Raw genomic sequence first — 144,179 nt, 5'->3', positions numbered from 1 at the left:
CTGATGTATAACTTTATTTACACCTTTCATTTGTTAAGAATTACACTGTGTATATGATTTCCTTATGATCTTGAAGACCTTTGCTTGCGCTCATAAAATGATCACATATAACAATTTAATATAATGATCACACAGGTCCTTACAAGACACAATTTTCATAACTGTAATCCATCCTGCACCTGTGTGTTCATCAAGAATTTTATCTGATGGAAGTATAAAAAGGTGTAAAATCAAAAGAGAAATTACTAAAGAAAATTACTTAATGTTGAAATTGTTTTATTTTGAGACTTTACAATATACAAATAATACATTTTCTTTTATGAAAGCATAATGCTCCTTTAATTTTAAGAGCACCGGATCCATATACAAACTAATGTATTATGTGTAGAGATGAGCGAACACTAAAATGCTCGGGTACTCGTTATTCGAGACGAACTTTTCCCGATGCTCGAGTGCTCGTCTCGAATAACGAACCCCATTGAAGTCAATGGGAGACTCGAGCATTTTTCAAGGGGACCAAGGCTCTGCACAGGGAAGCTTGGCCAAACACCTGGGAACCTCAGAAAAGGATGGAAACACCACGGAAATGGACAGGAAACAGCAGGGGCAGCATGCATGGATGCCTCTGAGGCTGCTTAAACGCACCATTATGCCAAAATTATGGGCAACAGCATGGCCATGACAGAGTGACAGAATGAAGCTAGATAGCATCTAAAACATGCAATAATTGACCCTGACACTATAGGGGACGGCATGCAGAGGCAGCGGCAGCAGGCTAGAGAGTGTCATGGCGACATACCCTAAATGGACTCAGGCTTCAAACCAATGGGTGGCAGAGAGGAACCAAAGGAGGTGAGCAAGAAGTGCTCAAATAATATCGGTACATGATAAAAGTTTGCCAGTATATTTTGTGGATTACACAGCAGGGTGGCGACAAAGTTAACATGGAAGCCATGAAAACAACCCAAAATTCTGCCTGACACAGCTCGTTTGATAAGGGGACCATGTATGGAGGCAGTGAACTAGTAGTAGATTAAAGGTGCTGCAGTTAAAACTATGTTAGTTGGATCTTGGCATGGAGCTGGCGCTCCGCTGCCAGGCGAGCTTTCGCCAATCCAAGCCCCTGTCTCTAGGCTACTCCCCAAACAGCACTTTTGTATAAGATCAAGTGTAGTAGCGTTCTTATAAGTTTAGGATATGCCGGGTGAGGGGAATGTAAACAGATACGCAAGAAGCGCATGATGCGCATGGAGCTGGCGCTCCGCTGCCAGGCGAGCTTTCGCCAATCCAAGCCCCTGTCTCTAGGCTACTCCCCAAACAGCACTTTTGTATAAGATCAAGTGTAGTAGCGTTCTTATAAGTTTAGGATATGCCGGGTGAGGGGAATGTAAACAGATACGCAAGAAGCGCATGATGCGCATGGAGCTGGCGCTCCGCTGCCAGGCGAGCTTTCGCCAATCCAAGCCCCTGTCTCTAGGCTACTCCCCAAACAGCACTTTTGTATAAGATCAAGTGTAGTAGCGTTCTTATAAGTTTAGGATATGCCGGGTGAGGGGAATGTAAACAGATGCGCAAGAAGCGCATGATGCGCATGGAGCTGGCGCTCCGCTGCCAGGCGAGCTTTCGCAAATCCAAGCCCCTGTCTCTAGGCTACTCCCCAAACAGCACTTTTGTATAAGATCAAGTGTAGTAGCGTTCTTATAAGTTTAGGATATGGCGGGTGAGGGGAATGTAAACAGATGCGCAAGAAGCGCTGAAATAATATCCCTAAATGGTAAAAGTTTGCAAGTATATTTTGTGGATTACACAGCAGGGTGGCGACAAAGTTAACAACTTTGATGTGGAATGCCCTGTAATAGCTCTTGGGCGGTGTGCCTTTTATCGTCTAGGCTCAGCAGTTTCAGCACCGCCTGCTGTCGCTTAGCGACGGCACTGCTGCTGTGCCTAGAGCTACCGACTGATGGCGCCATGCCCACGGATGGTAATTCGGAGGAGGAGGAGGTGGAGGAGGGGTGGGAGGAGGTATAGTAGGCCTTTGAGACCTGGACCGAGGTAGGCCCCGCAATTCTCTGCGTCGGCAGTATATGACCAGCCCCAGGGTCAGACTCGGTCCCAGCCTGCACCAAGTTAAGTGTAGTAGCGTTCTTATAAGTTTGGGATATGGCGGGTTAGGGGAATGTAAACAGATGCGCAAGAAGCGCATGATGCGCATGGAGCTGGCGTTCCGCTGCCAGGCGAGCTTTCGCCAATCCAAGCCCCTGTCTCTAGGCTACTCCCCAAACAGCACTTCTAAGAACCTTTTGTATAAGATCAAGTGTAGTAGCGTTCTTATAAGTTTAGGATATGCCGGGTGAGGGGAATGTAAACAGATGCGCAAGAAGCGCTGAAATAATATCCCTAAATGGTAAAAGTTTGCCAGTATATTTTGTGGATAACACAGCAGGGTGGCGACAAAGTTAACAACTTTGATGTGGAATCCATGAAAACAACCCAAATTTCTGCCTGACACACCTCGTTTGATAAAGGGACGATGTATGGAGGCAGCTATATGGACGACTTTTGGAGGTAGCAATGGAGACAACGTGTGGAGGCTGCTATGGAGACAATTTAATTTGGATAGTGCCTGTATGTGGCAGTCCCAAACATTTTTCAAACCAGAGGAGCAGGTAGGTGGCCCTCCAGTAAAATGGGATAGATTGAGTGCCTGTATGTGGCAGTCCCAAAAATTCTTCAAACCAGAGGAGCAGGTAGGTGGCCCTCCAGTAAAATGGAATAGATTGAGTGCCTGTATGTGGCAGTCCCAAAAATTGTTCAAACCAGAGGAGCAGGTAGGTGGCCCTGCAGTAAAATGGAATAGATTGAGTGCCTGTATGTGGCAGTCCCAAAAATGTTTCAAACCAGAGGAGCAGGTAGGTGGCCCTCCAGTAAAATGGGATAGATTGAGTGCCTGTATGTGGCAGTCCCAAAAATGTTTCAAACCAGAGGAGCAGGTAGGTGGCCCTCCAGTAAAATGGGATAGATTGAGTGCCTGTATGTGGCAGTCCCAAAAATGTTTCAAACCAGAGGAGCAGGTAGGTGGCCCTCCAGTAAAATGGAATAGATTGAGTGCCTGTATGTGGCAGTCCCAAAAATTCTTCAAACCAGAGGAGCAGGTAGGTGGCCCTCCAGTAAAATGGAATAGATTGAGTGCCTGTATGTGGCAGTCCCAAAAATTGTTCAAACCAGAGGAGCAGGTAGGTGGCCCTGCAGTAAAATGGAATAGATTGAGTGCCTGTATGTGGCAGTCCCAAAAATGTTTCAAACCAGAGGAGCAGGTAGGTGGCCCTCCAGTAAAATGGAATAGATTGAGTGCCTGTATGTGGCAGTCCCAAAAATTGTTCAAACCAGAGGAGCAGGTAGGTGGCCCTCCAGTAAAATGGAATAGATTGAGTGCCTGTATGTGGCAGTCCCAAAAATGTTTCAAACCAGAGGAGCAGGTAGGTGGCCCTCCAGTAAAATGGAATAGATTGAGTGCCTGTATGTGGCAGTCCCAAAAATGTTTCAAACCAGAGGAGCAGGTAGGTGGCCCTCCAGTAAAATGGAATAGATTGAGTGCCTGTATGTGGCAGTCCCAAAAATTTTTTAAAACAGAGGACCGGGTAGGTGGCCCTCCAGAAAAATGGAATAGATTGAGTGCCTGTATGTGGCACTCACAAAAATTGTTTCAAACAGAGGACCGGGTAGGTGGCCCTCCAGAAAAATTAAATGCATGAAGTACTATAGCAAGAGCCAGTGGGCCCTGTCAAAAAATAGCCATTTTCCTCTGCTTTACTGTACAAAGAGGAGGAGAAGGAGGAAAATGAGGAGGAGGAGGAGGAGTGGATCAATTATTCAGGTTGAGCTTCCTTCACCTGGTGGAGATTGGAAATTCTGAGAAATCCAGCCTTTATTCATTTTAATAAGCGTCAGCCTGTCAGCGCTGTCAGTCGACAGGCGTGTACGCTTATCGGTGATGATGCCACCAGCTGCACTGAAAACCCGCTCGGACAAGACGCTAGCGGCAGGGCAGGCAAGAACCTCCAAGGCGTACAGCGCCAGTTCGTCCCACATGTCCAGCTTTGAAACCCAGTAGTTGTAGGGAGCTGTGTGATCATTTAGGACGATGGTATGGTAAGCTACGTACTCCCTCACCATCTTTCTGTAAAGATCAGCCCTACTCTGCCGAGACTGGGGACAGGTGACAGTGTCTTGCTGGGGTGACATAAAGCTGGCAAAAGCCTTGTAAAGCGTACCCTTGCCAGTGCTGGACAAGCTGCCTGCTCGCCTACTCTCCCTCGCTACTTGTCCCGCAGAACTACGCACTCTGCCGCTAGCGCTGTCAGAAGGGAAATACTGTTTCAGCTTGTGCACCAGGGCCTGCTGGTATTCATGCATTCTCACACTCCTTTCCTCTGCAGGGATGAGAGTGGAAAGATTTTGCTTGTACCGTGGGTCCAGGAGAGTGAACACCCAGTAATCGGTGCTGGAATAAATTCTTTGAACGCGAGGGTCACGGGATAGGCAGCCTAGCATGAAATCTGCCATATGCGCCAGAGTACCAACGCGTAAGAATTCACTCCCCTCACTGGCCTGACTGTCCATTTCCTCCTCCTCCAACTCCTCCAACTCCTCTTCTTCTGCCCATACACGCTGAACAGTGAAGGACTCAACAATGGTCCCCTCTTGTGTCTCGCCAACATTCTCCTCCTCTTCCTCCTCATCCTCCTCCACCTCCACCTCCTCCGATATGCGCTGAGAAACAGACCTCAGGGTGCTTTGGCTATCAACAAGGGAATATTCTTCCCCCGTCTCTTGTGACGAGCGCAAAGCTTCCGACTTCATGCTGACCAGAGAGTTTTTCAACAGGCCAAGCAGCGGGATGGTGAGGCTGATGATGGCGGCATCGCCACTGACCATCTGTGTTGACTCCTCAAAGTTACTCAGCACCTGACAGATATCAGACATCCACGTCCACTCCTCATTGTAGACTTGAGGAAGCTGACTGACCTGACTACCAGTTCTGGTGGAAGTTGACATCTGGCAGTCTACAATCGCTCTGCGCTGCTGGTAAACTCTGGATAACATGGTCAGTGTTGAATTCCACCTCGTGGGCACGTCGCACAACAGTCGGTGAGCGGGCAGTTGGAGGCGGCGCTGCGCTGCCCTGAGAGTGGCAGCATCTGGGCTAGACTTCCTGAAATGCGCACAGATGCGGCGCACCTTCGTGAGCAAATCAGACAGATTGGGGTATGTCTTGAGGAAACGCTGCACTATCAGATTTAACACATGGGCCAGGCATGGCACATGTGTCAGTCTGCCGAGTTGCAGAGCCGCCACCAGGTTACGGCCGTTGTCACACACAACCATTCCCGGCTTGAGGTTCAGCGGTGCCAGCCACAGATCAGTCTGCGCCGTGATGCCCTGTAATAGCTCTTGGGCGGTGTGCCTTTTGTCGCCTAGGCTCAGCAGTTTGAGCACCGCCTGCTGTCGCTTAGCGACGGCACTGCTGCTGTGCCTAGAGCTACCGACTGATGGCGCCGTGCCCACGGATGGTAGTTCGGAGGAGGAGGTGGAGGAGGGGTGGGAGGAGGAGGAGGCATAGTAGGCCTGAAACACCTGGACCGAGGTAGGCCCCGCAATCCTCGGCGTCGGCAGTATATGAGCAGCCCCAGGGTCAGACTCGGTCCCAGCCTCCACCAAGTTAACCCAATGTGCCGTCAGCGATATATAGTGGCCCTGCCCGGCAGCACTCGTCCACGTGTCCGTGGTCAGGTGGACCTTGTCAGAAACGGCGTTGGTCAGGGCACGGATGATGTTGTCTGACACGTGCTGGTGCAGGGCTGGGACGGCACATCGGGAAAAGTAGTGGCGGCTGGGGACCGAATACCGAGGGGCGGCCGCCGCCATGAGGTTGCGAAAGGCCTCGGTCTCTACTAGCCTATAGGGCAGCATCTCCAGGCTAAGCAATCTGGAGATGTGCACATTAAGGGCTTGGGCGTGCGGGTGGGTTGCACTATATTTGCGTTTCCGCTCCAGCGTCTGGGGTATGGAGAGCTGAACGCTGGTGGATGCTGTGGAGGATCGTGGAGGCGACGATGGGGTTTTTGTGCCAGGGTCCTGGGCAGGGGGCTGACTAGCAGCTGACACAGGGGAAGGAGCAGTGGTGTGCACGGCCGGAGGTGAACGGGCTTGTTGCCACTGAGTGGGGTGCTTAGCATTCATATGCCTGCGCATACTGGTGGTAGTTAAGCTAGTAGTGGTGGAACCCCTGCTGAGCCTGGTTTGGCAAATGTTGCACACCACAGTCCGTCGGTCATCCGGTGTTTCCTTAAAGAACCTCCACACTTCTGAAGATCTAGCCCTCGCCGCAAGAGCCCTCACCACGGGAGCTTCACTAGTTGACAGTGGCGCTGATGCACCAGCTCTGGCCCTGCCTCTCCGTCTGGCCCCACCACTGCCTCTTCCAACCTGTTCAGGTCGAGGACTCTCCTCCGTCTCAGAAGCACTGTGTTCACCCGGCCTCTCAACCCAGCTTGGGTCTGTCACCTCATCATCCTCCGATCCCTCAGTCTGCTCCCCCCTCGGACTTCCTGCCCTGACAACAACTTCCCCACTGTCTGACAACCGTGTCTCCTCATCGTCGGACACCTCTTTACACACTTCCACTACGTCAAGAAGGTCATCATCACCCACAGACTGTGACTGGTGGAAAACCTGGGCATCGGAAAATTGCTCAGCAGCAACCGGACAAGTGGTTTGTGACTGTGGGAAGGGTCCAGAAAACAGTTCCTCAGAGTATGCCGGTTCAAATGCCAAATTTTCCTGGGAGGGGGCAGACTGGGGGGGAGGAGGCTGAGGTGCAGGAGCTGGAGGAGTGGGGATTTCGGTGACATGGGTGGACTGCGTGGAAGACTGACTGGTGGTGGACAAATTGCTCGAAGCATTGTCAGCAATCCACGACATCACCTGTTCGCACTGTTCTGGCCTCAACAGTGCTCTACCACGAGTCCCAGTAACTTCAGACATGAACCTAGGGAGTGTAGCTCTGCGGCGTTCCCCTGCTCCCTCATCAGCAGGTGGTGTCTCACCCCGCCCAGGACCACGGCCTCTGACCCCTGCAGTAGTTGGACGCCCACGTCCCCGCCCTCGTCCTCTACCCCTAGCCCTCGGGTTAAACATTTTTAAAATGAGAGTTATAACTTTTTTTTTTTTTTTACTTCTTTTTGTTTTTTTTTGTGTTTTTTTGTGTTTTTTGTTTTTTTTTGAGTTTTTAAAACCAAACAATCCTATCCTATTGCTATGGCTATTTTCTAGCCAAGTATCAAAGGAAGCACACTACTATGCCAGATGAGATGACACTGAGTTATTGCCTAATAGAAATCCAACCCCTACTGAATTTTGCCACTTCGGCCTTTGCTATGGATATGTGCGCCACTAAGCGCAGAACACAGCGGTCGCAAGTCTCACTACAAATTGCTCAGAATTGGCAAGTACATGCACTGCAGAAACTACAGCCACCAGCAGATCAACCAGAAATCAAATATATAGAACGCTACTGTAGGCTTCAAGAAGCTGTTTGTATTCTCCTATGGCTATTTTCTAGCCAAGTATCAAAGGAAGCACACTACTATGCCAGATGAGATGACACTGAGTTATTACCTAATAGAAATCCAACCCCTACTGAATTTGGCACTTCGGCCTTTGCTATGGATATGTGCGCCACTAAGCGCAGAACACAGCGGTCGCAAGTCTCACTACAAATTGCTCAGAATTGGCAAGTACATGCACTGCAGAAACTACAGCCACCAGCAGATCAACCAGAAATCAAATATATAGAACGCTACTGTAGGCTTCAAGAAGCTGTTTGTATTCTCCTATGGCTATTTTCTAGCCAAGTATCAAAGGAAGCACACTACTATGCCAGATGAGATGACACCGAGTTATTGCCTAATAGAAATCCAACCCCTACTGAATTTTGCCACTTCGGCCTTTGCTATGGATATGTGCGCCACTAAGCGCAGAACACAGCGGTCGCAAGTCTCACTACAAATTGCTCAGAATTGGCAAGTACATGCACTGCAGAAACTACAGCCACCAGCAGATCAACCAGAAATCAAATATATAGAACGCTACTGTAGGCTTCAAGAAGCTGTTTGTATTCTCCTATGGCTATTTTCTAGCCAAGTATCAAAGGAAGCACACTACTATGCCAGATGAGATGACACTGAGTTATTGCCTAATAGAAATCCAACCCCTACTGAATTTTGCCACTTCGGCCTTTGCTATGGATATGTGCGCCACTAAGCGCAGAACACAGCGGTCGCAAGTCTCACTACAAATTGCTCAGAATTGGCAAGTACATGCACTGCAGAAACTACAGCCACCAGCAGATCAACCAGAAATCAAATATATAGAACGCTACTGTAGGCTTCAAGAAGCTGTTTGTATTCTCCTATGGCTATTTTCTAGCCAAGTATCAAAGGAAGCACACTACTATGCCAGATGAGATGACACCGAGTTATTGCCTAATAGAAATCCAACCCCTACTGAATTTTGCCACTTCGGCCTTTGCTATGGATATGTGCGCCACTAAGCGCAGAACACAGCGGTCGCAAGTCTCACTACAAATTGCTCAGAATTGGCAAGTACATGCACTGCAGAAACTACAGCCACCAGCAGATCAACCAGAAATCAAATATATAGAACGCTACTGTAGGCTTCAAGAAGCTGTTTGTATTCTCCTATGGCTATTTTCTAGCCAAGTATCAAAGGAAGCACACTACTATGCCAGATGAGATGACACTGAGTTATTGCCTAATAGAAATCCAACCCCTACTGAATTTTGCCACTTCGGCCTTTGCTATGGATATGTGCGCCACTAAGCGCAGAACACAGCGGTCGCAAGTCTCACTACAAATTGCTCAGAATTGGCAAGTACATGCACTGCAGAAACTACAGCCACCAGCAGATCAACCAGAAATCAAATATATAGAACGCTACTGTAGGCTTCAAGAAGCTGTTTGTATTCTCCTATGGCTATTTTCTAGCCAAGTATCAAAGGAAGCACACTACTATGCCAGATGAGATGACACCGAGTTATTGCCTAATAGAAATCCAACCCCTACTGAATTTTGCCACTTCGGCCTTTGCTATGGATATGTGCGCCACTAAGCGCAGAACACAGCGGTCGCAAGTCTCACTACAAATTGCTCAGAATTGGCAAGTACATGCACTGCAGAAACTACAGCCACCAGCAGATCAACCAGAAATCAAATATATAGAACGCTACTGTAGGCTTCAAGAAGCTGTTTGTATTCTCCTATGGCTATTTTCTAGCCAAGTATCAAAGGAAGCACACTACTATGCCAGATGAGATGACACTGAGTTATTGCCTAATAGAAATCCAACCCCTACTGAATTTTGCCACTTCGGCCTTTGCTATGGATATGTGCGCCACTAAGCGCAGAACACAGCGGTCGCAAGTCTCACTACAAATTGCTCAGAATTGGCAAGTACATGCACTGCAGAAACTACAGCCACCAGCAGATCAACCAGAAATCAAATATATAGAACGCTACTGTAGGCTTCAAGAAGCTGTTTGTATTCTCCTATGGCTATTTTCTAGCCAAGTATCAAAGGAAGCACACTACTATGCCAGATGAGATGACACCGAGTTATTGCCTAATAGAAATCCAACCCCTACTGAATTTTGCCACTTCGGCCTTTGCTATGGATATGTGCGCCACTAAGCGCAGAACACAGCGGTCGCAAGTCTCACTACAAATTGCTCAGAATTGGCAAGTACATGCACTGCAGAAACTACAGCCACCAGCAGATCAACCAGAAATCAAATATATAGAACGCTACTGTAGGCTTCAAGAAGCTGTTTGTATTCTCCTATGGCTATTTTCTAGCCAAGTATCAAAGGAAGCACACTACTATGTTAGATGAGATGACACCGAGTTATTGCCTAATAGAAATCCAACCCCTACTGAATTTTGCCACTTCGGCCTTTGCTATGGATATGTGCGCCACTAAGCGCAGAACACAGCGGTCGCAAGTCTCACTACAAATTGCTCAGAATTGGCAAGTACATGCACTGCAGAAACTACAGCCACCAGCAGATCAACCAGAAATCAAATATATAGAACGCTACTGTAGGCTTCAAGAAGCTGTTTGTATTCTCCTATGGCTATTTTCTAGCCAAGTATCAAAGGAAGCACACTACTATGCCAGATGAGATGACACCGAGTTATTGCCTAATAGAAATCCAACCCCTACTGAATTTTGCCACTTCGGCCTTTGCTATGGATATGTGCGCCACTAAGCACAGAACACAGCGGTCGCAAGTCTCACTACAAATTGCTCAGAATTGGCAAGTACATGCACTGCAGAAACTACAGCCACCAGCAGATCAACCAGAAATCAAATATATAGAACGCTACTGTAGGCTTCAAAAAGCTGTTTGTATTCTCCTATGGCTATTTTCTAGCCAAGTATCAAAGGAAGCACACTACTATGCCAGATGAGATGACACCGAGTTATTGCCTAATAGAAATCCAACCCCTACTGAATTTTGCCACTTCGGCCTTTGCTATGGATATGTGCGCCACTAAGCGCAGAACACAGCGGTCGCAAGTCTCACTACAAATTGCTCAGAATTGGCAAGTACATGCACTGCAGAAACTACAGCCACCAGCAGATCAACCAGAAATCAAATATATAGAACGCTACTGTAGGCTTCAAGAAGCTGTTTGTATTCTCCTATGGCTATTTTCTAGCCAAGTATCAAAGGAAGCACACTACTATGCCAGATGAGATGACACTGAGTTATTGCCTAATAGAAATCCAACCCCTACTGAATTTTGCCACTTCGGCCTTTGCTATGGATATGTGCGCCACTAAGCGCAGAACACAGCGGTCGCAAGTCTCACTACAAATTGCTCAGAATTGGCAAGTACATGCACTGCAGAAACTACAGCCACCAGCAGATCAACCAGAAATCAAATATATAGAACGCTACTGTAGGCTTCAAGAAGCTGTTTGTATTCTCCTATGGCTATTTTCTAGCCAAGTATCAAAGGAAGCACACTACTATGCCAGATGAGATGACACTGAGTTATTGCCTAATAGAAATCCAACCCCTACTGAATTTTGCCACTTCGGTCTTTGCTATGGATATGTGTGCCACTAAGAGCTAAACACAACGGTAGCAAGTCCCCCTGCTAATTCCTCACAAAATGGTAAAAGATGCAAATTAAAATAAAAAAAGTAGAACGTTATTGTAGCCCTAAGAAGGGCTGTTGGGTTCTTTGAGAATCACTCCTGCCTAACAGTAAGCTAATAGAACACCCTAACGCTTTCCCTGACCAGCAGCAGCTCTCTCCCTAGCGGCATCCAGAGACAGAATGATCCGAGCAGCGCGGCCAGCGGCTAGTCTATCCCAGGGTCACCTGATCTGGCCAGCCAACCACTGCTATCGACGTGTAAGGGTACCACGTCATGCTGGGTGGAGTGCAGAGTCTCCTGGCTTGTGATTGGCTCTGTTTCTGGCCGCCAAAAAGCAAAACGGCGGGAGCTGCCATTTTCTCGAGCGGGCGAAGTATTCGTCCGAGCAACGAGCAGTTTCGAGTACCCTAATGCTCGACCGAGCATCAAGCTCGGACGAGCATGTTCGCTCATCTCTAATTATGTGTTATCCAACTAATACTCCAGATGTACAACAAAGGACATATTGAAAGTACATATGAGATTAGAGACCCCGCTGAAGGAGATAGTTATGTACTTATTACAGGTGCAACAGTGAGCAGTGAAAAGGACCATTGTTCACAGTGCTGGAAAGGTGCAATGTAGCACAAATATTTCTTACAAAGATCAGGTGCTTAGTTTGGCAATGTGCTTGGATCCACTGGACTTTCTTTTCTTATTTGGGTAGAGTTACCTTGCCTGAAATTCTGTAGCACTTTCTCTCTCTTTGGCCTAGGCCTTAGACAGGATGAACAGTGACAGAGCAGTTACAAGATTCAACAAATCTAACACAAATAGTTGGTACATCTTTTGGCACATGTTAGATTTAGTTTAATTCGTTATGCATACCTCCCAACTTTCATAGCAGAGAAAGAGGGACAAAATATGTGACGCGCTATGCGGCTGTGGAAATTTATTTTGCTCCATCTCTGCACAGTATAATTTCTTTCTTAGTGCCCTTCATTTCTCCCTCTTATATTGTGCCCCCAGCTCCACCTCATTTGTTATGCATTTTTTTATGCTTTCCGAGTAGCTTCCACTCATGTTTTTCACCCCCAGAAGCTCTTCACCTAATTCTGCAGCTCTCCTTATTGTGCCCCTTTCTCCACCTCTTATTTTGCCCCCACAGTAACATAATAAACTAACATAATAATACTGACCTTTCCCCATTCCCCCACAGCATTTCCTCTCTCCTCTCTTTTTCTGCTGTATGTAGAAGTGAAGCCAGCAGGCAGGGATGACATCATCACATGTTGTCATCACCTGCCAGTTCTACTACACATAGCAGAGGCAGTGACAATGTAGGGAGCTGCTTGACTCTCTGTATCATGACTGTAATTACTTAAGTTGGTGTCCGGAGGATGCCAAAAGAGCTGATGTCCCAGCATATACCTCCCGCCAGGTGGGCAGCAGGACAGAACCTAGACTGTCCCATTGGATCTGAGATGGTTGGGAGGTATACGTTTTTCCAACTCTTGAGGGGTGCAAAGTAAACTAGTATTCTGCAGCTAAATACTGGTGCAAACTAGTTGACAAAGCCCTTTATACTAGACACTGGAGATGGGCAAATTGATTCAAATGAAGTGGAATTCAGTCTGAATTTCAGGGTGAATTCGATTCGTCACGAAGTTCACAGCAATTTGTGGGAACAAAGTTTTTTATTTTCTCCTTTATTACCAAAGTGGGCATGAGCACAACGTGTTACATGGGGCAGAGAACTCTGGGAAGAAGAAAGGAACACCCTCAATCACATGTGCAGACCTGAAGGCCAATCGGCGACCGTCAGGCTTATGTGACATCACACAGCCCCATAAAAACAGGCAGCCATTTCCAATCACTGCATTTCACACTGCATGTGCTGTCTCCAGCGTCTAGCTGTTTGTACTGTACTGTGCTGTAGCGATTTTTGCTCCAATCCCAGGGTGTCTGTTTTGGGGGATCTGTATAACCCAAGCAGCAGTTCATTTTTGTTGCTGAAGTGAATAGGAAGTAATCTGTGTAAAATCCACATAGTTTCCTTGGTAATTTCTGCTCCTATTCTAGGGTGTCAGTTCTTGTGCTTCTGTATACCCCAAATTTCAAGGATTTTTTAAATAAAGTAGATCCATGTCAAGAGGTAGCAGGTGGAGCAGGCACAGGTCGCAGCACATTTGTCGATTGTTTGACTTTGTCATCTGACAACCCCAGCCAAGATTCTGTGGGTTTGTCAAATACAACTCTTAGTTGGCATAGCCCAGGAGCAGGTCAGCGGCCCTCACCTGTCCTCAACCAGCATCATTCCTGCTCATTTCCCTCAGCCAGAGAGAGAGCCGGGTGAAGCCAGTGAGTCATCATCATCGTCGGGAGAAGAGGGTGTCAGGTTGCGCGTCAGTAAGCGAAGCAGGCAGTAAGTCGTTACTGTGGCCTGAGGTACAAACACCGCTTCGCTGGTCCAAGTAAGCAGTGGCACTGGGGCTCAGCGAGGCAGTGCCATTAGTAGTCACTCAGTGCAGAGTGTTGGCAGTAGGGCAAGGGCAAGGGCTTGCATATATTCCCATAAATTGAGGGAATGTAGGAGTGTATGGTTTATTATTGTACACCATCAATCTAAAATTGTGTTTCTTGTGTTCTATTAGATAAATATTGCATCTTTAATTTTTATTGTGGTGTTGCAACAGTATACCCACAATATTTATTAAACAAATGAGACTCTGTTACTTTGTGTTTAAACAGTGTTGAAACAATGTTGCACATTAAACACTAATCTGTGAACAAGGTACCTAACACTCTTGCGGTGATTACAGTAGCGTTTTTAAGCCATGAGGCTTCACATTGGAGCCGCTTACACTGCTAATTACTTGGGCAGTGTGTGAATAAAACGCTGACAAAGAGACTGGGTTCCAATTTACCTGCAAAACCAGTCTGTGTTAATTATATGCAAAAGACGATCAACATTCTTCTATGACTGCTATAAACTGTAGCATGGTTTTTAACCCTTGGGGTTTAACATAAAACCTACTACACCACTGATCCAAGCATTCTTATATGGATTCTAGCAGCTGTATTAGGATCTCTAGCCCCCAGGGCTTTGCATAAAATCCACTACACCGCTGATCGTTGAGTGGTGTATGAAAAGTGTATCTGCTTGACACAGGCAAGCCAGATGCAATCACTATTGTCAACACAGACTGGGTCACTGGTGTAACTACCGCCATAGCAGCTGTAGCGGCTGCTACAAGGCCCGTGAGGTTAAGGGGCCGAGGATGCATGGTCCCTGTGTCCCTGCAGTGCTTTGTCACGGCCCGTGGTAAGTGGTCCAGGGATGCACTGCCGGATCATGCCCCCGGACCCCTCCCTCTGTGTCCCAGCCAGTGCTTTCCTAAACTTGGCCCGCCCACCTCTCTGCTGGGACGATATGTACACATTTAAATATATGCATATACATATATGTATGTGTATATAGTATTTGTGTTTTTGTATATGCTGTGTATATGGTATGTATATTCTGTATATACTGAATGTGTGTGTATTTGCTGTGAGTGTATATTTTGTATATAAATGCAGCATGTGTCTATATGGTGTTTTTATACTGCATGTATGTCTATATATGGTCAGTGTACACTGTATGTGTGTGTATATATAAATATATGTTTATACTGTGTGTGTATATACTGTATGAGTTTGTATATACTCTGTGTATTAGTGTATAAATGTATATGAGTGCATAAATGTGTGTGTGTATACTTGTATGTATATGGGTGCAAGTATGCAAGTGTAGAACTTTATGTGTGTCTATAAGTATATAAAGGTGTGTATATATCAGTGTATAAATGTGTGTAAATATATAAACATGTCTGTATAAGGGTGCATTCACAAGAACGTATGGGGGACGTATATCTGTCTGCAAATTTGCTGCCATATATACTTCCCTCATGGGCGTCTATAGTGCCTGGGCTCTGTACGGTGAGCACAGTACTCACTGTTTCGAGCCATGGCCGCAAAAGAGATAAAGCGTGTCGTAAGAACGACCACTGGGCTCTATTCTCTATGAAGAGAGGAGGGGTGAGCCGTAGAGCATGCCAGGCTATAGCCGGGGTGGCACACGTTTAAGTGAATGCAGCCTAAATATTTATATAATTTTTTTAATGGGAAGCCTCTCCTAGTTACACCCCTGCACGGTGTCCCAGGTATTGATCAACACCAATCTGTGTGAATTATGTGTGAGTGGCAATCAACATTCAATGTTTGCAGCCAGCATAACAAAACTATGTTTCAGTTTGCTGTGCTCCAATAGTCAGATGACACCTCTTTATTTGGAATCTGTATGAGCCACATCGCATCTATATTGTTCACACGCTGATACATCGCTCAAACTTAAAGGTTCAACAACAAGATGCTGATTGACACAGGAATAATTGCAATCTGTCCCTCCTTACACACATCGAGCTTTGCCCTAATAATACCCTATGGTCGTTTCGTCGCCATAACGCAGCTTCATCTGGGGGTGTTAGCATCCGTTTTCTGGCGCTTTTTATTTAAGTAAGAGTTATTGACGTATGTTACCTCCAATCACAGGTACTTTCTTATGTACATTGATTTTAATATTTCATTTACTTATTGTGGTGAGAGCATAATCTGTTTTGTTTGGTCATCTACCCTTCCTCTGTAAGGAAGCAATTTTGAGACTTTTTTGAGACCATTTTAAAAAGTTGCATATTGTAAATTAGGAAAAACATCTGGATTCATAAGTAAAATAAGGCGTACTTGGCTATAATTCATGGGCCTTACTTTTAAAAAGTGTCAGGTTCGCTGGGGAGAATGCTGGGACTTCTGGTTCTTCTTGTGGTGCGACCAGCGTTCTCCAACCTCCGGCGCATATCCGCGCAAACTCCACCTCTCGTCCGCTACCAGCGGTCTCTGACACGCGCCCCGGGCAGCGGCTGCTAAGACCTCGCTCTGTTTAGTTGTGTTCTGAACTGCTGAGACTTGTGGTACCTCTGCATGGTGCCTGATATTGTGCTTGGTTATTCTGCACCATGAGGGGTTAATTCCCAGAAGTTGTCCAGCTCCTATCAGGTTCTGGAGGTGGGGTTCTGGCTGCATTAATTGCAGCTTCACTAGTCACCTGTGCCAGTGTTTGAAATCCCTTTCTTCACTTCTTCACTGCATTAGGTTTGACTTGCTCTGTGTCTGAATTGTTGTGACCTCGGCTAGTTTTTTTACATTGACTCTTTGCTTACTGATTTTGTTATTGACGTACCGTCTCGTTGTGACTCAGGCTAGTTTACCACTCTGTGTTTTATGTTTGTCAGTCTGTTTCCCTTCCCACTCTTATCCAGTGTATTTAGAGTGTTCAAGTAGTTGCCCCACGGTTTAGTGTGGGGGGACTATAGGAAGGGACAAAGGTTGGGGCAAGCTCAGGGCACACTATCCCCTGTCTTCTGTGTTAGACAATCCTAACAAAAAGTCTCTAAAATGTCTCCAAAAAAGTCACAAATAAGGTACAAACACATAATAAAGACATAAAGTTGAAAAAACAACAAAATAACCCAATAAATCTGCCTAATAGTCCTCACACTGTGCTGAACATAATGAGGACTGAGATTGCGAGCTGCATTCTTTTGAAAATGCATATTGCAGCAAACATTTACCAGTAACAGTAAAAGTCATAATCAAGTTGGTTATTGCCACTTCCCAAAATGGCCTATCAAAATATATTTTTTTAACTGTGTTTAACCCCATAAAGGAAAAGAGGGCCATTTTGAAAAATATAAAAATTCAATAAAAAGTAATCAAAAGGCCATACAGTCCTAGAAATAGAAGCATTGAAAACTGCATCAAAAGTTGCAAAAAATTACACCACCCGCAGCTCCGTACACCAAAGTCTGAAATGTTATTAGCGCCAGAAGATTGCAAAATATTTGCAGGTTTTAATTTTGTAAATGTATGAAAAAATTATAAAAGAATAAGTAGTTATAAAAGAATAAAGTAGAAATGTCATATGGGGCGCACAGTGAAAACCGTAAAATTGATGCTATGCGCTTTTTTCACCAAATTCACTGCATTTGGAATATTTGTCCCGCTACCCAGTACACGGGCATGGAATATTAAGTCACTATAAAGTGCAATTTGTTGTGCAGAAAACAAGTGCACACTCAGCTCTCTACATGGAAAAATAAAAAAGTTATAGATTTTTGAAGGTGGGGAGTGAAAAATAGAAACGCAAAAACAAAAAAGGGCCTCAGCATTAAGGGGTTAATTTTATAAACAACTGGGGGAAAATAAAAGTTGAGCTTTTATTGGTTGCCATGCGCTACTAGAACAGTTCTACGCTTAGGTACTTTTGATAAATCTCCCCACTTGCTGAAAAGTTGATACATCTTTCTCTGATGGGGGAGATTTATCAGAGCAGAACTGTCCTAGTTACCCATGGCAACCAATCAGAGCTCAGCTTTCACTTCCCCACAACTGTTTATAAAATTAAAGCTGATGTTTGATTGGTTGCCTGTTTAGTTCTCAGACAGTTCTGATAAATCTCCCCCAATATATTTGTTACCATTGTTATATGTTCATTTACCATAAAGAAACCTGGAACAGGCTTTGATGACGAACTTTATGAACTGTTTTTTTTAGTGTACCAAAAAGGACTAGGAGCACAGGATCCTATATGTTTGGCAAATCTTTCACTAAACTTGTTATAATTTTCTCTTTCTCAAACACACTTATGTGCATAAACTCAATGCAAATTATGCACCAAAAATGTCTCTCCAATACTAAGGATTGGCTCCTATAACCCCAATTTTTCCTAAATTCTGACATTAACCCCTTATCACCGACACTAGTTTTCAGCTCAATGACCAGATTCGATTTTTCAAATCATCCCTGTGTCACGATAATTGGTTATAACTTCGGAACACTTTAACATATCCCGGTGATTTTGAGACTGTTTTCTCGTGAGGCATTTGTACTTCATGTTAGTTGTAAAATTTAAGTGATAGGTTTAGCTTTTTGGTCTGAAAAAAAGTGAATATTTGGAAAAAGTTTGTAAAAATTCTTCATTTGCCAAGTCTGAAATATTCTGCTTTGCAGACAGGAAGTACAACTACCCAAAAAGCTTGATAATTAACATTTACGGAATATCTGCTTTATGTTGAGATGATATTTTATGCGTCCTCTCATTTTTCTAGGATGTTATGAGGTGCAGAACTTTAGGTGCCATTTTTCTCATTTTCATGAAAATCCCAAAAACTCAAATTTTGAGCGACAACTCAGCTTCCAAGTGACTTTGAAAGGTCTAAATAATAGTAAAACCCCATAAATTACCCCACTATAGAAACTTCACCCCTCAAGGTATGCAAAACAACTTCTATTGAGTCTATTAACCTTTTAAGTGTTTCACATGGGTTAAAACAATATGGACCTGCGATTTAGAAACTTTTGAATTTTTGGGGAAAATAAATGTATTTAGTCCAAAACTGACAGTTTCATAATAAATTAAATGATGAAATGCTCTGCAACTTTTGATGCCCAATTTCTCCCGAGTGTACTGATACCCCATATGTGGTGGTAAACTGCTATATGGGGGCACAGCCAGGGATAGAATGAAACCAGCGCCATTCACAGCAGATTTGTATTGTCACATTGTACAAGCTATAAATTTGAATTTTTTTTGGTAATACGAACATATGAAGGCTTATTATTTACGGAATGAGATACAATATATAGGTGATTATTTTGGGAGGTCTTAAACTTATTCATGAGATTTTATTAACTATTTCAAGGGGGACACAAACAAAATCATCAATTTTTATTTAGGATTTTAGATTTAGTAGGAACTGTTACTGACATTGTTGCAGACAATCAAACAGCTTTTATTCCAGGTATATTAGTTTTCTACAATACCTGTGAGGCTTTTACTAACCTGAAATATGCAGATCTAAATTCTATGGGAGCATTTAAATCCTTGGATGGGAGTTAAGCTTTTGTTTACATGGAATAAGGGTATCTGAATGATACAGAGAGTTGATTTTTCTGGTAATAAATTTCTTTTGAGGATTGAACTAACATACCATAATTTGAAATCTCAGGTACCAACTCACCGTTCTACAAGTTGAGTAGAGGAACTAGGCAGGGATGTGATCCCTCCCCCCTCTATTCGCTATATTGATAGAATCGCTGGCAATTAAAATGACATCTGCTACTCATATAAGAGTTTTTTTTAAGTTTTTATTCAATTTTCAAAATATCTTGCAACAATAGGCAATAAAGATGACATAATCACTTGTGCAGACATGGAGAACAATATATAACCATATGTACTTCATTTAATTGAGTAGTGATATATTGATTTATAATTTGAAGCGGGTCAATGTAAAGAGGACCCTGAAGTTACATAAAGTATAACATAAAACTATAAACTGTAGTCCAATTGCAAATAGAATAGTACACATATAAATAACTTCACATGTTCTATAGGTCCTGTAAAAGGCATTGTTAATAGGGATTGATGAGAGAAGAGTAGGCACTGGGTAGTATTCATGACAGTTTAACTGCATATTTAGAGGATGTCCAGGGAAGCCACATGTGGATAGGTTTTAAGTTATAAGGTTTTAAGGTTATAAGATAGAGCCGGTTCGAATGAGTATACAAGGTTCACTTAGTAAAAACTTTTTGGATATCGTTAATATTGTGTTTATTTTCCAGAACCTAGCAAAAAGTGGTTCGGCAATGGCTAAAAATTTGACTATAAGTATTCTGTATCTGCAGGGAGTAGAGGTGATGTCTAATAAAAGTAATGCCATTCTAGATTCAGATTTAGTTATTGTTGACTGCATTATCTCTCATATGAGATTATGGACTGTGTTATCTCTATTTTACTTATGTTAAGATATATTCACATAGGATTACACAATGATCTTGACAATTAGGAAATTGTATATTGTTCTCTGATTTTGATCTCCAATGTATGCATATATTGTATGTAATGTTGTATATACTTGTGTATAAGTTGAGTTTTTAAGCCAACTCAGCTTATACACAAGTTTATAAAAAAGATAAACTTACATACCCACTTTCCTAACTGATTTCTTTGCAAATCCAGTAGGGGATCAAGAAAGATAGCAAAGTACTCAATAGGGAAAGAGAAATGAGTAGCATATTACACTTACTGTATATACTCGAATATAAGCTGAGTTTTTCAGCAGACAAATGTGCTGAAAAACCTCACCTCAGCTTATACTCGAGTCAAGAAAAAACAAACGAACAGTGTACTCACCTTCTGACACCCCCCCGGCAGGTCCTCTTCTATACAGTGATGCCCTGGCATCAGCTCCATGTCCCCGCACTGTCTGTCGCAGGGATTGTGAGGTCAGCCGCTCGCTGACGTTCTATTATGTGCACCGGCATCGGCACACACTATGATGTCCGCAATTGGCTGACGTCACAATGTTTGCGATGGACAGCGCGGGGACATGGAGCCAATGCCGGAGCATCGCTGTATAGAAGACAAACCGGAGTGGGGCGTCGGAAGGTGAGTACACTGTTGCATTATATTGGGGCAGGTGCTTGCAGGCTATATACTACAGGGGCTTGCTGGCTGTATATTGGGGAGGTTATCACCAATGCATTTCCCACCCTCGGCTTATAGTCAAGTTAGTAGGTTTTTTTTCTTCAGTTTTTTGTGTTAAAATTAGGGGTCTCAACTTATACTTAGGTCGGCTTATACTCGAGTATATACGATATTACACTATAATCAAAATGCCCACTTCTTTTTTCTCTTTACATCTTTATCCCCACTCATACACAATAGAACAGCAGTTGAATGTCATGCATCACCATTTTAAACCCATATAAGCAGCCACTTAGATCAATATTGTAATCAGTATATTTTGTAGACATGACAGCTGCCTATTGGCCACGGACACAATTCCTGATGGCTTTTTCTCTGTTGACAACCATGCTTTTAACAGCAATGCAAACTTTAGTGATTTAGTGTAGTCTTTATGTTGCCACATGTGAATAACTTGTATCAATATATTGTCTCATGCCCTATGCTAGCTGCAGATCACACTGAATTTATCAAGTCAGAAGTGATTCATTATCATAGCTTAAAATAAATATGTGGGTATGCATGCTATAGAACTGAAATTATCATGAAAGGACTACAGGCACATTGTTTTAGACATTAGGGTATTTTCATTAAAACCAACCAACAGTTGTATAATGTTTAATTGCCACTAAATGTTTTGTTTGGCAGACAGTACCAGACACACATTTTTGTGCATCTGACAGTTGCTTTAAGGTATGACTAATCATACACAGGAGCTATTGTTATAAGTAGGAGAACAGTGTACAATGAGCCTTCGATATTTGCATTTCCATGCACACTGACTGCATTTTCCATATAATGACGTTTGTACTCGCATTCCATAGAACTCAGGGATTTACAAATTCATAGCGACTAGTTAAAGTGAAATTTGCAAGTTTTTACAGCACAAAAATGCAACAATTGAGTCATGGTTATTTCAACTAAGGTAGCACTAACCTGAGATCTTTGGCCAGACTATGTTACCATAAAGCTGAGCCAAAACAACATAAATGGCAAGTATTATTCTATAACACAAACATAGTAGGGAAGTTTTATAAGAAATGTCTGAGAGCAGAACTGTTATAGTTGCTCGCGGCAACCAATCAGAGCTCAGCTTTAATTTTATAAACAACCATGTAACTTTAACCCCTACGGGACTCAGCCTCTTTTGGCCTTAAGGAAACGGCCCCATTTTTCAAATCTGCCCTGTGTCACTATAAGTGGCTATAGCTTTGGAACGCTATGAGATATCCGGGGATTTTGAGACTGTTTTCTCGTGACACATTGTACTTCAAATTAGTTTAAAAATTTGGATGAAATCTTTTGCGTTTAGTTATGAAAAAAAAACAAAATGTGGCAAAAATTTGGCAAAATTCTTTATTTTTAACATTCTAAATTCTCTACTTTTGATGCAGATTTTTTTCTTGCAAGGACAGTTGTTCTTTTTAGTGGGCTTATTTAAGAGTGCATAACATTTTTTAAATCACTTTTTAGAGCATTTTTTATAGGGTATTAATTAAAAATGCATTTAGAAGTAATGGCTAATATAAAGAAAGGACTTAAAGGAATTTTACCATCTAAATGGTAAAAAGCCAATGCTAAAAGCATGAGGGACATTTACTCATAGATCTAAGAAATTTCTTCTTATAGTGCTATATTTCTTCTTATAGTGCTATATTTCTTCTTATAGTTTCCTCTTGTATTCTTATATTTGTTATCCATGGCCCCCTGCCTTCTATTGAACCATAAGGGTTCTAGGGGGCTGCCAGGGGGTTTGCTTCACGGGCTGTTACACTGTTTCTTTATCCCCTGCCTCCTCAGCAGGAGAAGGAAATCCTCTTGCACAGTGTAACAACCCGTTAAAAAGGACCTGCCACCCGATTTTGACCACCCTGACTAACAATGCCTGCTCATAGAGGGTTACAAGTCCTCCCCATATCACCTAAAATTAGCTGCCTGGCGGGTATTGTACCTTAATAACAGACATTTTTATAATATGCAAATTAGCTTTTGTGACTGGCTGTGACTCTTCGATCTCTCAGGCTGGCAGTGAACCACGTCTGATCATTGTGACTGGACTTCTTGTACTTAGGGACCGTCTGCTAATATTCAACTACAGACATACTCTCACCGGCCACTTTATTAGGTACACCTGTCCAACTGCTCGTTAACACTTAATTTCTAATCAACCAATCACATGGCAGCAACTCAGTGCATTTAGGCATGTAGACATGGTCAAGACAATCTCCTGCAGTTCAAACCGAGCATCAGTATGGGGAAGAAAGGTGATTTGAGTGCCTTTGAACGTGGTATGGTTGTTGGTGCCAGAAGGGCTGGTCTGAGTATTTCAGAAACTGCTGATCTACTGAGATTTTCACACACAACCATCTCTAGGGTTTACAGAGAATGGTCTGAAAAAGAAAAAACATCCAGCCAGGGCCGGCGCTATGGGTAGGCAAAGTGGGCAATTGCCAGGGGCCACTGAAAGGGGAGAATCTCTTCTTTCAAATGAATCTTGAATTTTGTTTCTAGGTGTTATGGATCCAGAGACATTCAAGTTTAAAGTGAGAATTTCAGGTTCCATTTAAATATATAAAAATCACTCCCAACGGCAGTTTAACTGTTAATATCTCCGTTTTCCTGACACTTAGAAACACAAGTTTGGATTCATATAAAAGAGGAGACTCTCTTATTTCAAAGAAAAAAAGAAGTGTGGTTCTATGTGTCACAGAGCTAGAGATACAGCCCTCTGAAATGTAGCCCCCTCCAGACTCTTAACCATCAGGCTGCAGGGAGAATTTGCCGCACACAGGAGCTGCTGCACCTCACAGATAATGGAAATATTCACTTTATATGTTACTACATTCTGGTAAGGAATAATATCAACTAATGTTCATGTTTTTAACCCTTCTCTATGCAGATCTAAGAACACACTTTCTCTCTTATTGCCTTTTATTTTGTGATAATTTTTTTGTGAAAATTGACAGATAGGATGAACATTCGATGCTCATCCCCTAATGTTGCTATTATATATTAACACCGCGACCCAGAACATGTCCATAAAGCTAAAACACACACATGTGAAATTTTTATTTCCCACCGTCCTCCATTATTTACACCTATGTTATGACATTCTCACTCTCATTCTTATGAAGCGCGGAGGGTTCTGATATTTTGCGGCTAATACATTGGCGACATCTAAACGTGACTTTTATTATCTCATTAGCTCGTTTTGTGAATATATAGATATTTATTTGGGTTACCATTTTGTAAGTAAGCATGCAATGATATATCTGTGCAATTTTCTGCAAAAATAGTTTGGTGTTCCTTGTGGATTTGATGTTCCCTTTGCTGCATATTTTGGTGCATATCCACATGTGGGGTCTGTATGATCTCCTCACATCTTACTGTTTTAGGAAAGTATATTTTCTGTTTATAAGTATCTGGATTTGTACGTATAGGAAATTTTGAATGTTAATTGCCAAATGCATCGCCTGGTTGTCTGCTTTGAAATTCTATGGGTTTTATGGCGCCTTTACTTTTTATTCTGTTTTATTGCTATATTTTGCAGGCTGTGTCTTAAAATGTGTAGCTGAAAAGCAGACATCTAGATATTACAGTTTTAGTGATATTATGTGGATTTCATTTATGTGAACGTATTAATATGGGACATTTGTGAGCTCTACACATGTCCATCTATGACATTTAGGAGATGTAAAAGGTAAATATTTTCTGTTTGGAGAACATTTTTTTCCATCAAAGTCACATTTTAAGTATTTTTTATAAAACGTTTCAGTTTGAATCAAAATTGCATGAAGGCTTTGCCCTGACACATCCGGTCGGCATGACGCGAGGAGGAGGAGTCACGTAGTGTCCGGACCCGATCTCTCCCCCCCCCCCCCCGCCGCGTCCGCGTGCTTGATGGATCTGCTGCCACTGTCCTAGCCACCCCTACCCTTCCATGGACCCTGAACAGACCTCGCTGCGGCGGGGGGACCGACATTTTTCTGTCCTCAGCCTGCCGCTGGGGTGTTCCTTGTGCCAGAACCTACCTGGCTGCTGCAGGGAGACCGACTGGCTGCCATCCTCAGTATGCCACTGGGGCGTCTCGTGCGCCGGAGCTGAGCCGTGCTGGACCCTGATACGCTTCTGTCCTGGTGTGCTGGGTCTTTCCTGCTGGAGGCTGGTCCTGGGCTTGTGAGGAGACGCGCTTAAAGAAAGTGGGATTATGTCCGGGATTTGAACCGGAGGAAAGCGAGGAATCCTGAGCGAGCACTCGTGGCACCGGAGTTGATACGGCCTCTAGGAACCCCATATGCGGGAGCAGGTACCAGGAAGCGTTCCCGTTGGCCTGGATTGTCCACCTTGATGTCAGTAGTCCCCTGCCGGGGGTGCTAAAGGTAATCTTGTATTGCAGGGGCATGGTCCCCAGAAAGGGCCGCTGTGCAAAGGGCTTGCTTCATTAACTCTCCTCAATACGGCCAACTGACAACTCTCCTGTTCTTTATTTTATCTGCCCCGCTTTTTGGTGATCTTCATTGCATATTTTGAACAGAGGTTTTTTTTTTTTTTCCCTTTTCTTTGCTTTAAGGACTGTTACATTATTCAATACGGCTAACTAACAACTCTTCTGCTCCGTACCTAATTTGCTACGCCTGACTGTGATAACTCTAATTCAAACTGTTCATAATTCTTTTTTTTTTTTGGTTCTCCTCTACTGCAGTATTTGTGTTCTCTATTTGCTTGATTGATTGCCTGAGTAATTTCTCGAACCTCTTGTACTAACCCAGTCTATAGGTCTTCTCCGTTTTCCAGCAGGAATAATACTAACATATCTATCTGTATTGCATAGATGGACTGTTATATTATTATATTTCTCTGGATATGCTGATTAATCTGTTCTATCTTTAAGTCTTTAATAACTGGCTTAGATGGTAAATTGATTTACTGACTTCTCTGTTTTGCGAAATCGCCTTTTAATATGCCACCTAAAAACTCGGGCCGTAAATCCGGTGGGGGAGGGGGATCTCCCAAGGAGGTGAAAGAACGTGGCGGTAATAAAAATGACTCTGCCGGGAAGCTGGATAAATTATGGAGCTCCCCTGTTGTAAAAACTCACCAAACTGGCAAAGCAGGGAACCTCCCCCCCACTGTGCCCCCTGACGCACATGATAGCTCCTCCCAGGTAGACGAGACAGAAGCCCCTGAAGATTGTCCAAAAGACGGGTTTAACAGTGGAGGGGTTAGATAAACAGGTTGCGGCCCTCTCGTCGGACATAGCCCTGGTAAAGGAGGACATTTCTAAAACTAGGGAAAAGGTCTCCATGGTTGTCAGTCAGGTAAAAACTCTCGAAGCAGAAACCAAGAGTTTAAGGAAAGAAGTGGGCGCTTTGACGAAGGCTCAATCCCTCCTAAGGGACAAATTAACGGATTTGGAGGACCGATCTAGGCGATCCAACCTCCGCATTATTGGTCTCCCAGAAGAAGTAGGGGAGAATTCCCTCACAAAGTGGATTCAGGACTGGCTAATAAAGCTGGCAGGGGCAGAGGCATTATCATCAGTCTTTATGATAGAGAGAGCGCATTGTGTCCCTAATAAACCCCCCATCCCAGGTGCTCCACCCAGGGTTATACTTGCTAAAGTTCTATGTTCTCAAGATCGGGATGCAATTATTAGATGTTCCCGCTCTAGGCAGGACATCCTGTATAATGGTGTAAACATTTTCTTTTTTCCGGATTACTCACTGGCCACGCAACAAAAGAGAACTAAATTTAAATATGTAAAGTTGCGTTTGAAGGAAGCAGGTCTAAAATTTTCATTGTTATATCCAGCAAGACTGAGGGTGATTCATAATGACCATACCCTTTTTTTCGACAACTCTATAGATGCCTCCAATTGGCTGGAATCTAAGGGTTTCTAGTTGGTGGAAGTGGGGGGTGACGGCATTACAGTTCAGTTTTCTGTGAATGTATAAAATTCAGAACATGCGGATGGGGGGTGGGTGGGGGTGGTCGGGGATGTAGGAGGATAGAGGCCTATACGGTGCGATGGGTCAAGTAGGGGAGAGGGTTGAGGAGGGGGTGGGAACTGCCATGGGGATTGTTTTCTTGTTTTTTCTCTTTTTGGTCTTTCTTTGGTTTTTGTTCTTTGTTCAGTGTATCCTCGCATTTGTATATCTCGATCCCCCATTCTCATACGAGGTATTGAATGCCCTAGTCAGCTTTGTGACTGATAGGGAGGACAGCCCAATGATGATTATAGGGGATTTTAATGCAGTCTGGGACCCCGTCCAGGACAGACGCAATTTACGCGGTACCGGATCCCAGAATCAACGGGGATCCTCTGGCCTGAGAACTTTCTGTGAGAATCTCGGCTTGAGGGACGCCTGGAGGACCAAATATTTGGATAGACCTGCCTTTTCCTGTTTCAGCCGCACGCATTCTACATTGTCCAGGATTGACATGTGTCTGGCCAACGATGCTTTTCTGGGTTTTATTGCGAAGATTCAATATGAGACTATTGCTGTGTCTGATCATGGACCCATCTCCCTCCAGATTGGGATGGAGAGGGGCCCATATCTAGATAAGAAGAGTTTTTTCAGCCTCAATCCCCATTGGCTCTCGGTCCTGGACAATGAGGAAAAGATCACAAAGCTGATTGAGGAATTTGGGGAGAACAATGTGGTCGGGGGGGATCCGGGATTGGCCTGGGATGCGCTGAAGGCCTATCTCCGAGGTTTGTTTTTTTCTGAAATTGAGTGGGCAAAAAGGAAGTTTAGACAGAGAGAAAGTATCTTAAAGAAAAATCTGGTTGAAGCACAGTCTGCTTATAATTCCTATGCAGCCGAGAGGGCTCAACATAAAATCTATTTTACAGGTCAAAAATATTATTGTGAGAGAGGGAGACTGGGCAAAATTCTCGCCAACCTTCTCAAAAAGAAAAACAGCAATAAGGGGATTCATATGATTATAAATTCCGCAGGAAAGAGGATACAAGGAGAGGGGGCAATTTTGGAGAGCTTCCGGCTCTTCTATCAGTCATTATATAGCTCAGAATTAGAGTTCTCAGATATCCAACTAGAGAATTATTTGGATTCCGTCTCGTTTCCCTCTCTGACAGCAGAGCAGAGTGCACCTTTGAATCGTCCCATCAGGGCTAATGAGATTATGGATGCGATAAACAATTCCTCGAGTGACTCGGCTCCAGGTCTAGATGGTTTGCCCTTGGCATTCTACAAAAAATATATTAAGACACTTGCCCCAATTTTGGAAACGGTTTACTCGGCAGCACTCACTGCGGGGACTGTTTATGGATCGATGACGGAAGCCTCTATTGTTCTATTCTTAAAAAAGGATAAGAAAGAGTCAGAGATGGAGTCTTATAGACCCATCTCTTTATTGAACTCGGATGTCAAGATCCTGGCCAAGATCCTTGCGATGAGGCTAAAGAAGGTCATTTCGTATATAGTACACCCTGATCAGAATGGATTCATTCCGGCAAGGGGAACAGGGTTTAATCTCCATAGACTGTTCTCTGATATACAGCTGGGAACAGGGCGGACCGCTCCATCCTGTCATTGAATGCGACTAAAGCGTTCGACAGGGTGGAGAGGCCCTTCCTATGGAAGGTCTTAGAAAGATTTGGGATTGGTAGGGAGTTTATTGACTGGATAAAAATAATTAGTATTATTCCCCCAGAGCACGAATGTGTATAAATGGAATATATTCTGAGCCATTTCGGTTGTTTAGAGGTACTAGACAGGGATGCCCCCTCTCCCCCCTTTTATTTGCCCTTTTTGTAGACCCTTTGGCCATTAAAATTCGCGAAGCGGAATGGATTAAGGGATGGGGGTGTGGGGGGGGGGGGGGGTGGAGAAAAAATATTGCTTTATGCCGATTACATTCTGTTGACAATTCAGAATACAGGTAGTTCCATACACGACGTGACCCAGTTGGTAAACGAGTTCGGCTCCTTTTCAGGCCTGAGTATTAATTGGGAAAAGTCGATTCTTCTCCCCCTGGATAGCGCTGTTCAGGAGGGAGGGGTTTTGGTTAAGGTCCTTAGGAGAGATGAATCGTTTAAATATTTGGGGATTAATGTGTCAGCGGATTTGAGACGGTTTGCCAAATTAAATATTATTCCCCTTATAACTAAAATCAGACATAATATTAATGGATGGCTCAAAATGCCCTTCTCTAGAGCAGACAGGGTAGGGATAGTAAAAATGGTTTTACTCCCGCAGCTTTTGTATCCCTTCTCTGTCTCCCCAATCTGGTTACCCCAGAAACTGTTTAGGCTGATGGAGGGACTAATTAGGGATCTAATCTGGGGGAAAAATGCCCTAGGATTGGGCTGTCCTCTCTTTGCTGCCCACCTGAAAAAGGAGGGCTGGGGGTCCCATATCTTTTTGGATATTTTATTGCAGCCCAGCTTGCGTTTTTGATCACAAGGAGGGAGTGTAGCGCCTTTGGGAAGTTAGTGCAATTAAGCGAGGTCACAAGGGTCTCTATTTTTAGTCTCTTGGAAAGTGGGGAACTTGGGCACGATAGATATAGAGGTACTCATATAGGGGGGTTATTGGATAAGAGTTGGATTGCTTACAAGAAAATTAGAGGTATTCAAGGGATTTTTTGTTTCTCTCCAATTTGGGGGAATTATCACTTTGAGGAGTTTAGATCCATTCTGGATTGTAGATATTGGATAATAAAGGGGGTAAATTTTTTCTCACAATTAATTAGTCCTCACCATTCACGAGATTTTTCAGATTTTATTACCCGAAACAGAAGTTCTGACACCTGTTTCTTAAGACTTTTTCAATTGCAGCACACATATAACTCGGTAGAGGATAAAAGTAGGTTTAATTTATGCACTGATGCAGGGGTGGAATTCCTATTCGGATCTTCCATCCTGAACAAGGTGGTAGCACATGTTTATAGTTATTTGATCTATGGGTTATCAAAGGGAATCACTCATCCCTCCAAAAGAAAATGGCAGGATCAAGTGGGGTCTCTGTCTGAGGCAGATTAAGAAAAATGCTACAGGGGCATTGGGCTGTCCTCCCTCTCTTGGAATCATAGAATGATATTATAGTATTTATTCGGGTTACAATTCCTGTTTCTTCTCTGTGTGTTTTTTGATAAATGTGGATACACTGTTTTATAATGTTTTGTAACCCTTGCTGTTACTGTTAATGTATTTTCAGAAAAATAAAGGAAAAAATAAAAATTGCATGAAGGCGCCTCTGTCTATAAACTCTTTAATGCAATTTTGAAAGCAATTTTGAAAATGGGGCAAGTGTCTGCTTTCAGAAACTATCTGATTTGTTGGGTTTACTTTAATTCTTTTTGCTGTAATTTCTATTTTATTTTTAAACGTCAGAATTAAAAAAATTGCTCTGGTCAATAACGCGATAAAAAATATACAGAAATGCCTGGTGGTAAAAGAGTTGATAGCCCTTGGTTGAATTACCGGGTGAAGATGCTTTTCATTTATCTCCTGTCTATATATCTATCCGTCTAGTTATATATCTCCTATAATTTGATAATTTATCATCTATCTCCTATAAAATTCTCCCATATTGCAGTTTGTTTTACCATACTAAAGGGAGCCTCTTAGTGACTGTGACTGGTCATAAAATAGTTTTATTTTGGGGCCCCACTTTTAGTTTTGCCCAGGGCCCCACTTTGTCTAGAACCGGCAGTTCTGTGGGCGGAAATGCCTTGTTGATGCCAGAGGTCAGAGGAGAATGGGCAGCCTGGTTCGAGCTGATAGAAAGGCAACAGTGACTCAAATCGCCACCCGTTACAACCAAGGTAGGCAGAAGAGCATCTCTGAACACACAGTACGTCGAACTTTGAGGCAGATGGGCTACAGCAGCAGAAGACCACACCGGGTGCCACTCCTTTCAGCTAAGAACAGGAAACTGAGGCTACAATTTGCACAAGCTCATCGAAATTGTACAGTAGAAGATTGGAAAAAACGTTACCTGGTCTGATGAGTCTCGATTTCTGCTGCGACATTTGGATGGTAGGGTCAGAATTTGGCGTCAACAACATGAAAGCATGGATCCATCCTGCCTTGTATCAACGGTTCAGGCTGGTGGTGGTGGTGTCACGGTGTGGGGAATATTTTATTGGCACTCTTTGGGCCCCTTGGTACCAATTGAGCATTGTTGCAACGCCACAGCCTACCTGAGTATTGTTGCTGACCATGTCCATACCTTTTTGACCACAATGTACCCAACATCTGATGGCTACTTTCAGCAGGATAATGCGCCATGTCATAAAGCTGGAATCATCTCAGACTGGTTTCTTGAACATGACAATGAGTTCACTGTACTCAAATGGCCTCCACAGTCACCAGATCTCAATCCAATAGAGCATCTTTGGAATGTGGTGGAACGGGAGATTCGCATCATGGATGTACAGCCGACAAATCTGCGGCAACTGTGTGATGCCATCATGTCAATATGGACCAAAATCTCTGAGGAATGCTTCCAGCACCTTGTTGAATCTATGCCACGAAGAATTGAGGCAGTTCTGAAGGAAAAAGGGGGTCCAACCCGTTACTAGCATGGTGTACTTAAAAGTGCCGGTGAGTGTATAAAGCTCTATGTACAGATGAGAAATATTGTTTACATGGTGTTTTATATTAATGACATGTGACCAGTGACATCATCGCAGGTCCTTTAGCCTTCTAAGAATAGCAAACTGTACCCATTGTATGTGATTACATGAAATCACAGCAGCCTCCAGAGAATGGAGAGGATTAGAAGTCCATGGAGGTTGCTGTGACTTCCTGTGGCAGATACATGCATGGGGTACATTTTGCTATTATTAAAATGCTAAAGGACCTGAGATGATGTCACTCTGGCCACATGAACTTTGACCAGTAAGGAGACATAAGGCATGGGGAAGATTAGATGGGAGGGGCCAGCTGAGCAGGACATGCCCCTCTGATGTCAGGTAATAGAAGATAAAAGGTGATTTATGTGAATGTAAGCTAAACAATTTTTAGCTAAAAGAAGGGGGTAAATAAGTGAATAGGGCTCTGTAGGAACCTGTCACTGACTGTATATGTGCAAATGTGGAGACAGGTTCCCTTTAAGCCCTTGTGGCTTGTTAGCATAATTATAAAAGTTGATTTTAGAAGGAAGGCCATGGATAACAAATATAAGAAAATTAGCAAAGTCACAGTACTTGGATCTATGAGTAAGGACCCCTGGTTTACCCATGCTTCATTTAATGGTAGATTTCCTTTAAACCAAACCTTGCTGTTCAACATACTCCATCAAAATGTTCTTAATAAAGAACCACAATAACTCTGTGTGACTCTGGCCATGGGCTTCCATTGTGAAGTGTCTGGGTCACAGTCCCCATTCTTGTTCATGCATAACCAACTTCACTCAGTGCTGTGTAACACAGGCCAGCAGGTAAAAACTGTGAAAGGAACTAACCCATCACTGCAGCCCCTTTTTTCTTTTACATAATTTTTCCTGACTAGCAAAACAAAGGGGGCATGACCTTACTGCAAAACGCAGTTTTAGAAGAGTGAGTTATCCAATTTTTGCTACTGATCTTGTTTACTACAGTAAGTAAGCTACCGTGAAAAATATTTTAAAAATATAAATATATAAAAAATATACAAAAAACACAAACCAATATGTGACAAAAGTATATACGGATGAAATATGCATTGAACACATCATTATATATTTTGAACAGTGCAATTGGCATGTCATTCTCACCAGATGTTGGTAACAACCCATGGAACCCACACTGGCAAAGAAATCAAGTCATAGATGTCCATAAATTAAGTTATGTATAATAATGAGAAATGGCTTAGGGAATTATTGAACACACGAAGAGATTTTGATGCCAAAGGCCGCAACTTATGACTTCAACTGAAATATATCATTATTTAAAATACATATTTTAAGTATGCTTAAAGGACTCCAGTTTAAAGTGCTGGAGGAGCTCAGGATGACAGCAACCGAGCGCCTCCTAGCTTGCACAGGCTTTACTATATTCACACAAGCCTCCTCCCGCTGTAGGCAGGGGAACTCGGAGAGAGCACATGGCTCGTTCTCTCCATGCCCCGGCTATGACGGGGTGTGCATAACTTAAAGTCCATTGAAGCCAAGAGGCGCTCAGGCTCCATCAGCATAAGCACCTCCTGCTCCTTTACAAAGTTCTTATTTCAGCAATAGAATAGCCGAAATACAAGTAAAACACCCCCCCCCCCCCACGATCCCCTAGACGTAACGAGCAGCCTATTTAGGACACTCTACCACCAGTAATCTGGTGGTAAATGTCCTTTTGACACCTCTTGATAGGTAAATCCAGTGAGCTGTCTCAAGACCTTTGTAACCTTACTATTTCAAAACATACTGGAATTGGTAACAGAATAATTTCAAAACTACTGAAGGTTGCAGTAGACACTGTTGGGGGCCATACTCTGGAAATGGAACAAATATTATTTCCCCATAAACTGGCCATGACCAAGTGATTCCCAAAAGATTTCAGACAGAGGAGTGAAAAGGATTATCAAAAGAGTTGTCCAATGGCTAAGAACCATTTGTAGTGAATTACAATGATACCTGGAATCAACACATAAAAATTAATGCTTGCTCCAGCGCCTTCATCAAGTCCAAAGTCATGATCCAATCAGAAAATGCTTGTCCTTTGTGCATGACTTCTGAACAGTTGATAAGACTCAGCAGATCTAAATATGAACGGGTGGGGCGGTTAGCTGGGTGGGCAGAGGTGTGAAAGCACCATCCCGCTGAATTTTCTAAAGTCTCTGCTCCTAAGCAACCCTTGGGTTCCCTGGAAACTAGGGATACCAATACAGATACACACCCCTCTCACAACTCCCTTGATTTCAAACTCGGCACAACAGGGTACTTACATTATCTTATTTTGGGTACACCACAACATTTTGAGTGAAACCATAGCTGGAATGTCTACTTCCATAAAGCAAAGTTAATGGAACTCATCATCCAATCCCATAACATTAGAATCTTGCCCCTAACCAATGATCAAACTTTAGATGTAAAAACTACATGACTAAAAAGGTTAAATAGGATTTAGTCCATGTTATTCTACACCCTTATTTCTGTCGATCCAGTTCGATCTTACTTTAGTTTGTATTTCCGAAACCAAATTTTACCAACATCTGGTGAGAATTTCAGGTCAATAGCACCAGAAATATATTGGTGACCTGTTGCAATACAAAGCGACATTCACCAAGAACAGAAAATTGGAAAAGATATACCAATGACAATAATTGTATAGATTTTGGTAAAACAAGCCAGTTGGAGGCTCTTTGATTTATTTTGAGCCCAAATGAAAAATGTAAACAAAAATTATTAACAAATACCAACACTTATTAAAAGACATTAAATTCTAGGACCCCAGCTCAAAACTCATGGCCAACCGATTGGGCGCCATCCTTTCCTGGGGACCAGGTGGGCTTCCTTCGAGGAACGGAGGGCGGCTCAGGACAGCACTAACAAGAACTTGCTGTTGATCTCCTAGGCCAAAACCACAAAGCAACCGTTCTACCTGTTGTCGGTGGACACGAAAAAGGCCTTCGACCTTGTGCACAGGGGATTCCTTTGGATGGCTCTGGACCAAATTGGGGTTGGACCACGGTTCCTGGGAATGATCAAAGCTCTCCATTTGGCCCAAGTTAGAATTAATCTCCTCCACACCATTCCCGATTAAGAATGGAACTCACCAGGGCTGCCCCCTTTCTCCACTCCTGTACATTATCGTTATGGAACACCTGGCCTTAGTCCTTCGTGGAAACCCCAGTGTGCACAGTCTTCAATTAGGGTCTAAACAATACAAGGACGCTATCTATGCAGACAATCTGCTCTTGTACATGTCGCAGTCCCGGATCTCCTTCCCATCTATCTTAGCAGAATTTTCTTGATTTGGCCTTTTAAAGTTAACTTGTCCAAATCAGAGGCCCTAAATGTTTCTCTCCCCAAAGTGGAGGCGTCCCACATGGTGGCCCAATTTCCTTTTAAATGGCACATATTCACTATTTATGGTTAGATATCCTGGCAGATCTTTCCCGGCTTTACAATCTTAATTACAAGACCCTTCTAGACCTTACATTAGGGGACCTGGCCAGATACCGTAATAGCAACCTGTCATGGTTTGGGTGGATTAACGTCCTCAAAATGGATGTAATGCCCTGTTTCCTATAATTATTTCAAACACTACTTATATACTCCCTATGTTTCTTCTTCACTTCGCTCAGCCTTCTGGAGATTCGTATGGGGAGGTGGGACAAGTCAGATAAGCTATGCCACTCTGGTCAGACCTAAATCCGCAGGGGGGTGGGCCTCCCAGACCCCAAACTTTATCACTCAGCGTACGTTCACAAAGCATCCAAACAGTGGGTGTCCTTAGAGACAGATCCTACCCATCCTCACATTTGGACTATCCCGTGGCTCTCATCTGTATGCTATCTTGCTCACTGAATATTTTCAGGGTTTGTGGCGGCTTGTAGACAGAACTATAAGCTACCCTTACTGAAGCAGAATGGGAAAAAGCCTTCTTATTCTCCCATAAACTTTCCCTTCCTTACAGTGCGAGGAAAAGAACTATAGAATTTATCACGATGGTACAGATGCCCCATAACGCTCTATCCAGGAGTCTTGGAAATTTGCTGGAGGTCCAGTGCGGAGGTGGGATCTGTTCTGCATGTCTGGTGGAGTTGTTCGCTGATACAGGTCTTTTGGTGAATGGTGTTTGACTCCTATAGCAGGGTATCTGGTTAGACCGTACAGTTTAGCCCACAGGTCGCCCACCTCTTGGTGTTGCCGGGCACCATGTCCTCCATTAAAAAGGGCTTCCTTTGCCACTTCATTACAGAAGCGAGAACGGTGATCCCCCGACGCTTGAAGAGTCCCCACCCACCTACTACTGTGGAGTGGATACAAGAGCTCCGTTATATACACAGAATGGAGGATCTGGTGGCCGATGACTCAGCAGACCTGAGGCTATGGCCTGGGCACCTTGGGAGGAAAACCAGCTAACCCCAGCCTTTCAGGATCTCTTTACCTAAACTACAGCTTTTCAGGATCTCTTTATTTGAAATTACTGGGAAGTACGGTTCCACTCAGTGAGTACGCCTGAAGGATGACTTGGAAGCCGCCTTACACCCCCCCCCCCCTCTACCCCTACACCTCTTTCCCTATCCTCATCTTGTTTGGTTTGTATTTTCTGGTTTGTCTCCCCCTGTCCGTTTCTAATATGTTATCTTGCTGATGGAATGGGTGAGGGGAATCCCTACAACATGTTATAATTACGATCCTCGCCTCAGCACATCCCTACAGCTTATTAATCTGTTATAACTTGATGCTGGATATGTTTAATCGCTGGGGTCCTGCAAGACCACCCATCATACTATGAGAACTATGTATATACGTGCTGTTTTTCGTTAATAAACATGGATTAAACATAAATTATAGGACCCAAATTACTAGTAAAGGCCCATTTACACAAGACAAGCACAGGGCATCAGGAACAAAGCTTTCTCTAAGTCTATGAGGCAAAAAGATCTGGCAGGGTGTGCAGAAAAAGGCTGGCTTAGCAAGGATTCCAGACATGGCCAGCACCAATCAATGGTGCGCTAGACCTTTAAATCTTCGAGGAGTCGAGGATTGAGGGAGCACTCGTGACACTCGGCTTATACTTGACTATATACTGGGCCAGAAGGCATGCTATATACTGGGGTCAGGAGGCAGGCTATATACTGGGGGGCAGGAGGCAGGCTAAATACTTGGGGTAGGAGGCAGGCTATATACTGAGGGAAGGAGGGAGGCTAAATACTGCGGGCTGGCTGGCTATATAGTGGGGGACAGGGGGCTGACAGCCTATATTTTTGGTAGCAGAGGGCTGGCAATCTATACACTAGGTGGAGGCTGTGACCAATGCTTTTGCCACCCTATTGTTGCAACTGGAACTGTGCATCCTGAACACTTATGATAAATCAGGAAACCTGACAAAGGAAGTGTTGCAATTTGGTGAACTTTTGACTGTCGTGTATTATCCCATAGAAAAGTGTAAGCTGTAAGTCCTGCCACGACACTGCAGGTGTATATCCATTTAGTCTTTGAGCCCATTGACAGTCGCTGTGCACGTATACCTATACCGTCTTCTAGCGCAATGACAGTAACTGCCTGTGTATACCCATTACGTCATCTAGCACCACAGTCTCAAACTATGAACCAGCTGAGCGCAGCTTTTTAAAGCTGAACGTTTGAAGTCTGTGTCCGCTCATCACCAGTAGAAGAATCTTGAAACAATCTTATTTTCTTAAAGGGGTTTTCCCATTTGAGCAAATTCATGTTAATGTTTTTATGATTAAAAGTTATACAATTTTCTGATTTACTTTCTGTATCAATTCTTCACAGTTTTCTAGAACTTTGCTTGTTGTCATTCTATAGAAAGCTTCTATGTAACATTCCAGTTGATAGAAATCTGACCATGGTCGCACTGGTGCACAGCTCGTTATAACCCACAGCTCTGATTACACTGTGTTATAACGAGCTGTTCACCTGTGTGACCATGGTCAGATTTCTGTCCACTGGAAGTAAACATAAAAGTTTTCCGGGGAAGGGGGGGGGGGGCGGCTTGCCAGCCAGCAAGCAGAGAGCTAGAAAACAGTGAGGAATTGATACAGATTGTATATTGAAAAATTGTATACGTTTTTATAATACAAATAATGACATTAATTTGTTGAAATGGGAACACCCCTTTAAGTGTACAGAGCTGTGGGAGGTGTCATTTGTTTGTGGGGCAAGCTGGAGTTTGTATTGATACTATTTTGGAGGACTGCATGATTTATGTTTTGATGAAATGCATAAAAGCAGCAAGTTGGAAATTTCACATGATTACACAAGTAACTGCAAGGGATAATTATTTTTATATTTTGATCGAATTTTAGACACAGGGATACCTAATTTGTTTATAACTATTTTAGCCTATTTTTAATTGGTATTCTAAGGAATATGGGTGATTTCAACTTTTAGAGTTTTTCTTTTTCAATGAACTTTTAGGCTTCCTAGGGTCTTTGAAATATAGGGGTTCTTATTTCTCATACAATTTGCTGCAATGTCACTGTGCTTAACCCTTTAAGGACCTGGCCCTTTTTTTGTTTTTTCAGTTCCATTTGTCACTCCCCACAATCAAAAATCTATAACTTTTATTTTTTACTCATAAAGAGCTGTGTCATGGCTTTTTTTCTGCGTCACAAACTGCACTTAATAGTGATGGTATTTATTCTTCCATGCTGTGTACTGGGAAGCAGGAAAAAAATTCCAAATGCAGTGAAATTGGTGAAAATACGCATTTGTGTTCTTGTGGGCTTGAATTTTACGGCTTTCACGGTGCGCCACAAATGACATGTCTACGTTATTCTGTGGGTCAGTATGATTACGGGGATACCAAATTTTATAGGTTTTATAATGTTTTCATAAATTTCCAAAAATTTAAACCACCTGTACAAATTTTTTTTTTTTCCAGATTTTGCCATGTACTGGCGCTAATAACTTTTTCATTTTTTTGGTGTACGGAGCTGTGGGTGTTGTCATTTTTTTGCGACTTTTGATGAAGTTTTCAATGCTAGCATAGTTAGGGCTGTACAACCTTCTGATCACTTTTTATTGAGTTTATAGGGAAAGGGGGGTGATTTGAATTTTCAGGGTTTTTAATTTTATTTTTTTTACTTTTTTTTATTTTTATTTTTACTATTTTTCAGACTCCCTACCTTAACCCTAGGTTGTCTGATTGATCCTATCATATACTGCCATACTACAGTATGCCAGTATATGGGGATTTTCATCCTCATTCATTACAATGTGCAATTAGCACATAGTAATGAATGGGTAAAAATCCAGACAGCCTTGGGTCTTCGGAAGACCCGAGGCCGTCATGGCAACCGGTCGCGCTCCCTGATGACGTCACAGGGATCGACGATCTCTCTTATACCAGCTAGTCAAGTGAGATAACTAAAATTCATAACTTTTTATTGGATATGCATTAAAAACCAACATCAAAATAATATCAAATAACAGTAAAATCATTCAGGGCATCCAGCCCGGATGGTCACAGTATCACTGGTATCAAACAATGTACACACCAAATCCTCAGATAGAAAGTCTCTTGATCTCTTATAGACACATAGATGTATAGTAGAAAATATTTGCATCTTACCATACATGCTGGTGTCTGTGCAGAGGTACCTGGTGGGTTCCTGGGTCGGGAGTATAAGTCCTCTCCTGGGGAGGAATGGATGTGAGGAGAAATCAAAGGTGTCTCCCTGTCGTCCCGGAGTTGACTCCCGCCCTTAAAAGGGCAGTACCATTAAGACATGCCCTATGAAAAATCAAAAATCCCCCCGCATCCCCCCACCTTGACGCGTTTCTTCACACATGGGATTCATCAGAGGGTCTACATCGGTGAAATGCGGACATTAAAAATTAGATACAGTGGGCCCTGTTATGGGGTCACTAAGGGGAATCAAATGTACAGAGGGGCTAATATAGTCATAAGTACTCTGCAGCGGGGCCCAAGTGAAGTGGCCACACTCATGATCCCTAGCTGGCCTCTAGAGACTTTCTATCTGAGGATTTGGTGTGTACATTGTTTGATCCCAGTGATACTGTGACCATCCGGGCTGGATGCACTGGGTGATTTTACTGTTATTTGATATTATTTTGATGTTGGTTTTTAATGCATATTCAATAAAAAGTTATGAATTTTAGTTATCTCACTTGACTAGCTGGTATAAGATTGATATTTGCAAGGTGAGAGCAACGTTGGCCCCAAAAACTCTGTATGACGACCTTGCTTGGTGTCTATATATTGATTTTTGGCTAATTACGGATCGACGATCTCCAATAAGGTGGCAGCGCCCACCAATCGCGTGTGTTGCTGGTAAGTCTTTGCTGCGATATGCAGCAAAGACTTACCGGCTTTGGAGAGGGCTCAGCCCCATAACAAAAATACTAATATTTACACCAGATGTCACATCACAGGGATAATCACCATAATATCATAGCTCAGAATTAATGCATAAAAAACTTCAACTTGTCAGCACTAGCTGCTTACTATGTCTGAGTTTAATGGGCCCCCTTGGAAGATGGGTCCCAAAGCAGCTGCTCTGCCTGCTTCCCTGGTAGTTAAGCCCATGTGTATTCATTCTGTATTATTTCATAAGATGGTATACTGATTGGCCATTCAACAACAAAAATACATAATAAACATACATATATTTATGGATACACAAGATCAAAGCAATAAGAAATAAAAATATTTTATAAAAAAAATTTAAATCAACCTTTTGGTTACATTTGCTTACAATTCCCTAGAAACTCTTAGATACCTATGTTTGTTCTGTTTGACAGAAAGAGATAACATAACCAGAGGTTTATGTTGATATGAAATGTGTTTTTAGGTCATTCTGATTTGAAGTTGTGTATCCATATGTATGTATTTATTATGTATTTTTATGAAGTTATTGCATTCTGTATTAAAGGGGTTTTCCCACAAATTCAAGTTAGGCTCTATCCACAGATAACGAAAACAAGGGGTCCGATGGGGTCCCACGTACCTCAGTAGGACCCCTTGTCACTCCATGAGAGTAATGGAACAGACAGCCGCACATGACCAATCTTCTCTATTCATCTATGGAGCTGACGGAAATTGGCGAGTGCCTGCCGTCGGCGATCTCCATCAGCTCCATAGAGCTGAATGGAGCAGAACGGTCATGCATATTTAACTATATTTTAAGTACAAGCAAACAAGACAATAGTCTCTCTATCTATCCTGAAAGTTACCCAGCACAAGATGCGTTTGTCCATTTGATATTGTACTTTTCTTTCATTGTAATCTTCCCTGCAAAAATAATATAAATGCTGAAAAGTAAAAGGAAGATTGTACAGTGAACAAAAATTTATATAGATTATTAGGCCTAGTGGCCAGTGTGAAGACTGGAATTTCATGAGTCAAATGTTTCTAATAGCATGGAAAACATAAAAAATTTATATCAACAACAATTCTTGATTTATTCAATTGGTCACATTTAAAGTTAGATTTTTATTTGAAAAACCAACAAGACAATAAAAAGTGTTGCTTATTTTTATACTGTTTTATTGACCGTGGGAGTGAGCCCTTGGTTGACACTTCATAGTGTCTTCTGTGAACCTGACACGATACTCTGTTTATACATGAACTCCAATTTACATTCCTGCTTTAGTGCCATGTGGACATTTGGCCTTGCTATTGACTTACTTTAAAGTGACCTTTTCACCCATAGAAACCTGTACGAACTGTTTTCTGGTCAGGATGTATCTTCTTTTAGTACTCTCTTTAGGGCAGGGTCACAAAGCCCTTCTTGTAGCCATGCTTGGTTACACTGTGTGGTTTGCAGTAGGCATCTCCAGGGGAAAGACTGAGAAACCCTTTGAAGTCCTTTGTGGAAGTTTCCTAATCTAAAGGGAGGGATTATCACTCTGCCAGGAGCACATGACACTTTTGTAATTAATGAGCATCATAAAATTCTCTTTTTCTATTAGATACCCATTAGTAAACCTGCTCTGGTTGTCATTTCAGACAAAACCATGCATATCCTTTTATATGCCTACATGAAAGGGGATCTCTATCCGACTCATCCTCACAGGCCTAATTGCGTTTTGCATTTAACAGTGACTTAAAACCATCTTTAGTCCCAAACTCTTGATCTTTTGCAGAAGCGCATAAGCTAATTAACTAGTAGGTTACCAAATCATATTATTTGTCAGAAAAATCTAAATAGAATGACTAGTGTTACCAAAATTACTGTGAGAGAAGTAAATAGAAGTTGTGCTGTCTACACAGTAAGAACTACACAGTATGAGATGCCCTGGTATTCAAGGCAGCTTTACTAAATTAAATGCACCAGAATTCTTATCTTGTACCAAAAACTGTTTTACTTACTGTGAACCATTCCATTTTTATTGCTCTTTTTTTTTACAAAGCTGAAACCTACCACCACAGATCTACCTATTAAAGGGGTTATCCGGGTTAAAAAAATTTCTTATGGCCGGGCTGGGGAGGGCTAGTTAAATATAATAAACATGTACTTACCCCGTCCGGCGCCGTGGTCCCTTCGATCCGTGCCCCTGTTTGTTTACAGGGGCACGGAAGCCGCGCACAGGGAGCTTCCGGTCTGCGATGTGGACGGCTCCTCCCATCCGTCCCTATCTCCCAGCGTTGTAAGCGCCGGGAGATGGTGCACATGGGAGCTTCCGGCTTCCGGAAGCTCCCTGTGCGCACATGTAATGAAACCGGCGCACAGAAAAGACCGGCCGCGGCGCGGGACATCGGCAGCGCCGGACGAGGTAAGTACATGTTTATTGTGTTTAAATAGCCCTCCCCAGCCCGGCCATAAGAAATTTTTTAAACCCGGATAACCCCTTTAAGATAGATCAGGTGGTTGGTGCATCTAATGTATGTAAGGATAGCCCTTTTTAGGGCTGATCCTTTACTCCACTATATCTCTTATTATCTTTAAATAATAATATATTTTCTAAAGAGGCTACTGGGGCGTGGAGTAGCCGGAGCTGAGGCTATACAGCGCGGCTACTCCACGCCCCAGTAGCCTCTTCAGAAAATTTACATATTCCCTGATTAAAGATAATAAAAGATATAATGGAGTAAAGGATTAGCCCTAAAAAGGCTATCCTTACATACATTAGATGCTCCTACCACCGGATCTACCTTAATGGGTAGATCCGTGATGGTAGGTTTCCTTCAAAGGAAAAAGGGAGCCGACTTGTCAAAAAGGAGGTGTGGCTGCACGTGCATCTTTCTTAATTCTACCTGATCATTTTGTTTTCTTGAAGACAACGAGCACACATTTACTACATTAATTGTGCGTGTGTATGTGTATAATAGGGGAGTCAGCAGAGATAGTAAAACAAACTTTTACCAACAGCTCTTTAAAGTGAAACTTGTCACAAAGATCATTTTGAGGTTGAATCACACGTTGCAGTTAAGGCTGTATTGCAACTACATTTTTAAGAACTGAATTCACTTCTGATTGGGTTTCAGGTTCATTGGGGGGAATGTATTATGACTGGCTTTTTCCACCAGTTGTAATATCCCTCCTTTCCCTGATCCGCCACCTTGTGGCAGAGCAGTAACCCTGAGCTGCTAAGAGACTCAGGCCCCTTTCACACTTGTGTTTTTCATGCGTGTGTTCTGTGCATGTTTTTGACATGCAGAACTTGCATTGCACTCTGACGCATTGTAATCAATGGGTTTTTTCAGACTCACATTTTTTTTCTTTAAAAAGGTGCATTTTTTAGGTGTACATTTAAATCTCGGCATGCTCTACTTTTGCAAATCATGTGCATTCCGTTTTCCACTAATCAATTGCCATAGAAAAGATAGACAACAATCCTGAGACTTTTTCATGCGCATTATCTGCGCATGAAAAACGCATTGGAAATGCATTGAAAACACCAAAAAAAACTGTGTGAAAAACTGAGACACTGAACAAACTCTGACTGAAAACTGATTGAACTCTCATGAAAAATTTAGTTTTTCACTGACCAAACCCTGATCGCACCCTGATCAGACCTGAAAATGCAAGTCTAAAAAAACCCATTGATTACAATGGGTCAGAGTGCAATGCAATTTTTGCACATGAAAAGCATACGCAGAACACGTGTGTGAAAAAACACAAGTGTGAAAGGGGCCTTAGGTCCCTTTAACACTTGCGTTTATCATGCTTGTGTTCTGCGCATGCTTTTGACGTGCAGAACTTGCATTGCACTCTGACCCATTGTAATGAATGTGGTTTTTTTAGACTTGCATTTTTTTCATGCACACACTTGCGTTTTATTTAACACGCTTTTAAATCTCAGCATGCTCTACTTTTGAAAGTCACGCGCGTGAAAAACGCACCAGAGAAGTCTTTTGAGATGCATCAAAAACGCATTGCACTCTGAGAAACATGCAAGTGCAATGCGGTTTTTCACTGATCAATTGCCATAGAAAAGATAGAGCTCAGTCCTGAGTCCTTTTCATGCGTGTTATCTGTGCATGAAAAACGAATTGAAAATGCATTGAAAACACCAAATAAACGCATGTGAAAAACTGAGACACTGAACAAACTGAATGAAAACGGATTGAACTGACAAATGTCAGTTTTTCACTGACCAAACCCTGATTGCTCTCTGATCAGACTCTGACGTGATCTGCAACGTAAGGCCCCTTCCACACTAGCGTTTTTCACGCGCAAGTTCTGCGCGTGCTTTTGACGCGCAGAACTTGCATTGCACTCTGTCCCATTGTTTCCAATGGGTCTTTCCTCATTTGCGTTGTTTTTCACGCGCGTGCTTGCATTTGTTTTGTTTTCCCGCCCCATTCAAGTCTATGGAGACGCATCAAAAATGCATTACACTCGCAAGCATTGCAAGTGCAATGCGAGTGCAATGCGTTTTAAATGGATGGGTTGCTAGGTGACATGAATAATTCCCCTGCTCGAGATCGAGCATTTAATTAAAAAAACACAGTGAAGAATAGAATAAAAACAGTGAACACAGGATCATTTAAGTGAAAAACACAGTAAAGAACACAGTGAAGAATAGATTACAGATGTTCGGCACATCTGTTTACTTGTCGGGAGATACGTGCGGAACGGTGCGAACAAAATAGCATGTGAAGAACAATATATATGTGTGTAAAGAACACATTGTAGATGTTTCCATACATCTGCAATGTCTTCTTCACACATATGTATTGTTCTTCACATGCTATTTTGTTCGCACCGTTCCGCGCGCATCTCCCGACAAGTAAGCAGATGTGCCGAACATCTGTAATCTATTCTTCACTGTGTTCTTTACTGTGTTTTTCACTTAAATGATCCTGTGTTTACTGTGTTCACTGTTTTTATTCTATTCTTCACTGTTCTTCACATCTGCTAACTTGTCGGGAGATAATATACGCGCGGAACAGTGAAGAATAGATTGCAGATGTTTGCATACATCTGCTAACTTATCAAAAGACATTCTTTTTCAATTAAATAAAACATTTTATTCCCGAACCATGGTCCCTTTGAAAAAGTCCCATTGACTTAAAAAACGCCCGTGAAAAACGCACCGAAAACGCAAAAAACCGCGAACAACACGCGCGTGAAAAACGCAAAAACGCTAATGACTCCAAGGAAAAATGGAACAAAAACCCAGCCAAAAACCTCAGTTTTTCACGCATTGCACCCTGACGTGAAATGCAACGCTAGTGTTGAAGGGGCCTAAGTGTTAAAGAGGCCTAACTTGGTTGAGATAGTAGCTATAGTCTCTGCCAGGACCAGAACGTCCCGGAAAATGGTGGAGAGGGCATAAAACTGGGTTATTTTTTAAAATACATTCATTGAGCATTTGTTGAACAGATTTCACTTGCAAAATCAGAAACCGTACTAAAAAAGCATCAAACTGAAGAAGTGCCTTACAACGCAGTTGAGATGCAGTTTTAACGGCAGTGTGTGAACACAGCCTAAGAATACTGATACATAGTTTTTCATGAAAATATTCACAAAAAGATCTATTTTATTCATTTATATATCTTATGCTCCAGCTAAATAACCAGATGCCTGACAATAGGACTGCATTTTCATGGTGACAGATTCATTTCAAGGTTGCATTTAGACCTTTTATTTTGCTACACTCTTTGCATATACCAGGAAAGCTCCCGGCATATCCACTGTGCGTATCCCCACTTATACTGGCTTTCTTTTTATCACAGTAACATCACGGGGGGAAACACCCTAAACATTGTCAGTAGCCAATCTTTACTACTCCTCCCACCTTCAGAGGGAAAAGGGAGGAACAGGATAAAGTATCCCACTGTATGCACATACGTACAGTCCTCCATTGTAAGGACATTACGGAAATCCGCTCAATATTTCCTTGCAATGGGGGGGGGGGGCGTGGTGGGAATGTAGCCATATCGTCTGGAAGAGGAATGACACTTGGGATAACCTCTTTAAAAATCCACAGAATTTTCTAAAATGGGCAGAAAGTTTTTTTTCAGTTTTGTGTGATGTGTTATTTTTATTGCAATCAATTGTATAGCAATTTGTTTATATTTTGTTTACTCAAAGGCTATCTTAATGAGCTGTAATTCCATAGCCACCCCCTTTTATGCTGCAATTCATGTATTTAGTAATGTGTGTGTAAAGTGGGGTAGGATATACACATCTATTAAAAGTTCTGTGTTCTTTCTTGATACATAAAGTGTAGATTCATGTCTTTTGCCTCATCAGCCAGAGATTCCTGTCCATAAAAGATGGAGGATCATGTGATCTCTATCTGTCTATCAGCAATTGCTTTTGGACAGAGATCACATGACCCTCCATCTGTGGCCATTTTATGGACAGGAAGGGACAGCAGTGCAAAATTAATGGATGTACTGTATATTGCTAAATTACTTAATATCCGTATCTCCACACTTACATTACATTACAATTTTTTCCACTGTGGGTGTATGGGCTTTTCCCAAATGCTATCCCACTACTGTATTATACTGTAGATATTGCATACAAAATTCCAAGTGTAATTTACAATGAGTGTTATTGGATGTTTTTATTTCAAATGCAATAAAAAATTAATCATTATTCCAAAGAAACTCATATGATGCAGGTGAAGATGATTCAGAGACGTGATCTACTTATTAAAGAGGGGTTCACATTAGAAGCAAGCTCCTGGGAACTCAGAAAAATGTTAGAAATTGCATTCAGTTTAGTTCACGCTATGTTACTTTAAATAATACTCTTTAAATAATTATGTATACATTTGATAAACAAGGAGAAGAAAGCCTCACTATCTTGACAGATTTTTGGATAGATTTATAAGTAAAATGGGGCACATCCAGAAACCTGACAAAATGGGGCCCTTATGTTCTTGATGCTTGAAATTCATCTAAACATGTGGATGAGATATATGGAGAAATAGAAGGCCAAAATATGAGAGTTATAAACAAAATATTTCATATACTTCTTGAGATTTGTCCTGATTAGTATGTATTTGTGTTGGCAGACACAATATTAAGCATCCTCAAGCCTTCAAAGACAGCCATTAACAGCGAAACCTCCTTAAAGGGAAAATACCATCAGAAATCTACCTATTAAACCTTAATCTATCTTAAGCTAATTATAGAATGCATTCTACACTAACCTACACTAATTTCTGGCAGAGGCTACTGGAGCGTGGAGTAGCATCTCTGGGCAGCACATGCACTATGCACAGATACATATCTATGCAGATATATATGTCTGCACATCTGCAGAGCTCTGAGGGAGCTGAGGGCAGCAGGAACGAGCAGATTAGTAGGGATCGGTACTGGGGCATGAAGTGGCCCTTAGTCTCGTTGCCCGGAGAGGCTACTCCATGCCACAGTAGCCTCTGCCAGAAATTAGATTATATATAGATAAATTAGTTAAACTATCTAGTTTAGAGTAGAAAGTATTCTAGGAGTAGTCTGGTAACCTACCATCACATCTACCTTCAAAATCAAGCATGATAAACCAGGGACACTTACTCATAGAGCTGATTGGCACCATGGAGCTGATTGGCATTTGGAAAGGCTGCTTTTTTTTACACAGACAGAAACTTTAAAGGGAGAAGAGTGTGTTTTACATGGCTGTGTATGCTGGAGGGGAGAGATGGTTTTTACATGGAGGCAATCAGCACATGGCCAGACATACTGATATAGGGGGTATTTATGACACGCTGGTGCATAGTATAGTAAAGTAGGTGATACATCCTGCATCTAGCCAGTGTTGTCGTGAGATATCATCTCAGTTTATTAAGTAGGACGATCAACTGTGTATCCACCTAACTTCTGCACAACACAACTGATGGTCCCAACCCCATTTCTAAGGCAAGAAATCCAACTTATTAAACCTGACAGGACACACCTGTGATGTGAAAACCTCTTCTAGTGACTACCTCTAGAAGCTCACCAAGAGAAGAGTGTGCAAAGCAGTAATGAGAGCAAAAGGTGTCTACTTTCTCAGTTGTTTCACACTTAAGTATAAAATGCCACATGTGTTAATTTGGTGTGAAACTACAATTTTTATAGTCATGAAAATACAGAAAACTTTTTTAATGAGAAGGTGTGTCCAACCTTTTGGGCTGCACTGTACATAGGTCTAGAGCTGAGGCCTTTTATCTAGTGTGTGTAAACCTCTGGTTTCAACTGTATAACCAGAAGTTTACACACACTAGATAAAAGGACACATATACATGTTTTCCTCACTATCTGACATGAAATCTGAATAAACCTTTCCCGTTTTGGGTCAATTATCATACATGGAAAATCACTTTAAAACTGGTGCATTACCTTTAGCAGTACCTTTTCAATTTTTTTGTAAGAGCTGATTCAATTGTTAACTAGCTGAAAATAGTTTTTATCTTCCACTACCTTCCTTCTCCTTTCCCAACATGTTCCACTTATCCTTGAACAAAACATGAAACTTGTTTAATGTGCCTTTTAAAAGTAAGTCTCAAAATGTGCAATAAAATGTTTTGAAAAAACATGAAATTTGGCTTGCAATTTTGATCAGTCCTTCTAAATTAGGCAATTTTAGCAAAATGATTGGGAGTTAACATGGGCCATCTCTGTATTAGAGTGATCTTATAACTTCTCATATACAGGTTCACATACTGAGTGTATGATTTCAAATGAAAACTATTTCTGCAGTCAGTGTAAAAAAAAAAGCTTTCTCCTCAAATTCCTTTTATCCCAAGTGGATCTTTAACTATAAAAACTCTGCAATGTAATTCTTTTAGCGTTTCCTACAAAAGATTCTTTTTGTTCCTTTAGCTTTGTTCAGAAAATAGTTGAAAAGTTCAGATGCTGCTTTATGTTTGAAGAAGCCTCACCCTCAGTTAAAGGGCTGTGTTCCTGAATCAGACGCAACATGCTTGTGCTATTTGACTGTCTAGCGTTTCAAACTTAGTTTCAATAAAGGTCATCTTGTGAGTGAAAATACTTCAAATCATTGCATTGTATAATATATTACAATTTTGTTTAAGGAAAATGTTACAGGTGGACAACCACTTAAAGTGAATATTCACCTTTGAATGCCATTTAACAGTTACCTTGCTGGTTCAACATCTACCCAGGACCTGCTTGGGTGAACTGCATTCTAAAAATTGTGTACACCGAACACTGAAAAATAATACAAAAAGTGATCCCTGTATGCCAGTGACCCAGTTGCAATTGAAGTAATGGAAAATTTGGGAGAGGGATCATTTGTATGTAGTATGTACTTTTAGAAATCTTCAAGCTTTGGCCACACTCGGAATTCAAGTAGGCCAAAATCCTGCCACTTAGGAGTATGTTGGGAGTTTGGCAGTAGGCTGGGCCTGTTCGCTAGAGAGGAGGAGGGATTAGTGCTGCTCAATTCCTCCCTTTTCCATAGAGAATCGCAGGGCCAGCCTCTTGACATGGCAAAATTTAGGACATGTCCTATAATTCTCAATACATGGTCACGTTGTGGTGAGACACAGCATTGTGACCAGGCGCCATAGGCTTCTACGGAGGACTAATATCTGGCCACAAATGCTGCAGACAGATAACTGTCCCCATTACATTTGTGTAAATGCCCCCCTGTTAATGATATATTCCTCTACAGTGGCAATCTTGGACCAAGAGAACCAAACACGGCCATTTTGGAGATTCACCGGCCATTTTAAGTATTAGTCGGGCGTTATGCCGGGGGTTAAGCACTGTCCAGCTAATGTCATGATTCAAACTTCATTTTTATGTAACCTGCTTGCTCGCCTGCCAGCTAATTCTTTTTGACATTTAATGAGAAGAAGTCTGTCCTTCACTCTTGTCATATATTTTGGTTCTAGCACCTGCTTATCTCCTGTTTTGACTTGCCAGGATCTTCTTCTTAGGGAAATTAGTATAAATTAGTATAAAAAGAAGAAATAGTTAACCTGCCTCTGTCCTGTTCATTTCCCTCAGCCAGAGATCTACTAGGTGGTCTGGGCTCAGTGCCACTATTCAGTGAGGAAAAACTCTTTAAGGACAGTCAGCAGCTGCCTGACAGTGAAGAGGTGGAGTAGACATCCGCTGCTTCGTGCAGAAGGTGGGAAAGTAGAGATGTGGAGAGTGGCACGGGTGGTTATGTTGCACCTGCAAGTAGTCAGGCTGTGCAAATTGAGACTGTTGAGGAGAATAGCACAAATCGATGATGATGATGCAGCCGATCGCACTTGGGAGATGGGTGAAGCAAGGGCTTCATCATCATCGTTGGGAGAAGAGGGTATCTGCTTGCGCATCAGGCAGCAAGTCGCTACTGTTGCCGTGAGTCAGCAGAGTGGCAGCAGTGCGAGGACGGGAGCCAAAAGGCTACAGGGTACAAAACCTGCTTCGCAGGTCCAAGTAAGCAGTGGCACAGGGGCTCAGCAAGGCAGCGGTGTTAGTAGTCACTTGGTGCAGAGTGTTGGCAGTAAAATCACCAACTCGACGGTGTGGAAGTTTTTTGTTAAGACACCAGAGGAGCTGAGCATGTGTATATGTAGGATCTGCGGGCAGAAAGTGAAGCATAGCCAGGGAGCTAACATTGGCACCATGTCTCTGCGTCAACACATGCAGCATCGCCATCCAATGGCCTGGGAGAAACGTGTCTCAGGTGTTGTGGTCCATCCTGCTGCTGCAGCAACAGCAGCAGCACCTAGTGGTACACATGCCATTTCATGCAGTCAAGGCTCTAGCACCTCTACTGAAGGGAGCGGTTTGTCTTTGACATCATCTCCCGGTCCAGGTGCTCCTGCTCCTCGCTACGCATGGCACCAGCAGTCGTTGAACGAGGCGATTAAAAAGAAACAACTGTATGTGTCCAGCTATCCTAAGGTGCAAAAGCTTACTGTGCTCCTGTCCAAGTTATTGGTACTGCAGTCCCTCGCTTTCCGAGTCGTGGACTCTGCACCCTTGAGAGAACTAATGGCTTGTGCCAAACCGAGGTGGAAAGTTCCAAGCCGAAATTTCTTTTCCAATAAAGCAGTAACAGCCCTTCACAAATATGTAGAACAGAAGGCGGGCCAGTCCTTGAGCTTATTGGTATCTTCCAAGATGCATCAGGGCGGACGTGTGAAATGTGTGGAGTAACTGCGGTCAGGGCCAGTACATGTCTTTTACGGCCCACTGGGTGAATGTGCTTCCCGCCCAGCCACACCAACAACATGAAAAGCTTTCTCCTCCACATTGTCAAACTGCTGCTCCTGTGCCAATGTCTGCTTCCTCCTCCTCATTCTCCACCACCACCTCAGCCTCCATAAGTCTAAGTGCTGCTCCATCATACCACATGTGCAGGGCACAGCGGTGTCACGCAGTTCTACACCTGGTTTGCCTGGGTAAACAAAGTCCCACAGGGGAGAAACTGCTCCGTGTCATGCAAGAAGAAATCAATGTGTGGCTTTCTCCACGACAACTAAAAATCGGAACCATGGTGACATACAATGGGAGGAACATGGTGTCCGCACTGCACCGAGGAGGGATGGTCCATGTGCCCTGCATGGCACACGTGTTCAATCTGGTTGTCAAAAAGTTCTTGAAGTCTTCCACCCATCTGCAAGACATTCTAAAAATGGCCTTGAAACTGCATGCACTTCATCCATTCTTACAAAGCCAAGCACATCTTCCTCAAGTTGCAGCAGCAGAATGGCCTACCCCAACATAGTCTGATATGCAATGTTTCCACCCGTTGGAATTCCCGCCTCCATATGTTAGACCACCTGTTTGAACAGAGAAAAGACATTAAAGGGGTATTCCGGGAATATGAACGTCTGACACAAAAACCCATGATGATATAAATAAATAAATACAACAATACTCAATGTCATTAGTCACAAAACGGAGCTAAAATAATATGATTTTATGATTTACAAAATTTATGGCCTCTCTAAAGTAGGTGGAGTTGTCACTAAGATGGCCGCCACTGGAAACTACAAGTTCCATGATCCTTTAGTTCTCAGTAACTCCTCCTACCACTTATGCTCTGCTAACAGTGATGATGTAACAGGTTTTCTTGCTCTGTTACCATAGTAATGATGTGTAACTGCCATCACCACAACACTGACCATACTGGATGCACTGCAACCAACCGACTACAGCCAAACATAGTCGTGATCACATGACCCTTCCCAGGCAGGTACAGGACATGTGATGTGGACATGTGACCAGCGGCCATCTTCTTTTCTGCGACGGACCGCGCGGAGGAAATTAACGGACTGATTAAAGGGCCAGTAGCATTTTAATTCTTCATTACAGTCTATGTCATCAGCATTTTCAGCTAAGTGGAGCAAAATTTTAAATAACAACTAATTACACATTAGCTTATATTTTGAGTGCCCACTTGTATATGAATTATGCTGATTCCTGGAATACCCCTTTAATGATTTTTTGATGATGCAAGCGGACAGGAGTACTACCCTGTAACTTTGATGTCAGCCACTGGCAGCTCATGGATGACACCTGCTGTTTGCTCGTGCCCTTTAAAGAGGCCACGTTATTTGTCAGTCGCCAGGACTGCTGGATGAATAACGTCATTCCACTGCTTCATGTCCTTCATGACTTTTGGCTTTCCACCATGGCCGGCGCTATGGGTAGGCAAAGTGGGCAACTGCCCAGGGCCCACTGAAAGGGGAGAATCTCTTCTTTCAAATGAATCTTGAATTTTGTTTTTAAGTGCCATGGATCCAGAGATATTCAGGTTTAAAGTGAGAATATCAGGTGCCATTTTTATACATAAAAATCACTCCTGACTGCAGTTTAACAGTTAATATCTCCATTTTCCTGACACTTAGAAACACTGATTTAGATTAATATAAAAGAGGAGTCTCTCTTCTTTCATAGAAAAAAAACAGCGAGGTTCTATGTGTCACAGAGCCAAAGATACAGCCCTCTGAAGTGTACCCCCCCCCCTCCATCAGGCTGCAGGGAGAATTTGCTGCACACAGGAGCTGCTGCACCTCACAGATAATGGAAATAATCCCTTTATATGTTACTACATTCTGATAAGGAATAATATCAACTAATGTTCATGTTTTTAACCCTTCTCTATGCAGAACTATCTGAGAACACACTTTCTCTCTTATTGCCTTTTATTTCGTGATAGTTTTTTTTTTCGAAAATTGACTGATACGATGAACATTCGATCCTCTTCGCCTAATGTCGCTATTATATATTAACACCGCGACCCAGAACATGTCCATAAAGTTATATGTAACACCAAAAACACCCACATGTTCTGGAATAAAGCTTTTATTTCACACCATCCTCCATTATTTACTATGTTATGACGTTCTCACTCTTCTTATGAAGCGTGGAGGGTTCTGTTATTGTGCGGCTAATACAATGGAGCGCATCTAAAAGTGACATTTGTTAACTCATTAGCTTGGTTTATGGATATATAGTTATTATTTGGGTTACCATTGTGTAAGGAGAATACAATGATAGATCTGTGTGTAGCTCAGTGCAATTTTCTGAAAAAATACAGTAGTTTGGTGTCCCCTGTGGATTTAACGTTCCCTTTGCTGCATATTTTGGTGAATATACACATGTGGGGTCTGTATGATATCCTCACATTTTAATGTTTTAGGAAAGTATATTTTCTTTATATAAGTATTCTGGATTTGTACATATTTTAGAGGAAATTTTGAATCGCCTGGTTGTCTGTTTTCAAAATGATATAAGTTTTATGGCGCCTTTACTTTTTATTCTGTTTTATTGCTATATTTTGCAGGTTGTGACTGTCTTAAAATTTGTAGCTGAAAAGCAGATATCTAGTTATTACAGTTTAAGTCATATTATGTGGATTTATTTATTATTCATATCAATATGGGACTTTTGTGAACTCTACACATGTCCATCTATTACATTTAGGAGATGTGAAGGTAAATATTTTCAGTTTGAAGCACATTTTTTGCCATCACAGTCAAATTTAAGTATATTTTATAAAATGTTTCAGTTTGAATCAAAATTGCATGAAGGCCCCTATTGAAAATAGGGCAAGTATCTGCTTTCATAAAATATGTGGTTTATTGGGTGTACTTTAATTCTTTTTGCTGTAATTTCGATTTTATTTTTAAATGTCAAAATGGTAAAAATTGCTCTGGTCAATCAATACCGGGCTGTGAAAGTGTTAATACCCCTTGGTTGAATTCCTGGGTAACCACTGAGCCACCGTGCTGCCCATCAACCTCCCTATCATCTATCTCCTATAAAATTCTCCCATATTACAGATTGTTGTACCATACTAAAGGGAGCCTCTTACTGACTGTGACTGGTCATAAAATAGTTTTATTCTGGGGCCCCACTTTTAGTTTTGCCCAGGGCCCCACTTTGTCTAGAACCGGCCCTGCTTTCCACCCTCTTTGACCCTCGCTACTGGTCCACAATGGGTGCCTTTAACTGGCATACTATAGAGAAATACTGTGCAGACAGTTGGCCGCTGCCTATGTGCACCATTGTCAATCTTCTATCAGGTCTGACCAGAGGATTCCTGGCAGTCATCATGTACTACTACCACAGCTGCTGTGGGGAGATGGGGGGGGAAGGTAAGGATCAGTAGCAGGTCCATCAGCATGTCTGGAGTCCGTAATGAGCAGCTTCCTTCACCCGCCTAGTGAGGAGGGTAACCACCACCAGCAGCAGCAGGACATGGAGCAGACCCTGCACCAGCAGGTGGTGGCCTAATTGGACAGCACTCTACCACCCCAGGTAGAGGATCCCATGGACTAATGGGCAGACAAACTTGATGTGTGGCTCCAACTTGCGGGGCATGTAGTAGAAAAGCTGTCCTGCCCGACCTGCAGTGCGGCATCAGAGTGGGTGTTCCGTGCGGCGGGGGCCATCGTTACCCCAAGGAGAACCCGCTTGTCCACTCGTAATGTGGAGAGACTGACCTTTGTCAAGATGAATCAGGCGTGGATCGGCCAGGATTTCAACACCTCACACCTTCTTTACCTGGAACTAGAACTCCACACTCTGTCATTGTGCCTCACTGCGGCCTACCATGTTGCTGCCACCACCAGAATTTGTCATTGTGCCACTCTCTGGCCTCATGCTGCTGCCGCCCACCAACACACACTGTGATTGTGCCATTCTCTGATCTGCTGCCGCCACCTCCACACTTTATGGCCTACCATGATGCTGCCCCCTTTAGAAATTATCATTATGCCACTCTCTGACCTCCTGCTGCGGGGCTTCCGACACCTCCACAGTCTGTCATTGTGCCACACTGTGGCCTACCATGTTGCTGCCACCTCCCGAATTTGCCATTGTGCAACTCTCTCAACTCATGCTGCTGCCGCCACCTCCACACTCTGTCATTGTGCCACACTGTGGTCTGTGATGCTGCTGCCACTACCAGAATTTGTCATTGTGCCATTCTTTGACCTCATGCTGCTGCCGCCACCTCCAAACTTTGTGATTGTGGCCTACGATGTTGCTACCACCTCCATAATTTGTCATGGTGCCACTCTATGGTCTACTCAGGCTGCTGTCAACTGACCGCTGTCTCCCTGGAACACCCTGTGATTTCCATAATGATGTTTTCACCCTCCACCACAGAGGACATGCAAATATCCCATTTGCTGGTCAACTCTGTTCTGGATTTTCTTAAGCAATACTGATGGATTATTGATTGATTGAAAGCGGACACTGACGGTTGAAAAGAAGGGCAAAATGAACGTCAATGCAAAATTTCTGCCGACACCCTCTCCACTCTTTTGGGGGGTTTCTACATGTATCAGCGTTTAACAGAACAGGTTCTGTCATAATCTATGGAATCATCTGATGTCAGTGTAAAAAGAGTGCACTCTTTGATGTTATAGTGGGATCTTGGCCCTCAGCTTGGTCCTTTCGAGCTGACACAGACGTTACCTTGTCAAGCTGTGTTCCCACTTCACTTATTTGGTCAAGTTGGCCCCTGTAAGTGTCCATGGAATTGAAGAGTGAAGCGATTCTAAAAGCAGTGGCTGTCATGTGAGTGTCATACTAAAACACAGCTGAAGACCAAACCAAACTCCATATGCATATTTGAGCATGGCACACGTTCTACAACACCCTACAGGCTCTCTGCAGTCAAGAAATACCTGTTTTTTAATTGGGATTTGCCATAATTCGATTTTGATCTAAACAAATTTTGACTGTAAATTCGGCAAACTCGGGAAATCTAATATTTAAAAATTCACCCATCTCTAGTGGTAATATAAATGTAATGGTCTCTAGGTAGGGAGACAGTAGCTGGACTGTGGCTATCTATTAGAGATAATCAGTGGGTAGAATGGAAGCAGCGGTGGGAGATGTTGTGACAGCGGCTATGTGAACAAATAAAAATGGAAAATAGTTTCCTGTTGGTTGTAAGCGGTATGCAGGTAGGCAGCTCAAAGTACTTTCCAACACACCACACAGTCACTGACCCGCTGAGGTCTGAAAATGACTGCCTTCTCTTTCTACCTGTCCAGCTCCTCCATCTTGTCGGCCGTCTTTGCTGCAGTCCTAACAGAAAGTGCTGCCACCTACTGTACACATTAATTATATTTCCTCCAAAACAGACAGGAGATTATATTTGATCGTTCCAACAACTGCTGCTTTGTCCCTCGAGTTCCCATACATTGGAACAGAGCAGACTGTAGTTCTTTCATTAAACATTAAAATTGAAAACATAACAATAATCATAAAATACATAACTTAAAAACAAACATAACTAATCTCTCCCCTACTATATACAATACATAAAGAATATATACTATAACTTACCTGTTGTTCCAGCCCATTCACACAGAGCACACTTATTGTTACTTTTTTTTTAATTAATAATAATGTTACATATACAAATAATAAATGATAACACCTTATTCCACACCCCCACCTACCAATGATCACAGCATAAATCACATCCCTACTTAATGCTTTTGACATGCAGAACTTGCATTGCACTCTGACCCATTGTAATCAATGGGTCTTTTCAGACTTGCACTTTTTTTTATGCACACACATGCGTTTTTTTTAACGTGCGTTCAAATCTCGGCATGCTCTACTTTTGCAAGTCACGCACGTGAAAAACACACCATACAAGTCTATGGAGATGCATCAAAAACGCATTGCACTCTGAGACACTTGCAAGTGCAATGGGTTTTTCACGCAGCAATTGCCATAGAAAAGATAGAGCTCAGTCCTGAGTCCATTCACGCACATTACCTGCGCGTGAAAAACGCATTGAAATTGCATCGAAAATGCTTGTGAAAAACTGAGACACTGAACAAACTCTGACTGAAAACTGATTGCACTCTGATGCAAAATGTCAGTTTTTCACTGACCAAACCCTGATCGCACCCTGATCAAACTCTGACGTGATCTGCAACGCAAGTGTGGAAGGGGCCTTAGAGATCAAATGACCATCCATCTGCAGCCATTTTATGAACAGGAGTCTCTGGCTGCTGAGGTAAAAGACACAAGGCTTCACTTTACATATCAAGAAAGTGGTGCAGAACTATCAATAGATGCATATTGGTAAATTACCTAATATCTTGCCTCACACACTTAGGCCCCTTTCATACTTGCGTTTTCCATGGGCGTTTTCTGCGCGTGCTTCTGACGCGCAGAACTTGCATTGCACTTGGACCACATACCCCTGAGGAAGTCGCTGCTCAGCGACGATACGCGTGGGGAGCCTTCCACCCCTACCGCTTATTGCTACTATGTGTTGTGGTTTTTTGCCTTCTAGCACCTAACTCCGGGTGATTGGCCTACCCGGTTGGGCCCAGTTTGCTTTCCAGGTACAGGGCGACAGAGGGTTGTTTTTGGCACTGGCACTTTACTTTGCATCTGGTTTACCCATCCAGTCCTGTTTACTACAAGCACTGGGCACTTTTTTTTGTCATGTAAGGCTTTATACAATTACCTTTCATTGATGGTGTATATTTTGCATGTTCATTACATTGTATATTGCCACACACAGGTGTGATGTGATTTATATAGGGTAGCTACGGCGTTTAGGGGAGGTGGATAGAGTGGGGTCATTGTACTCCCTCTACCCAGTGTTCTTTGTGTTTTTGAATTGATTTTAACATGTGTAGTCATGTATTACATTAAATTGTTCCAATAAAGATTGTTTGATTGTACGCTTTGGTCCCAGTAGCACACTTCTTTTTTTCTTTGAGTTTCTATATTACCTTGTTGGTGTGTGGACCCATATATACCCCAGCAGTGCATGCCCCACCTGTGTTTTGTGTATACTTGGACCCATTGTAATCAATGGGTCTTTTCAGACATGCATTCTTTTTATGCACACACACGCGTTTTTTTTAACGCACGTTTAAATCTCAACATGCTCTACTTTTGCAAGTCCCGCGTGTGAAAAACGTACCATACAAGTCTATGGAGATGCATCAAAAACGCATTGCACTCTGAGACACTTGCAAGTGCAATGCGTTTTTCACGCATCAATTGCCTTAGAAAAGATAGAGCTCAGCCCTGAGTCTTTTCACACGCATTACCTGCACGTGAAAAACGCATTGAAATTGCATTGAAATTGCATTGGAAATGCGCGTGACAAACTGAGACATTGAACAAACTCTGACTGAAAACTGATTGCACTCTGATGCAAAATGTGCGTTTTTCACTGACCAAACACTGATCGCACCCTGATCAAACTCTGACGTGATCTGCAATGCAAGTGTGGAAGGGGCCTTACAGACACATTACAAAAACATGAGGTAAAGTGGCCAACCCCTTTAAGTCTGTGAGAATCAGTCCAATAAAGGATTGGGTATGATAAAACAAAAAAATTATTGCAAGCTTGACTTTCACTCCTATTGTTTCATATAACTACGTAATTACCCTGTAATGTCTTATTTTGTTCATATATGTACTCCATTATCTCATGATCTGTAAAGCACTGTGGAATAAGATTGCTCTATATTAAATAAGATTATTATTACTTTTATGTTCAGCTGGTCAGTAGGCTGAGTTGACTTTATTGTAATGTAGATCCAACTACATAAATTCAAATACTTAAATAACATTAAGATGCACCAGTTCTTCTCTGCTACAAAATAAATATATCATATGTCTTGGCACTAATTTAAATCCATAATTTAGGCATATTATTAGCTCTCTTTTCATCCTCTTCATTGTAGGTCTAATCTTCAGCATCAAAGCGACTTCTGATTTTGTCCCTGCCGTGTGTTAGCCACAGTTTACACAACTGAATGCAGTTTAACAGTTCCCTCTCTATTCCTGCTCTCCCTCCTTGGGTTGATCGCCTGCAAGCATTGTTTTTAGATGCAGACATACACAACTTATTAGATCCCAACATCAAAGCTGATGTCCCACAGTCTTGCTGTCAAAGGCCCCATTGTGTTTCTGTGCGGAGAAAAAGCTGCTGGAAAAGAAAAATATTCTGTTCAAAGGCTCATCCAGAGGGGGCAGGAAGAGGAGTGGATGATGTAGGGTGCATCTGTTATGGGGGAGGGAACGTGAACCCCTTAATGCGCTGCTATATATGACAAAGGAATTTGTCATTTATAATGCACTGACATTCAGTATTTAGTCTAAAGAACCCTTTCCCATATACTAAATATACTATGGGACAGTGTTAAGTACACAAGTGTAATGCAATAATTTCTAATACCAGTAAATCAGGAGAAAGCATTCAATGCAAAAAAAGACACTTAAAACTAATTTTAAAGGGAATCTGTCAGGTGGTTTTATACCCTAAACTGTATAACAAGTAATGACGGTTCTTATTTTGCACCTTGTTAGGTTATAAGCTTGTAAAACCTTGGATTGGCCTATGCAAATGTACCTTAATACCATTCGATGTTGTTTACCCCCTGTGACTAGTTAAAGGTGTTTTCCGGAGTTATAAATACATGACTGCTTTCTTCCAAATACAATGCCACACCTAACCGTGGGTACTGCGTTGTATTGCAACTAAGCTCCATTCATCTCTATACAGTTGAGTTTCCAGTCGAGTCCAAACCATGGTCACGTGTAGTGCTGTTTTTGGAAAAAAGCTGCTATGTTTTTCAACCACCGGACAACCCCTTTAAGGTAAATTGAGATATGCCAATTTAAGGTTGTTCAGCAAGAGAAATCTTTGTGAAACATAATAAAGAGGTCATTACATGATGCTGCACAAGATAGCGCGGGGCATATTCTGAGGAATGTCCCCAGTGATGTCACTGTCTGTATAAGTGTTGTCACTGTCCATATAAGGAAGGAAGGTTGCTTGCATTCCTTGTTTGCTTAGCATAATATTCTGCTAAGTAAAATAATATTCTGAGAAGTATGAAACTGCAGTTTGACATTGAATGGATATAACATCAAACTCTCCTCTCTTCCACAGGTATATATCTCTGATTGCTGAATCATTTTTCACCCATCTACTGTGTCTTTGAATCCAGTCTCACTCTCTGCAATGGTATATATCTCTGATTGCTGAATCATTTTTCACCCATCTACTGTGTCTTTGAATCCAGTCTCACTCTCTGCAATGGTATATATCTCTGATTGCTGAATCATTTTTCACCCATCTACTGTGTCTTTGAATCCAGTCTCACTCTCTGCAATGGTATATATCTCTGATTGCTGAATCATTTTTCACCCATCTACTGTGTCTTTGAATCCAGTCTCACTCTCTGCAATGGTATATATCTCTGATTGCTGAATCATTTTTCACCCATCTACTGTGTCTTTGAATCCAGTCTCACTCTCTGCAATGGTATATATCTCTGATTGCTGAATCATTTTTCACCCATCTACTGTGTCTTTGAATCCAGTCTCACTCTCTGCAATGGTATATATCTCTGATTGCTGAATCATTTTTCACCCATCTACTGTGTCTTTAAATCCAGTCTCACTCTCTGCAATGGTATATATCTGTTAATTGCCCTAGTATTGCATGTGTCTGTTTCTTTCTGTAACATTTGACCCTTTTCTGTCCTACCTGATTTAATGTTCATCTATGCCCCTCAATGAGTTTGTTTTTCTATGTTCAGAACTTGATTCACATGTGTTAAGTCGCCTAGATTAATTGTTTTATGAGCTAAATGAGGGCCTGGTCTCTTGTCTTCTCTGGGTATAAATTTAGTGATAGTATAGGATGCTTGCATTCCAGGTTGCTTGCATTCCTTGTTTGCTTAGCATAATATTCTGCTAAGTAAAATAATATTCTGAGAAGTATGAAACTGCAGTTTGACATTGAATGGATATAACATCAAACTCTCCTCTCTTCCACAGGTATATATCTCTGATTGCTGAATCATTTTTCACCCATCTACTGTGTCTTTGAATCCAGTCTCACTCTCTGCAATGGTATATATCTCTGATTGCTGAATCATTTTTCACCCATCTACTGTGTCTTTGAATCCAGTCTCACTCTCTGCAATGGTATATATCTCTGATTGCTGAATCATTTTTCACCCATCTACTGTGTCTTTGAATCCAGTCTCACTCTCTGCAATGGTATATATCTCTGATTGCTGAATCATTTTTCACCCATCTACTGTGTCTTTGAATCCAGTCTCACTCTCTGCAATGGTATATATCTCTGATTGCTGAATCATTTTTCACCCATCTACTGTGTCTTTAAATCCAGTCTCACTCTCTGCAATGGTATATATCTGTTAATTGCCCTAGTATTGCATGTGTCTGTTTCTTTCTGTAACATTTGACCCTTTTCTGTCCTACCTGATTTAATGTTCATCTATGCCCCTCAATGAGTTTGTTTTTCTATGTTCAGAACTTGATTCACATGTGTTAAGTCGCCTAGATTAATTGTTTTATGAGCTAAATGAGGGCCTGGTCTCTTGTCTTCTCTGGGTATAAATTTAGTGATAGTATAGGATGCTTGCATTCCAGGTTGCTTGCATTCCTTGTTTGCTTAGCATAATATTCTGCTAAGTAAAATAATATTCTGAGAAGTATGAAACTGCAGTTTGACATTGAATGGATATAACATCAAACTCTCCTCTCTTCCACAGGTATATATCTCTGATTGCTGAATCATTTTTCACCCATCTACTGTGTCTTTGAATCCAGTCTCACTCTCTGCAATGGTATATATCTCTGATTGCTGAATCATTTTTCACCCATCTACTGTGTCTTTGAATCCAGTCTCACTCTCTGCAATGGTATATATCTCTGATTGCTGAATCATTTTTCACCCATCTACTGTGTCTTTGAATCCAGTCTCACTCTCTGCAATGGTATATATCTCTGATTGCTGAATCATTTTTCACCCATCTACTGTGTCTTTGAATCCAGTCTCACTCTCTGCAATGGTATATATCTCTGATTGCTGAATCATTTTTCACCCATCTACTGTGTCTTTAAATCCAGTCTCACTCTCTGCAATGGTATATATCTGTTAATTGCCCTAGTATTGCATGTGTCTGTTTCTTTCTGTAACATTTGACCCTTTTCTGTCCTACCTGATTTAATGTTCATCTATGCCCCTCAATGAGTTTGTTTTTCTATGTTCAGAACTTGATTCACATGTGTTAAGTCGCCTAGATTAATTGTTTTATGAGCTAAATGAGGGCCTGGTCTCTTGTCTTCTCTGGGTATAAATTTAGTGATAGTATAGGATGCTTGCATTCCAGGTTGCTTGCATTCCTTGTTTGCTTAGCATAATATTCTGCTAAGTAAAATAATATTCTGAGAAGTATGAAACTGCAGTTTGACATTGAATGGATATAACATCAAACTCTCCTCTCTTCCACAGGTATATATCTCTGATTGCTGAATCATTTTTCACCCATCTACTGTGTCTTTGAATCCAGTCTCACTCTCTGCAATGGTATATATCTCTGATTGCTGAATCATTTTTCACCCATCTACTGTGTCTTTGAATCCAGTCTCACTCTCTGCAATGGTATATATCTCTGATTGCTGAATCATTTTTCACCCATCTACTGTGTCTTTGAATCCAGTCTCACTCTCTGCAATGGTATATATCTCTGATTGCTGAATCATTTTTCACCCATCTACTGTGTCTTTGAATCCAGTCTCACTCTCTGCAATGGTATATATCTCTGATTGCTGAATCATTTTTCACCCATCTACTGTGTCTTTAAATCCAGTCTCACTCTCTGCAATGGTATATATCTGTTAATTGCCCTAGTATTGCATGTGTCTGTTTCTTTCTGTAACATTTGACCCTTTTCTGTCCTACCTGATTTAATGTTCATCTATGCCCCTCAATGAGTTTGTTTTTCTATGTTCAGAACTTGATTCACATGTGTTAAGTCGCCTAGATTAATTGTTTTATGAGCTAAATGAGGGCCTGGTCTCTTGTCTTCTCTGGGTATAAATTTAGTGATAGTATAGGATGCTTGCATTCCAGGTTGCTTGCATTCCTTGTTTGCTTAGCATAATATTCTGCTAAGTAAAATAATATTCTGAGAAGTATGAAACTGCAGTTTGACATTGAATGGATATAACATCAAACTCTCCTCTCTTCCACAGGTATATATCTCTGATTGCTGAATCATTTTTCACCCATCTACTGTGTCTTTGAATCCAGTCTCACTCTCTGCAATGGTATATATCTCTGATTGCTGAATCATTTTTCACCCATCTACTGTGTCTTTGAATCCAGTCTCACTCTCTGCAATGGTATATATCTCTGATTGCTGAATCATTTTTCACCCATCTACTGTGTCTTTGAATCCAGTCTCACTCTCTGCAATGGTATATATCTCTGATTGCTGAATCATTTTTCACCCATCTACTGTGTCTTTGAATCCAGTCTCACTCTCTGCAATGGTATATATCTCTGATTGCTGAATCATTTTTCACCCATCTACTGTGTCTTTAAATCCAGTCTCACTCTCTGCAATGGTATATATCTGTTAATTGCCCTAGTATTGCATGTGTCTGTTTCTTTCTGTAACATTTGACCCTTTTCTGTCCTACCTGATTTAATGTTCATCTATGCCCCTCAATGAGTTTGTTTTTCTATGTTCAGAACTTGATTCACATGTGTTAAGTCGCCTAGATTAATTGTTTTATGAGCTAAATGAGGGCCTGGTCTCTTGTCTTCTCTGGGTATAAATTTAGTGATAGTATAGGATGCTTGCATTCCAGGTTGCTTGCATTCCTTGTTTGCTTAGCATAATATTCTGCTAAGTAAAATAATATTCTGAGAAGTATGAAACTGCAGTTTGACATTGAATGGATATAACATCAAACTCTCCTCTCTTCCACAGGTATATATCTCTGATTGCTGAATCATTTTTCACCCATCTACTGTGTCTTTGAATCCAGTCTCACTCTCTGCAATGGTATATATCTCTGATTGCTGAATCATTTTTCACCCATCTACTGTGTCTTTGAATCCAGTCTCACTCTCTGCAATGGTATATATCTCTGATTGCTGAATCATTTTTCACCCATCTACTGTGTCTTTGAATCCAGTCTCACTCTCTGCAATGGTATATATCTCTGATTGCTGAATCATTTTTCACCCATCTACTGTGTCTTTGAATCCAGTCTCACTCTCTGCAATGGTATATATCTCTGATTGCTGAATCATTTTTCACCCATCTACTGTGTCTTTAAATCCAGTCTCACTCTCTGCAATGGTATATATCTGTTAATTGCCCTAGTATTGCATGTGTCTGTTTCTTTCTGTAACATTTGACCCTTTTCTGTCCTACCTGATTTAATGTTCATCTATGCCCCTCAATGAGTTTGTTTTTCTATGTTCAGAACTTGATTCACATGTGTTAAGTCGCCTAGATTAATTGTTTTATGAGCTAAATGAGGGCCTGGTCTCTTGTCTTCTCTGGGTATAAATTTAGTGATAGTATAGGATGCTTGCATTCCAGGTTGCTTGCATTCCTTGTTTGCTTAGCATAATATTCTGCTAAGTAAAATAATATTCTGAGAAGTATGAAACTGCAGTTTGACATTGAATGGATATAACATCAAACTCTCCTCTCTTCCACAGGTATATATCTCTGATTGCTGAATCATTTTTCACCCATCTACTGTGTCTTTGAATCCAGTCTCACTCTCTGCAATGGTATATATCTCTGATTGCTGAATCATTTTTCACCCATCTACTGTGTCTTTGAATCCAGTCTCACTCTCTGCAATGGTATATATCTCTGATTGCTGAATCATTTTTCACCCATCTACTGTGTCTTTGAATCCAGTCTCACTCTCTGCAATGGTATATATCTCTGATTGCTGAATCATTTTTCACCCATCTACTGTGTCTTTGAATCCAGTCTCACTCTCTGCAATGGTATATATCTCTGATTGCTGAATCATTTTTCACCCATCTACTGTGTCTTTAAATCCAGTCTCACTCTCTGCAATGGTATATATCTGTTAATTGCCCTAGTATTGCATGTGTCTGTTTCTTTCTGTAACATTTGACCCTTTTCTGTCCTACCTGATTTAATGTTCATCTATGCCCCTCAATGAGTTTGTTTTTCTATGTTCAGAACTTGATTCACATGTGTTAAGTCGCCTAGATTAATTGTTTTATGAGCTAAATGAGGGCCTGGTCTCTTGTCTTCTCTGGGTATAAATTTAGTGATAGTATAGGATGCTTGCATTCCAGGTTGCTTGCATTCCTTGTTTGCTTAGCATAATATTCTGCTAAGTAAAATAATATTCTGAGAAGTATGAAACTGCAGTTTGACATTGAATGGATATAACATCAAACTCTCCTCTCTTCCACAGGTATATATCTCTGATTGCTGAATCATTTTTCACCCATCTACTGTGTCTTTGAATCCAGTCTCACTCTCTGCAATGGTATATATCTCTGATTGCTGAATCATTTTTCACCCATCTACTGTGTCTTTGAATCCAGTCTCACTCTCTGCAATGGTATATATCTCTGATTGCTGAATCATTTTTCACCCATCTACTGTGTCTTTGAATCCAGTCTCACTCTCTGCAATGGTATATATCTCTGATTGCTGAATCATTTTTCACCCATCTACTGTGTCTTTGAATCCAGTCTCACTCTCTGCAATGGTATATATCTCTGATTGCTGAATCATTTTTCACCCATCTACTGTGTCTTTAAATCCAGTCTCACTCTCTGCAATGGTATATATCTGTTAATTGCCCTAGTATTGCATGTGTCTGTTTCTTTCTGTAACATTTGACCCTTTTCTGTCCTACCTGATTTAATGTTCATCTATGCCCCTCAATGAGTTTGTTTTTCTATGTTCAGAACTTGATTCACATGTGTTAAGTCGCCTAGATTAATTGTTTTATGAGCTAAATGAGGGCCTGGTCTCTTGTCTTCTCTGGGTATAAATTTAGTGATAGTATAGGATGCTTGCATTCCTTGTTTGCTTAGCATAATATTCTGCTAAGTAAAATAATATTCTGAGAAGTATGAAACTGCAGTTTGACATTGCAGTTAGACAGGGCAGGAGACAGGTAAGATGGCAGAGAAAAACGAACAATTATGTTTGTCTCAAAATGTTTTCCATTTTCTCCCTGTTTGCCATGGTTGTTTTACTTGCCTACCGTCCATCTATTCCACCAGTACCAACTATCCATATCAATGCCTCCCTTCTTCACTCGCCTTTCTTTACCACTCACACACTCTATACGTTATGTAACCAGACTAACTTATCACAGTCTTCTGCTGTGAAGCAAGAAATAACTTCTTATAAATCTCTGCAGCATCTTTTGTCTCTTTTCTTTCTCCTTCTGCTTGCTGCAGGGGACGTCTCTCCTAACCCAGGTCCACCTTCTGCTTATTTTAACCCTTCACACAGAAACCCTGCTAACCTTATAAAGATTCAGTGTATCCCCTCTTCTCCTTCTCCACCCGTAACCCCTTTTAAATGTGCCCTATGGAACGCCCGCTCTGTGTGTAATAAACTAGAATCTGTTCATGACCTCTTTCTTTCTAAGTCTTTTGACATGCTTGCCATTACGGAAACATGGATCCAGCAGGATGACTCTGCCTCTGTTGCAGCATTGTCTTATGGCGGTTTACACTTTTCGCACTGTTCCAGACCTGAGAATAGGCAGGGAGGTGGGGTAGGCATACTCCTCTCTCCACAATGCACCTTCCAGGTCATTCCTCCTGTACCCTCTCTCACTTTCCCATCTTTTGAGGTCCACACCCTCAGACTTTTCCGCCCATTCTCTCTTCGTGTGGCTGTAGTATACCGTCCTCCTGGCTCACCCTATCAGTTTCTTGACCATTTTGCCTCCTGGCTCTCTCACTTTCTATCCTGTGACATTCCAACCATCATCATGGGAGACTTCAACATCCCTGTTAACACTCCCATTTCCCCTCCGGCCTCTCAGCTCTTAGCACTAACTACTTCTCTTGGTCTTTCACAACTCTGCGATTCCCCCACTCATAGTGAGGGAAACATCCTCGATTTGGTCTTCTCCCGACCATCTTCAATATCTGATTTTACCAATTCTTCCTTTCCACTTTCAGACCATAATCTCCTTTCTTTTACTTTCAATAATCCTTCTCATTCTCAGAAGCCTTCCACCCATCACTCATACCGGAACCCACGTGCAATAGATACTCATAAACTCACAGAAAACTTACAGTCTGCACTGTCCCCCATCTCCTCTTTCACCTGTCCAAACCTGGCTACTAACCACTATAATCACACTGTCAGAAGCGCCCTAGATGAGATGGCACCACTCACTATCCGAAATTTTCAACGCACACGCAGGCAACCTTGGCACACTGAACAAACTCGTTTCCTTCGGCAGTGCTCCAGGATTGCTGAACGTCTGTGGAGAAAATCGCGCACATCTGCAGACTTTCTACACTTCAAATTTATGCTAAAAACTTATAACTCTGCCCTTCACCTTGCTAAACAGGTCTATTTTACTAATCTTATATCCTCTCTCTCTAACAACCCCAAAAGGCTCTTTGATACCCTTCACTCCTTACTAACACCAAAGGTGCAGCCACCTGTCACAGACCTTGGGGCTGAAGATCTGGCCGCCTATTTTAAGAATAAAATTGATTGTATCCGCCAGGAAATAATTGCTCAATCCACTCACCCCTCCAATCCCCTTCCCTCCGGTACCTTATCTTGTTCACTCTCTTCCTTTGAGCCAGTCACAGAGGAAGAAGTGTCTAGGCTCCTTTCCTCTGCTCGCCCCACTACCTGCATCAGTGACCCCATCCCCTCACATCTGGTACAGTCTCTCTCCCCAGCAGTCACTTCTCACCTCACTAAAATTTTCAATCTCTCTCTCTCTTCTGGTGTCGTCCCCTCTTCTTTCAAGCATGCTATTGTTACCCCTTTACTAAAGAAACCTTCACTGGACCCATCCAATGCTACTAACTACCGACCAGTTTCTAACCTCCCTTTCATCTCCAAACTCCTGGAACGCTTGGTCTATTCTCGACTAACCCGCTATCTCTCAGCTAACTCCCTCCTTGACCCCCTGCAATCTGGTTTCCGCTCTATGTATTCCACTGAAACTGCTCTGTCTAAAGTCTCCAATGATCTCCTCACTGCAAAATCCAAAGGTGACTATTCTCTCCTTATTCTCCTGGATCTATCGGCAGCGTTCGATACTGTGGACCACCAGCTCCTCCTTAGGATGCTTCACTCCATTGGCCTAAAGGACACTGCACTCTCTTGGTTTTCTTCCTATCTCTCTGACCGCACTTTCAGTGTCTCCTTTTCTGGATCTTTCTCTTCTCATCTTCCTCTCAGTGTCGGGGTTCCTCAGGGATCAGTCCTAGGCCCTCTCCTCTTCTCTCTCTATACTGCCCCCATTGGACAAACCATCAGCAGATTTGGTTTCCACTATCATCTTTATGCTGATGACACCCAGCTATATACTTCTGCACGTGACATCACCCCTGCCTTAATCCAGAACACTAGTGATTGTCTCTCTGCTGTCTCTAACATCATGTCCTCTCTCTTCTTGAAACTTAATCTTTCTAAGACTGAACTTCTTGTCTTTCCACCATCTACTAACCAAACCACCCCTGACCTCTCCTCCATCTCGGTCTGTGGGATCACTATAGCACCGAGGCAGCAGGCCCGCTGTCTTGGGGTTGTGCTGGACTCTGACCTTTCCTTTTCACCTTATATTCAATCTCTTGCTCGCTCTTGCCGTATGCATCTCAGAAACATCTCCAGAATCCGGCCGTTTCTGACATTTGAAACTTCTAAAATGCTAATTGTTGCACTTATTCACTCTCGACTAGACTACTGTAACTCCCTACTAATCGGTCTTCCACTCTCTAAACTCTCTCCTCTTCAATCTATTCTTAATGCAGCAGCCAGGCTCGTCTTTCAGGCCAAACGCTACACGGATGCCTCCAGTTTGTGCCAATCACTGCACTGGCTACCTGTCTCCTTCCGTATTCACTTTAAAATAATAACCCTCATCCACAAAGCTCTGAATAATGCTGCACCTCCCTATCTCTCTTCTCTCATCTCAGTCTATCGCCCTTCCCGTGCTCTTCGATCTGCCAGTGACAATAGATTAATCTCTACCTTAATTCGAACCTCCCATGCACGTATCCAGGACTTCTCCCGAGTTGCACCAATTCTCTGGAATGCCCTTCCCCAGACTCTGAGACTAATACCCACCCTCCAAAGCTTCAAACGTGCTCTTAAAACCCATCTCTTTAGGCAAGCCTATCACTCTCGCTAACTGCATGAAATGTCAACTCTCCCTTTACTAATCCATCCTATCTCCCATCTGTTATCTGGCAAACAACTGATATATACCAAGCTCCAGGCTTCTCTGCAGTCTTTTTCACCTTGGACCCTATAAATAAGATGGCGGCTGATGGCTGGTTCAAGCAGCAACATCGTTGTTTAGTAAATTATTTATTAAATTATTTTATATTGTTCCCTTATAAAGAATGGCTGGACCATTTTACAACCTCTTGTGTCACCCCCTCATCCTCATAGTCTGTAAGCTCTTGTGAGCAGGGCCATCACTCCTATTGTTCTATATGACTGTTTGTTCTTTGTAATGTAATATAGTTGTATGTGTCCCCTATGATTTGTAAAGCGCTACGGAATTTGATGGCGCTATATAAATAAAGATTATTATTATTATTATTATTATTATTACATCAGTGGAGGAAACACCCTAAATACCTGCAGCAGCAGCTGCTGCCGATATATACTCCTCCCCCTGCTTTCAGATGATAGAGGATAAACAGGATGACGTATACCACTGTTTGTGCCTATACGTCTTTACCCTCTCTTGCAAGGAATCTGCCCTTAAAGGGAACCTGTCCCCTGTCAACACAAATAGTACCTTGTTCCTCCCTTTGTAAGTCTACAAGAGATCTTTTCATAAATTCTTAATATCTTTTGTTCCTTCCTAAGATGCAGTTAAGTAGGTGAAGAGCTCGACCAAGTTGTCATGTAACCCTGCCTCCTGACCGCCGTTTCCACTGCCCATTCTACCTCCTGGCATCATCTGCAGCCTCCTCTTGCCGACGTCACACTTTGGTTACCCAAAGAATGAGCTGCTTTACACCTTGCAGAAGCACCTTTTGGCCAGATAGCTACAAGCAATGCGTACTGCACATGCGCGAAAACTTCGGATAGCATGACATCAGCGAGAGGAGGCTGCAGTGGAAAGTGCCAGATGATGGCCAGAGGTAGAGTGGGCAGTGGAAACGGCGGTCAAGAGGAAGCGTTCACTGACTACTTGGTCAAACTCCCCACCTCCTTGACTGCATCTTAGGAAGGAATAAAAGTACTTTATTTGGACATTATACAACATTATGGAAATATAAAAAGATATCCTGTAGACTAACAAATGGAGGAACAAGGTAATGTTTTGGGATTGAAGTGGTTTAATGTGGTGACAGGTTCCCTTAAATATCCTGAAAACAGACTTACTAAACCATTCTTTTCAATGGGCTTTTTCACACAGTTTTTTTCACTGATCAGTGGTCAATTTAAAACATGTTCTATTTGTGTTCACTGACGACATTTATTCAGTGGAAAAAAGCTGAAGTGTAAAAAATCCCATTGAAAAGAATGGGTCAGCAAGATATCAGCGAAAAAATCACTGAAGCCAGGAAGAGAAAAACAATCTGTATGTTTCAATAAGCCAAAATGGATTCAGTGAGAAAAAAAAGCCAATGTGAAACCACCTTAAGTGGGTCAGGCCATGGATTGGCAAGAAAACCTCCAGCCAACAGTGATATGAGTGGGTAAAACGACGTCGGAAGAGGGTAAGTCCTCTTTTTGTTCCCTTATGCCTTACCCAGATGGTCCTTATGGGGTTTTTAAGAATGCATGTGGGTGTCATGTTAATCTTAGTATTAACGCTTCTGGTATTCCCCCGCCCATAAGTGATTAAAAAGGTTGCAAATAATCAGACCACTAGCATAAGCTTATCAAGTGGAAACCTACAATCTCACAAGCCAAACCAGACAACTTATTTAAAGAGGTTGCGTTATCACAGACCCTGGTGGGAAGCTGCTGTCACCTAATTATATAACATCCATATATGCACTAACTGCACCATACAAGTCTGGTATATAGAGGTCTGGTAAAGATAAAAGCCACTGTTTGTCTGCTTTGGTATATAGAGAGGGCGCTGATGCAGGGGGAACCTCCTCAATGATGTAAACCTTCTCCAATAAGGAAATCAACTGAAGCTGCTTCTTTTTAACTTGTTATAGGTAGCATACTTACCATGCAATGTTGTTTTACTTCTGTAGCGTTCTACATGACCTAAGTATTTCTTAAAGGTGATTCATTAAAACTTTATTTACAAACATAAGCTAATGACTTCATGCTCCCTAATTCTCCCCTCAGTTCTGATAGTCTCTTTCCTCTGACTTGTTTTTGTCAACCCTTACTCCTATCCCCTCCCCTCTCCCACCACCTCCTCCTCCTCTTCTGTCTCCCCTTTCATCCCCCACTCCCAGCCCCTGACTCCTCCTTACTCTGTGTAGACTGTGTGTGTGCCTGGCAGAATGAGCTGCAGCTTTTCTTAGAGGATAGCATGAGGTGTCACTGCTTCTAGGGGACTCAGCTGCTTCTGCTTTCTGGATTTAGGAGGGTGCTGCTCCCTATAATAATCTGTTGTTGTGGATTCGTATTCCTTGTGGAAATCACATGGATTTAAGCCGCACTGGATTGTAATGAACATCTAATGTACAGGATCTGGGGTTCTCCTGTTGAGAGATGGGGAAACTTTATTCCAAACATGGTGAGTGATGGGCTTTAGTGGCTCTGTGTGTAGATACACAGTATATAGAGATTTTTTTCTTGCCGTCAATCATCTAATCATCTCTTTTTGTCTCTTTTCTGTACTTCATGTTGGTTCTCCTGACTGGCAGCTGCAGTTTGCAAACCCAGAGAGAGTCCTGAAGGTAGGAAATTAAATCCCCAGACAGACTCACTAGTTTTACTGCCTGCTCATCCCGGTCTGTCTTATTTGCTGCTTATTCTTTTTATTTCATTTTTATAAAAGTTGTAATTTGTGAGAGTGTCAAACCCATGGTATAACTATTGACGGACTAGGTATAAGATGCCAAATGTATTTTGTATTATAGTGTAAAAGTGTCCTCTTTGACTGTTTGAGAAATTAATACTCAAAAAGTGACATAAAACTTCCTAATGACATCACATGCGAGTTTCTCAGTTGAGGTTGTCATCTTTCTGTCATCTACATCTAAAGAAGTGATGTCCTGCTGTGATACATGTAAACCTAACTCCTAACTTCTGTTTAATTACATAAGTTTCTAACACCAAAAAATATCAGAGCAGAATAGTTATCTCTATGTTATGGAGATCTGGACTCAATTGTGTTCCCCAAAGTGACATATAAACCTAGAGGAGATGTTTGCTTCATCAGTGGTTGGATCCAGAACAGGAGTAGTGTGACTTGGGCATGAAGTATAAACTCGTTAGGGGAGTTTTTGATGCAGAGAATAGAAAGTTTTCACACATTTACTGATTGTGAGGGGTGATAATTATAACCTATAGTATTATCCATTATTTGTTATTAAATGCTGTTTTTGGGCTGTTTGCTGAACCTCGGTAGCCTTTGCATAAATGTAGACCCTTCATTAGAGGTCAGCAGTTAATGGTCCAGAGTTGTAAATAAGGTCTTAGAAAACTATCTAATCATGATAATGTCATAAATGTTGCTTGACCTTTTCCCATGGAGAAGCATTTGATGGGTTGCCCATTCTGGGCAAATTTGAGGCACACCCAAGCCTGGCTACTGAACCCAGGTCACATCCCATGTCTAGAATCGTCATTGTCTATCATATTCATGTAAGACCTCACATATCCTATTACATTAAAGGCATTAGACATGCAGTAGTTAGTAAGTGTCTATCGATACTTTCCAAATTTATCAATTGCATTTCTCAAGTTCTCAACTTCGGCACATATACTTTTAATAATGTTGCATATGGTATGAAAATAAGACTTTGGCCCAAATGCAATATTGAAAGCATTTTAATCACTGTAACTGGGATAGTTGGATATGGGTATTACGAATTATCACTAAACTTATCAAGAACTGCTGATAAGGGATTTGAAACTTCTGGTGATGGACTAGTGTCTGCCTAAGAGTGTTTGATCTGTGACCAGTCCTTGTCTAATCCCTTCATGTGTCAGTGACCCCATAAACTAGGCTTTACCAATACTTAAAGTCGATCTTTGAAATGCTAGCTTCCTGTGATCTAGTCTAATTCTCTGGAATGTCTTAGATCACTGATATGGTCAAAGTGTTTTTGTGAATTCAAAGACTTTTCTAACTTAATTTTTAATAGCTTTGTTTACAATAAGTCCTGATTAAGGTCATGCTTGATCCACAGTGATAGATTGTACCCCAGGACAGCTATCATTCTCAAATGGTCTTTAGGGATTTGTGGTTGTTTTTTCTTTTTATCATTACTCTACGTGGTGTATCAAGTGGATGCCAGTAATTGCTGTAAACCAGTAATTGCATGCAGATTTCAATTTGGTGTTTCAAAGTCAGTGTTGGATGTTACAAAATAGATCTGCTAGTTGGAGTGGGGAACTGAGTGTTCAATTCTGTTTGAGAACTTACAGTTTTACGACTTTTTTTTGTAGGTGACAGCTTTGCAGTAAATGCTTGCTTGGCCCGGAAAGGCCTAGAAGACTGGATTGCCAAGCAGAAATCCTCAAATATTTCTAGTCACAAAACTGGGTTTAAGAGGGTAAGTCATTGACGTAATATTGTGCAAAATCCATTTCAGGAACAATTTATTCAATTGGAACTGTTTATAAATCAACAATCATTTTAAAGTTGCATGTTAGCAATGTTTCAGTTGTCCTTTGTAAGGAATAAACAGTAGTCCACTGGAGTTTAAGGTTTTTGACATTAGAAAACAGAACTCATCTAAACATTTATTTACTTTCAAAACTTGAATTGAACCTTGCTAATATGGGTAGCTCCATGGCACTGATAGAAAAGCAGTACAAATGCTGTTTAATAATTGTTATAAGTCCGGTTTCGTGAGGGTTATAGTAAATTGCACTGAACCTTCAGTTAGGCGATTTATTCCAAAATATGGTGTCTCTTTCACAAATCGGTAATTCTATAAGCTGTAGTCATGAGCAACCTTCACTCAATGATGTTGTAATATCCTTTGGTTTTTTACCTTATTATTTTGAAAGGGACCTACTTCTATCCTACTTTTGAAAAATAAAAAATTTAAGAAAGTAAGAGTGGACAGATGGACATAATGCAGATGTATCCTGCAGTCTGTATTACGTCTTATCCTGACTGAATGTCTAATAATGAAGTAAACTTACAACAGCATCCATTCCTATGACGCTGCCTTCTGACTCGGCAGGCAATTTGACTGTAATTACAGACAAATTATGCACTGTAAAATACATATGCATTATGGCTATTTGAAACCCAATTACTACTTAGCATACATTAGTTTTTAGTAATCGAGAGCAAATCATTGGTGTGCAGGCATTTGGGATAGTTTGTGTAATTCTTAAACTACAAGTAAGTTCACATTGTTGTTTTGTCTTCCTTGGTTTCCATTTTTTTATGATGGCAATAAGAACATTCTTGTTTTCCAATAAGATTAAATCCTGTTTTACTACTTTGTATCTGTTCTGAGCACAACTATGTGTCACTCTACTGGGGGAACCTTCATTTCAACACATAAGCTCCTTCCATTCATCTATTTGATTAATGACAGCTTTCTAAGCACTTCAGGACCTAGATAAAGCAAATACGTTTATCTGAGGGCTGGAGAATAGATCAGTCCAACAACAAAGAATTCACAGAAAGATCATAGAGGTGCTGAGCTTTTTAAAAAATTTGTTTGCTTTGCCTTCATAAGTTAAAAAAAAAGGTGTCAGTAGTTGTATGCAGAGATGAGCCTGATTGTTTCACATGGCTTGAGATGAGCACGGAATGCATCCATTTTGTAAGGTCATAGCCATCGACACACATGTTTTCTTTCTTTACTTCTGAGTATTTGCCAAAGAAGTCTACACACTATTCCCTGATAACTACCAGGTGCCTATGAAATGAGCCAGCTGCTCAGATCCAAACCCAAAGTGTTAAGCAATGACTGCACATCTGATGTACAATTCCATTGCTGGTATGTATTAGAGCTTAGCCAGGAGTTTAAAGTTGAGTTTAACTTAATTTTGCAAGGATGAAAGGGATATTGTGAGTAAAGCTTCAGACATAAACAATAAATAAAGACTGTATTAAGAGATTGTTCTAAGCACCTACTCTTCACCTCTGAAGAACATATACATATGCGTTGTACTGCATCATAAAGGTAATTATGTTTGTGTACACACCACATGATACAGAATTTGATGGTGCTATATAAATGCTTATTATTATTACCAAGGAGAAAACTTGAAAATCCTATAGAAACCCCTACTAGCAATTGATCAACTCTAAATGTTGTTGTTGTCAGGTGACCTTTTAGGGCTTGCTGTTAAGTCTGGGCCCTCCAAAGGCTCCTGTGTTAACCAGTCTAAATTTGCTGAAAATGTATATTATGTTATATCAGTCTTACTCAAACCTGTTGCTACCAGATGCATTGATGGTCCAAAAATATTCATTTTAATCTAGCCACGATCCTGCTCACTTTTTAAAAAAGTACAAATACCTTCCAGAAATTCAAAGGGATACAGAATCCCTGCATCGCCTCGCAGGGCTCCCCTACCCTTCAGGGGGCTTTAGTATTATCACCATAATGGTCTCTCAGTAATTCCAAGGCTCCGATGCATCATCAACCATTAATACCCTCCTCTCCCACTACATTTACAGCAATCTTGTCATAAAAAATTTGTTTTCTGCCCCCCCCCCCTTGTGAACCCCTACCCCACGCCTTCCTCTTATACTTTATTGCTCAATTGATACTGTAGCTGCCTATGTATCCAATGAGACTGTTGTAGACTTGTTCCTCCTGTGAGGGTCATATGTTTCGCCTGTCCTACTGTAAGCCATCTTTTTTGCTTATTGATCAATAAAGTTTTGTTGAAACTAAAAAAGTACAAATAACAGATCACAAAAACTCATATTGAATTATCCATGTATTTTAGTAAGTATGACCACTTACACTGTGCATTCAATTGTGAATTCCTACCGGTAGGCCACAGAGCTACGTGCATATTTCGGACATATGAGATCACCAATAAAGGTTCCATTTTTCCAACTTCATCTTGCTATAGAAAAGTTTGGTCAACATAAAAAAAGAATGAATTCCTAGCAATTATCTCATCACTGGCTACCAGTATATCATCCATTCAACATGTCCTTTGTTTTTGTAACACTTTTGTCTCAGAAAGTGCAGGGCACTTAGAGCTTGGAATTTCTGACTGCAGAGGGATTATAATGCTTACATTATATTTGCTGCAACTGGTTTTTTATGTTTCATAGAAGGACGTGTGGACAACTCCTGCAGCAATTTGTCTTTCTTTGATGTTCTTGTTAACAGAATGTTTATAGTTTCTAATAAAAGGATTTATTTTTCTTTTTTGTTTAACAAAGAAAATGATTAATGGTGAAATTGTTCTCCCATATTCTTTAATCATTGGAAGAATAAATATCCTTAAATCTAGCAAAGAGCATAAAATTCTGGTGTCAGCACACTATTTTATAATATCTAAGTTTATAGAAATATTCAACTTTGAATTGCAAACCATTACTATAGATTTCACACTACTGATATAGTGTATTTTTAGACTTCATAGACATTCTAGCCATTTTTAAGAAAAATATATCTAAGTAAAAGCAACCCTATACCTATTAATGTATAATTTGGGACAATCACCATACACATTGCCCATCAATAGGTTCGTCATCTACTCAGGAGTCAGGACCACTCACTATATGTTGGAATAAGAACAACTCTATTATTGGATTAACATACAGGCAGTGCCTGGGTTACTTACAAGATAGGTTCCTTAGGCTTGTACTTGAATTGAATTTGTATGTAAGTTGAAACTGTAATTGTTGCTCCATACAAAAAAATTTTATTGTCCTATTCACAATTGGATTTTCAATATTTTTTGCTGTAATGGGACCAAGAATTATCAATAAAGCTTCATTACAGATACCTTACAGCTGTTCATTGCAGCCTAGGAGTAAAGTAAAGCATCCAGAGAGCTTCACCAGAGGTCACAGTGGGTAAAGAGGTGTATCTGTAAGTTGGGTGTCCTTAAGTAGGGGACCGGCTGTATAATGCTAGATGTGGAAATGTGTATCAATGGCTTTTGATTTTAACTGATCATTCCGGGCCTGGGATGCCTGACCATATGTTACATAAGGTCAATACATTCTAAATCTGTATGCGTGGCTGTATCCATAATGACCATAGTTATAAAAAGTATAGGGGCCAGCAGTCCAGAAGGAAACTTATCTCCAAGGTTCTGGTTATTTAGTCAATTTTTTGCTTTCCTCTGGCAATATGGTTTGGATTGATGCATTTGCAACCTGAATACTGATACTATGTTACTTAAGGATACCTTTGCTATGAGTCTAGTATCTAGTGTTAGTCCCTCAAGGACTAATTATTCCCTTTGGGAGAGGGGTAATAGAGTAGTTGCCAAATAGCAGGCACTCTCCTCTGTGATTTGATTAGAGAAATTTGTGTTGATTTTGAGGCTTTCCCTGACAAGGATAAGGTGCACTCGGTTGACATTGAGAATCTTGACTCTAGATAATTCCATCTTTTATTTAATTATAAGTGTTTGGGTCAAGTCACCAATGTTAAAGGAAATCTACCAACAAAATCAAGCATGATAAACCAGGGACACTTACACATAGATGCAGGCAATGTGGCTGTGACAATTGTCTTATATTTGTTATCCATGGCCTCCTTTGGTCTAAAACAAACTTTAAAATTATGCAAATAAGCCTTACCAGAGACCCTCAGTGCTGCCCAAAGACTCAAAGGCTGTTACAATGAGCAGGACATGTCTCACTAGTCCACTGTTATCTCTCTCCTCCCTCTGCCTGTGTAATCTAGCAGAAAAAAATGAAGTGCAGTGGGAGGGGAAACCTGCTCTGCCCATTGTAACAGCCAGTGAAGCTACATTTCTAATTAGCATAATTATAAAACTTGATTTTAGAAGGAAGGAGACCATGGATAACAAAAACAAGAAGATTACCACAGTCATGGTGCCTGGATCTTTGAGTAACTGTTTATCATGCTTGATTTTAATGGTAGATTTGCTTTATTGTGATATTGGAAGAGTAGGAAACAATCCTGTCTATCTGCGCACTTGAAATGATTTAATAAAAGGTGACACTAGTAATACAGGTATTAAAGAGTTAACACTGAGTATTATGAATACTAAGAATGTTTGCTGGTTGGCAAGAAGCTAACAGGATGTTAATTTAAAGGAAGGTTTAATTAGAATTCATGGTAAGAAATGTCAACAATTTGTGCAATCAAACTGCTCTCTTTGTATATGGGTTAGGCAACTGTATTGTTTAGTCAGCTTTTATAACATTTCAGATTTCAGTTTATGGAGGTACAAGTCATAAATATACTTAGCAGTTAAACTTATTTCAGAGCTATTCCTTAGAACAGTCTTGAACGTAAATTTTCAAGGAGAATGAGGATCAGAATGATATCTCAAACACAGACATATATTACATATATGCCAAGAAAGTCCCATAGGTGTGTGTTGCCTCCCAAGTATGTCAGGGACCGTATCCTTAACATTGGTAAGGGTGACAAGAGCTGGGACTCAACAATATCACATATTTATAATGGGAATGCCTCTTAGTAGGAGTTGGTAGTGCTTTATGCTTATGCATGTAAAAGGGAGGTATCAGTTACCATGACTGACCTCTTTAAAAGCAGAACATCTATTCAGACTCCTTAAAAAGGAACCTGTCAGCTAAAATCTAACTTGTAAACCCCTACTGGGGCCTTATCAAGAAGGATAATGACATTGAATTCATGTCTTTTAGGGCCAGCCTGTTGGCATAATGTAAAATATCAACTTGCAAATTGATTGTATAAAGACACAGAGCTCAGCTTTAGAAACCCCCTCTGCTTTGACGGACCTCTATATGCCCATCTATAGCCAACTAATGACATCCATGCACACAGGGGCTTAAAGGGGTTGTCCAATTTCAGCAAATTCAGTTGCTATGTTGTCTAAGGAAAAGTTACATAAACCAAATAAAATATTTGCTGAAAGTGGACAACCCCTTTAAATGTCAGCAGAAGGGGTGTTTCAAAGCAGGGGGAGCTTTACTTTAATGCTGAGCTCTCCACCTATACATTATACAATCCTTCCTTGGTCGAACTTGATGGACATGTGTCTTTTTAACTGTATAAACTACGATACTATGAATTTGCTAATTAGTTCAAAGGTTAAAATTTGATATGACATGATTTCAATGTTATTAATCTACTTGATAAGATACTAGAAGTCATTTATTAGGTTAAATTCTGCTGACACATTCCCACTTAACAGAATTCAATTATTACCAAAATCAAGAGATGAAACGTGTATATCGACAAATGACCGACCAAAGTATCACACAACATGCAGAACTTTTGTGTGACTGTTACAAGGTGGAAATTTGCCTTGAAATTCCTACATTCATGTCTTCCTCTGATGTACCTATCTTACTCTTCAGTAGTTTTGATAAGCTGGCTGGCAGGGAAAAAGTTAAACTTGTCAATGTTACTTGCCTACTAATTCTTTGCGGGAATACCCCTTTAAAGGGACTAAATGCTCTTGTGACATAATGAAGGGATTAGCTGTATTGCCAGCAATGTAACAAAGCTGGATTCCAAGGAATTATCTCTGAGCGATACCAGTTGCTTCCATAAGCTGGTTTCAGCCCTATGTACAGAGTTTGGGACACTAAGCCCCCTCCCCATTAATTCATTATTTTGGGATCTGACACAAAGCAGATGCATTGGTTGACAATTTGTTAGTGAACCATCTGGATTTCCAGCTGCTAAAATCAAAACGGATGTCCAGCTGCCTCAGTGTGTGCTTCACGTATACTTTCACCTGGAATATACCATATTTACAGCAAGTACAAAAGCCTGCCTTCCTTCTTGAACAAAATGCAGGCCTTCTTCCATGTCAGACAGAAACTTCACTTTGCGACAGATTCATCACGAACCATTCATGGACCCTAAAAGATGCTAGAATGGTAATTGTTGCATTACTAACTTTTATACCCTGTCCACAGTATAGAGGATACATTTCCTAGAGTACAACTACCTGGACCTCCTGTGATTTGCAGAATTGTGGAACACAAGTATTGAAGACTTTTTGGAAATTCCATAGAAGTCAATGGAGCCACAGGGAGGAGTCTGTTCTTTGCTCCACTTATTGCTATGGGACTTCCAGCACCGCTTACAGGAGGAGCCAAATCAGGAAGTCTTTGGATATGGGATAATGATAAAAAAACATTCAATAGCCCCCGGCTCATAAAAATAAGCAGTGGACTTCAGCTGTAGACATTAAGGCAGTCTGTAGTCTTTTTTCTACTGCACTTTTCCATGTTTATTGTCTGTTCCTTTGTTTTATGACCTAGTACTATAAGCTTGTGTAAACAACAATCTAAAGCTAAAGGGTTGGTAACATGGTGGCTTTTATGTGGCTTATAAGAACTATAGGGTGTTATGAGATGCTGTGTGCTGACAATGTGAATAGATTATCATGTGACAGGGTTTTTCTACACTTTCATTTAGCTTTTCAATAGAAAAAGAGAGATGAGACAGATAGATACACTGACACACAAAGTTCTCGTTCCTTACACCTAAAAAACAGTCAGCACTGCTATGCCCCCCCCCCCCTTTTCCATTAGATCAAGACTTTATCTTGTCTGTAGAGTTTGTAGCTGCTAGACAGGCTATTCATGCCAGATTAATTTTCATAACCATAATCAGGAGTTTATGGTCGTATCCTGGAACACCCAAAATGTAGACCCCAGGCCTAATAGAGACAGGTTAGAATTATATCTGTGAAGTGCTGTATTTTTGTTAATAACATTGAGTTAGATAATGTGTTATTTTGTTATCCTGACTATATTTTAGAATTTCTTCATATCCTACTGTGCCCCTTAAGGGGAAACGGGAATTTCTGCTGCGGCTAGTTGTCCTATAGCCAATACGGCCCTCTCTGACTCCCTGGTGGAAACTAAGTAGGCCAGTGGGTTCCTGCCCGGCCCCTTGTAACATGCCCTCTCCACCAGAGAGCTGGCAGGGGAAGTTAATTTGCCACCTTTTTTGTTAGGAAAAGAAAAAATCTGTATATATCTCCCAGGTTTGATTTATATGAGAAAACTTTAAATATTGCTGAGGAGCTTTTTGTGAATTTTCTCTGTTTTAAGGAATTTGGGATCCCCTGCAACATATTTCGATCACTTTATTAATGACAATATAAATATACATTTCTATGTGATTTTGACAGTTGCTTAAAAATGTCTCTATTGAGGAGCTGAAACGTATTCTCTATCATGTTTGAAAAATACACATTGCCTTTGTTTGAAATGCTGCTTCTGTGGAGTTTTGCTGATTTTAAGACATAAGAATTTTACCCCCTACATTTAGCACTATTATGCAGCTGAACACACTTGCAAATACTTCAGAAAAGTTTTATCGTTAACCTATAATTATTAACACCTATTTTCAGATTTTTGTATTCCTCTTTAAGGTTTCATCCTTGGCAACCCAGGGGTTACTTCTGCAGCTGAAACACATAAACAGACTGGGAAGGAAGTAGCTGAATAAATAGAGACTCCCAGGGTGCTTTGAGGTAGTAGCCAATAAAGCTTTGGAGGAGGACTAAAATGTTTAGGACAATCAGTCGTCTCTTTTAGAAGCTGCCTTTCATGTAAGGCTGTTAGCAGTTTTGGAAGGGGTCGGAACTTCACCTCTGTGGTCTCCTTCATGTTAAAAAAATAACATCAGCAGCTTCTAGTGAAGCTTTTGCACTGTAAAAATAAATAAGAGCACCGATTTGTTTGCTTTTTTTGAAAGGTTATGTCTGTCTTACTATGTCCTCTTCTTCTTATGTTACACTTTTAACTTATGAACATTTTGGGATGGTTTAAGACTGACAATAATGTTGGATTATGAGCATACAAAGGCCTCATTTTGTGGGACACCATAATAAACTGCAAAAGTGTAATTTATAGGTTTTCTTTATTATTATAAATATATATTTATAGACTGCATGTATAGTGTGAGTAATATTATGGACATTATATGATGTATTTGTTGTATTTGAAGTAGTTTTCTCCTCTAAGGCTATATGTGTAATAAGTTCTTTCTAAAATTGTGGGTGGAGACTGTAACTGTCATAAAATCTCCCATAGACAAAAAACTGAAAGAAGTAGACAATCCGCTACTGGATCTGTCTTTTCTATTCGGATGCATCTGCAGGAACATAGAGGGTGTATAGAAAAGAATACTCCTGTACTGATTTATGTAAAGCATTGAGAGTGAGATGCAATGATTAGCAAAGATTGCAGAGTGAGACTTAGTTTAAGGGGGTAGAGACAAAAAAGAGCCCCTATAGTAGTGTTGTAAAGTTTCAATACAATAATGCAGTTTCATTCCAATACCATATACCGTACTATAAAACAGAAATGGGTGATTTCTCACAAGCAATAGAAATCTGTACCAAAGGGTTCATATGTAGACATACATTCACACAGGATAGGGCCTAACTTGCTTATTGGTATCAGTGATAAGAACCCCAAAGATGACAAGAACATGGCTACCTCCTTTGGATCCCTTTTCGCTCCCCGAGATGAATGGACCAGACGGCCACGCATGTCCATTCTGCTCCATTCATCTCTATGGATCTGATGGAGTGAATTTGTTTGGTGGGATAACCCCTTTAAGTGATCATATACTTTCCATTAATATCAGTAGCTTGACATAAGGAAAATTCACTTAAGACACTCTGTTGTGACCACTATGCACTATGAGTTCCTGTCTGGACAAGGCATACAACAACTGAGAGCCTGGTAATGATAAGAGCCTGGTATGTCTCTCCTAAACGCTGTTGTGATAATATATATATACACCGGCCACTTTATTAGGTACACCTGTCCAACTGCTCGTTAACACTTAATTTCTAATCAGCCAATCATATGGCGGCAACTCAGTGCATTTAGGCATGTAGACATGGTCAAGACAATCTCCTGCAGTTCAAACCGAGCATCAGTATGGGGAAGAAAGGTGATTTGAGTGCCTTTGAACGTGGCATGGTTGTTGGTGCCAGAAGGGCTCGTCTGAGTATTTCAGAAACTGCTGATTTACTGGGATTTTCACGCACAACCATCTCTAAGGTTTACAGAGAATGGTCCGAAAAAGAAAAAACATCCAGTGAGCGGCAGTTCTGTGGGCGGAAATGCCTTGTTGATGCCAGAGGTCAGAGGAGAATGGGCAGACTGGTTCGAGCTGATAGAAAGGCAACAGTGACTCAAATCGCCACCCGTTACAACCAAGGTAGGCAGAAGAGCATCTCTGAACGCACAGTACGTCGAACTTTGAGGCAGATGGGCTACAGCAGCAGAAGACTACACCGGGTGCCACTCCTTTCAGCTAAGAACAGGAAACTGAGGCTACAATTTGCACAAGCTCATCGAAATTGGACAGTAGAAGATTGGAAAAACGTTGCCTGGTCTGATGAGTCTCGATTTCGGCTGCGACATTCGGATGGTAGGGTCAGAATTTGGCGTCAACAACATGAAAGCATGGATCCATCCTGCCTTGTATCAATGGTTCAGGCTTGTGGTGGTGGTGTCATGGTGTGGGGAATATTTTCTTGGCACTCTTTGGGCCCCTTGGTACCAATTTGAGCATCGTTGCAATGCCACAGCCTACCTGAGTATTGTTGCTGACCATGACCATCCCTTTATGACCACAATGTACCCAACATCTGATGGCTACTTTCAGCAGGATAATGTGCCATGTCATAAAGCTGGAATCATCTCAGACTGGTTTCTTGAACATGACAATGAGTTCACTGTACTCAAATGGCCTCCACAGCCACCAGATCTCAATCCAATAGAGCATCTTTGGGATGTGGTGGAACGGGAGATTCGCATCATGGATGTGCAGCCGACAAATCTGCGGCAACTGTGTGATGCCATCATGTCAATATGGACCAAAATCTCTGAGGAATGCTTCCAGCACCTTGTTGAATCTATGCCACGAAGCAGTTCTGAAGGCAAAAGGGGGTCCAACCCGTTACTAGCATGGTGTACCTAATAAAGTGGCCGGTGAGTGTGTATGTATGTATATATATATATATATATATATATATATATATATATATATATATATATATATATATATATATATATTATTACTACTTAATTATAATAAAAAAGGTCTTCATAAGAGCCCATACTATAAAAATATAATAATTAAGAGTAACTTGTATATTCTATTTAGTTCTTTTTGATTGTCCTGAAAAATGCTAATAAATATGTCTCAACAATACCCGGGCTGATTGATGAAACTTTCTAAAGTAAAACTTGTGTTTTTTGTATCCTTTTTTTCATAGCAACCAACCACATGGCAGTTTGCATTTCTTGAAGTGCTCTTCAAAAATCCAAGTGCACTTCAAAAAAGCTATAATAGGTTGTAAAGCTGTGCTGCTGTGTGCCATAATGGATAACACAGTTTTGATTATTCTGACCCCAACTTTATGTTAGGAATACCTTTACTATATTTAGTTAGAAAGTTTACTAATAATTTGTTGCCCTGGAATCTTAGCCATACATTCTTAAGACTCTCCAAGTCAGTTCTGAGTTTTTCAATATAAGGAGCTCTACGGAACTTTATCCATAATTGTTTCATACTTAAAGAGATTATAGTCAAAGATTGAGGTAGAAACAGATTTTATTCTTTTTGTGACTACAGTTTTTTCAGGAAAAAATGGTAGAAAACCTGGTTTTCATGATGCATTTGTTGTGTGGCTTCTTGTTTGATATTTACCACTAACTTTAAATATAACCCAACTACTGTTCACAGATGTGTGAAGGTCGTCTGTTATGTAGGAGATTTGTGTAGATTTCCCCCTCATGACTTTTATTTAATAGATCAATTTGTTTTTACATCTGGTTTGGTCCCTTCCTAATGTTAGTCTCTTTGCTTTCAATAAAAAAAAACCCCTAACAATATTGATTCTGTGCAAACTTTGCTTAGCTATTCGAGTTTCGAGGACAAGCACATTTTTGCAATCTCTTTATAATGTCACGGAGGGTCCAAAAGGATTTGAACTTCTTGTTCCTTAGATCTTTGCTAGAAATGTGGAAAGACTTTTGAAATCCTGGCATCAAACTCTGCCAAATTCTTCTGAGCTCTGTTGTGAATCCTAGCCATATAAAATACTTATTTTCTGAGCCGTTTCATTACACAGACTGCAAAAAATGTAGAGTTCTGGATGGAGATCCTTTTTGTTTTGCTTGTTTGGTGAGAAAGCTAATCTTTTCTTTCTTTTTTACTTTTCGCTTTGACGTCTATTGTGTTTTAAGAAAAACATCCAAGCTACTCTAACATAGACAAACTCTACTCACAAAGGCTGCACTGTTAAATATCTTAAAGAGTTCATTTTGATGGGATTGAGTCGTTTTTGGCAGACAAGAGCAAAAAGATTGTTAAGACAAACTTATTTTGCAATAATACCTGAAGTCTTACCTTTAACAATAGAACCAATATATACCTCTGGATAACACCAATGTTTTATTCTTGTGTTTTATCCACATTTCTGTTGCAATAAGACTTTAGGACATAGGGACATTAAAAGGTTGTCCAATTTAATTAAACTTTCTTGTGGGGTTTTAGGGTTGGCTAACAAAGATTGTCACTTACCTTCATTAAGACTTCTCATGCGTTATCCAATCCGATGTGATCCGGTAGCCTCTTCTCCATCTTCACCTTCCTGCAATCCATCCTGGCTGGCTCTCTTTGACATTCCTCCTATCCTGTGTGTGCTCCTAAAAAGTAGCCTGTCTTGTGCTGGCACTAGGGAGAGATAACTTTATTTGAATGGAAGGGGCAGATTTATAATTATTTAACATAAAGGTGGCCAATCCCTTTAAGGCTCCATAAAATCCAACCTGTGAGTTGTAAGGAACTGTAGTAGGATACCCATAAATGTGTGCTAGCTTACAACCTCCTATACTAGGCCTGCTTCTATATATAAAGCTCAACATACTCCTACATACAAGAGTTAAGTCTTTCTGGCTACCAATGTTCTTCTTTAACAGGCCTGAACCTTTTGCTCTCACTACAAAAACATCCCAGAATTCCATACCCTGTGAATTGAGGTGCATTGACCTCCTTACATTAACTCATTATTGGCCATTGTTGTCCTCACAACATAATCGCTTCCCTTGCATACTATTCGGTGGTTCAAGGATATCAAGGGGTCTACAGAATTATATTTTTGATTGTGTCATTTACTCTTTGTTTTGTGTTAATGGCTGCTAATTTGGTTGCATTATGTATGTCTTCTGTTTATTTCTGGTTCACAGTCATTGGTGATATGCACATTGTTAACTGGACTGACCCCAAAGTAATAGATCATGTTCAACTAGGGGATCACCACCATAAATCCTTCATGAGGAAAGCACTTAGAGGCTGACCTTAAAGTGTACCTAACTGATTTGTATGTTCCTTTGAAATGTGATAGGATCCTTCTGTCTATTGATCTGATATCAAAGTGTGATCAGTTCAAGCATTTCAAAATTCAGTTTGGGCAATACATTCATTGTACAGACTCAAAAAAGTTACCCAATACTTCATTTAAATCTGAGTTCTTGAAGGCATCCCAACAAACTGATGAGAGAAACTGATGTCAGAATATGTTCCTAGCAAATTTACAGAAATAGGAGCCAATGACAGATCTGTTGCCCTGTCTTTTTTAGTAATATTATGGGGCAGATTTATCAAGCTGTCTGAAAGTCAGAATATTTCTAGCTGCCCATGGCAACCAATTGCAGCACAGCTTTCATTTTACCAGTGCTCATGAATATTTTAAAGCGGAGCTGTGATTGGTTGCCATGGGCAACTAAGAATATTTTGACTTTCAGACAGCTTGATAAATCTGCCCCTATATGTTTATAACAACATAATATACATACAGTTGAAACCAGTTTCCATAGACTATAAAAAAGTATAAATATATATCAAATGCCATACACATTGTAGAAGTATGTCATTTATGTATAGCAACAAGCCTTAGTGATATACATATACATACAGTAATTGAAACCCTTTAGAAAAATAAGGCACCCAACCAGAGGTTTTAGGGGTTTGATATGAAAGGCTGATATTTTCTCTATGGAAAGAGAATTTATTATTTATCAATATTTCCATTGTAATAGCTTATTAAATGGCTTCTGTCAGGATGTATTTCACATTTCAAAGTGACTGAAAAATCAAGCAAAATGTTCTGATCTACAAGAGAGCTCTTCATGAATTCCATGCTCTTCCCTAGTTCAAGCATTTTTCCATTTATCCTTAAAATATAATTTTATCTTGCCTACGTTTTCCTTTTGCCATCCTTTCCTTCCTGAAACTCTGGTGTTACTATGAAAATCTTGGCTCATTATAGAGCAGACAGGGTGTGCCACACCACTGTCATACAAACTGAACCTACCCTTTGCACACAAAAGCATTTTAAAAACTCCTCTTTGTAGAGGCATTAATTCTGCTTGAACACTCAGATATCAACTTTATATTTCTAGATTTAGATTATTTTAGTTCTCAGTTTAAAAAAACTTTTAAAGAAAGTTTATAAGTTGTGGGGGAGAGTGGCACATTTGTATAATTTTTCATTTAGTGATGGTTTTGGTATGCATTACATTACGCACAGAGTGCCTATTTACTATTATTTGTACACATATGAATGAACTAAAGTTTCAAAGACAAGACCCAGAACGTAAACAGTTGTTAATCGTAGACACCTGATGAAGGTTCAGGTCCTTGACCAAAACGTGTTATGCATTTACTTTTGATTTTACAATTTGATTTTACAGAGTAGCGTCTTTTAAGTTTTAGTCCGTCCATATGTGCTTCATCTCAAATCCAACTCCTATTGAGCTCACCTCCTTGGTATTGTTGTTCTCTATCATCAGACATAAGGCCTGTCACACCTACCACTGGGTGAGAGACTCTAACCATCGTGTGGTTAATGCTACACGTGAATTGTGTGCGCTTTTGCCTGAATAAGACACAAATCTAGTATTTTTAGTAGGTATCTTAGGTAACAAAGTTTGCTGAGAATGGTTGTCAGACTACACCATATAACCTATATTTGTAATAGAGATTTAAAAATGAAACTTGAAGACCTTATGCCATGATGCCATGATATTGGGGGCCATGATAGCCCCCAATTGATCACCTGAAGGTCTCGCAACATCCATCAATGTTCAATAAGGTATTCTAACCAAAGTTTAATAAAAGCAGAATTTTATTGCCTTCTATCTCCAAAAACCCTCCTACACTGAATAGGTAATATAAAGCCTTTTTCCATTGCGCGGTATCGTGTTACTGTTTACCACTACTTAAGACTAGGTACTTAAAACGCCAAAGCTGTAACACAGATTCAGATGTCCAAACACTGCTCAGCTTTTATTGGTCATTAAAGCTTTGTCATCATAGGGAGCAGGGATGCAATGAAGGAAGCCTTCATCTTGAATTCTTTCATCTTGTTGTTTTTCCCCATCTTCTGGTACATATGTCTCCCTGATGTTGCAAACAGCCACACACTGAGAAAGAAGCTCAGATTCCTTTCAAAGTCCTACAGTGCTCTTATGTGTGTTAGTTCCTTGATGACGTCATGGCAGCTTAAACAGCAAGATAAAGTCATTGCTTCCTATAGTTGGAACAAAAAGCACACAGATGTAAAAAAGAGTAACTATATAGTGGAAAAGTGACGATGATGATCTGTATGGGCAAGGATATTCCGCATGTGATTGCTTCTACAACTACAGGCGGTCCCCTACTTAAGGACACCCGACTTACAGATGACTCCTAGTTACAGACAGTCCTCTCAGCCAGATGTGACCTCTAATGAAGCTCTCTGAATACTTTACTTTAGTCTCGGGCTGCAATGATCAGCTGTTAGGTGTCTGTAATGAAGCTTAATTGATAATCCTTGTTCCCATTACAGCAAAAAATGACAGATCTTACTTGCATACAAATTCAGCTTAAGAACAAACCTAAAGAACCTATCTTGTACGTGACCCAGGGACTGCCTGTATTGTAGAGACTTCACTACTTTGTATATATCGGGAACTAATTTTACGTATAATAACAAACACATGAAATTTGGGAAGAGGGCTATTTTTTCATGTTTTTCTAATTTTCCAGCATAGTCTTTCATCTGACAATCTGATCTGTCATACAGTGCAGAGATGTCTTGATGAAACTTTTTTTTTTTTTTTGAACACCTACTTTTCACTGAAAGAAAGCTCCTATTGTAATATACTAAAATCGTCTTATTTTCCATTGGCAGTTGAACAAAGAATTTAATTATGAACAATTTTTGCCTTTCATTTTTGTGGCTTTAGTCCCAGGCAAAGGGTTGACAATATATGGAGATTCTGCTGTTTTGGTCATTATTGAGGCTCTCATTATTAACTATATTTTCCTTAAGAAAACATAATCTTATTAACTTTCTACAATTAATAAATAGAACATTTATTTCCTCAAACTTATGTATAAATGAATACTGTTTTCATTTAAAGGCAGTCCACTAGGGTTACTCGATAAGCATTTAGTTAAGTATTCTATACCCTCATTTATTTTGTTTTGTGGCTGGTACCAGCTTTCCACCCCCTTCAACCCCGGTGTTTTTAAATTAGCAGGAGACTGCATATAGTGGCCTCTTACTAACTCTCAACTAGTGTCTGAGACCACATGGAGCAGTGAGTATTGTAGACCTGTTCGCACATGGCCTGGTGGGGATCGGGGGCCTGGAGCCATGGGGACTATGCCTGCCAGTATGGGTGCTGGGGGGGAACTGGGTCTTGGTCCCTGCCGGTGCTGTACTGCAGCGGTGGTGGATGCCATGTGATGCTGCACCTAATAGTGTAGGGACCCACTACAACTAGGTCACTGTGAAGTGGTTAGTGGGCTAATTCAATTTGATCAAAATGTATCTAAGTACCGAGTTTGTTTTGTTAATATAGCCTAGCGGCAATTGATCATTGTGTAATGTGTGAATGTGCGGTCCAGTTCTTTTCTCTCTCCCAATGTTTGTTGTAATAGCAGACCAGTCTTCCTAATATAGGCAGACTAAGTGACTCTGCAGGACTTCCTCACCTGCCAGAATTCACACGGAATTGTGTTTCATCAGAGGTGATGAGGATTGGGAGGGGAAGGACATTTCAAGAGGGCATGACTTGTGCGGTGAACTGAGCAGGGCTGAAAGAGCAGCTGTTCTCAATTCACTGCCCTAGGCCTCTTCAGTAGGAGAAGTTCAAAGAAAGGCAGATTTCCTGTTTGTATGACATCTCTGGTTTTGTAGCCATGTGCAGTCCCTTGGCCACTGTGGAATGTGCAATTTTAATATACATTAGGTAAAAAAAGCTCATTGTGCACTTGATCTGCAGGAACAGATGTAATGCTTGTCCTAGTTAACTTTGGTATCATGCTTAATGGCCGGCTACAGACAGCACAGATAATTATTTTAATTGCTATCAAGTTTAATAAAAACTGGCTCTTCATACAATATAGCTCATGTATTAAGACTGTTGCACAGTTCACTGGTTTTAGTGACCAGCCTGGAGAGAGAGACCCTAAAATTATTAAGTAAACAAGCAGAAAATAAACCCTGGTTATTGCTCTCCTTTGGAAACCTTCAATTGATCTCGTCTGACGTCCATCAGAGAATGCACTATGCAGTGGGATGATGGCTGCTAGGACTGCAGTGGGGAAATCTAATCCCATGAAAAGATAGGATCCCAGTGCCATGACTTAGTTTCATCTTTTATTTCATAATTTAAAAGGCATTAATGCCATCATCATGCTTCGTAGCTGTCGCGTTTTAGGCAAATCAAAGTATTGATGCCCTTTAATCATAGCATGAGCATACACTTGATGTTTCATCGACCAGAAATTAACATCAATACCAGCTAGAGGCAAACCAGAAATCAGCCACAGCCCAAAAAACTGGCATCATATTTCCTAGTTACATCGCTGGGACTTTTAGGTTAATGCTATGCCTTAGTTAAGGCTGAGGTGCAGATATTTTGACTTCCACATTCACAAATGCTTCTTCATAGTTTGCCAATGAAGACTGATGTTTCATCAGTTGATCTTTAGGCCACTCTGAACTCATACAACTAGACAGTTCTTTTTCACCAGACCAGCTTTTGACATAAATCTCCCATAAGAAAGCATCCGATGGTTGTCTGCAAATTGTCTGTATCAGCCTTTTTAAGAGGGCGAAAATCTCTGATTGGGAATCTGAAATGAATATAATGGAAATACGCATATGTTGTGAAGTCTATGGAGTTTGTCTGGTACCAAGGTTTCCACTTCACTCTAACTTTATCATAAAATACTAAACATTTTGTAGTTTTTATCTTCATGGAAGATTTATATATTCTGGTGGGTCTTCATTGGACAAGATAAGTTCTTTAGGTGTGTTCCTGAGTTGGAACTAGTATGTAAATATAGCTCCAGACAATTGTCCCTGTGACAATTCGATTTCCAATGTTTTGTGCTGCCATAGGAACTGCCTGCACCTGCTTTTGTACTTGCCATATTGCCAATCTGATCTCCTAATGAGGAACTTTATAAACTGAGGCAGGGTTTGTTGTTACTCAAGTGTTCTCATTAGTGGGTTTATTGGGTATTTAAAATGCAACCAAGAATTTTCCCTTTTTATGCTTCCCATGTACAATGAAGTGAAAGCATTATAAGTGAACGCTAATTTGTGGCTTTCCAGAAGTTGCAAAACTTTTGGTAATTGTGTATCAATGTTATCAACAATTGTGAAAGTTACTAACAATAGCCAGAGATGGTGGAGAGATCTTCCTCTCCCCATTGGGATAAAGAAGCACACATATAGAAAACCTATGCAAAAATGTATTATATACTGTATTCACAGTTTTTGAGACAACAGAGCTTTGGTTTGTGTGCAAGGACACTTTTATAATTAAGGTCCCACATCAGTATACATACCTACTATAAAAATGCATTGCAACTACCATTCACGATCATGTATATGAATGTGATGAAGTTCCTTTAAAGACAGTATTTTATTTAAGGATTAGCAGTTACGTATAACATTCACTCTGAAACTGGAAGTAGAACATTACTATTTCTAATGGCAACTGGATTTCTCAGCATGTTCTTGAAAGTACAGTATATTCCATTTATTGGAGGATTTCCACTACTCTGCCCAGGGAAAGTTTATAAAAGTAAAATACTTGGTATTAAACTCATCTGCTATGTTCCAGATGAAATAAACAACTCTCAGGTTTGGAACATCTATGGTAGAAGTTCACATTGCCATCAGATTGGTATGCCAGCAGCCTTTTAAAGAATATTATCATTAATCATTACAATGTGTGCTCTGAACACATCACAGAGTGTATTTTTTGGTATTTGTTTCACATGCTGATGTCAAAGAGCTGATGTTTCAATTGTAGGCAGTTTGGATCATACATAAAAGTGTGCCACTCAAAGTTGCAGTAACTGTACCCATCCCACCACCAATGTCAATAGAATTACATAAAAACTAAAGAGCAATTATCTTGAATAATGTTTTTAGTCTGATAATTTGCTGAAAAAAAAGTTGGAGGAAATAGCAAATGAACAAATCAGACTAAAGCTTCACATTAAGTATTTAAAGGTTGTCTGTCACCATGGTTTGCATGCCCAAAGTAACTTCTCTGCTACATAGGGCCATGCCACCACATGCCAATGATACTTTGGTTTTTATCGTATTGCTGTTCCTTCTACTCCTTTCTTCACTTTACTAATATGAAAAAGAGGCTGAAGTGCTTTGGAATGCACCAACTATACACCAATAACTGAGACATCTACAGTTGCAAATTTGGTTGTTAAATCACACTTATTGGCTTCTGATACTTAAATAAAATTGAATATTAGAAACCTAAATGCTTAGCTCAGTTTAAAAGGGTATTCCCATGAAGATACGATTCTTAAATATACTCACAACACATAACAAATATACAACATAACACATTCTCTGATTCACTATTATTAACAAAAATACAGCATTTCACAGATATAATTCCAACCTGTCATTAATCAGTCCTACAATTTTAGTTTGTCCCTGGATACGACCGTAAATCTGACTATGGTTGGATTGTTCTCATGAATAGCTTCTCTTATCTGCACACTGCAGTGCTCTCTCCCTTCAGCCCCAAATTCTGCATTACAAGACCATATCAGACACAGGCACCTGTCAGTAGTGTGCAGAGACTTACTCTACAAGCTACAGACAGATAAGATCTTTATCTTGGAAGGAGACATATAGAATAGCGTATAGCATATCGTAATGGTGAGTTAGTAGAGCTAACTGTGTGTTTTATTGAGGGAGCAGCTAAGAGTGTCATTATGTTTTATATCCATCACACGGATCTCACCATCTCATCATCTCTAATCTGTCTCATCTCTCTTTTTCGATGTGTCAGATGCTAGTGGAATGTTCAGAAACTAAATAAAAGTGTAGATAAACTCTAATCTAATGATAAAGCACATTGTCAGCACACAGCATCTAACAGCACAGAGGAATCATGAAGTTTCTGCTTAGAGAGAACCTGCTCACATTCTGGAATTTTGCACTCTTTTTCATGGGTAAACCTCTTTAAGGAACTGAGATGATGGACATGAAGATATGAATTATAGAGATGTGTTTTAAAACCTGTTGATAATCTAATATTTACAACATATAATTTAGCAAGCAACTTAATTTTATGCCACCAACTTGGCTGCAACATATCCAATGCAAAATTTGAAAGTATACCATGTGGATCTGAACACTTATTGCCTGGAAATTTTAGAGAATGAAGTGCTGAAAATTTCCTCCGTGTGTAATTCCACCACTGCAGTTATCCTATTTCTGTGGACACCAAATCTACCTGTGGGTAGCAGATCTGCATAGTGCTGCTAGGGGAAACCTCCAAACTTAGCAGCACTGTCACATGTAAAGGTCATAAATATATAAAAATCCTGGAAAACCATCAAAGGAATAAAGTAATTACACATCAATATTGTCTAAAAAGTAAATAAATACAGCTAGTGGCACCCTGGTCACTTAACCCTTACAGTACTCAGCCCTTTTGCATTTCTTTTTTTTACTCCCCTCATTCCAAATGCGATAACGTTTTTATTTTTATGTTATATTTATTTTCACAAGATGCGTGAAGGCTTGTTATATGGGTGACAAATTGTACTTTTTAGTGGCGCCATTTATTATTCTATGCAATGTACTGGAAAGCTGGAATAAAATTCCATGTGTGGTTAAATTGACAAAAAATCATATTTTCAGCGTTTTTGTGTGGGCTCAATCACAGGGAATTTATATCGGTTTTATAAGGTTTTAGTAGATTCTTTTGTACAAAAAAAAAATTGCCATTTTGCCAAATTCTAAGGCCAACAATCTTTTATATATTTTGATAGAATGGGCATTTTGGGATAAAGCAATACCTAACATGTTTAGGATTTGTACTGTTTATTTCTTTTTATATGTGTTCAAGGGAAAGGGGAATGATTTAAACTTTTACTTTTTTAATTTTTTTTTTATATTTTTTTAAATTGTTGTTTACTATTATTTCAGACCCTCTTGGGTACTTTAATCTCCAGGGTCTGATTGCTCATACTGTATACTGCAATACTATATTGCAATATATAGAAATTTTACTGATGATCTCTAATAGCCATCAGCCATCTTTACGAGACTGTAGTCTGCAATGGCAACCGATCACCACCCTCCCATGACGTCATGGGCACGGATTCGACCATAGCATGTAACATTGGTGCCAGCACTGACCGCGAAAGTAACATGCATGTGTCAGCTGTGTTAAACAGCTTACACCCGCTGTGTATGGAGAGAGCTCAGCCTGTGAGCTCTCTCCATACACCCATCACAGCACCAGGATGTAATAGTATGTCCTGGTGCGCAAAGGGGTTAATCAGTTTGCATATCCATTCAAATAAATTCAAGTTGCAAAATGTGTAAATCAGCATGTTATTGCCTTCTTTTTTTTCTCCCATTCCAAACCTTAGAAGGTACAGTTGACCTACAATCATAGAATTGAACCCCAGACTAAAACTTAAAGCTTTGTGCTTTAGCATTCTGGGTTATAGGATCAGTTGTGACCTTTTATCTCAGCAGGGTAGGTGTTAAGAATTTATAAAATCTTATTCCCTGTGTGATGACTTCAGTATAGAAAATAAGATGAAAGACCTTTGTGAGGGATTATGTTGATAACAACAGAAATGTCATAAAGACATCCTCTCCACCTCCTTCTAAATGCACCATATGATATTCATTGTTTGCACAAACACTACATCTGCTGGAAGCAAAACATTTTGACAGTCGATCACAATGTGAAGTGATTAGCTGTCCCACAGACACACACCTGCCACACTATCATGGCCTCACAGGAGTTGGACAGTGAATACACATTTGTAGAGTCTTGATAGTTGTCCAGAGTCTGATACTGAAATAGGCTCTGGGACGACAGCCAGTAATTGTTGGCCTTGGATCAATGAGATCTGTCGTTGTGTTTGCGGATTGCTGGTATGCGGAGTTAGATCTTCATACCATGTCCCTGTTACTGACACCCAGATTTAGAGATTAGTGCTTTATCAATATGTCATCAGCTCTTTTTTCCCCTTTGTGCTTTTAGTGGCTTATTTTTTCATCTTTGACATATGAAGCTAATTGAATAATTTTACCAGAATAATTAATTTCTCATTTGACTAAGTATGCACATTGCCTTTTTTGATTTATAAGTATTATTATTTCAATATATACTTTTATTGAGACTGTATTTCTTTTCATCTAGACTGTTTATTAGAACAGGTTCACAAATTGGCATTTGGGGTGATACCAATGCAACACTATCACCAACTTTACATCTGGCATTTTGTAGATATTTTAGAAATTAGAAATTTTTTACTATATCTTTTTAAGTATAAGTAAATCTTTATGTACAATATGGTCTACTACAAACAAATTTGATACAATTTACTCCATGTGCAAATGTTCATTTTACATTGGTCATTTTACAGCTATGGTACACTTAACCCAAAAAACTGACATAAAGGGATCCCATTATTCTTTGCTTGCTGCAGTGTTACTATACAAATTAATCTGCACTAATCATAGAAGTAACTCCTACCATCTGAGTCAAGGACTGCAAACCGAGGGCACTTACATGCAGGTGTGCGCCCAGTGGCGTAACTAGGAATGAGTGGGCCCCATAGCAAACTTTTGGCTGAGCCCCCCTCCCTGACCACAGCACTTCCTCCCACCCCCTGCCCATTTTGAACATATACAAGGGTTTTTTTTAATTGTAATTATACAGCTTTAAAAGTAATTACATTAAGGGGTCAGGAATGATGCAACAAACACCTAAAAGGACCTCCTTCACAAATAAAGCACCCAGCAACAGCCTCCCTTCACTAATAACATGTCTCAGCAATGGCCTTTCTTCACTAATAACATGTCCAGCCCCAGCCTCCCCTCACTAATAAAATGTACAGCAGTGGCCTCCCCTCACTAATAAGATGTCCAGCGGTGACCTCCCCTTACTTAAAACATGCCCAGCAGTGGTCTCCCCTCACTAAAAACACGCACAACAGTGGCCTCCCCTCACTAATAACATGTCCAGCAGTGGCCTTCCTTCACTAATAACATGTTCAGCAAGGGCCTCCCCTTACTAATAACATGTCCAGCAGTGAACTCCCCTCACTAATAACATGTCCAGCAGCGGCCTCCCTTTACCAATAACATGCCCAGCAAGGGCCTCCCCTAACTAATAACGTGTCTAGCAGCGACCACCCTTCACTGTCCTGCAGCCACCTCCCTCACTAATAACATGTCCAGCAGCGACCTCCACTCACTAATAACATGTCAAGCAGTGACCTCCACTCACTAATAACATGTCCAGCAGTGACCTCACCTCACTGATAACATGTCCAGCAGTGGTCTCACCTAACTGATAACATGTCCAGCAGTGACCTCCACTCACTAATAACATGTCCAACAGTGACCTCCACTCACTAATAACATTTCCAGCAGCAGCCTCCACTCAATAATAACATGTCCAGCAGTGTCATCCCTTACCAAATAAAATACCTCAGCAGTGGCTTCCCCTCACTGATAACATGTCCAGCAGTGAACTCCACTCACTAATAACATTTCCAGCAGTGGCCTCTCCTCATTAATAAGATGTCCAGCAGTGACCTCCCCTTACTAAAAACATGCCCAGCAGTGGTCTCCCCTCACTAAAAACATGCCCAACAGTGGCCTCCCCTCACTAATAACATGTCCAGCAGTGACCTCCACTCACTAAAAACATTTCCAGCAGCGGCCTCCACTCACTAATAACATTTCCAGCAGTGACCTCCCCTCACTAATAACCTGTCCAGCAGTGGCCTCCTCTCACTAATAACCTGTCCAGTAGTGGCCTCCCCTCACTAATAACATGTACAGCAGTGGTCTCCCTTCACTAATAACATGTCCAGCAGCTGCCTCCCTTTACCAATAACATGCCCAGCAAGGGCCTCCCCTCACTAATAACATGTCTAGCAGCGACCACCCTTCACTGTCCTGCAGCCACCTCCCTCACTAATGACATGTCCAGCAGAGGCCTCCTCTCACTAATGACATGTCCAGCAGAGGCCTCCCCTCACTAATAACATGTCCAGCAGTGGCCTCACCTCACTGATAACATATCCAGCAGCGACCTTCACTCACTAATAACATGTCAAGCAGTGACCTCCACTCACTAATAACATGTCCAGCAGTGACCTCCACTCACTAATAACATGTCCAACAGTGACCTCCACTCACTAATAACATTTCCAGCAGCGGCCTCCACTCACTAATAACATGTCCAGCAGTGTCCTCCCTTACCAAATAAATTACCTCAGCAGCCTCCCTTTACTAATGAAATGCCCCAGCAGCCTCCCTTAAATAATAAAATGCTCCAGCAGCCTCTTTTTTCAAGTAAAATGCCCCAGTAGCATCTCTTTAGAAATAAAGTTTCCCAGCCTTCCTTTTGCCTGGAGGAGCTATGGACAGAGGGCGAACCGGACAACCGACACAGCGCTGTTTAAGCAAATCACAGGGGGCAGGAACAGAGGGGCGAGGTGTCAGGAAGAGAGGGGCTGTTTAAACAGCATTGCGCATATAGCTGGGCCCGGGTGGCGGCCGGACTGGGTTAGGTAATGCAGTACAGCAGAGTGCAGACATTGTGATTGAGCCGCTGCTGCAGGCTCCGTAGCAGCTGCTACCGCTGCTACGGCGGTAGTTACTCCACTGTGTGTGCCCCCTCTGGCAGAATCTGCACTTTTTTCTCACACCCTTTTTTTTTACAAAAGAAAGTATTAAAAAATAATGTAAATGATGCTGCTATATAAGCCCGGAGCCCCTCAGGGTAATTTTTAAAACCTTGATTTACAATCCTTAATCCTGGTGGTAGATTTCTGTTAAGTCTCTTTATATTTCAACATCACTTAGAGAAAATAGTTTTAGACAATATGATAAACAATTCATCCATTCATACTCTTATCTTTATGTTTCTGTGTATTACTCTTATGCAGGTGTCTGCTGTAAACCACATAATGGGTATTGTTAATTTGGCATGACACAGATGATAAGTGAGGTGTAGACATTTAGAGACAGTATCAAAAGTGTGAAAACTTCTTTGTGTAGATGCTGAATTGAAGTTGTGTTTATAAGATATGTGGGGATCACTTAATGGGACTTTATTAAGGGAAACACAAAGCAAACAGCGGTGCCTTCTCCCTTTGATCAGTGGAGTGGTCTATCCAGGAAGCTTAGAAGCCTGAGACAATTCTTTCTTTCATCTGCCTGGCTAACTGCTGCCCTGCTGATTACAAACACAGATGCCAGTATGGAGGAGGATAGGATATGGAGAGGGTGGAAGAACACAGGAATGTAAAAACAGGAGAAGAGAAATTGAAGAAGGGAAGATTTTATATTTATTGTCTTTAAAGGTACAGTTCCAGATCTTATAATGAGGTTTGGCACAACCATAACATTTTGGAAAAAGAAAATAAGCCTAAATGGCCTGAATCATCGAACATGCATTTTCATCATATTGGCCTATGAACAAGAATTTCTGGTTTATTTTATGTTAGTAAATAGAAACGTTTTTGGAAATTTTCTTATAACACAAAGTTCATTCTCCAAAGTTGAACAAAAATTGGTTCATTACACAACTCTGTTGTTTTTAGTTTCTTTTGGAATCATTTGCAGTCTTCAAGAACTATAAAAGGCCACAGGAACTGAAGTGAATCTATGTTGAAATACTTATTTGTATTCAAAATGAGCGTATTTCTTATTTCATGTCTAATAAATGCTAGCTTTTAACTGCAAACATAAATGTAACCAGCAATAAGCCTTATCAGTAAAATCAGACATCAAAATGATTTATGAAGGGAAGACTGATTTTACCTTATATCATATCCTGATATTATGGTTCATATCAAGAAGAACCTGGAGGGACATTACTTCATTTCATCCCAAGAACTGGCTTCAATATGTAATCAAAAACTACTGTTATCCAGCTATTGTTGTAGAGTTGTAAAAGATTTATGGAACAAATGGGAAACTCAAACTTGTGTTAGGTACCCCCTGAAGAAGCGTGGGCGAAACGCGCGTTGGGGTGTCTGGGAGGCAGCCACAGACGACGTATAATGGGTAGGACACTTGTCTTTTGATTTAGTAATGAGGTGTGACTTATATTGTACTTGTATACCCTGTTGTACATCTATGTGGACATCTGTCTCTCCGGACCTTTTTCTGTTTTGGATCTCCTCTGCACAATCACATTGTTTTAATCTATGACAATGCAATTTGGTGTTGTCTTTTGTGTATAATAAAGATTATATTTATGTTTTATAAGAACGCTGTAACTCTGTTTCTTTGTGGAAGTATATTAATTATGGTGGAGTAGTTCTAGATTCTAGGCATGGCGGGCTGCGTGCCGAGTCCCTAACTTCAGCAATATGAAGATAAGGTATTTATTGTGTTAGGACCACATAGCATAAATGCCAAAGGAACAAATGTTTTACCTTGTTTAGCATTATGAAGGTGAACTGATTGGTGAACCTGGACTTAGATTTTAAACAAACCCTCTCAAGATGCTGCTTAATAACAAGATTGATTTATGTCTTATTTCTTATTTTTTACCAATAACTTAAGGAAGGCAAGGATGGTGGGTACGACATCTATTCAAAAACAATAACATTTTGGGTGATCTGCTGTGTAATATTAAGCATCAGAAGTGGTATTTCTGTAATTGAACAAAAATATATTAAGTATCAGGATGAACCAATAACGGCAAGTTATAAGTTATATTCTTTTCTGTAACAAAAGTATGAAGAGACATTAGTTTTCTTGCTGTCATAAAGCCTCTCTCTACATAATCTCTCCTGCCGCTTATATTTTACCCCAGCAGAATAAGTGTACTGAACAGATGACTTCCTATGGTGAATAAAGCAATCCTGTTACAAATAAAATCCCTAGGAGTCACTTCATTTGGCTAAAAGGGAAAAAAACAAAAGCTGGCTTTCTGAGCAAACCCATTGAAGTGTTATGTTATGAGTTCCCATTGAATTATTTTCACAATCACTTGAGAGTTTAAAGGGTCTGTGGTCCCTTTAATGTTTATTTTAATGGCTAAGGTTGTGCAGATTAACGAACATAGAGATTTCACACCTGACTTTTTAATGCGATTGCTGCAGATGGTTGAAAAGACATCAATCCGAGGCAGATGATCTGTGTTTAATTAGTTACAGATTATTAATTGGTAACTGAGCACAGAATACTTTCATCTGCATTATTGTTTATTTCATCAGAAAGAACGTATTTTAGTGTACAACCCCATTCAAATACATAAAGTGATTTTCAAGCTCAGTAATCCTAACAGTTTTGCAGGATGTAAATTTACACTAAAAGTTCATGTGGAAATGGGCTTCCTTCATGAATCCTGGGTGTATTGCATGTAGTGTTTTTTATACATTTACACGGCACTATTTCAGGATGTGTTTCAGTTTTCTAAAGATATAGCATGCCCTGCATGTGGTACAGCAAGCCATTTTCCATGGAAGCAGTTAGGAACATTTCCTAGAGCCTTCCAGAAATAAGCTGATTACAGGTTTCCTTGTGCATTCATGTGGTTTATGGTAACATGGCTTTTACAAATATTATCTGTAAAAACCAATCAGCAAACTACCATACATACAAATTTGTGATTCACTACATGTACATGAATTTTATTGTAGTATTTTTTAAAAGATGATCCCCTTTCAAGATAACCAGTCTTTTATAAAGAACTCTTATTCTATTGAGAGATATTTAAGTTTCCTTCTTGTCTTTCCATTTTTTGTTCCCCACCTTCAAAAATCTACAGAGCTTTGTGTTCAGAGCTGTGTGAGTGTGAGGGCTTGTTTTCTGCATAACAAATTGCACTTCATATTGGCTGTATTAAATATTTCATGCTGTGTACTGGGAAACGGGGGAAAAAAAATCCAAAATGTTGTGCAATTGGTGAAAAAATACAGCTACACCGTTACTTGTGGATTGGATTTTATGGCTTTCCCTGTTTGTCGCAAAGAACATGTCTACTATATTCTTTGGGTTGGCACAATCACAGTGATACCAAATTTATATAGGTTTTATAATGTTTTCATACATTTACAAAAACTAAAACCTCCTATACACATTTTCTGGCGCTTATAACTTTTTCATACTTCAATGTAAGGAGCTGTGGGCAGATTCATTTTTTTGTGACTTTTGATGACATTTTCAATGCTTCCATTATGAGGATTGTACGTCATTTTGATTGCTTTTTATTGAGTTTTTTACTTTGCAAAATGGCAAAGACTTTAGGCGATATTTTCGATTACAGGGTTAAACGCCAGGAATAACCATTATTATATTTTGATAGACTCGATTTTTTGGGATGCGGCGATACCTAACATGCTATTGATTTTTACTGTTTATTTATATCAGTTCTAAGGAAAGGGGGGTGATTTAAATTTTTATGTTATTTTTATTTAATTTTTTTCAAACTTTTTCAAATTATTTTTATTATTATTTTTAAGACCCCCAAGGGTTCTTTAACCCTAGGTTGTCAGATTAATCCTATCACCACGCATGCGTTCTTTGGATGTCCGCAGTGCTTACGACACGTCTCCTCCTCACTACTGACAACACCCCCCCCATCCCTCTCCTCACATATACTACAATTTAACTAACTTTTATATGTAACTTCCATGCAAAATTGTGTTTCTTATAGGCTGCCCAGGGCAAATATCTCTGACCCATCTCTGTCTGCAATATAACTAAGCATATCTCCCATAAACAATATACTTGCTATGTGCATACTTTATGCACATATTTGCTTGTATATTGTGAACATTTCGGAACATGTATGAAACTTTTGTCTTGCCTTTTTCTTCCTTTTTATGACTTTTTATGGTGCATGTGCTCATTTTCACATCCCCTTAAATTTTTGCCATTGTCTAGCTTTCTGCAGTGTTCTCTGAGTTATCATCTGAGTCCCAATCTGAAAGTTGCAACTTTTTTGGCACAAATCTAAGGCTGCCCTTGACCGGGCATAGAAATGAGCTTACAACTGATTGCGGCTTTTGGAGACTTTTGGCGACTTTTATTTTAAAAGGTCTCAAATTAACTGAAGCCCACATGTCATTTTTTTTTAAATTTCACTAATTTTATGAATGTATGCTGTGAAGTTTCATGTGTGTGTGTTTGTATAGTGTGTACCACACTCAATTTGGCGCCTTTTAGGTAATTTTTTTTTCAAATCTATTTATGACGTTTAAATCTTGGAAACTGAGGCCGGATCAGCTTAGTATACAGGGGCTATAGAATATTGAGGAGCAAAGAGTGCAACAAAAACAGCACCAGACTTAAATCACATGGCAAACTACCTGTTCAGGTGAAAAACCACCCTTCATACCAGTGTTCAACAGACCCAGTGATGTTTGGTCTGTCCCCCCTCCCCCAAAAGAACTTATAGTTGATATCTAATTTGGTATATGGTATGCCCCTTGGTATGCTCCTTGGTTTTTATAGACAATTTGTGCAAGTGAACAATAGACATCAACTGAACAAAATCTGCAGCCATAAAATGCATCATGAAACCTTTATAATTTGTGATAAAACCAGTTATAATCTTGTTTTGCATCTCCTCATTCCTGAAGATTCTACCGATGGCACCATAATTGATAAAGTTGAAGCCATTTTTTATTAAATATACATTATATACCTACTCTGAAATAACATGCTATCTGTGTAGAAGAACGTATGAAAAATGTACAATAAGCTTACATTTCTCTAAGGATTTCACCTAATCGAATATAATCGATTTTAATCAATATACAGGCGGTCCCCTACTTAAGAACACTCGACGTACATACGACCCCTAGTTACAAACGGACCTCTGGATATTGGTAATTTATTGTACTTTAGTCCTAGGCTACAATAATCAGCTGTAACAGTTATCACCGGTGTCTGTAATGAAGATTTATTGTTAATCCTGGTTCTCATGACGATCCAACATTTTTAAAATCCAATTGTCACAGAGACCCCAAAAAAATTTGGCTGGGGTTACAATGATAAAATATACAGTTCCGACTTACATACAAATTCAATTTAAGAACAAACCTACAGACCCTATCTTGTATGTAACCCGGGGACTGCCTGTATTTATATTTTATTTAAAATTGTAACTACATTTTTGCTACCGCTGTTTGCTATACCTACTGAATTTTAACATCTCTCCCCCTACACCTCCTTCTAAACCAATTAAGAAATTCTTTGAGAGTCAGGAAGTGTGTTATGAGTTTGGACTTTAAGACTGAGCAGCAGAGAAGGGGGAGAGCAAAACTCAGACAAGTCAAGCTAGTATCAGGAGAAATAAATATATAGAAGGAATGTAAAGGATGTTAATTCCTGTTAAAATGTATATTGTTGTTTTCAAGAAGAGTGGTGGGCAGCAGACTAGACAGAGAAGCAATATGGATCAGTCTTTCCTAAACATAAAGGGGTTAAAAGAAGGCGTAAAGGATTTTTACAATAACTTGACATGGTAATAGAAACCAGGTTTATGGTATGCTGCATATGTGGGTAAAAATCCACATGCCTAGGATTAATTTTCACTTGTTTGAAAGAGCCTATTTAGTGAAGACTTCCTGCAATCTTCAGTCTACACAAGGGAATTTTGTCTGATTTTGCACAAGTTGGTGGTCGCTACATAGAAACAGTAATACTAACTGTGGTACTATTAGGGTTATTAAACTACAAATACGTTTTAACCAACATAATTTGTGAATTTATTTTGTCTGAGTAGTAGCAGACTCTGCCATGATACTTCAAATACAACTGTATATGGAAATAAATGGGGCTTGGATGTGGGGTCAGAACTGGGCCATTAAGCCTGAGGGGGCACAAAGTCTGCAGTACCATTTTACAACATAGCTGAACATGATAAGTAAAGAGCCCACTACAGGTTTTGTATTTGAGTCTATGAGCATAAAGGTATACCTATGGCCATGATAAATGAGGTTTTGGGCAAGAAACAGTTTTGCTATTTCTTAAATGGAATATTTCACAGAGTTTTTAAGTTAAACATGACGGAGGGAATTTATCATTAGGCAGGCTTCTTGCAACCATTTTTAGAGTCAGGAGTTCTGCTGCCCCCCAGATTTATTAAAGTGTCTTTGATGAGATGACAGAGATGCAAGGGATCAGCTAATGGCTGCATGAGGGAGGTAGGGGGAAGAACTAGTAGAGCAGAGAGAAGATAATGATGATGACACAGGAACTGGGACACCCTCAAGACTCAAGGCAGTTTGCTGGCAGAGAGCCAAGTATACTTTTATTAACCTTTAAAGTGATTGGAAGCAGTAATGTTACATATAAAAGCAGATCTGGAATTGGCATTAAAATAGCTATGGAAATCTGTCATTAGGTAAATGTGTCATGCTGATGACCGATTCCCTTTAATAAAAAGTAATAACTTCTGGAATTTTCGATGTCCTCACTAAGCGGAATAAAAAATTACAATTTGCTTGTTTTAGGTTTTCTCAATAGTAGTCACTTAATTTACATCACAGGCTGACAAAGACATGATTACAGAAAATAAGACCTCAGTTTGAGGCTGCTGTAAAGCAAATCCCTAAATGCTGTTAACTGTGCAGAGGAACATCGCAGGAAAGATGGTGGACCCCATAATTATGTATAGAGAGTAGGGAAGTAGAACAGATAAGTAAAGCAATAAGTTTTGTTATCTGGTTTTAAAAAGTGAAAAAAGGAAGATTAGCAAACATTTCATGTAAGTGTGAATTTAGTCAAAACTTAATCCCCTGTTGTTGCTAAATCTAAATTATCCACCATGCTTTACTGTATTTCACTTAAAATCAAACTGTTGATGTACCCAGAGCTGTAGAAGCAATTCCCAGAAAGCATATACTGAAATTGTTATGTCTTCCGGAAGATGTATTTCAACAGGTGCAGCCATTCACATTTTCTGTGAGATGAGCACTATTCCTGGAAACTAACCATCAATTTTGGAAATCTCCTTAGTCATGGGTTATGGTTTTTCCAAACTGTTTGTATTCTATTATTATCTGTTGTTTAGGACAGAATCTTTTTTCTTTTTCATTTTAAATGCTATTAGATTTCTAATACTTTATTTATAACCTAATTTGATCTACATTCATATTCCTCAACATCTGTAATGTTGTAGCTGTCAGAAACCACCGGCCTATCAGGTCCACAAGGATTTATCAAATTGAATACATTTTGTAAATTACTTCGTCTGGTTTGATGCTAGATTTCAAATGGTAAAAAATGTCACAATGTGCCTCTTAGAGTTTGCCTTGGATGGTATGAAAAATTGTTATTCTAAAAAAAAATTAAGTTTAGACAGTTTTAATGGTAAAAGGGGTATGAGGTATGAGAAATGTAAGACATGTTATTATTATTTATTGAAGGGGTTTCCCTGGTTGGTTACTGAGAATCAACAGGTAGGGTTTGAAAACAAAAGAAAACCCATACTTACTTTTCCACTAGCTCTGTTTCCACCATCCAGGTCAGTTTGCCAATCTAAGGCACCCTTTAAAGGACATCTACAACCCAGATCAAGGATTGTAAACCAAATACACTGACATACAAGTGTGTGCCCTATCTGCAGGGACCCACTCTTCTTTTATCTTTGTATGTCCTGGTTTTTACAAAAAAGGGCTTTTAAAATTATGCAAATGTACCGAAGGGCTCTGGGCTCCATAGATGTTAATGGAGCCTGGAGCCCCTCGGGCTCATATGCATAATCTTTAAGCTTCTAATGTCCTTGTTTTTAAGAAAAAGGCTTTGAAGAAGAGTGGATCCTGCCAGAGGGGTCACATATCAGTCTGTTAGTGTTATTGTTAGTAAGCTCTGTCTTTAGCATTTCTCATGGATTGTAATAATTATTATGATTTCTACCTGTGAAAGGATCTTTACAAATGTTATCTCCCCCTAGGAGACAAATACTTCCAGGTATCTTTCTCCTGCATGCTCACAATTTCTAAGATACAGTTTTAAATGGCATGTAGCAAATCTTAGCAAAAACCTTTAACACTATTGAATGATAGTCTTTCAAGATGCATCCATGAATTTTAAGAATTTTATGGAACATACCTAAGCATTAAACTCTTTAATCCTTCTGGAACACCCTTTGGGTCACTTATGATCTGGCAATGTTACATGATTTCTATACTCAGCTATTCTGTCAAAACAATTTAGGAATTATAGCCTACATTTTATGACTCTAAGCTTGGCTTTCTGCAAGAAAATGCCATCTGCTACTGTAATCAGTGGATGCGGAAGGATAAGGAACCCCTTTAATGATTAGCCGAAAGTTCTTCTTCGTGTTATTAACGGTGTTATATTTATTCATTTTTTGGCAGGATCCATCAGGGGATATTTGTAAAGAAAATATCAGTGATGAACATTTTCGTCTAGAAGGTAGGAACCTCAGATCAATAACGAGAATATGTTTCAATGGATTATCTACTTTTGTGTCAATGTATTAGAGGGGTGAAAAGTTACAAATCATCTTCTGAACTACAACTGAAGAGGACATTATGGTGTAACGTTAAAGGGATCGGCTGTTTTACCTCATATTTTTGGTTTATGGACATCTCTTACTGTTTATGGACAGTAAGAGATGACATGACCCTCCATTTGTGGCCATTTTGTGGGAAAAGGTAAAAGAAGGGAAGCTTCATTTTTAGTAGCCAAAAAGCTTTTTTACCCAGTAGCCAATGAGCAGTATACTTCTGACAGTAGCCTAAAGTCATGCTGCCCCCAGTAGCCAATAGTCACTCAGCCCCCAACAGCCAATACTCATGCTATGACTATTGGCTACCAGGTCACAGTGACTATTGGTCCCTGGGGACTCCCATAGTATCGACTATAGGGGGCTGTGTGACTTTTGGCATATGGATGCACTATTACTATTGGTCTTCATGACTCTCTTTGACTCTCTCTGACTTTTGGATACTGGGTGCACCATGACTATTGGTTACTGGGCTAACTGTAAGAAAAGGGAATGGACAGTGTGCCCCTACAACCTGGCTCACTTCAGGCAGATATTGGACAGAGTGTTCTTTGGTTCCGATCTTCAGTTGTCAAGCAGGCAGTCTTCGATTTCATTCTGCAGAGCAGGTCCTCCTTGTGTGACCTCTTTCACTTAGGGTAGCCAGACAAAGAACTGCATGCCACCACCATGCTGCACATTGATGGTAAGCGTTTCATTTCCATGTTTCACCTTGTGTCAGTCGCCATTTTAGGAAAACCTTTCCCTTGAATTGCCAAGTTATTTGCATTTGTGACAAATCAAGTTTCTCATGAAATTTAGATCAAATTCAACTTTGTCCAAATTCATTCATTTAACTCTGATAGTGACATTCCTCACTACTGCTGCAACTATTTTACTTAATGATCAGAGTCCACCAGCTGGAAACCAGTGTACACGGATGATGTGCGGTGGATTGCTTTCCAGTCATTACCCTGCCAGGAGAAGATAATGGCCAGCGTGTCTTGGCTACAGCCACTGGCCTACACACACCCTGATCAAAATCACATGTGTACCAGTTTCCAGCACATGAGCAGCACAGAGAAACATGGCTGTAATCAGGCACATCATAGCAGGGGGGCTTGCAAAGGTGGGGAGATTTGAATTGAGTGTTCATCTCCCAACCTCCATGACTTTGCTAACACGGTCTGCAGTTTACTTCATGTTTAAGTGCACGGGAGCCATATCTTTATACCACTGATCTTTTGTCTCTTTGCTGTTCTGGTGTAGTAGCTGTGGTTCAGCTCAATACACACAGCACATAAGTGTGAGGACATGCCCCAGTGTGATTTTGGTTACAACGGTATTGAGAAACCTAAATTTGTACTTTCATTCCAATGTTGCTCGGACAACAGACAAAACTGTGATGAAAAACTAACATGATGAACTGACACACTGGACAAAACATGACAGAAAACTGATTTAAATCTGATGGAATATCAGTTTTTCACAAATGAAACGGAAATGATTCCTTCAATTCTGACCCAATATAAAAGGGAATACCGTATTAAAGGGCCCAATGTGAACCTGCTTTTCAACCAAAACCAAAACTGCAAGGTGTAAAAGTCATTGAAATAAACCTTCTTTGGATACTGTATTTCCTTGCAGAAATTCTTCATCCTAGACGACTGTTTTGCACATAATTCTTATTGATATGCTAACACAATCCCGTACAAAGCAAAGCTTTTAAAGTTGGCCTTTCCTTTTAACAAAGACTCACATGCTCTGCAAATGTTATTTTTGCTCTCTTAACTATGTGTGATATGTAACTTTAATGAGGAAAAGAATCAAGTATACAGACTGTTTTGCTTGTGAGCAAAGAATATATCATTGTACTGTCTATATGTAATGCTCATTTAATCGGCAGATGCCTGCCTGTCTTCAGGGGAGATCAGTCATGGCAATTTATTAATGTTCAGCCGTTACTCAAGCTTTCTTACTCCTCCTCTGATCCTGAGCATGACAGCCCCAAACCACAGGCCCTAATGTAATAGAAAAATGGATGATATCTGATATGTTTGACTTGAATTGCCAGTCATTTAAGTGGGGATTCAGCACCTCCTGGTAGTGGACTGGGTTAAGGGGGAGGTGGAAGAACATACCTTGTTAATGAACTATGCTTTTCAACTGTGACTGATGCTATTAGGTATGGTTTAGATTTTAGGAATTCTCATAAAATGCAAGAGTTGCAAAAAGGACTACATAACATTATCTCATAAGCTCACGTAGTGTATGTCCTACCTGTGCAGCTAGATGGAGATTCAGTGCTCTATAGTGGGGCAATAACATAATAATCTAAAATGAGCTAATGCTTACCATGCTTTACAATTGCTAATGGATTGTTAGCAACATAGTCCATAGTCCATGGAAATAAGGGTCCCATATATCTGCCTTCCATTGTCTGAGTCCACTTATACATTATTACATTGCTTCATGTTTTATTTACCTTAGTAAACATTCTCTTAATTATTGAGAGTTTGTCTCTGATGCAAAGTTGGATTAAGTTAAGCTTTTATAAGGCAAAATACACTATTTTCTCAGATGAAAGAAACGAAGTGTCAAATAATAGCAATGCATATTAGACTTCTTTATCCTGTATCATCTCCAAGCATGTCTCACTATATTGAGCATGTCTCACAAATTATCAAATTTTGCACCTATATGCATTGTACAATTTGAACATTATGGGCTCCGTTTAACAGACTTAATTTCTTATTATTATATATATGGCATCGCATTGGATTAGGTGTATGCACATGTTGTATAAAGTTTCTGTGCAGGAATGCAATACATTTTGTATGTACATAATAATGTAATACTGTATTTTTGTGTTGGTTTTTCCTCACTCATCTCCATTTTGATAAATACCCGTTTTACTTTTATTCACACACAGTGCAATATTAGTACTGATAAAATGTCGAGATCTTACACAGAACTTACCAATCCACATTATTTTCTGGGACAGCTCACAATGTATGCTAGTTCATACTGGTCATAAACAGTTGAAAGATCATAGAGGAGATAACAGGCCTTTGCTCTGTACTAGAATTCTTGCTCATTACAATGTGAAGACCCCCCACAGGCCGTGACAACTGAAGATTTTTATCATGTTACATATGATGGGGAAGATCACTTTGCCCAAACTCCAATTGATCTACGTCATCAAATTTCACTCCAGAGACAATGCAGTGTGGTCTATTTCAACCTACATATATTTCCTTTATCAAAGACATCATCCTTTTATATTTCACACATCTATGTTCTGCTATAGAAATAACGTGTTCTTTGTGATAACGTCTCATATGTTTTATTGGGCTGTGTGACTGAGTAAAGGCCGAAGTATTGTTTGTTAGAATTCTATCTCTCCTGACCCCCTCATACACATGCCTGATCATCTCATGGAAAATAGTAGCTGCAATGGAGGGAGAGAGTCACTTTGAAAGTTTTCTGATGGTGACCGGTCTCCCAATGTGTACATGTTACTCCCAAAAACATGCCACTAAGTCTTACGGACTATTATTTGCACTATGACCCAAATTATAACCCAAGACTATCCTAGGAGCAAAGCAAACTTGTTCTTTTATAGTTTGCAGATCTGTAACTTTAACCCATAATAAAGTCATGTTTACACTTTATTATTATGGTGTTGCCAAGTGTGAACCTAACTTGAAAGGCTCATACAAATGTCTGGATAACAGCTCCATATAACCTCAGTGCTGTCAGAAGTAACCTGCAATTAATCACATAATGCAGAGCAGAATTAAAAGGTACAGGAGGTACATTATGCTTTGTAGTTCCACCATATAACCTCCTGCTGCTAGCTGAATGCTCCATATAACCTTCTACACTCTGCTCAGTGCACCTATGGCTCTATAGTGCCACCATACAACCTCCTGCACCCAGCTCAGTGCACCCATGACTCTGTAGTGCCTTCTTACAACCTCCTGCACCCAGCTCAGTGCACCTGGGGCCTGTAATTCCACTATACAACCTCCTTCACCTAACCCTGTGCACCTATGGCTCTATAGTGCCACCATACAACCTCCTGCATCCAACTCAGTATACCTATGCTGGGCCGGATTATAGGGGGGCCCTCACCTCTTTGCCCTTAAAGGGGCCCCCACCAAATGTGGGTGATATAGCCTACGGCAGAGCCAGGGAGCAATCCGTTCCCTCCTCTGCCATTAGACGATCCAAGGATCCCTCCGAGGGACACCGCGGTTGGTGCGCATTGGGGGAGCGGAGGTAGGTGAAGTATAATTTCATTATTTTACCTTGGACTGTATATAGGTTTTATAGGGAAATTGTATATAGTTAGTTGTTTTAGGACATGTATATAGTTACAATAGGGGGACTGTATATAGCTAGTTATTATAGGGGGGTATATAGTTATTATAGGGTGTCTGTGAATAGTTCTTATAGGGGGTGTATATAGTTATTATGGGTGTCTGTGTATAGTTATTATAGGAGGTTGTATATAGTTGTTATAGGGGAACTGTATATAGTTATTATATAGGGTTGTATATAGTTATTATAGGTGCCTGTATATAGTTATAATGGGTGTCTGTATATAGTTATTATGGGTGTCTGTATATAGCTATTATAAAGGGCTGTATATAGTTGTTATAGGGGAACTGTATATAGATAATACTGTGGAACTGTATATAGGTAATGTTGGGGGGACTGTATATAGTTAATGCTGGGGGTTCATATAGTGATTGCTGGGGGGTTGTATATAGTGATTGCTGGGGGCTGTATATAGTGATTGCTGGGGGTTGTATATAGTGATTGCTGGGGGTTGTATATAGTGATTGCTGGGGGCTGTATATAGTGATTGCTGAGGGGCTGTATATAGTGATTGCTAAGGGGCTGTATATAGTGATTGCTCAGGGTTGTATATAGGGATTACTGGGGGCTGTATATAGCGGTTGCTGGGGGCTGTATATAGTGATTACTTGGGGCTGTATACAGTGATTGCTGGGGGGTTGTATATAGTGATTACTGGGGACTATATATTAGTGCAACCATACAGCCTCCTGCTCCAGCTCAGTGCACCTATAACTCTTTAGTTCCACCATACAACCTCATGCACCAAGCTCAGTGTACCTATAGCTCTCTAGTGTGGCCATATAAACTCCCGCAACCAGCTCAGTCATTTGTGTCTCTGTACTGCCAGCATACAAACTTCTGCTCCCAGCTCAGTGCAGCTATGTATTGACAGCATACCATCTCTCGCAGGCAGCTCAGTGCACCTATGGCTCTGTAGTGCCACCATATAACCTCCCACAGCCAGCTCAGTGCACCTATGGCTCAATAGTGCCACCATACATCCTCTTGCAGCCAGCTCAGTGCACCTATGGCTCTGTAGTGGCACCATATAACCTCCCGCAGGCAGCTCGGTCTACCTATGGCTCTGTAGTGCCTCCATATAACCTCCCGCAGCCAGTCAGTGCACCTTTGGCTTTGTAGTGCCCCCATATAACCTCCCGCAGTCAGCTCAGTGCACCTATGGCTCTGTACCATATAACCTCACGCAGCCAGCTCAGTGCACCTATGGCTCTGTAGTGACACCATATAACCTCCCGCAGTCAGCTCAGTGCACCTATGGCTCTTTAGTGGCACCATATAACCTCCCGCAGCCAGCTTGGTCTACCTATGGCTCTGTGGTGCCATATAACCTCCCGCAGCCAGTTAGTGCACCTATAGCTTTGTAGTGCCACCACATAACCTCCCGCAGCTAGCTCAGTGCACCTATGGCTCTATAGTGCCACCATGTAACCTTTTGCATAAAGCTCTGTTCTCTCTGTTTGAAAATAGCAAATACAGTGTATGACGACCATTAAGCTGTAATAACCTTCTGTGTGGTTTTCTGGCAGCCATGAGTCCCTCTACAGATCCTTTTCTACATAAGTCCGTGGATTCTACGGTGTATTTATATCCTTATCCTTGTCAAAATGATTTCCTCATCTGGGGTAATGATTTCAACATAATGAATGTAAACAATACACTGATAATCATTATTGTGGAAAGGAATTCACAAAGTGCTCATACTCTTGTGCATGCCATACATGGCTGCTGCTGGGATACATGGGATGTCACAATGTATAACTTTATGAAGACCAAGAATTCATTTATACAACAATGCTCTACACATTTTATCAGACTATGGCTAAACTGATAATTAATATTAGGCATGGCTTGCATACTTCTTACATTCTACACATTTGTAGCCCTTACCCAAACTATACAACCTTTTGCGCCAGGCATGATAATTCAAGTGTTGCCTTTAGCCTATATAATTATTACAAAACAAAATGTTAGTGCTACAACACGGCTTTCTTTGCTTCCTGCTACACTTTTGTAGAATGTAATTGTTATGACCTCCACTGGGGGCATCACTACACGTAGATGTTTACATCTTCCATTGAGTTCAGAACAAATTAGTTCTCCCTAATGGTGGCTGCAAGTAACCAGAATGTAACACTGAAATTTACACTTGGGCTGGAATGAAAGCTTAAAATAACAAATGCTTCTGGTTCCTGCATATAAACACAGATAATACGTAAGGCAATGCAAGTAATGCATAGCATTTATGGCAACCCTCTCTGATGATATTGACATCAATGATGTTTAGAAAGGTTTTATAGGAAGGCCCCGTTTTTAATTAATTAATTCTTACAGAGACTTCCTAGAAATCTAGCAAAGCTATGTGCAGTGTGTTAATCCATTCAGTTCTGAAGTATATTTGACAAATATATCTCTATGTCAGTGACATCCGCAGAATGACCATAACAATGACAGCTACGGTGCTTCCATAATATTGCCATCCAAATTGCCCACATGGGGTTTAGTTGTTCTTCATTCTAGGAAGTTATATTGGGGTATGAAATTATGTGTGTTAAGAATCTTCTGATATACTTACAGTGTAGATATAAAAATACACCTACAGCTCTCAAATCCAAAGATATGAATTATATTAAAAAAAACTTGAGAAAAAAGACATTCAAGGATCTGAACTGATTTTTCATTATTATTTTTATTATTATTGTTATTTTCATTACAAGTTGCATATTTCTGTTAGTCGTCTAATAATGAAATCTGAACATCCATATCCTGTATGTGCATTATAATTGAAATGAAATGTGTTTGACTCTTCCATCCGTAAGCATTAGATTTGTCTTTGTTTCAAGCTAGCATGTAATTCGCATTAAAATATGCAGCGTTGGTGGATTCCACTGTTCCTCTAAAATTTTCACATCCTCACTGATCAAAAGCGAATCTTGCTGCTATTTGTACATAGAATCCAGTCTAAAGCTGATAAGATCCCACATCTTTTTATAGTTGGTGAAGGAGAGAGCGCTTTGATGTTTTCAGGGAGGGATAGAGGGGGGTAAGATTTTCCATACGGGTGTTTGGCTAACACAACAAACACTGTTTAAAAATGTAACTTTGCTTAATTAATTAGCGATTCTGTTTAATACCCCTCTGATCTCAGTCCAACAAGGTATTTTGAGCCTTGAGAAAAAGAACTTCAAAGTGCTGTTTAAGATGGTCTGAACAGGGGTGTTAACCTATTCGTTGCTGGAAGAGTGCCAGCATCTTTACTAAGAAAACAATTAAGATGTAACATCTTTCGGGATGTAGGCAGTAACAGAAATCTTTGGTTAAGAGCTTGGTGATGCTGTCTAAAAATATTACTATTCCTCTTAAGGTCAAAATCTGTATACCGTAAATTATTATAATGCAAATTAGCATTTTGTGTGTTTGCAAGGTGTATTTCAGAGCAGAGGATAAGATCAGCCACACCTCAAAATCTTAAATACACTCAGGATAACAACATAACACATTCTCAAATTCTCTGTTATTAACGGAAATACAGCATTGCACAGATATAATTCCAAACTGCCTCTATCAGTCCCGGTGTTTACAACTTTGGTTGCCCGTGACGTAAATATACTGATTCTACTTGTGAAAAGCTTCTCTTGTCCGCACAATGCAATTCTCTCTGCTTCCTGTCCCTTCCTCATGTATTACAAGAACAGCTCAGACACAGGCACTTCCTGCTGGCAAGCAGCATGCAGAGCCTTACTCTACAAGCTACAAACAGATAAGGTCTTTATACAGGATGGAGGCATTTAGCAGAGCTGACTCTGTGTGCATTATAGGTTAGTTAGCAGATCTCATGGATCTCATCATCGCTCATCTCTGATGTGTCTCATTCTCTTTGTTATGTGTCAGATAATAGTATAATGTTCAGAGGCTAAATAAAAGTGTAGATAAACCCTGTACCCTGTTAATCTAAGCACATTGTCAGCACACTGCATTTCATAGCACAGAGGAATCTTGAAGTTCCTGCTTAGAGAGTCCCCGCCCACACTGACCCACACCCACACTGACCCACACTGAATTTTACAATGATCAATCAGTGATAGGAGCTAAACAGCACTAAAACTGTGTAAAATTGTAAAGTAATGGGATTAAAAATGATCTTTATTGAGTAAAGCTCACTAGGGGAATAAAATTTGAGAACTTTCTTTTATGGGTAAAACCCTTTAACTACATGATCAGAAGTAATTTTTCCTAAATGATGTCACTCATGGCATCTTCCATGAAAAATGTCAGGAATCTCATTGCTGTACAGACACTTTTCCCCTGTAAAATATTATGTATTTAGTCAAACCAGTGCAAACACACATGTGCTTTTCATGAGTCACAAACAATGCACCTTGGTCTGCCGTTTGCGGACCATGTTTCATTTGAGGTTTGCTCACATGCCATTAACTGTAGACAAGACTGTCCAACAAATTCAGATTGCTTAGAGTTTCGCTACTAAATGTAGAAAATGCAGACATGCAAATTTCATGTAAAAATGACCATACAAAACACGTAATCTTTGGCATTTGATGTTTTTTTCTGAAGATCCCACTGTCCTAATTGAAAGGAATGAAGATGTTTTTTTCTGAATCTTTTAGGTAAATTCATGTCTTATATCATTACTATAAATTTATCTTCTTTATGTTTTATAGTTGCTCTCCCTCCTGAAAAAACTGAAGGTCTTTTCACTTGTGAAGAAAAGAAGGCAGGAGACAAAGAATCAGACGGACGGGCGAAGAAACAGCTGAAATTTGAAGTAGGTTCTCATTTTTATTTTGTCATTTCTAGTCTAGATTTTTCTAGCTCTTTGTTTCAAAGACACTTTTCCTTTCATAGTGACAGGCATGAATATAAGCGTGAACTCAACCCAACCATTTGATTATGGCAGGACTGGCTGACTATTGTGAATGGTGGCATCTTTCTTGTCATATAGTGTTTAGAGAAAGAAGTGATGGACAAGTTGAATTATAAAACCCATTTCTTGTTCATATGGGCGGGTTCGGGAGCAGTTTATTACACTGTTCCGGTTGGGAAAAAATGTGAAGCATGCATATGTATGCAAACATAACAAAATTCAGCAGATTTCTATCTCTATTACATTCCTGCAAGAAATGTCATTTTCTGCAGTTGCCCATTTATGTTTTTTTTAAATTAAGTTTTAAAAGGTCTCTATCAAAGAGCTATAAGAAAAGATAACATTCAATGGGGGCCAATCGTAGTGATTGGCTGACCCAGCGCCTGACATGACGGAATTACTAACAAAGAGTAGACTTCAGCTGCAATCTACACCAGTTTGTAGTACATTTTTTTAAAATTCCCATGCAATTGGGACTTTTTTCATGCCTTTTGCACACACTGATGCCTAAGGCATGATTCATAGGTCCTAATGACCCAAATGGTCACCAAGTTATAGAAGAAAAACCCTTTAAAAGGCTGGTCTCATAACAGCAACCCTTATTCATATGATACTTTAGGGCATATGGGATTCTTTACTCCAATGTCATCTCTGCAATTGGACTGATCCAAAGAATAACAGAGAGGTGTCATTTTGACCGCACGTTAAAACCATAAAAATAAAGCCCCTCAGAATTTGGCGCAACTATGTTTTGTTGCTAATTCCACCACATTTTTTCCAGCTTCCAAGTACATGGCACAGAATATTAAATGGTGCAACTAGAAAATAAAATCTCTCTTACAAGTAGCAAGCCCTTATATGGCTTTGTAAAAGAAAAAATCTAAAAGTTATGGCTTGTGGAAGGCATGGAGTATAAAAGGAAACCTTATTTTCATAAATAGTAATTATCATCCCTAAAACTGATTAGGATTTTCTATGTATCAAGTATATAATGCCTCATCAAAGTAGAATACTGATCTACAGGAAACCAAAAAATCAAAACAATAGTAGAATCCAAATGTATAAAGACATATAGCAGAGGGTAATATCTGGGCATTTGGTGTGCAGCACATTCACTTATTCTATCACAGACATCTTGTTAATGCTTTTGGTGTCCCCCTGATAGTTTAAAGCAGAGCTTTTTTCAGACACTTTTTTTTTTATCTCTGATCCATACCTCCTCCTTTTGCTCCTGTTTTACCTTCTCGCAGAGAATCAGCCTAGTTGTGAGTACCATGTAATGTGAGACTGGTACCGTTTGCAATATCTCAGGCTGGCTTATTACAGTCAGGAGGCTTTGAACTCAGTAGGGGACAGAGACTCTTTAGAACTGCCAGAGGGAATGGATTTCAGTCAGCAAATCTAGCAGGTAACTGGGCTGCACACAACCGTGGGCTATTTTGAGCGGTTTACTTTGCTGGGTTTAACATGATGTATTTTAAGCACCCATTCAGCACCTCGCTATCCAGAACAATATAAGACTAACAGGCTACTCTTGGTTGTATTATTTGCAGATGGGTATATATAGGGTGATTTATTGTGATTGTGTGTGTTTTGTATTATATCCTTTTATTTTATAATCTACCATCAAAGTCGAGCATGATAAACCAGGGACACTTACGCATAGATGCAGGCACCATGACTGTGTAATCTTTTATATTTGTTATCCATTGTCTGTTTTCTTGTAAAATCAACTTTTAAAATTATGCCGTTACCAAATTTTTCCATTGTCCTTCATTTGTGTTGCATAAAACTAACTGTTAGGCCACATTCACACAACCGTTGGGGGATGTATATACGGCTGCCATATATATGTCCCCCATAGGCCGGGCGCACGGAGCGGTACATACCCAGGGAAAAGATAGGACTGGCCCTATCATTCCCCATAATATGGCGCCATGCGCTATATATCTCTATGAGGAGGGGCGAGGAGAGCTCAACCCCTCTTTCTCTCCCCTGCGCTGAAGTGAGCACGCCATGCTACGGCACGACGGGCACGCGTTATGTGTGAATGTCGCCTTAGGTGGCCAAAACTAATCTGAGTTATAAGTGGGTAGTATGAACAGTGAAACCACTTTGAAAAGGAGGGTTCTTTCACAAACCTGAGATGTCCATCACACAAATGTGCACATATAGGTGACACTACTTCCATCCACTCATTTCTAAAGATAGTGATAGATCAAGTGAGAAAAATAATGGGAGAACCCCAACCCAGGAAGATGGTAACGATTATTCAGGTTATTAGGTCCTTAGGTTTGACCCCACAGTTGCACACCATAAATCTTGATGGAATACAAAAAGGAGAACCTAATTAACAATGAATTGGCATTCCTACTCTTCGTAGTACTACTTTCTATGCACTTCTAAAAATACATAAGGATTTGAATCCCTTCAGGAAGACCTATCATATAGCAGATTGAAAATCTGACCAAAAATATCAGTTTTTATGTTGAAACTGAACTACACTGTTTCTGAAGTTAATAGGAGATACAGAAACAGCATATGCTGTTGTTTGTGGCTTTCAGGGCTCCCATTCACTTCAAGAATATAATTATTAACAGTTTTATGCTACTTCCATAGAAAACTACTAAGGTCGATATCGGGATCTGACTTTCAACGGGGGGAAAGGAACTGCAGAATGCAGTGGTTAAGCAAGTTCTACAGGTCCACATTTAAGCAATATAAGCAAATTCTACAGGTCGGACCTCGTTTGTCAGACAATTATGGCCTATACTATGAATATGCCATAAATGTATCTTATAGGAAAATCAGTAAACATTAATGAAGCTGAATAACATTTATTACCAACTTTACACTTATTATAGTATAATATTTGAAAAAAATACTTTTTGTAAAAAAATACTTTGTGTTTATATACATATATATATATTTATATACGAACTTTACAGACACTGATGTACAAATATTGTATTTCAATGTAATACTCAGGAACTTCAGTGTGATGTTTCGGTGGAAGAAGATAACCGCCAAGAGTGGACATTCACCTTATATGACTTTGACAACAGTGGAAGAGTAACAAGAGAGGTACAATCCCATAATATATTATCACTGTTTGGTTTTTATAGGTTTTAACCAGAAATATCTTCTACTTATTTATAACACGTTCATTATTTTCAGTATGTAAAGGAAATGTGTCATCAAAAAGTGATCCAATTTCCAGTTTTTAAAAACTCCCAAAACTCTTTTACTCTGGTCACTTAAACTAAAAATATAATAACACTACTGGTTGTGTATAAGATTTCTTTGCAACAATCACTTCATTATCAGGACAGGAAGGATTAAAAAGATAGATTATCATCTATATATTGATAAAATAGGAACCACTGGTCACAAGAGTTGATGTCACAGTGTATCTAGTCCTTCCCCTGAAAAATAATCTTTACTCAGGGAGGTAAAATGGAGGCACGCAACTGCTGTGTGGCCTGCAGACCTGCCTAAAACTATTGGCAGGTTCTTACTGACGAAAGAATAATAAATGGTATCGATGATACCATGTATTGGAAGAGCAATGCAGCAGAGAAACCTCTGTGTGCTCCCTCTGTGATACAAGCAGTGCGATAAAGTCAACATGCTCCAGCCACAGGAGCTGCCTGGCAGAAGAAGAAGCCGTCACTGCATGGGATCGCTGGCAAGTAAGTAACTATTAATATTACTTTATTGACACACACTAAAGTGGACTCCCTATAGTACCTGTAAATATAGGGGCAACTAATGTTATAATTATATTAATAATATTCATTATGGTGGGATTTACTATGAATTCACAAGAGGGGCCCAGTAAATAAATTGATGATGGGGATTGTTAAATCTAAATTCATTACAGGAGGCCTATCATTCACTATTACCATCCACTATTCTCACAACTGCATCCAGGACTTCTCCTGTACATCTCCCATAGTCTGGAACTCCCTACCAAATGTGTCAGACTGTCCCCCACTTTCTAAACATCACATTAACTGCACTGCTCTGCTCCCTCAGCTCATGCCTCCATCTCCACCTCCATATAGATCGTGAGCCCTCATGGACAGGGTCCTCCTTCCACTTGTCTCATGTATTTGTACTTGTATTTGTTTTTGTCTTAATGTAATGTATGTGAACCACCTACTGATTTTACAGCACCATAAAAGCTATGGTGCTCTACAAATAAATAATCATAATAATAATAAATTGTAGGTGCACTGTATATGAATTTATGAGGAGTTGAGTTCTCTGTCTGTAAATGAATTATTGAGGTTGATGTATAAAAATTCATTAATATAGTTTAGGCATTTTAAATGTTGTTAAAGAGGGGTTGAATTTTGTTATGGGAAGTTATGATTTCTATGTATATCCCTCGAATAGGGATTTAGAAAAAAATAATATAAAATGTAATAAATTGATTTTATATTACTAGGTTGACAATCTTTCTACATACAAAAACACTGTTGTGAATACCAGTGTTGACCCTAACTGTGTCCCTCTTATGTTAGTCCTTCTGATCTCATAGTATTCTCTTTGTCAGACGACTGCATATGAAATGTCTCATTACAGGATGACACATTCCATGGCTCTAATGCCAAGTCAGTGAAGGAAACACCCCTCTTCTGATGGCTTTGATGAGCCGTTCAGTCCTCTCTTTGTGCGTGTGCTCAGATAACGGCATGTCTTTAATACTCCTGTTGAAAAGAATTAGCTAATAGAGTGTTTTCCTCCATTGACAGTCCAATTTATTTTGCACTTGAGGTCTTTTTCTACAACTGACATGCTGCCCTGTAATTATCTTTGTAGGAAAAAACGGCTAATCGGACTGTGATAATTGAACTAATGTTTCGTGATCCATGAAGTGTTATAAAAGTGTTTGAGGTTCAAAAGGCGTAGCTCACTCTCATCTGCTACTTACTCTATTAACCACTTGTGCATTCTCCATAGTATTCTTGTCTCTTTAGAATGTACAAAATAAGGTTAAGCAAATGTTAAGGATTTATTATTTTATAAAAGATGACTGTGCCATCTCCAGTATTTATGACATATCCATAGAATGTATAAGTGTGGGTCCCAACTCCGGGACCAATAATTATCATTAACATAAAAGTCTATTGACCTCCATTTCACATATTTCCTTTAATGGAGCTGTAGTCAGACTGACTGTGTGCTCTCCATTTACAGTAAGTCAAAAAGAGTGCCAAGATAGCTATGCAAACAGTCTATATTTGTGTATCGTTGGGTGACCAAATACTTAAGTAACTGCAGGATCACTTATGCTGCACCTAAAGCCATTGTTTGCCAGAAGAACATGGCCCCATCTTGCCTAATATTGCAAACTATATGGGGATGTACAATTTTTTTTTCCCGTTTGGTTGGTTTCTCTCTCTCCCTTTCCCCCTCTCCCGTGGTGTGGTTCCTCTCTCTGCAGTATGCTCCCATACTGCAGAGAGAGGAACCTCTACCATATGGGTAGGAGCTAAAGACACAAAGCACTTAGATATATGAAGATTTTGTCCTGGAATGTTAGAGGCCTGGACTTCCCAGTAAAGAGAGTAGAGGTATTTGATCTAATAAATCGACATAGACCCGATTGTTCTCCAGGAAACCCACCTAGTGAGGGAAAAAGTGATACTCTTAAAAATCCCTGGATAGGGAGGTCATACCATTCATATGGTACCTCCTTCTTCAGGGGGGTATCTATCCTGATCCATCACAATTGTAATTTTGTAGAAGATAGGGTTAAAGTAGATCCAATAGGACAGTTCATATTCCTTTCAGGGGTGATGGATTGGAAGAGTTGGGCGAAAGCAAATATTTACCTGCCGCCACCGTTCTCCCTGGAGGTAATTATACAGTTTTATATCTTCTGTTCCACTATAGAGAACTCCTTTTTACTTTTGGTAGGTGACTTTAACATGGTCATGGACCATCATATCGGCACTCAACACATAAATCAATGAAGAGTTTCTTCACACAAAATGATTTCATCTGGTATGACGCTTGGCGGATCTTTCTTCCTGCTATTCTGCATCACATCAGGCTTTTTCACGTTTAGATATGGCCATTAATAAGGCCTTACACTTAGTTGTAAAGATCACTTTTGGGAATGGGGGTCTGTCGGACCATGCACCATTGGTAATTTCCCTGAAGGTGGGACCATACCACTCGTCAAATGGGATAAGGATTTAACCCTTGTGGCTACGGATTTTAGGTAGACAGGATTGGTTCACTAGTAATTTAGAAATCTTTTTCTTAAGGAATAAGGACACTGCAGGAAAGGATATAGTTTGGGACACGGCTAAGGCCTTTATTCAAGGGGAAATATATAGCACAAGTTTTTTGATATTAGAAACAGATGAATAGGGGTCTGCAGGAACTGGAAACCAGGGCTAAACAAAAGGAAGAAGAATTTCTTAGACATCCTACAGAAATTAACAGACAGATCTGGGAGGAAACCCGAATGTGCTACACTGATCTGATTAAAAATCGGGCAGATAGGAAGATTGCTACTCAGGCTAAAAAAAGATGCCTACAGGCAAATGCCGCTGGGAGGATGTTGGCCAATCTAGTTAGAGACAATAGGGAGAAAGCTTATATCTATGGTATAGAAACATCGGGGGAAGGATACACGACTAAACGTGAGGAAATCCTGGAAACGTTCACTAGATATTATGAGGATCTTTATTCCTCTCTAAATGTAGATGGAGTTTCTGGAGAGTGCACCATTCCAAAGATTTCTGTGTCAAGAAAAAAAGCTTGGGATATGGATATTGGGGTGGAGGAGGTTCGACAGACGTTGGCCTGGGCAGTGGGGGGTAGCACCCGGGGATTGGATGGCAAACCTTAAGAATTTTATCATATGTTTAAGGAAGATATAATAGGATATATGGTTGAGGTTTGGAACTACAGTATTTTTATGAGAGAGGGCTATTGCCTACCTCAATGAGGTTAACCACTATGTGGTTAAAAAATTTATTGTCTTGATACCTACGCCAGATAAAGATACTCAGAAAGTGGACTCCTATCGTCCTATTTCACTTATCATTATTGTTGACAATAAACTTCTAGAGAGTTTCTACACTTGGATCGGCTTCATGCCGGGCGGATCTACGTTGGATAATCTCCGTAGACTCTTCCTGAATATGAGAGGACATCAATCTAAGCATTCTGGATACAATACAGATCTGTGTGTTGGGTAAATTAAGGGAAGTTGTAAGAAAATCAAACACTATGGGGCAGATTTATCAAGCAGTCTGAAAGTCAGAATATTTCTAGTTGCCCATGGAAACCAATCACAGCTCCCCTTTAAAATATTCATGAGCACTGGTAAAATGAAAGCTGAGCTGTGATTGGTTGCCATGGGCAACTGGAAATATTCTGACTTTCAGACTGATTGATAAATGTGCCCCTATGTGTTTATAAAATTACTATTTGTGGCATTTTGTGTGATTAGGAAATGGATGGCTAGAGATACTCCGACAATTGGGATGTGGCAGACAGTTGTTAATAACATCATATAAGCCGATGGCTTTGCAAAAGTGATGGGATGTAGGCCAGGATCAGAAAAAATTAAGATAGATTGGCATCTTTGGATTAATACTTGCAGAGAGGAGGTTAGGATGTTGGGAGCACTGGAGGGCGGCCAATAGAGGGGTGATTGGTGGAGAGAGAGATCCCTTTTCTTTCTTGTCTTTTTGGGGGGGGGTTGGTATGGTGAGGGTGGTTAGTGTTAGAGGGGAGATTTTTCTCTGGATGGGTTGTGGGATAAATGTACGAAACTAAAGGAGAGAGGGGAACAATACAAGTGAATACATTTTACAACGTATGTACTAACTATGCACTTTGGTTCTTAGGAAACACGGGTATAATGTTATATGATCAAGTAGTAATAAAGTTCTGAAGTTAATGTAATAATAATGGTTTTGAAAATTTTTATATACTGCTCTTTTCATATACGGTATATAATCTGCCCGATATACTGGGAGATATGTTATATGTGAAATTTATATGTGAAAATGTATTCTATGTTTCCTTTTTTCCATTGTATTTAAAATGTACTGTATTTAAAATGTACTAAAAATTATAAAAATAATTAAAAAAAAAACAAAAAAAACTATGGGATCACTTATGCTGCACCTAAAGCCATTGTTTGCCAGAAGAACATGTCCCCATCTTGCCTAATAATACAAACTATATGGGGATGTACAATATGGGCCAATTTGGCAAGCTCTGTGTAGCGCTGCGTAATCTCTATGAGCTATATAAATAAAGGAATTATTATAATTATTATTATATCCATCGCGATACCAGTAGCCCAGTCTAAATGACTATATGTTGTTGTTAAAAGAAGCAGACAGCCTTCATCCTATTATGATTCCAAATTGACATAATATGGCTTACCACAGAGCAGCACCTGAACTATGCATCTCCACATGACAGTATATCATAACCAATAACTTTATTTCCAAAATAGCAGAAAACACAGAAAAGACGGATAGTTTAGCATTTACATTCATCACAGGTATTTTCAGATCTGGCAACAAGGGTTCATCCTGGATACACATGTTTTTAGTGCTCCTCATTTTCCCCTTACCTTTTTGTAATGAGCAAATGATTATTAAATGAAATATTCCAATACAATTATGTAAACAAACTGTTTTGTACATGTTTTAATATGCAAACAGATATTTAAAGTATTACACCTTCTCTCTATATATAGGATATAACCAGTTTACTACACACCATATATGAAGTATTTGACGCATCAGTGAATCATTCTTCCAGCTCCAGTAAAACCCTTAGGGTTAAGCTATCTGTGGCACCAGATGCAACTCTGAAAAAAAGGACTGTCTTACTCAATCATACAGGTAATACTTAGCATCCTATTGTACATTAAGAAATTTGGACAGTGCAGTGGTTAGGGTAACATTAAAGAGAATCTGTCATCATCACCTCTGTCTTATTCACTACTTCTATTTCCCATAAAACCATAACTCACAGACTTTGCTTTGTACAAGTCTTATTTCTCCTCGATATTTAGAAAAATTGGCAACTGGTTCTATGTCCTCCCAAACAGTCCAATCAGAGTTGAAAATGTGAGTGTGCTGGGATATACCAAGGATAATGGTAAACCCAGTTGTCAGTTAAAGAAAAAAAAACAGTTGTCCATTAAGCAAAAGAACAAAACAAAAAAAGCTCCATAATTACTACTTAACATGAGACTACAAAAGACACTTCAAGAATGAAGGCAAGCTGATATGTTTTTCGCCTATCACAGAAATCAGGCTGAGATCCAAGTAGATCTATTGATTTTGCTTGTTTTTGTGTATTGCAACCTCGTATGCTCTTAGCAATATTGAACAGTTTTCTATGTTACCAGATCCAGCTTTGACCTTGAACTTTCTCTTGTATGACTCTCTCCTGCCCGATCCTGATCCTGATTCATGCAACATATTGTTCTGTTCTAAGATTAGTTGGCAATTAATATGCAGGTGTCACCTCGCTACTCCTCTCTGGATGCCTAGATCAATTTCCAGGGGCTGCAATCAGTCCCTCAGAATATGCTAACTAGCATGGCCCTTGTCAAATCTGGTCAATCGAAGTTCTATGGAACACAGACAGGCTACTGTGACATTATCACTACATGTCCAAGCACTTCTAAAACATGGCTAATATATTTTGGTAATTCAGTAATACTAAATTTATCGAGAAACCAACCAGCAGGAGTGACCATATCCCCGGACCACAGAGAAGCTCAGTTGCATAAAGACAAAAAGCTTTCAAAGCGCCCTACACAATGCTGTTATACGATAGGTGATTTGGAAGCTGACAGACTCATTTAAAGGGGTTTTCCCACGAACACAAGTTAGGCCCTAACCACAGGATAGGGCCCACAGATCATGAAGACAATGAAGACCCCCACTGATCAGCAAGTGAGGCCCTATAACTTCTGTTCATGGAAAACCCCTTTTAAATAAAGTATTACAAGAACATATAGTTACTGTTGCTAACTTTGTCTTTACATAACATTTACAAAAAGGTGTATGTTTGTCTTATGAATAATTTCTGTAATTACAGAGATACAGAATGGAAGATATAGAAGTGAAAGCAGAGTCAATGAAGATGTTAAGAAACAGCGTAGTTCTTCAAGGTAAAATTTTGGACTACTGTTTTCTATTATTAAACCTACAAAGACAGTCCTAGTAAGGTAGGGTAAATTCTTGTGTCACTATATAATATAAGGAAAGTTCATAACATTTTATTAGCAACACAGACAGAATAGAAAGAGAAAAATGGACAAGGATAAAACTGGACCAAATACAACTGGGCAATAATTAGCTCACATGCTAGGCAGGTAAATATGATTGTGTGGTAACCAGGGAGCTTCCCCAGTTCCCCCTCATTTGCAGCATTTGATATTTTTGCCCTTTGAAGTTGTGTTATTTACTTGCCTTCTCTGTGAACTACTTATCACCCACCATTTGTATTCGGTCCTCTTATTTTCTTCTCCAAGTGCACTTTTGTCTTTATATTTTGTCTGTGATAGTAATCAATGTTTACAATAAAGGCTTATTTTATTATTTGTATCATTTTGTCTGGTCAAATCCTGACTTTTATAGGTTGTGCATGTAGTTTTTCTATGTATTCATATATTGACATTAAAATAGTAATCCATGCTGCTTTACCATTTAAACCTGTTGAAAAGAGGTAGGACATGAATGATTCTTCACCCAATACTGAACTACAGATGAGTAATGATATCTTAGCAGAGATTTATAGCATAACATATCGAGTAGTTAACTGAGATGAAAGTGAGGATCCCAAGACCCTCCAAGAATATTTATGTTGGCAGCAGCTGATGCCTTCAGATCCTTGTTGTCTTACATTCCAAGCATGGCTGTATCACTTGTGTCTGCATTGGGTCTCTATGTGGAGAGACTCCCGGTGCTGGATTAGTGTTTCCTCTGTGATAAAAGTATCCTATGGCCTTCAGAAGCAAGAGTAGACAGTTCTGGGATTTACTGTGTTCAAGATATATGGAAGGTGAGGGCAGATAAAGGAGAAGATAAAAGGGAGTGTTATGTCTGAAAGTTAAGAAATGTCTTGCTAGGGAGAAGAAACATGTTGGGTACAGCTTTTAGATACTGTTCTGGAGTATTACATCATTATAATGAGAATGAATAGGGAGCATGTTTTAAATTAGGATTCGATCTTCAAACTAAAATTACATATTTATCTTTTAAATGATTCATCACCAAGTAAGAATATTTTTGAATGGTCCTCATTAAGCAGATAGAATAAGTGCAATATGACTACGCGAAAAAAAAAATATTTACCTTATTGGAAGAATGTCTTGTGCCAGCAAATGTATTGGTGAACCATGTCACATGACTTCAGATAAACTGCGGATTATGCATACGATGGTTAATTCATGAAAAACTGTTTATATTATTGTTTAATATGATTTTTTTTTCTAAACGTATGGGTTTGTTATGAAGTTGAAATATTGCTAGACTGGACTATATAGATGTGTACCTTCTGCTGATGAAATAGGATGCTTTCGTGAAATCCTTTCCACTAAAATGTCCCATAAGTTGGACTGGTCTTGCACTGAAGGCGCAGAAAATAGTACCTTGTATCTGTCACATGGCCTTGTCTGTCCAACAGGAGTCCTTACTCCCTCACGACCATTTTTCTGATAATTTTCTGATACTCTGTGATTATCAGAAACAACATTTCCAGCTACACAAACTTATTTAAAGGAAATCTACTTTAAAATAGAGCAAAGATAAACCAGGGTCACTTACTCATAGAACCAAACAGTGTGACTCTGCTAATCTTCTTATATTTGTTATCCATGGCCTCCTACCTTCTAAAATTATATTGTTGCAAGTCACTACAATTTGCTAGATGGCTATAATTGGGTACATATACAGGCGCTTATAACTTTATAATACAATCAAAAACAGATGCGTAGCTGGAAATATGAACTTTATACAACTTAAAGCTCACACCCTATCACTATTATTTTTATCATTATTTATTTATAGAGCTATATTAGCCTAAACTGGCACAGCAGCATGGATGGCAGAGACTATGAAAACTCTGAAGTCTAAATTACTCGTGTAGCTACCTAAGGGTCAGGTTAGAAGGTGGATTTTGAAAAAGATTTTCCACGAACATCCACTGATGACTACTGCAAGGCCATACTTTTTTTTTCATCTGATCCCACTACAAAATATAGGGCATTACAGTCAAAGTTTATATCAGAAAATCCGATATGTGGATCCTGCCAGAAATTGAGATGGATTTTCTGCCGTTTTCCTTTTTGCTTTTTTGACCTATACAGTTTGGAATTCCATGCTGGAACATCTGCTTCTACTGCATGTCTATTCAACATAAAAAACTTCAAAAACAAAAATAAGAAAATCACAGAACGGTGCATTTATCTGATGAGGCCTTTAAATGCTGAATGTTATATTCTAATCAGGTCTGGGATAAAAATTCACTGTTTAAGGCAAAGTCCAAAAGAAATGATCAGACAGCAGAAAGCTTGAAAAAATCCTCCAGCTTGTAAAAAATAATGTCTCTGCAGATGCTTTAATCTGTTTATAGATGTTTTGTGAGTGGTTCCCAGATGTATCCTGTTCTTTGTTATCTCCTGTAGACATAACCCAGCTGAAAATGAAACAGAACAGACAGAATGTCTCCGGCAGTGTGTGGATGAGAACATTGAACGGAGAAACCACTACTTGGATCTTGCTGGAATAGAAAACTACACATCAAGATTTGGGCCAGGTGTGTATGGCTGAGATTTTACTGCCAGAAAATATAAAAGGAGCGGATGAGGGGAAAAACTCACAAATGGATCAATGGCTTCTATGGAGTATGGGAATATCTCCAAAAGCTTTTTTTTTTTCCCCAGTTCTCATTAGGATATGTGAAGTTCATGAACCAAGGTTCACAATAGCGTATGCTACACAGTGTAGCTGAGGTTTTTATTTATTGTTTCTTTATTTTTTATGACAAATACTGATCTACATCCCAGTTTTATAACCAATAATCTAATCATAGGTTTACTGCAAATGAGCTCTGGACTTCATTGTTCCATAAAGACCAGTGTGTTAGGCCCCTTCCACACTAGCGTTTTTCATGCGCGAGTTCTGCGCGTGCTTTTGACGCGCAGAACTTGCATTGCACTCTGTCCCATTGTTTCCAATGGGCCTTTCCTCATTTGCGTTGTTTTTCACGCGCGTGCTTGCGTTTGTTTTGACACGCGTCAAAATCGCAGCATGCTCTATTTTTGCGTTTCACGCGCGTTTTCCCCGTCCCATTCAAGTCTATGGAGACGCATCAAAAATGCATTGCACTCGCAAGCATTACAAGTGCAATGTGAGTGCAATGCGTTTTAAATGGATGGGTTGCTAGGTGACATGAATAATTCCCCTGCTCGAGATCGAGCATTTAATTAAAAAAACACAGTGAAGAACAGTGAAGAATAGAATTAAAACAGTGAAAACAGTGAACACAGGATCATTTAAGTGAAAAACACAGTAAAGAACACAGTGAAGAATAGATTACAGATGTTCGGCACATCTGCTTACTTGTCGGGAGATACGCGCGGAACGGTGCAAACAAAATAGCATGTGAAGAACAATATATATGTGTGTAAAGAACACATTGACATCTGCAATGTCTGCAATGAACTACAGTGATCCTGTGTTCACTGTGTTCACTGTTTTTATTCTATTCTTCACTGTTCTTCACATCTGCTAACTTGTCGGGAGATAATATACACGCGGAACAGTGAAGAAAAGATTGTAGATGTTTGCATACATCTGCTAACTTATCAGAAGACATTCTTTTTCAATTAAATAAAACATTTTATTCCCGAACCATGGTCCCTTTGAAAAATGCTCGAGTCTCCCATTGACTTTAAAAACGCGCGTTAAAAACGCGCGTTAAAAACGCACCGAAAACGCAAAAAAACGCAAACAACACGCGCGTGAAAAATGCAAAACGCTAATGACTCCAAGGAAAAATGGAACAAAAACGCAGCCAAAAACGTCAGTTTTTCACGCATTGCACCCTGACGTGAAATGCAACGCTAGTGTGGAAGGGGCCTTATTCTTTGTTAAAGAGGATTCCCAATTCTGTCCTTTTTATATTTTCCCTGGACTGTGTAGGATGAAATATTATTCCACAATTACCCATTCCTACATAAATAGTAACACTTGCAAAATAGCTGCCACAACATTTCCCCTTTTTTCTGCAATCGTCTTACTATATTACATAGACAAGGAGCAGTCTTTGTAAATGTTCCCCTGTTCCTGTAGACAGTTCCTGGTGTATGTTTGTATAATGTAATGATTCCAAGTAGTGGGAGAACATATTTTATGGCGTTAATCTCTCTACTGCAGCAATGCACAGCATGTGTCTTCAACTGCAAAGTAGTAGTGCTTGTGCGTGCATGCATTACCTGGCTGTCCCAGGATGGAAAACAGGAGCCTAGTACAAAACTATGTAGAAGTCACCAGCTTGTCATATTGCCATGGGTTGATGCCACCACGGCAACTAGATTTTTAAACAAAGAAGGAACACGAAGAACACATAAGTGACTTCTTCTCTCAGAAATAGAGGTTCATTTATTTTCGTAACATGCGCCTGTTGGAGATGGAAAATCCATTTAAATAAATGATTATATCATATGTTCGGCAGAGATTTTTTCTTATTGTGCCACTTCCATGTGCTCTTCCAATTACAAGAACGGATCCCAGTAATGTACAAGGTAAAAATTATGGTCAATTCAGGATAGAATGGCCCTTATATGTAAGTGATATGCATGTGATATTAAAGGAAGTAGAAAAGTATCACAGAATGCTTACCTATAAATAGGTAAGAATCTAGTAAACCATAGAGGAATCCTGAGCGATTATACTACTTTTAAGTCTGGATTTTAGAATTATGTGTACTTGCAGTATATAACTTTACATGAAACTTATATTGTAGACACATTATTCAATTATCAGTCTTAGTATTTAATGTAACAGTACCCCCTAGTGGCAATATTTCCATGTTATAAAAGCATTCAGCAGACTTACATCATTAAAGTACTTCAAATATCCACAAAAAAATCAGCATCCTATTATCAATAAGAATCTGCCTTGCCTTTCATGCGCCCATTATATTTTTCCACAACCAATTTCACAACTCCAAATCCTGTGGATTCTCTTTAAAACCAGGGCTGGTTAGTCAGATTGAATACGAATAATATCTGTATATATGTCAAACTACATTTCCATGGCAATAGTCTTAAGGTCAACCTCAGATATTTTCTGTAGATAGCATATTATTATACTAATTACTATTTTAAAAATATGAATATTTCCTAATATTTAGTATGAATATTTTCTAATATGGTACACGGTGAAAAAAACGGAGTTACAATATTGATCACTGTGTGATTTTTTGTAAAATATCTGAGGGAAATGCTAAGGAAATTTTTTTGTTGTGTTTCATAGGTTCTTCAACTGAAAAACCAGAATCACATACAAGAGCCTCCAATCAAATGAGGTCTCGTTCCCATGAACCTGAAACTCTTCATCTACACCAGAGAAGGTCTCAAGCCTTGGATCCTGTACATTTCAGTCTCTTAGACCCTTCTCATCCAAAGATGGTTGAACTTCAGCAAAGGCAACGGGGTCAAGAATCGAACAAGCATTCTGTCAGAAGTCCCAAATCCTCAAACAAGAATGGTACAGCATTAAACAGTCAGCCAGGAAGGACAACAAGGAGCAAACCCATCCATGGTGTACAAATTCCTGTGACTTCCCCAACTGCACTTATGGGCCAGAGCTATCCTTACCACCCGTTACCACCTCAACAACCTCATAGGAAGAGCAAGCAGAAAACCAAGGAAGGCCACCAGATGTGCAAAGCTTTCCAGTCACCTATGAATGTAGTAGAAAAAGAGCATGTGAGGGATTTGCCAAGCATGTTATTGTATGATGGCCACAGTGGACATTTGATACAAAGACATGAGCACCATCATCATCATGAGCATCACCACCACTATCACCATTTCTACCAAACATAATTTGGACCACTTTTTTACACTCAAAGTAGAACTCCAGAATTGGATGCCTGTTCTGAAAAGAAATTTACTTTGTTAGGAACAAATCCAATTTGTCAGAATTACAATATATAAACAATATTAATGTAATATGGCAAAGTAGCCCCAAAAATCCACTGGTGGATATTGCTAAACATATTTTGAACTTAACCAAGCACTTCTTAGAATTTGGACCGCCCACAGAAGATTTGCTTTAAGTGGTGTTTTTCATCTAGACTGTTTGTTCACACTCCTTTAACTAATAAGTCATTTCTAATCTGGACAGCAGAGAATAAATAACAAAAATCCCCACAAACAGCACACTACCTCTAGTATTATTTTTAGTTTGATTTTGAGGCGGGTAGACCTAAATGACATTTATGTGTTATCCCTTTTGAAAACAACATTCTTCACTATTATTAACTTTTTCTAAATGATTGGTAATATTTATATGTACATAAATTTTAAGATGCTCTGTTCAGCATGAAGACTGTTAACAAGTAGAAGAAATAAGAACTTACTGTATCATGAATTGTCAAAAAGTCTGCAGTCTCTTAAAAAAGGAAAGCCTGTTCCATACGGGCCATTATGGATGCCCCTTTTACAAGTTACAGCTAAGATCCTTGAGTCTCAAAACCGAAAGATTGCTAATTTCCAATGAAAAATCAATGGCCATTGGATTTAGAGGTTCCTTGCAAAGGTTCAATTCACTCACAGTTTTACTGAAGTTAAAAGTGAGCACTTACATACTGACTCCCTAATAAAATATGATATTATGGGCTTCCAGTTTAGCAGTATTTCGGGCTTGCCATCTTTATGATCACATTCATTAACACAATTACATTTCTTCATTACTTATGTGTAATTGGCAACACCTTTATTCCTTTTTAGGTTCTCCCCAACAGCCAGAAAGTTTTCTTTTTCTTTTTTTTTTTTAAACTTTATCAGGTATATAGTATAAATATATATAAATCTATATAAAAGTATATTATATATACACTCAGGTACTATTTTGCGTTTAAACAAATCTGTGGTTTGGTTATTTGTAGCATTCTGTTCTCTTTTTTTAATTATTATAATTATTTTATTTCAAAGAGTTTCTATGTATTATAACATAACCTTGTGTTCAAAACCTGTTTTCAGATCGAAAATTCCCATTTAAGGAAAAAGCTGAATTGTGAAGGAGCTTATTTAATTTTTTTTCTGTTTTTCTTACGTTCAACCTATTGCAAATAAAACAAATAATAGGACTGACCCTGTTATGCGGGTTAATGTCTCCCAAAAGGGTGCTGTGCTATAAAGGGGGGTCAAATAAATGTAGAAAGTCAAGACTAGTCACATGAAGGTATGAGGCACCGTTTTACCCTTAGAAAAGAAGTATAATTAAAGCTTTAAGTGGATTTTAATACAACTTGTCTTGTTAATACCCCTGCTAATGGGGTCAGATGTAGGGTGTCCCAGAACTGGAACACAAAATCTGTGGGCTTTTAAAAACCTTTCAAGTTACACTGTTATACCAGTCATATCTCACGCTTGTATTGTAAATTATTAAATCATTATCAAGGCAACTCTTTGCTAAAGTGTTCCATATATCTGCATCATTTTTCAGTGGAGCTCAGACATTTTTTTAAATTTCCTTATCCTTTTTTTTTATTAAAACAATGGTTTCCTAGAATTTAACCAGTATTTCCCAGTATTTTATAATCAGGTCCGGCTTTCATAGTTTGGCCTTGTTTCTTAATTTTGTAATTTGAGTAAGGTCCAGAATAAAGGGGTTAGGGAATTTATTAAGTGCCCTTATATTAAAATTACGTGCAAAGACAGAAGGCAAAAGAATTTGAAACCAATGTTTGAAACCAAAGGGCAAAATTATTGTAAACCTTAGCCCATGCAAATAAGATATGAGGTGACATATCTGCACTTGAAACATCTTTAACACATAAATTGTGTAACCTAGAAATGCATATTCCCTGTCTCTTTGATCATGCATTCAAGAAGGTGAAGAATCAATAACTCCATTGTTTTTTTATTTAAAGGATTGGATAGGAGATTTGTCCATTAAAGAGTCACCATATTTATTTTTTATGACTTACAAAAAAAAGTCACACAAAATGAGAAAAATGTACGTGTGCCATCTTTTATTTTGAATGGATGGCAAACAGCTGCACTAAATGCAATGCGGATCACTCATGGAATATGGCTCATGAAGATCTGTGAAAAACTGATGTGGACTGATGCAAATTGGCTGTGAAAAAAAATTCTGTTTTCATGACTTATTTTGCTAGTAGCCTTAGTGACCTGCAAAACTGCAAAAATCTAAAGTATTTGGGTGTAAGGAACTGCTCTTTATACCTAACTAAATCATACCGACAGGGTTTCTATGCAAGATCTGTTCTGTTGTCTGCAGAGTGGATTAGTAAAATAACAGTTCTGTGTAATTTTGGCCGCTGCACTGTTGGCAAGTATAAAAGTAGAAGGCTTACTGACATGTACTGTTTAAACTAAACCTGCACCATGAGGTTGTTTTAATGAAGATATGCTATACTGTTTGGTTAAATCATTTTTAAAAACTGTCTATAAAACTTCACCCCAGAAAAATCTGTGCCAATTTTAAAATATATAAATGAATTATGTTACTAACTAGAGAAAGGTCTGTGCTATTTATGTTCACTTTTTGTTAAAATCGCTATATAAGTTGCATCTCATGCGCAACTAGGTGACACATTCACAAAACAGATGACCGGCCTTTATGGAGCCTTTCTCTGCACTCTTCTAAGGCCTCCACTGTGTCCTTTCCTTTTTAGTAATCCCTTTCTAAAATTAAAATACTTACATTTTATACTCTCTCTCTTTCCTACATTAGAGTTTTATAGCAAGTTTTGTATTGTATATCTTCCAAGATTAGCACAAATGTGTTAGATGTCTTGTAACAATACCATTACACATTGGTAAAAGACTCAATTCTGTTTCATTGGGATTTTGAAGCATTTTCCAAATAAGATTTTTTTAATTTTTATCTTAATACTGGTATATATTAATATTGATATTTATCAATTCTTTGGTTAAAAAATAAATGGCAAAGGATAGTGCCAGACTATACCTAGCCAAAAGCTAACCTACCACTGTTTAAGGATGCCTGAAGAGTTGTTAAGATAACAGGTATTGCTTTTGTTTCAAATTAGAGTTGATTTGGTTCAATTGACTAAGGCTGAACAACAAACCAAATTCAAAAAGACCCCTTTTTTGGTTGGAGCAACCCCTTTATATTCTCTATAAATATGTTGTGGCTAAAGTGTTAGTATTGAAAAAAGGCCCCTTAGAAAGACTTATTTGAGATAGGAAACAAGATGTTGTCAAGTGTTTAGTGAACTTAGTGAATCTTTAGTAGATTATAGCCAACATGACAATACTGCACTTTCTGACACAAAATACACACAGCACTGTACAATAAATAAAATTGCATTGACGAAAGCAATTGTATATATGTTTGTACCTGGTGTAGGTTATTTTGAGAAAAAAAAATATTCTATAGGTTGAAGCATGATGAAGACTGAAATAATTACTAAATGTAGGTTTCTGCAAGTTTGTCTGTGATAAATACAAGATGTCTCTGGAATTCTTGAGAAGTAATCCGAAAATATTATAAGTGTATTAGTCCTAATTTTAGATTTGGGCAACACTCAAATGGTAGATTAGACTTTTCGTTTACAAGGAGCATTTCACAAGGAGGAAAATATAAACATAGCATTTGGATTTTGCTATAGCAAAACGTTACACTTTTACCTACGATACAAGCAGCAGAAGACGAATGGGACTTCTTGAGGGCTTTCTTGTGGAAGGCAGTGACTTGTAGATCTAGCTAGAACACTACTGTATGTGAAAAGGATTGTTGTATAGTAGATGGCCTAATGGAAAAGTAACATAAGAATCCAAAAAATGTTTACAAAGAAGGCAAAGTATCTGCAGAGTATTTCAGACACCACAACAATGACTGGCATCATAAAACAACAGAAAGGGGGATGAGCACTTCTCACGCATCCCCACTGCATTGGGATTTTGGAGCGGTAGAACACTTTGCGCTCACCACGCCGTGACCATGTGTACTAGCCCTCTAGTGGGGCTGTGATCTTGCCGCAATGTATGGCCAGATTATGGCCCCAATATAGTTGTGTGCATGGAGCCTTAAAGAATGAGCCTTTAGGTCTCATGATGGCTCTTACCAAGCAAATACACATGTCAAAAGTTGTCTTGTAGGTCAAGTAAAGACATGAAATAAATGCCTGAAGGGTTGATAATGTACCAAGTTGTTGGAGGACATGAAAATATAAAGTACAAAAAAAGCAAGGCTGCTACTGGATTAGTTCTTAAAGATTGTAGTGATAAGTGCATGATGATCCTTTAGTCATAATGTCTTCACACCATACTATCCAATTTACGAGTATGCTGCTGCCTTCTGGTGTGGTATAGCTTTCAATATTACCTCTGCCAGAAGGAAAAAATATATATATTGCAAAAGAACAATTCATTTTGCAGGTACTTATGAAGTACCTTCTCTTATTCATTATGTACGTTCATTTAAAGGGAGAATTTCAGGTGTTTTTCACCGTCATAATGGGTCCAGCCAGTAAAAAAAGGCATTAGCTTTTTTAACATAAGGTCAGCTTATGCAAAAATCCCTTAACTAGCCGTATGGTGGAGAAAAGCTTCATTATCTCACTTTTCATTTTTGGCACAAAATAGACTAGCCTGAAATGGACCAAATATTCTGTGAGTGCAAGCCTAGGCCTCAAGTTTTCTGTGCTTTTAGATTTGCATGGCAGTGTCCAGAAAATGGCACTGGGGGTCCATAAGTAAGACTTCACACATACAATAATATCACAATTTTTTAGAGGAACATGAGCTTGCAGTATGAGCACATGGATCTCTGAGTGCTGTGTACAATGTATTTCAAATATGTTTGTATGCATGTGGTCCAACACTAAAAGCTGGAGGTTTTAACTTAGTAGAGGTGCTAGAGGCAGTGGAACACTAATGGTTAATGAATAAGGACGCTTATTTTATTACCTTAATATGTTGATTTTTATTGCTTTTGTACTGTAGCTTTCAGAAACAGTAGAGGATGCACATGGTTATGCTGGAAGCAATTCAATTATTTTTATCTTATTTATATTATGATTTTGTATTCTTCCTACTGACCTTCACACATATTTTTAATACAGCCCATTTTTTCGATGTTGCATGTTTATAGCCATCTTTATGCTTGACAAAACTGTTGAAGAGTGTATTTAATAATATAATTCTTTAAACCAGTTATATTTAGCCTCAATTTATATTCTATGGTTTTCTATTGACCCAGAAATATAAAAATATGTACAGTACATTGAAAATCCAACAATGAAGACTCTTGTTTGCTGGTACTATATCCTTATTGGTGCCATTTCAATAAAAACAAATAGCCATATTGATAATAATATAGCACAGATTGTCATTGATGGGTTAATGAGCTACTAAAGTTTTACTGATGAACTGTAATTATTCATGATCACTATCCTGCTGGCTGAAAAATACATCACACACCATACTAGTATGAGTTAAAAGTGTTGTCAAGTGGTACAATGGTATTTATAATTTGTATAATGTGGACAGAAACAAAGAGACATAAACATTCACAAACATTGTAATATATAAGCTGTATTTTTCTTCAGTGTCATACCTTTCTATCTTTATCTTGGTTATGTTGTCGTCAAATAACGCATTGTTTCATATTCTATGCCAGTTTCATTCTGTAAAAGATGGGCAGCAGTGTTAAGTCTAAAATTAACTGTTTTATCACACATGGAATGTAGGAAATTTAACCTTAGCTCTTCCTGGTGTCACACAACTAATTTTAAATTTAGAACTCAAGTAGTTAAAAATATTTATTTTAATACATTTCCATCCTGATCGATTATAGCTTTCTGCAAACTACTGTCATTTCAGGAATTGAAAGGGTGAGAAGCTATCTTGTTCACTAGTTTGGAAAGCCTTAATATATAAGATTTAAATTTATTGTGCAATGAAATTGCATAAGTAACAATAGGTACTGAACAGTGGACATATAATTTAGAAATGTTTTGCCATTGTGTGTTCTGTAAAATTGTGAAGCATTTATTCAAGCAGTAAATAAAATGATCAATCCTTTTCTTGCAGTTATCAAAAACAATATGCACATGTTTGTTAAAATGAAAATTAACTATAAATTAACACTGTTCTATAACTTTATCAAAATCTGACCACTAGGTGGCAATTATGTGTATCTGCCACATTTATTTTTAGCTTCGAGGCATTCGCTACCAATGTTCTCTGATTTCTGGGCAAAATAATTGTCAGTTATGTTGCTGTAAATTTTGTTGTAAATAAAATAAATGCTTTTTATTATGCTTTTACAGACGTGTCTTCTGAACGTTTTACAAAACCAACAGAGTGAAGTCATCCCTTAGCCCCTCAGTCAAAGTTGTCAAAATGATGTGCTCAATTCATTAACACATATCAGAATCTAATCGCAGGATCTAAGACATTTAAAGGAGTTCTCTCAAGGCCCACATGAAAACTTATTGAACATTGACATAGCTGTGAAGTCAGAAGCACCCTTTCTTGCCCAGTTTTACAAGGAACATTGCCAATGAAGGAGCATGAAAGATGTTGGTTGCAACGGCCATTCCCAATGTGCCCTGTAAAACTCATTTGTATATGTAACAAGATATGAAAATTAGTTTGCATTCATGCCACTTTTATCAATAAAGACATGCTCATGATACAGCACACCTCACCTGAAGGCCACATGTGTTGTTGAACCCGACAAAACCCCTTTAAACCCTTTGATATTTTACTATATACTAAATTTTAAATAAAGGAATATTGGGACACATTTACTAAGGGCTTTGCTCCTGTTTTCTGACAGACTTTGCACATTCTTTTAGGTGTAAACTGCTTGCACAGGTATTTAAATGTCTGTGACACTATTCTTTCACACGCAACCTGTTTGTGGCGCAGCCACAATGTAACACAAATTAGGGGGTGTTTTAGCATGCAAAGCCTGTTAAAGGTGCACCACAAAAGTTGGTGAACTCTGTCGGACCAGTGCAGGGAAGCGACAGATTCATGATTTCTGGTGCACATTCTTAATGAATCTATGGCACCCAGCATTATACACGGGCAGAGCACCTTCTTCAGGTGTCAGAGCAATGCTCCAGTCCATCCTGCCTAATGCTTTAGGGGCCTTATCAGTTGAAACTACTTTATGTAACAACAGTCATTAGCAGTTATTTTTTTCTAATGTACACCCTTGGCCTACACCTAGGGGACCCCACAAAACTTGTTAATAGAAATAAAATTCAAAGGGAGCTCTACTACTAAAAGGCAACACCTGCAGACACTCATAGAGGTGGTACTAGAGATAATCCCCTGGGGAGAAAAAAAGAAAAATGCTATCTCTAGTACTACTTCAAAAGTAAAAATGAATAATATTTATTCAGTAGTAAAATGAATAATAAAAATAAAGCGTGATGTCAATTATTCTCACTATGGATATAATGTAATATATTACACTATACACATGTACTTGTGCTTAGTACATATATCAAACAACACATAAATTCTATAGTTCTTATATCTATCACTACATCCACTACATATCATGTGCAGGGATGAGCTGACCTGTTGAAGTCTAGGTTCAGCCGAAACTGAACCGGAAAGTTATGTTTGGGTTCGGGTACAAAAACCTTACTTTCATCCCTACCGGTAACACCCACGATTTGTGTGCCACACTCCAGTGCATCTCCAGTAAATAGGCAATAGTAAAAGTCTCCATGCGCCACACTTTGGTAACTATCAGTGTGTGTTGTGTGTTTGCCATCATTTAAATGCCATCATCAATCCCTGTGACTTCATCAACGAACAACAATCCCAGGGAAAATGGCAGTGAGCGCATAGATTGTTACCTAAGTGATCATATCCATGTAACCTGGCACAGTACAAGTGAGTGCCTTTCCTTAACTAGTGGAGACCTATTTCCCGTAAAATAAGTTCAAACTTTTTGCATTCTTGGTGCCTTAGTAGCTAATGGAACTATAGTGTTTTCACAGTGTGGCAAATTAATGAAAAGTGTTGTAAAGTAAGACAGAGTTAGATTGGACAATCTTATGCTGCAAGAGTTTTGTGCAAGTGTGTGATGCAGGATGATAAATCTGGTGTCTTATACTCCTATTAGTTGACTTATTGTACACATGAAAACGTAGACAAAATCCTGTTGGGTTAACATTATTTTTGCAGCACAGACTTTTTGGTGTCAAATCACTCAATACATAAATAGAGTACTAGAAGAAATAACATAAATTCAGCAACAGTACCAATTGCAGTATCTTAATGCAGCACTAGAACCAAGTTTAGTACATAGATATTGAGTATGGGGTACTAAATGAAATGTAGTCACAGAACAAGAAATGTAAATCACTCTTGACATGTCTGTTTTAGCTAATTACTCTCAGTGAAATAACAATTCTAAATAACCATTTTCTCTCAAGTTAAGATTTTACTTCTTTTGAATATGTTTAAATTACAAGTAGGTGATCACTATAATGTCCCCACAATATCCAATAGGTTTGAGTGCTCCTGTAGAAGCCAATGTATCAAATCTTTTCCCTACACAAACCACCACCAGTAACACCTGCAAACAGTGCTGGCATCAGTTCTAGCCAGCGACATTTAAATTACTGCGGATGCACACCTGTACTAATATGCATGCCGGCATATTGGGAAAGGTCGTTGAGAGTGACGATCTTCCCCAAAATGGCGAAAGACATGGCTGCGGAAATTGAGATGCCACTGGCAACTTTACCAAAAGCATTTAAAGAGTTAACACAGGCATTATAAATGGGGATAGGAGTTTGCAGGGGAGAACGCTGGGACTTCTGGTTCTTCTGGTGGTGCTAGCAGCATTCTACAACCTCTGGCGTGTCTCCACACAAACTCCACCTCTCGTCTGCTATCAGCGGTCTCTGGTGCGCGCTCCGGGCAGCGGCTGCTAAGACCGCGCGCTGTTTACGGGTTGTGTTCTGGACTGCTAGGAGTTGTGGTACCTCTGCATGATGCGTGCAATTGTGCTTGGTTATTCTGCACCATGAGGGATTAAATCCCAGAAGTTGTCCAGCTCCTATTAGGTTCTGGAGGTGGGGTTCTGGCTGCATAAATTGCAGCTTCACTAGTCACCTGTGCCAGTGTTTGAAATCCCTTTCATCGCTTGATCCTTGCTATAGGTTTGACTTGCTCTGTGTCTGAATTGTTGTGATCTCAGCTAGTTTTTGCCGTTGACCCTTTGCTTACTGATTTTGCTCTTGACGTACCCTCTCGTTGTGACTCCGGCTAGTTTATTTCATTTCATACCAAACAGCCCCCTCATGGATTTTTAATATGAAGCCCCCCTCCTCCCCCATGGATTCATTATATACAGTCCCCTCACCCCATTGATTCCTTATGTCCAGCCTTATGTGGACCCCTCCAGGATCCCTGGGCCCTGGCACTGGCCGGGTATGCCCAGTGCTGGCGCCGAGTGTCCCACAATAGCCAATATAGTAAATATCACAGTAACAAAATAAAAAAGTTGATACTCACCTTAATGCAACAATTGCCTCTGGCGCCTTCTCAATGGTTCTACCTAGCTATTCAGGACTACATCCGTGAAGCCTGTATGGTCGGAAAAATGTTACAGGTCAGGTGGTAAACCGCAGAACAGGGGGCCACAAGCTCCTGTATTCTGCCATACAGTCTGGCTTCAGCATGGTTCTCTGAAACAGCTGGAAGGTTAACAACAGGTTAAGGAACAAGTTTGGGACAACCAGAGAGAATGGCCTGATCCCACTCCCTGCCTTTACGTTGCAGTCTGTAAAAATATGAATTCAGTAAAACAAGCAAGCCCAGATGGCACAGTGATTAAAGGGGTCACATAAATCTTGTTTAAAGAAGACCAAATTGTACTTAAAGAAGTACAAATTGATGAAATACTAACCTCATTTGATTGCTTTTACACTGCTGATCAATTTGTTGTTAATTGATATGATCTGGAATTAATGTGACAATTAGTTTTTACTAGACAAGACAGCAGTAAACTTTTCTTTTCACAAAGCACACAGAGGCACAGCGCGGAGGGGAAAAAAGCTTATGGTAACCATCAGCTAATTCCTAAGTAAACCCATTGAGACAATTTTATTTGAACAGAACAGATCCTCTTTTGGGCATATTCTTTCAGACATGTCTGTTGTGCGTCTGTTTTGTATAAGTACACATTTTTTCAACGTCCGTATTTCATTCATTGTTCCAGGTATTTTTCCATTTCCTCAGGATCATCAGTGAAAAAAATCTGATTGAACATAATTTTTTTGATGGTCTAGACTTGTTGCTTGTGACGAGCAAACATGAAAATAATAGAACAGTCTCTAAATTTTTTTCAACGAATCAAGTGAAAAAAAATAACACAAAGAAAATAAAGGATCAGTATGTTTTCCAAGAAATGGAAAAAAAAAGTCATCCCTTTATTACATTAGCTAATGAGTAAGTAGCTTGAAAACCTTAGGTTGCAGAAAAAATCAGTGCAGATATAAAATCACATCTTGGAGAAGGCAATGGGGCATATTTATCAGTACCTCTGCGCCATGCCAGTGGCACAGAGGCCCTGAAATAATCGCAAATGCTAGCTTATTGCTAGCTTTTGCGATTATTTGCCCCGATCCGCCACCTTCACGCCAAGCGGAGGGCGAGGCCGGCCGGGAGTGGGCCGACGTGGGGCGTTACTGTCCTGTGCACTCGCTGCTGCCGGCAAGTTTTCATAAGTGAAATGTCGCCAGCTGCGTTTTTTCTATGCCAGGCCCTGTCTGGCGTAGGATAAACGCTGTGCAGCCTCCTGCCCCGATACATCAAGAGGCAGAAGCCTCTTGATCTATCGGGCAGCGAACATGTAGCGGCGAGGCTATCATACGCTGGCGCACGAGCACCAGCATATGATAAATATGCCCCAATATGTTCATCCTGAAACTGACAAG

The 144,179-nt window shown here is 40.0% G+C and overlaps 1 protein-coding gene across 1 annotated transcript; it reads left to right on the top strand.

Moving 5' to 3' along the window:
* Positions 1 to 71,820: 71,820 nt before the first annotated feature.
* NKD1 (NKD inhibitor of WNT signaling pathway 1) lies at positions 71,821 to 139,532 on the top strand. Its single transcript, XM_072117692.1, has 10 exons — positions 71,821 to 72,091; positions 72,222 to 72,254; positions 73,972 to 74,078; positions 107,574 to 107,631; positions 116,770 to 116,873; positions 119,961 to 120,056; positions 125,716 to 125,863; positions 127,074 to 127,146; positions 129,664 to 129,794; positions 132,518 to 139,532. The coding sequence occupies exons 1-10, from the start codon at positions 72,067 to 72,069 to the stop codon at positions 133,090 to 133,092; spliced, it is 1,350 nt and encodes a 449-aa protein (XP_071973793.1). The 5' UTR covers positions 71,821 to 72,066; the 3' UTR covers positions 133,093 to 139,532.
* The last annotated feature ends 4,647 nt before the right edge of the window (positions 139,533 to 144,179 follow it).

Source organism: Engystomops pustulosus, chromosome 7 (assembly GCF_040894005.1).
Source record: "Engystomops pustulosus chromosome 7, aEngPut4.maternal, whole genome shotgun sequence".
Taxonomy (NCBI): domain Eukaryota; kingdom Metazoa; phylum Chordata; class Amphibia; order Anura; family Leptodactylidae; genus Engystomops; species Engystomops pustulosus.
The sequence above is the reverse complement of the archived record's forward strand: the minus strand, read 5'-3'. Positions and strand labels throughout refer to the sequence as shown.

Excerpts from the sequence above, each read along its gene's own strand:
- NKD1 (XM_072117692.1), top strand. The coding sequence starts at position 72,067 with ATGGGGAAACTTTATTCCAAACATG. Across the intron at positions 74,079-107,573 it reads ACAAAACTGGGTTTAAGAGG|GATCCATCAGGGGATATTTG; the intron begins GTAAGTCATTGA and ends ATTTTTTGGCAG. Across the intron at positions 120,057-125,715 it reads GTGGAAGAGTAACAAGAGAG|GATATAACCAGTTTACTACA; the intron begins GTACAATCCCAT and ends CTCTATATATAG.